The sequence below is a fragment of the Erythrolamprus reginae genome, chromosome 8 (assembly GCF_031021105.1).
Source record: "Erythrolamprus reginae isolate rEryReg1 chromosome 8, rEryReg1.hap1, whole genome shotgun sequence".
Taxonomy (NCBI): Eukaryota; Metazoa; Chordata; class Lepidosauria; order Squamata; family Dipsadidae; genus Erythrolamprus; species Erythrolamprus reginae.
Genome location: NC_091957.1, coordinates 16,454,961 through 16,598,560, shown reverse-complemented (window position 1 = coordinate 16,598,560; position 143,600 = coordinate 16,454,961). Strand labels below are relative to the sequence as shown.

Here is a 143,600-nt window from a genome sequence, read left to right as displayed (position 1 = left end):
AACAAGGAAGCGTTGAGATCTTTTGGAAGCGGAATTCATGGAATTAAACAAGGATCGATTGAACAGGACAGCTGGATCTGGCTAATCTGGAAGTCTCTCAATCCTGCTTATTATAAGGGACTGAAACTTATTTATTTAGACTTCTATGCCGCCCAATCCCGAAAGACTCAGGTTATAAACTATAAAGGTTATGCTTCCTTAGTAGGCAGTTTTTAATTGGGGGGAGGTTATAAAGAAATTTTAATAGAGGGAGCTAGAGTAGAGAGCAACCATCCCTACTAATACTGATGATGTTCCCTAGTTTGGTGATGAGAGGTCTGCAAAAAAAAAAAACCCCACCGAGATAGGGGGAAACCAAGGACCGCACGAATCTTCCTCCTTTCATCTCCTCCTCTTCCTCTTTCACTCTACAAACCCCCTCCCCACTACCCCGTTTTGCCCAAAATAAGACCTCCCCTGATAATAAGCCCAATTGGGCTTTTGAGTGCATGGCAACATGTTCAGAAAAATATAAGACAGGGTCTTATTTTTGGAGAAATAAGGAAGGAAGGGAGGGAGGGAGGGAGGGGGGGGAAAGAGGGAGGGAGGAGGGGGGGAGGGAGGAAAGAGATAGAGAGGTGAATGGAGATAGATAGATAGATAGATAAGAGAGAGAGAGAGAGAGAGAGAGAGAGAGATAGATGGATAGATAGATGGATGGAAGGATAGATAGGTAGATAGATAGACAGACAGACAGACAGATGATAGATAGGAGAGAGAGAGAGAGATACCCCATTTCCCCCAAAATAAGACCTCCCTTGATAATAAGTCCAATTGGGCTTTTGAGTGCATGGCAACATGTTCAGAAAAATATAAGACAGGGTCTTATTTTTGGAGAAATAAGGAAGGAAGGGAGGGAGGGAGGGAGGAGGGAGGGAGGGAGGAGGGGGGAGGGAGGGAGGGAGGAAAGAGATAGAGAGGTGAATGGAGATAGATAGATAGATAGATAGATAGATAGATAGATAGATAGATAGATAGATAGATAGATAGATAGATAGATAGGAAGATAGATGGATGGAAGGATAGATAGGTAGATAGATAGACAGACATACAGATGATAGATAGAAGAGAGAGAGAGAGAGAGAGAGAGATACCCCATTTCCCCCAAAATAAGACCTCCCTTGATAATAAGTCCAATTGGGCTTTACAGTGCATGGCAATAAGGCCAAGTGCTTATTTCTGGGTTCAAAAAAGTATAAGGCAGAGGTCCTCTGGAGGCCTGAAACAGCCCATTTCCCAAACTCTGGTGGGCCCCTTTTTCAGCTTCCCCAGACCCCAGAGGCAAGAATACCTTCCCCCATTCCCCCGGAGACTCTCCAGAAGCCGAAAATGCCCTCCCAGAGCCTTTGGGCAAGACAAAAATCAGCTAGCCCGCACACACATGCACATTGGAGCTAAGCTAGGGTAACAGCTCGTGTGCCAGCCGATATGGCTCCGCGTGCCACCCATGGCTCCCATGCCATAGATTCTCCACCACGGTCCTACACCTTCAAAACAGCGGCCACAAATTTTTTTATACTTCCCTATGTCTTGGCGGAGAAGGGGCCAGGCACTACAAAGGCCACGAGGCCATTGCCAAATATTTGATCATTTTTTTCAGAATTCCCACAAGAACAACGGTGTACGAAAAACCGCTCCTGCGCCTTCTCTCAAGACCGACCAGAAATGTCCAGCAGCGGCAGCTTGTCCTATATTTTCTATTTTAATCTCAGCAGGATGGAAGATCTCCTCCTTCCAAAAACATCCGTCATTTAGGAATCGTAATCAAAGCTCCCCACACACCCCCAAAAAAGCCCATCAAAAGCATCTCCAAATGGACAGGAAGTTTTGATTTTTCTTAGCATTCCTTTTAGCAGCTTCAGCTGCGTGCAATTATAACTTTGGTATTAAATGTTAAGAGGATAAAATAATGAGGCACTTAAAAAATAATCTGTGTTCCACCGGGCCGTGTTCGGCAGAGATTCGGCCAGATAATTTGTTACAGGCAAAATTAGGCTTTCTATTAAAGTCACAGCCACAGTCCTCACTTAATGGGCTCCACAATGGGTTTTTACTCACAAATGTGGCAGCTCCACAGACGGATAAAGATCCAGAATTGGGGGGTCCTAAAACTCAAAAGGGTCCCCTAAGCTGCAATTTTCAAAACAAAAAAAACAAAAACCGCACAACCAGCTCCTTAGGTCTCACTTTCATACCAAAAATGACATTTGTCAGCCCTGATAAGAGGCCAGTGTTTCTCAAGCATGGTAACTGAATAACAACAGGGTTGGAAGGGACCTTGGAGGTCTTCTAGTCTAGCCGTTGCTCAAACATTGCTCTATCATTTCAGACAAATGATTGTCCGGTCTTTTCTTGAAAGCTTCCAGTCATGAAGCACCCACAACTTCTGCAAACAAGAGATTGGTTGATTAATCTGGGATTTTTTGGACCTGAACCAGTAGTGGGAATCGTGGGTTGGCCCGTCCATCCGCCCTGGCTCTATGGCACTTCTTTTGGGGCGTATTTTTGAGGCTGGCAGCAAGCGCGCGAGTAAAGGGCCCACAGAGTCGTCCTCCTCCAGGTCCCGTCCGCCAAACAATGTCGGCTGGTGGGACCTCGGGGAAGAGCCTTCTCTGTGGCGGCTCCGACTCCGTGGAACCAACTGCCTCCAGAGATCTGCACTATCTTCACCCTACTGGTCTTCTAAAAAGCCGTTAAGACCTGGCTTTTCCAGCGGAATTAGGCTGATTACAAGTATGGTTTTCATATTATTGTCATTATTGATTTTTATTATTAGATTTTAACTGATTTTATTGTTGTATTAACAGTGGTACCTCTACTTACGAACTTAATTCATTTCGTAGCCAGGTTCTTAAGTAGAAAAGTTTGTAAGAAGCAATAGGAATCCCATAGGATTCAATGTAAAAGCAAATAATGTGTGCGATTGGGGAAACCACAGGGAGGGTGGAGGCGCTGTTTCCTCCCAGGAGATTCCTAGAGAGGCCCCACAGAGGATTCTCCCTGCCTTTTCCGGTCCTCTTTCCTCCCAGGAGATTCCTAGAGAGGCCCCACGGAGGATTCTCCCTGCCTTTCTTTGCCCTGTTCCCTCCCAGGAGATTCCTAGAGGGCCCCCTAGAGGCTTCTCCCCGCCTTTTCCGGCCCGGTTTCTTCCCAGGAGATTCCTAGAGAGGCCCCACAGAGGCTTCTCCCTGCCTTTTCTGGCCGTTTCCTCCCAGATGATTCCTAGAGAGGCCCCACAGATGCTTCTCCCTGCCTTTCTCTTCCCTGTTCCCTTCCAGGAGATTCCTAGAGAGGCCCCACAGAGGCTTCTCCCCGCCTTTTTCGGCTGTTTTCTCCCAGGAGATTCCTAGAGAGGCCCCATGGAGGTTTCTCCCCACCTTTTCCGGACCTGTTTTCTCTCAGGAGATTCCTAGAGAGGCCCCATGGAGGCTTCTCCCCACCTTTACCAGTTAGTTTCCTCCCAGGAGATTCCTAGAGAGTCCCCACGGAGGCTTCTCCCCGCCTTTTTCGGCCCTGTTTCCTCCCAGATGATTCCTAGAGGCCCCACGGAGGCTTCTCCCCGCCTTTTCTGGCCGTTTCCTCCCAGATGATTCCTAGAGAGGCCCCATGGAGGCTTCTCCCCACCTTTTCCGGCCCTGTTTCCTCTCAGGAGATTCCTAGAGAGGTCCCATGGAGGCTCCTCCCTGCCTTTTCTGGTTATAGTTTCGGGTTTGTAATTGGAAAATGGTCCATGAGAAGAGGCAAAATAATCTTGAACACCCGGTTCTTATCTAGAAAAGTTCGTAAGTAGAGGCGTTTGCAGATAGAGGTACCATTTGGAGTGAGCATCATATAAATACAATCAATCAATAAATGACATGCGCAGAGATGAATGTGTGCATGCTCACATTTGCAAACCGGTAGGGAAAGTTAAGCGGAAACTATCCCTGCTTGAAACCCTCCCTGAAGCTTTTGCTAGCAGCTTCGCTCAAGAGCCCGAAAGCACATGCCTGTGTTTGTGGGCGGCGCATGATGCCACGTTAGGAAAGTAGGACATTAGCTGTGCCACACGGCCTGGATTGAGCCCAACAGAAGCCCCTCTCTCGCCCAGAGGCCTCTTCCTCTTCTCCTGCCAAGGAAGGAGGTGGCGTGGGTGGAGGACAGATTGCTTCGTCCCCATTTTTTGGCAGCTTGCTGTGGTTCCGCACAAGGTTTGAGGGGGTGGGGGGATAAATAAGGAAACCCCTCCTTTTTTTTTTCAGGAGGAAGCACTGATGTCTTTTAAAAGACCTGCGGGAAGCTGGGAATTCAAGAGTTTGGCAAGATGGAAGAGGCCAGGTTTTTTTTTTTTAAACTCCCTGCGTTGTTTGCGGGAGGAGTATGGGGGGGCAGGTGGATGGATGATGCCTGGGTAGAGATAATGCAAAGATAGAAAAAAATGAGGTTTTGGGAGAAGGAGGGGGGAAGAGGAGAGGCTCATTTTGAAGCACCTGTTTAAAAATCCGGTTTGAAAGCTAAGTGGGAGGGAGATGTTTTTTTCCCCATCCCCCATGTTTCTTGTCCTGGAAGGAAACAAATGAAAATGATTTATATATATCTATATACAGTGATACCTCGTCTTACGAACGCCTCATCATACAAACTTTTTGAGATACAAACCCGGGGTTTAAGATTTTTTTGCCTCTTCTTACAAACTATTTTCACCTTACAAACCCACCGCCGCCGCTGGGATGCCCCACCTCCGGACTTCCATTGCCAGCGAAGCACCCGTTTTTTGCACTGCTGGGATTACCCTGAGGCTCCTTTCCATGGGAAACCCCACCTCTGGACGTCCGTGTTTTTGTGATACTGCAGGGGAATCCCAGCAACCCAAAAATAGGCGCTTCGCTGGCAACAAAAGTCTGGAGGTAGGGTTTCCCAGCGAAGGGAGCCTCAGTGAAATCGTAGCATCGCAAAAACACAGAGGTCTGGAGGTGGGGTTTCGAGGACTTCGGTGTTTTTGCAATGCTGCGATTTCACTGATGCTCCCTTCGCTGGGAAACCCCACCTCTGGACTTCCGTTGCCAGCGAAGTGCTCGTTTTTGCGATGCCGGGATTCCCCTGCCGGGATTCCCCTGCAGCATTGCAAAAACACAGAAGTCTGGAGGTGGGGTTTCCCATGGAGGGGAGCCTCAGGGGAATCCCAGCAGCGCAAAAATGGGCACTTCAGCTGGCAAAAGGGGTGAATTTTGGGCTTGCACGCATTAATCGCTTTTCCATTGATTCCTATGGGAAACATTGTTTCGTCTTACAAACTTTTCACCTTAAGAACCTCGTCCTGGAACCAATTAAGTTTGTAAGACAAGGTATCACTGTATCTATATATCTAATCTCTCTCTCTCTCTCCCTATCTATCTATTTATCTATCTATCTATCTATCTATCTATCTATCTATCTATCTATCTATCTATCTATCTATCTATCTATCTATCTATCTTTAAAAATACTTCCTTACAGGCAGACTGCCCAGGTTCAAATCCCGGTATCTATATGGCTAGCTGATGACAGCAAAATAGCTTGAAATAGTTCTATACTAGTTTCTTTTCCTTTTCATTATCAGCAAAAATCTGTCTCTCTCTCTCTCTCTCACACACACACAAATATACACTATATACTGCTCAAAAAAATAAAGGGAACACTCAAAGAACACATCCTAGATCCGAATGAATGAAATATTCTCATTGAATATTTCATTTGCACACCTATTCCATTTGCACAACAGCAGGTGAAATTGATTGTCAGTGTTGCTTCCTAAATGAACAGTTTGATTTCACAGAGGTTTGATTTACTTGGAGGTATATTGTGTTGTTTAAGTGTTCCCTTTATTTTTTTGAGCAGTGTATATGGATAAATGCAGGAAAGAACAGGGAAGGGGGAATTTAAGGCGGAAGGAAAATAAGTGGGATTCCATAGCATCTCTATCCAGTCCCCTCCCCAGATGTAACAGCATCTCCAAAGGATACCACAGTCCTCTGTGAATGAGACACACTTACATACAAACATTTGCAAGGTGCTAGTAACCTCTCTTAAGGGGGGCACATTTAGATCAAGCGGTTTGCAGACAGTCCTTGGCTTACAACAGTTCAAGCCAGGAGACATTTCTAAACATTTCTATTTTCCCTTTGTCATTATGGAGTAACTGGGTGTAGATTAACAAAAAAAATTTCAACAACTGTAGAATCATAAAAACAGAGAAGATTGATGGCAGAAAAAGACCTCCTGGTCCATCCAGTCTGCCCTTATACTATTTCCTGTATTTTATCTTAGGATGGATATATGTTTACCCCAGGCATGTTTAAATTCAGTTACTGTGGATTGACCAACCATGTCTGCTGGAAGTTTGTTCCAAGCATCTACTCCTCTTTCAGGCAAATAATATTTTCTCACATTGCTTCTGTTCTTTCCCCCAACTAACCTCAGACTGTGCCCCCTTGTCCTTGTGTTCACTTTCCTATTAAAAACACTTCCCTCCTGGACCTTATTTAACCCTTTAACATATTTAAATGTTTCGATCGTGTCCCCCCTTTCCCTTCTGTCCTCCAGACTAGACAGATGGAGTTCATGAAGCCTTTCCTGATAGGTTTTATGCTTAAGACCTTCCACCGTTTTTGTAGCCCGTCTTTTTGTAGGTGAGGTCTCCAGAACTGGACACAGTATTATTACCAATGGGGTCTCCCCAGCGCTCTATACAGCGGGGTCACAATCTCCCTCTTCCTGCTCGTTATACCTCCATCAGGCTGCACCATAACAAAATTGACAAAAGTGATGGGGGATTGAATACTTTCTGAATGCACTCTGTGTGTGTGTGTGGATTCCTCGACTTATAACCCTACGTTTCGTGACCGTTGCAAGTTACAACGGCACTGAAAAAAGGGGGCCATGGGGCCGTTTTTCACCCTTACAGCCATTGCAAACATCCCTGTGGACAAATGATGAAAATTCAGGTGCTCGGCAACTGACTCGTAGTTACAATGGTCACAGTGTTCTGGGGTCACGCAACACCCTTTTTGAGGCGTTTTGACCGGCAAAATGTCAAAGGAGAAGCCGGATTCGCTTAACGACCACGTTACTAATTTAACCACTGAAGCGATTCGCTTAACAACCGTAGCAGGGAAGGTTCATAAAATGGGGCCAAATTTTCACTTAACAATTGTCTCACTAAGCAACAAAAATGTTGGGCTTAAATTTGGTCAAAAATCAAGGATGGTGTCTTATTAAATAAGAATGGGTATTTTTTTGTATCTGGAATTCATCATTTTCGGGACTAATTGGGTGGCTATTTAATTAAATGAAAAGGGAGGCTAATTAAAGGAAGAACACGTTCTCACGTACAATGTTTTACTGAAATTCAACTTGCAATGGAAAGTGACCTCAAAAAGGAAACTACTGGAAATAGAAATTACGTGTCAAAACACAATCACGGTTGGCTATTTTTTGGCTCAGTTGTGACTGCTAAAATATAATTGGGGGTAAAAGGGGGGATAAAAGAAAGAAAAATGAAAATATTTAAGTGTAAAACTATTTTAATAAAGTGACTGTTAGTTTATAAATGTTTTGGGAACACATGGCTACAAAACAAAAGTAACACAACGGATAAAAAGCTCGCACATTGTTAAACATCAAAATAAAAACAATGAGAACTGGTATATTTTTCAAAAAAACTTGAAATGAATTTTAATCAAAGGAAAATGAGACTAACACATTTACAGGCAAAACAAAGAGTATTTATATTCAGGGAAGTCAAAGAATGTTACAATTTAAGAAGGTGAAATGTTACAAAACACAAACAAAAATTTAAACCAAAATAAATAAATAAATGAAAAATTAAATTAAAAAATGAAATGGTTACCAAGATAATGCAGGTCAGGGGATCAAAGGTGAAGGGTCACATTATTAAAAAGAATTCCAAAATGGCGGCTGCGTCAAGATCTCTGCAAAACAAAGGAGCTACAATGAGTCAAAAAAACCTGGACAACCTAAACAATTCAAATTTACTGCAAAACAAAACAATGCAAAACAGTAAACAGGCATCAGCAAACACAGTCACCTTCCACTCAGCAAAATAATAATAATAATAATAATAATAATAATAATAATAATAATAATAATGCAGGAAAAGCCAATGGGGAAGACGGTGAGAAAAATATCACAGAAATTGATATATATTTTTTGCTATTATTGTCTTTGAATTAAAACCCTGGGGGTGGGTGGGTTTATAATGCAGTGCAGAACAACTAGAACAGGAATCAAGTGCTTGGTTTTTAACATTAAACGAAGCCACGATTTAACTGGGCCCGAAAAAAACAAACCATTATAGAGGTAGTCCTCGACTTACGACACACAAGGGAGGCCAAACGTTCTGCTGCTAAGTAAGACATTGGTCAAGTGATATATTTTTGGGGGGCCCATTTTACGGCCTTCCCAGCCACCGTTGTTTAGGAAATCCCTGCGGTTGTTAAAGTAAGTTACACAATCGCCACATGAATCTGGCTTGTCGGAAGGTCGTAAAAGAGGAGCACGTGCCCCCCCCCCGGACGCAGTGGCCATCATAAATATGAGCCAGTGGCCGAATGTTTGAATTTTGGTCACGTGACCTTGCCTCGGCCCAAAATCACTTTCACTGCCGTTGTAACTTTGAACGGTTACTAAATGAACTGTCGTAAGTTGAGGAGTCTCTGTATTGAGAATTTGGGCCCAAGCACCACAAACGTTGAACAATTTATCTTTGTTTCATAATACACAAGCCACTCAAATTCACAAATAAACCAGAAATAAACTACCTTACGGAAAGGGGCGGCATACAAATCCAATAAATAAATAAATAATGCCCTGCTAAACCAGGGTTTGTTTTGTTTTACACACGCACACAAACACACACACGGCCCTCTTATAAAAAAGAAATCTAGCATCCAGTGGTTATTTGATCCGGCCAGCTTTCAATACGGCCAACGTTATCAATGCCAACATGAATTATATATTAGCGCTTAAGCACCAATTTAACTCTACAATAAAATGGTCTTTAAAAATTGTGATCACTACGCAAGGGATCTTAAAGTGATTTGAAATCCGGATTGCTGAAAGGGAAGGACGGACGGCTTTGCGTCTCGCAGACCCTTCTGGGATCAGAAACATTTCAAGCTTATTCTTTTCCATTTTTCTGGATGTTTCTACTCCATAAAAGTTTTAAGAGTCATTTTATCAGATCGAAGGAAAGGGGGGGGGGGGAGATAGTACTTCGGCTAAACCAGAATGATAAACCACGGTTGGCTGCGTCTTGCCACAAATGGGTGAGAAAAACGCATCTTATGAAGGATGGCTTTTGTACCAGCAGTTTGATCACTTAGTGTGCGTGGGAGGGGAGTGCCAATTTGGCATAAATATTAAATATTCATTGATGTTTCATTGAAAAATCTCAATTCCTTTAAGAAAAGGATTCAGACTCAAGAATAGAATAGAATAGAATAATAGAATACTAATAGACAGAATAGAATAGAATAGAAATTAGAATAGAATAGAAATAATAGAATATAATAGAATAATAGAATAATAGAATAATAATAGAATAGAATAGAAATTAGAATAGAATAGAATAGAATAGAATAATAGAATAGAAATTAGAATAGAATAGAACAGAACAGAACAGAATAGAAATTCTTTATTGGCCAAGTGTGATTGGACACACAAGGAATTTGTCTTTGGTGCAGATGCTCTCAGTGTACATAAAAGAAAATATAGATTTGTCCAGAATCATGTGGTACAACACTTAATGATTGTCATAGGGGTCAAATAAGCAATAAAGAAACAATATTAATAAAAATCTTAGAATACAAGCAACAAGGATTAGACAAGAATAGGTGAGCGATGTCCAAAACCCAAAACCCACAAGCTTTGATTCCCAGGAGTCGAGTGGAGCCTGAGAGGTCACGTAGTCCATCCCCTTACCAGGGACCTCCCAGCTTGTGCTTAATGTCCACATGATGTGCAATGGACCTGGCTGCCACATTAAGAGTGACCACCTTCCTTAGAGGCAAACTGGATGGCCTCTGACTGCCGCCGTGGAGCCTGCCTCCTGAGCAAGGGGGTTGGATTAAGTGACCTCTAGAGCGCCTTCCGGCTCTGGTTTCGTCCACTGGGAATCAAAAGCTTCTGCACAGGCTGCCCACTTGGTCGACAGCTTGCCCAGGTTAAGAACTGCAACCTGCCTTTAATCTGGGTAGCCTCACACCCACTAGAGGTAATCTTGTCGCCATGCAATTTCCCTACTGGGTAGAGAAGACAAGGAGGATGGACTAACCTACATACTAACCTACTACCCAGGCTTCATGCTCTGGGTAATCCAGAGGTTAGTTTAGTTTAGTTTTATTGGATTTATATGCCGCCCCTCTCTGATGACTTGGAGCAGCCTTACAACATATAAAAAAGACAATGTACATTGAAATCCAATTAATTAAGATTTAAAAAAATCTAAAAACTAAATGTAAAAACTAAGAGCATGATACCATGGTCTTTCGAAACTGAAGGATGCCAATGCAAATCAAAGACATGTGACCGACATCAAACCAGGATCAATTGAGGAAAGCATCCAATTTGTAGACGTTTCAGAAACTCCACTTTACACGCTTTATAGGGGGGAGGGTTGGGGGAGGCATTGTGCTGAGTGGGCAGCAATACAAATTGAAATTATGCCTTTTAGTGACAAACACCACGTATCTCGAAAGAATATAGAGTAGAGTAGAATAATAATAGACAGAATAGGATAGAATAATAGAATAATGGAATGTAGAATAGAACAGAACAGAAATTAGAAAGAATAGAACAGAAATGCAGAACACAACATAACAGAAAAGAATAGAATTCTTTATTGGCCAAGTGTGACTGGACACACGAGGAATTTGTCTTTGGTGCATATGTTCTCAGTGTACATTATATATATATATATATACATACATACATACAGTACATACATACATACATATAATATATTATATATGTTTTCGTAGATTTTCACACATATTAAATATATGTCAAGAATAATGCATTATTTTACACATGAATTGGGGGAAAGATCAAAAGCAACGTGAGAAAATATTATTTTACTGAAAGAGTAGTAGATCCTTGGAACAAACTTCCAGCAGACGTGGTTGGTAAATCCACAGTAACTGAATTTAAACATGCCTGGGATAAACATATATCCATCCTAAGATAAAATACAGAAAATAGTATAAGGGCAGACTAGATGGACCATGAGGCCTTTTTCTGCCGTCAGTCTTCTATGTTTCTATGTTTCTGCCGCACGAATTCCAGCGACCAATCAGGTCCCACAGAGTTGGCCTTCTCCAGGTCCCGAAGACAAAACAATGTTGTCTGGTGGGCCCCAGGAGAAGAGCCTTCTCTGTGGAGGCCCTGGCCCTCTGGAATCAACTCCTCTCGGAGATCAGGACTGCCCCCACCCTCCTTGCCTTTCGCAAATTACTGAAAACCCACATATGCTGCCAGGCTTGGGGGACATAACTGACCCATAGCTGTTTCATTTTACGTATGGTTTAATTGGATGGTATGACTGTTTTTATAATGGGTTTTTATAATTGTTTTAAGATTAGATTTGTGCTTTGTATTTTGTTGTCAGCCGAGTCTTCGGAGAGGGGCGGCATAAAAGTCTAATAAATAATAATAATGATAATAATTATTATTATCATTATCATTATCATTATTATCATTATCATTATTATGTCAATACAACACAGCAAACGAGATCACTATACTGGATTTTGTATTTCATCACCAGTCGGGCACTTCCCAAGCACCTAGGGCTGCGTGATGTAGCGGCGAATTATGTTTGCCGATCCCAGTAAAGCGGCCTTTTGCAACTGACAGGTGGAGATTTTGTCAATTCCGATGGTTTTCAAATGTCCACTGAGATCCTTTGGCACTGTGCCCAGCATGCCAAGTACCACTGGGACCACTTTCACTGGCTTATGCCAGAGTCGTTGCAGCTCGATTTTTAGATCTTCGTATTTGACTAATTTCTCTAGCTGCTTCTCCTCGATTCTGCTGTCCCCTGGGATTGCGATGTCGATGATCCATACTTTCTTTTTCTCCACAATCAGGATGTCTGGTGTGTTATGCTTCAGAATTCGGTCAGTCTGAAGTCGGAAGTCCCACAGTAGTTTGGCTTGCTCATTTTCGATCACTTTTTCAGGCTTATGATCCCACCAGTTCTTTGCCAATGGTAAATGGTAGTTCCGGCACAAGTTCCAGTGGATCATCTGTGCCACAGCATCATGTCTATGCTTGTAGTCAGTCTGTGCGATCTTTTTGCAGCAGCTGAGTATGTGATCAATTGTTTCATCTGTTTCTTTACAGAGTCTGCACTTTGGATTGTCTGTTGATTTTTCAATTCTGGCTTTGACAACATTTGTTCTAATGGCCTGTTCTTGTGCTGCCAGTATTAGTCCTTCTGTCTCCTTTTTGAGTGTTCCACTTGTAAGCCATGACCAGGTCTTTTCTTTATCCACTTTGCCTTCAATCTTCTCAGAGAACTGGTGATGCAATGCTTTGTTCCACCAACTGTCCATACGAGATTGAGTTACAGTTTTTCTATACTGGTCCTTGGTTTGCTTCACCTTGAGAAGCTTCCTATTGTTGACCTCCATCAACACTGACTCTTTGCTCTCCTTCACATAGTCAGCTAATGCATGCTTCTCTTCTTCCACTGTCTGCTTCACTTGCAAAAGTCCTCTGTCGCCTATTTTCCTTGGTAAATACAGCCTGTCAATGTCACTGCGAGGGTGTAGTGCATGATGGATCGTCATTAATTTTCTGGCTTTCTTATCCAAGTTGTCCAGCTCTGCTTGAGTGCAGTTCACTATGCCAGCTGTGTATCTAATGGCAGGTATGGCCCAAGTATTTATAGCCTTGATAGTGTTGCCACCATTCAGTTTGCTCTTCAAAAATTTTCTGGTCCTCTGGATGTACTCTTTGCTGATCAGTTTTCACATGACCATTCTTGATATTATCCAGTTGCAAGATGCCCAAGTGTCTGTAGGCTTCTGGCTGGTGGCACTTGATGGTTTGAGCATTTGGCATTTCAATGCCCTCACTTTCAGTGATTTTCCCCCTTTTCAGTGCCACTGTGGCACATTTATCCAGGCCAAACTCCATGCTGATATCATTGCTGAAGATTCGCACAGTTGGTTAGTGACTGTATCTCAGTTTCTGATTTTCCGTACAACTTCAGTCATCCATATACAGCAGGTGTGAAATTTTGGGTGAATTCCTAGCAGTTTGGTAGCCTAGATTTATTTTCCGTAGGATGAGTGACAGCAGGATTATAGCAATGATGAATAGCAATGGGGACAAAGAGTCCCCCTGGAAGATGCCCCTTCTGATGTTGATCAGTCCATAGCTTTCATTCCCAACAAAAAGCTCAGTCTTCCAATATTTCATCACCTTTTCTATGAATTTCCTGATGTTTTCATTGACTCCAATGACTTCCAGGCATTTTATGATCCAGCTGTGTGGCAATGAGTCAAAGGCTTTCTTGTAGTCAATCCAGGTCATGTATAAGTTTGTTTTCCTGTTCTTACAGTTCTCCGAAATCATTTTATCAATTAGGAGGTGGTCTTTCGTACCTCTGGTTCATCTTTTATTGCCCTTTTGCTCCACTGGCATGATGTCATTTTCTTCTAGGTAGTCCTAAATTCTGTCAGCTATGATACCTGTCAGAAGTTTGACCATGGTTGGCAAACATGTTATTGGCCTGTAGTTTCCTGGTATGGCTCCTTTCGCTGCGTCTTTCTGTATTATACATGTTCTGCCAGTTGTATGCCATTCACTGATATTTCCTGTCTGCCGCATTTTGTTGAACAATTCGGCCATTTTTGCATGCAGGCTGGTCAGGTATTTCAGCCAAAAACCATGCACCTGATCAGTGCCAGGGGATGTCCAGTTCTTTACTTTCTTCGCTCTTTTTGCAATCATTTCAGGTGTTTTTTTCAGCTGCTGCATATTGCTCTTTGAGAATTTTTTCTCAAACTCCTTTATCCACCCAGCAGTATTGTTATAGTCCTTTTCGACCTCCCAGAGATCTTTCCAGAACTTTGTTGTTATTTTCACCTCTGGCTTTTCAATTTTATTATCTGTTTGCTGATGCAGGTTCTGGTAGAACTGCCTCTGGCTGGATTGAAATGTTTGATTTTACCTGTACTGGGAGATACTAGCTTCATATCGCTCAATTTTCCTGGCTGTTGCTGTTATCTGCTGCTTTACAATTTCCAGAGCTTCCTCGATCTTTCTTGTACTAAGCCAGTACTTTTTTGTCAAATAGTCTTTGATCTTCTGATTGTTCAGTTTCTGCTCCTTAATGTTCTTCAAGTTACTTGCATCTGATCTCAAGCTTTTGATTTTCAGTTCTAGTCGGATTTTCCATTTTGGTTTTCCAGTTGGTTTTCCGATTGGTTTCTGTTGCAGTAACCCTAGTTCTTCAGTTACTATCACAGCTGTACTGTAGGCAAGCTGATTCAATTGTTCAATTGAAGTTACATTGACAGTTGCAAGTACAGAGTTAATATCTTCCATCAGTGGGACAAGTTGTTTCTTGCTTATGTTTTTTAAGGCTGGCAGTCTCTTTCGCTCTGCCTTGGACCCTGCATGAGCAAGTACTTGGTCCTTCAGTTCTTGCTGCCTTTGAGTTATAGTGCCAAGTGTCTCATCTGCAGCTTCTTGCTGTCTTTCCAAGTTTTCATCAGGTTCCAGTCGTGCAGTGACTCCAGATCTTATTGGAGCTTCTACTGGTGCCAGATCAGATTTTGGTGTTTCTATTTTACAAATTTTCTGTATTTCTTCTAATTCGACTTCACTGAACATTTGGTTCCTGATTATGAGTCGACGCTGATCGGCCAGTCGAAGTTCTGTTATCTTTGAGTGTGCATGTTCTTGTTTCCATAATTGATACATCCGTCTTTGATATCCACGTTTTTCAGGCTCCGAGTTGTAATAACATTTCATGATTGTGCGATTCTCTGACATTGAGAATTTCTGCCGCTTTTTGATTTGTAAGCTTTGTTTGTTTTGTTGTTGTTGTTGTTGTTGTTATTATTATTATTATTATTATACTACACACGGGCCTTCCTCGATCTGCACTGAAGAGGCATCGTTGGCAAGGAGAGGCTACTATGGATGATAAGAACATCATCCCATCCTTATTCCGCTTTCACCTTTCTGGTGGCAATTACAATACTGGCTCTTTTTTTAAAAAAAATTCCTTCCTATTCGCATTCTCCCATCTCAATCGAGTCTGATCTTTCAAAAAGCCCTTTTTGGTGGGGAGGTCCAACGGCAACCCACTGCCCACAGGACCCCCATCCCTCCTCAATTTAAATTCGGTCAAGGTCATTTGCAGCACACGCGCCTGCCCCCCCCCCCCCCCTCTGGAAAGAAAACGAGCTAATTTCTTGGAAATGCCTGTCTGAGCCGGAGGGGAGAGGTGGGGGGGATTGCTGGCTTCCCCCCTCCCCTTTCTGACAATCCCAGCCTCCCGGAAGAAGAATTGAAACCCGTCCGTCGTTTTGTTCCTGCACAAAAAGCCTCAGTCTGGCATGGCGGCTGCCCTAGTATGTGCTTCGCGCTGGGAGGCCCGGCGAGCCATTTTAAACCTTACAGAAAGGAAGAATCAATATCCCATCAGGCCTGTCAGTATGTGGCACGCAATCTTTTCAAGAGCCGTCGCGGTTTAGTATTGTTCCACGCTCCGGAAAGGGGAGCCGGGAAATTATAGACGAGACGGAGAGAGCAAGGAGAGGTGTGTGTATGTGTGTGTCTGTGTGTATTAAACACCCCATAAGAGATGACATAATATGGTATCCTCTCCCCGGTTAAACCCCACTGCGCCATTAGAAAGATAATGTACTCAACTACAGGCAATCCTCGACTTACGACCGCAACGAAGCCCAGCATTTCCGTTGCTAAGCGAAACATTGGTTCAGTGGGTTTTGAGTCATCTATTTACTTATTTATTTATTGAATTTCTGTGCCGACCTTCTCCGAAGACTCAGGGAGGCTTACAACATATTTTTAAAAAGCAAGTTACAATAAAAATCAATCCAATTAATTAAATTAAAAGAGAGCCAGGTAGAGTGCTGTACTGCAGGCCACTGAAGCTGCCTGTTGATCTGTAGGTCAGCGGTTCAAATCTGATCACCGGCTAAAGGTTGACTCAGCTTTCCATTCTTCCGAGGTGGGTAAAATGAGGACCCGGATTGTGGGGACAATAGGCTGCCTCTGTTAAGAAGTGCTATTGCTAACTTGTTGTAAGCCGCCTTGAGTCTAAGGAGAAGGGCGGCATAAAAATCGAACAAACAGACAAACAAACAAAAATTAGATAACTATTTTAAAATTCCTAGCTATATTAAAACCAGTCGCACCCATTCGTACAACAACCATACAATCATTCGTTGGCCAGGGGCCAAATCTAATTGGCCCGGGCCTGGCGACATAATCTAAAATCCCCATTATATTAAAAACCAGTAATTCCCACTCAACAACGACATACATATCATTCGTCGGCCAGGGGCCTAGAGTCTAATGGCCCCAAGCCTGGCAGCATAGATGAGTCTTAAGGCTCTTGCAAAAGGCAAGGAGGGTGGGGGGCAGTACGAATCTCCTGGGGGGGAGCTGGTTCCAGAGGGCCGGGCCCCCCACAGAGAAGGCTCTTCCCCTAGGCCCCGCCAAGCGACACTGTCTAGTTGATGGGGCCTAGAGAAGGCCGACTCTGTGGGACCTAACATTGAGTTAGTCACAGGGTGGTTATGGGAATCCAAGTTCCCCATCAATTTTACTGGTCGGAAGGTGGCTGAAGGAAATCGTGACACACACACGCACACACACACACACACTGGGACACTTCAACCAGCATAAGTACATGCCAGGTGCTAAGAGTCTTCGGAGAGGGGCGGCATACAAATCTAATAAATTGAATTGAATTGAATTGAACCTCAATTTTGATTACGTGACTGCAATGGAGTTCCCTCCCTTGTTCTTCCTATGTTTTTGTCTCCCGTCCCCTTTGTTGCAATTCTTTTCAGAACTGTAGATGCCCTACCTTGTTGTTATTATTGTTGTTGTTATTATTAATTAATTAATTAAATTTATATGCCACCCCTCTCCGAAGACCCAGGGCGGCTTACAACATATAAAACAGTATACATTGAGATATGATTAAATAAAATTAAAATTAAGAATTATATTGAAAAAAAATTAAAAAAGCCTATTAGCATACATACATGTCCATTCAAACAAGCCCACAATACATTCATTGGCCATGAAGTAGAATCTAATGACCCCAAGCTTGGCGGCATATATGAGTCTTTATAGACTCTTACGGAAGGCGGGGAGGATGGGGGCAACACGAATGTCTGGGGGGAGCTGATTCCAGAGGACCGGGGGCTCCCACAGAGAAGGCTCTTCCCCTAGGTCCTGCCAAGCGACATTGTCCAGTTGACCGGACCTGGAGAAGGCCGACTCCCTTGCTAGAAGTGTTCAGCTTTCCACACCCGTTATCACCTATTATAACCCAGAATCTGAAGACTTGCCAGAGCTCGCCTAACACGATGGAGCGCATCAGCTAGGGGAAGCACCAAAGCACGGAGTCCCCCCCCCTCAAAAAAAAGGACAATTGAGGCTCAATTTTCCCACTTGCTGCAAGAATCCAAATTAAAGCGTCGTAAAGAAATGGACTTCTTGCTCCCTGCGTGAACAAATCCAGTTAGGTGGACTCCCCTACCTCTCTGAATAATTGTGCCACACCGCAAAACGGCTTTTATGTTCAGGCAGCTTCTCCACTCAAGCGGAATCTGTGCCTTGATGTACCTTAAAAAATATATATTCCACTCCAGGAAGAGAGAGAGAGAGAGAGAGATCCAGTTGCTTTTTATAGGATGCATTTCCAGGTATCAAACTGGCATTTTATAGGTCAATTTTAATGTGATTTTATACATTTACGCAGAACAGTAAAAGTCCTCGGCTTAAGACTGCAACGGAGCCCAACTGAGGCACTTAAGGGAGCTTTGGCCCCATATTGGGACCTCACCACCGTCATTAAGCAAATTGTTGCCATTGTTCCCTTAGGAACACCGGTCGTTCGGTGAATCCAACTTTGCTCTTGGATTTTGTGGGTCAGAAGTTCGCAAAAGGGCATCATGTGACACACCCACCCACCCCGGGGGACCGTCATAAATATGAGAAAGTGCCAAGCATCCGAATTTTGACTCTGGGGATGCTGCAATGGTCATTAAGTGCCATTGTTTACTTTGAATGGTCACTAAATAAACTGTTGTAAGTCAAGGATTACTTTTCAAGGCAAAAATAGCAAGCATGCTATAATTATGAGATTCGTTATTACCATAGACCAGTGATGGTGAACCTATGGCACAGGTGCCACAGGGGGCACGCAGAGCTATATCTGCTGGCACACGAGCTGTTGCCCTAGCTCAATTCCAACGTGCAAGTGTGTGCCAGCCAGCTGCTTTTTGGATCACACAGAGGCTCTGGTAGGGCCTTTTTGGCTTCCAGAGATCCTCCAGAGGGATGGGGAGGCCATTTTTACCCTTCCCCGGCTCCAGGGAAGCCTTTGGAGCCCAGGGAGGGTGAAACACGAGGCTATTGGGCCCACCAGAAGTTGGGAAACAGGCCATTTCCAACCTCCCAAGGGCCTTCCAGGGGGCAAGAGAAGCTATTTTCACCCTCCCCAGGCATTGATTTATGGCTGTGGGCACTCGCGCATGCACAATAGTGCATGCCCACGCTCTTTCGGCACCCGAGGGAAAAAAGGTTCGCCATCACTGCCATAGACTGTTACGTATATAATATTAAAAAGGGTCGGTATAGTGTAGATGGAAAGGCTTTGGACTAGCAGTGGGGGGACCTGGGTTCTATTCTTCCCTTAGTTATGGAAGTCAATGGTATAGCCGTGGGCAAGCCATGCCTTCTCAGCCCAAACCAAGGTCAGGCTCCATGTTAAGCTGGCTTAAAAAAAACCAAGAGTTTTTTTAAAAAACAAACAAACTGGTCACCTCAGGATTAGTTTAGACAAGCTTTGCTATGAGAACAAGGTTGAATGCAGCAGGAGGCCAATGAACCCTGAAGTTAGGCAGGAGAAATGAAGAATATTCAGATTTACAGGAAAGAAGGGAGGGCAGAAAACGGGCGTTGGAAATAACAAATTCATCTGCGTGTGATCTATAGCTTTTGACGTTCATTGTGATCGTACGATAATCTTCTGTTTTGCCCACTTCCCAATTGGATTTGGCCAGGAGAGTTCTGTAATCCCATAGATTTCACTCGTTTCAATGTTATTATTTTTTTTAACAGTCTTCTGGCTCTGCTGGTTTTAAATTATTCTGTGCCCACCGGCCTGCTTTTCTTCTTCTACCGCTTTGGTTCCTTCGTACGATTCCAATCCTGCTTTGTTTATAAATATATTGTTTCTGAAATCATCTTTCACTGGGCAAATGATAGCTCAGCTGGTGGAAGGCGCCACCTTAGAAGGCATTTGATGCCTTAAGAGGCGGCTTATAAATATTGGAAAGAAAGAGGACGGCTACGGGAAGACGAGACCGCTTCAAAGATGTATATTAATTGGGCTTGGCTCAAAAGGAAGGAGGCTGCGTTTTTTATAGGATGCTTTTACAAATGGAACATGAACGATCCAGCGATAATCTATATATAGCGTCAGGGGAAGAAAGCCAGATTCATCAGCAGGCCCAGGGAAACAGCTTCAAACCCATATGGATTCCTTCCTTGGCCGTTAACAACGCTACAGGTGGTCCTCAAATTGTGGCCACAGCTGGGACAGACTCTCCAGCCCTAGCCGAGGGAGTTGTTAAATGAGTTGCGGCCCAGTTTCACAGATGACGATATGCAAACGGTCCTGTGCTGATGCATGGATCCACAGAAACCTAGAAGATTGACGGCAGAAAAAAGACCTCCTGGTCCATCTAGTCTGCCCTTCTACTATTTCCTGTATTTTAGGATGGATCTATGTTTATCCCAGGCATGTTTAAATCCAGTTCCTGTGGATTGACCAACCACGTCTGCTGGAAGTTTGTTCCAAGCATCTACTGCTCTTTCAGTCAAATAATATTTTCTCGCGTTGCTTCTGATCTTTCCCCCAACTCACCTCAGATTGTGCCCCCTTGTTCTTGGGTTCACTCTCCTATTAAAAACACTCCCCTCCTGAACCTTATTTAACACTTGAACATATTTAAATGTTTCAATCCTGTCCCCCCCTTTCCCTTCTGTCCTCCAGACTAGACAGATGGAGTTCATGAAGTCTTTCCTGATCAGTTTGATGCTTAAGACCTTCCACCATTATTGTAGCCCGTCTTTGGACCTGTCCAATTTGATCCATCTCTTTTTGTAGGTGAGGTCTCCAGAACTGGACGCAGTATATTGGAATTGGGGTCTCGCCAGCACTATATACAGCGAGATCACAATCTCCCTCTTCCTGCTTGTTATACCTCTAGCTATGCAGCCAAGCATTCTACCTGCTTTCCCTACCTCCTGATCCCACCATTCACCCTTTTTGTGACTGCCAGAAATCATGAACCCTAAATCCTTCTCTTCTGAACTTTTTGCTAACACAGAACTGCCAATACAGAACCCAGGGGATAGGAGAACAGTGGAGATCTATGGGCCAGACCTCGGGACAGAAGAGCCACTGCTACTAGCATAGCCCCACCTTAGCTCTGGGGATAAAAGGCAGGGGGTGGAGATGAATAGATGTGGCAGAGGGCTATTCATCTACTGGCCAGACAGAAATCTTATCCTGTGATGAGAGAAACTTTTTTGCCGGTATGCCTAATAAAGGAATCAATGCTTCAACTACAGGCGGTTTGCCATGTTTGTCATGTCAGAACAATTTACCAAGTTACCAAGTGCCCATGGAGATGCTGAGGTGGTCATAAGTGTAAGGACCGGGTCGTAAGTCACAGAATATATACAGTAATACCTCGTCTTACGAACTTAATTGGTTCCAGGACGAGGTTTCTAATCCCCTCCTGGGATTTCCCTACAGCATCGCGTTTTTGCGGAAATCAGGAGGTGGGGTTTCCCATGGAGGGGAGCCTCGGGATCCCAGGATCGCAAAAACTGGGGCTTGGCTTGCAACGAAAGTCTGGAGGCGGGGCATCCCAGCGGCAGCGGTAGGTTCGTAAGGTGAAAAAAGTTCGTAAGAAGAGGCAAAAAAATTCCGAACCCTGGGTTCGTATCTCGAAAAGTTCGTATGACGAGGGGTTCGTATCATGAGGTACCACTGTATATAGAACAAGGCCGAAATGGTGCCATCCTAGTCTCCCTTAATTTAAAAAAATTAAGGTCTTGGCATCTTCGGGTTTCTTCCCGTGTAGGATTTGGACATTTCTGGCGACGTTTCGACGAGGTCCCACTCGTCATCTTCAGGCTGGTGCTTCTGTCCTTGTTCTAGGGCGAACACAGCGAGACCTGAGCTGCCCTCCTTCTATAAATACTGGTGGCTGGGTGTGGTTTGATGGCTCAGCAATTGCCTGCTGTGTAGAAACTTCCTGGTGAGTCAGTGGGGTAACACCTGGGGTCTAAATCCTACACAGGAAGAAACCCGAAGATACCAAGACCATCATACCTGTACCCGTGAAAATCTACCCGTGAAAATCTATATGTCACATGTTTTTTGCTGAATTTGAAAATTAAGGGAGACTAGGATAGATCTATTTTGGCCTTATTTTGGCCTCATCAGCTAGCCATACCCTCACTGGGACTTGAACCTGCAACCTTTGCCTTGTAAGGCAGAGAATTAACCTCTAGGCTACAGTATCCAATCCCTTCAGCTCTACACCAGGGAAGGGTTACATATTTTTGTGTCGAATCACCCTGGTGTATTGAAGAAACATCACAGCTCCTTTTTTTGCCTCTCGGCTATATATATATATATAGTGCTGTTGTAATCTTTAAATGGCCACTAAGCAACTATAGTCTGAGCGTTCCTTGTTGGTGGCGTCCAAATTTGGATCACGTGACCGACAGAGATGCAACAATGGTCAAAAATGCAGGAAACGGTCCTGATAGTCACTTTTTCAGGGCTATTGTAACTTCAAACAGTCACTAAACAAATGGTCGTAAGTTGAGGACTACCTGTATTAAGCCAAAGTTTTGGCAAAGTATCTTCTCTCATTTTTGTCTCACAACTATCCTAATGAGTTTTAAACACCCCGTTATCTTGTTCTGTTACTTTTATATCTAGCGTTAGCAATTATTTTCCACGTCATGGAATGGGAGGGGGGAGGAGGAGAAGAAGTAGTAGTAGTAGTAGTCCTCTGGTTGGAAAATTAATTGTATCTGTCCCTACTTCTAGCAAGTATCTCCAAAAATTGCAAGCAGAAAGATGAAAAAAAGAAATTAAAGGGAAAAAAACCCAAATTGGCAAAGAGGCAGTGTTAAAGCTCTGCTTTATCCAAATGTTTATCCTGCCTTTCTGCAAGGCAGAAACAGCAATTAGCTACTCCTGTGATCTAAAAGGTTTCTGCTGTGAAAATCAGCATTTGAGGAAGTTTTTTTTTTTAAAAAGAATAAAAACGTAGTAGAGGTTCTTGATCCTTTACCCGGTATTTTTACCCCTTTCCCTCCCCTTCCCAAAAAATCAGTCTTTTGAAAGTTCTCGCTTGGCCAAACGAGGGACGGAGATAAACTGGCTCACTTATCAAATGAATCAGGAATAAGGAACAGGAAGGCTTTTTTCTCTCTTTCTTGATGGCCTTCCAACATCACAGGAGAAACAAAGGCGTCACAAGAAGCAAAGGAGGGAGGGAGAGAATGAGAGAGAGAGAATGAGAAAGAGAATGAGAGAGAATGAAAGAGAGAAAGAGAATTAGAATGAAAGAAAGAATTAGAGAAGAGAGAAAGAGAGAAAGAGAATTAGATAGAATGAAAGAGAGAAAGAGAATTAGAGAATGAAAGAGAGAAAGAGAATTAGAGAGAATGAAAGAGAGAAAGAGAATTAGATAGAATAAGAGGGAAAGAATTAGAGAGAGAGAAAGAGAATTAGAGAGAATGAACGAGAGAAAGAGAATTAGAGAGAATGAAAGAAAGAATTAGAGAGAAAGAGAATTAGAGAGAATGAAAGAGAAACAAAGGCGTCACAAGAAGCAAAGGAGGGAGGGAGAGAATGAGAGAGAGAGAATGAGAAAGAGAATTAGAGAGAATGAAAGAGAGAAAGAGAATTAGATAGAATGAAAGAGAGAAAGAATTAGAGAAGAGAGAAAGAGAATTAGATAGAATGAAAGAGAGAAAGAGAATTAGAGAGAATGAAAGAGAGAAAGAGAATTAGAGAGAATGAAAGAGAGAAAGAGAATTAGATAGAATAAGAGAGAAAGAGAATTAGAGAGAATGAAAGAAAGAATTAGAGAGAAAGAGAACTAGAGAGAATGAAAGAGAATTAGAGAGAATGAAAGAGAGAAAGAGAATTAGAGAGAATGAAAGAGAGAAAGAATTAGAGAGAGAGAAAGAGAATTAGAGAGAATGAGAAATGAGAGAATGAGAGGGAATGAAAGAGAGAGAGAGAGAGAGAGAGAGAGAAATAGCACAAAGGAAAAGAGCCCACCGAAGGAGAGTCAGTAATTGATTTCTGAAAAAGAAAAGCCAATGATTCTAAATATACCCGCCAGTGGTAGGGAAGGAAAAAGCAGAAAATAAGTGGTTCCTGCCAAGAGATGAAAACATATATATATATTTATATACCTGTTTACAGATACCTGCTAAAAGGAGCCTCTCCAGAGAGATCTTTATGCTCCTTAAACAGCCAGGCTGACCCATGTATGTTACAGAGGTGATATTATATTAAAAGTCAAAATATCCATCCTTAGAAACAAGGCGACCATGCCAGAGACCACAACTTGTGAGGCTGCACCACTTCCAACGGTCACTAAATGAATGGTGGTAAGCCAAGGACTAGACGGCCAAGAGTCGGCGTCTCCTATGGAGTCCTATGATCGCCACTTGTGGCCTTCTCAGTTTTTGACGAGGGAAGTCAATGGAGAAGGCAGATTTACTTAACGACCATGTTATGTAGTGCAACGGTTGTTTTTTTTAAAAGGTTGTAAAATGGAGCAAAACTCACTTAACAACAATCTTTATAGCAATGGAAATTTTAGGTTCAAATTAGTCAAGGACTACTGATATAAACAATAGCAACAGCATTTAGACTTATATACCACTTCACAGGGCTTTCCAGCCCTCTCTAACTGGTTTACAGAGAGTAAGCCTATTGCCCCCAACAAACTGGGTCCTCGTTTTACCGACCTTGGAAAGATGGAAGGCTGAATCAACGTTGTGCCTACTGAGATTCGATCTGCCAAACTGCTGGCAGCCGGTGATCAGCAGACGTAGCTTGCAGTACTGCATGCTACCTCAGCCCCTTGACATCTAGGGTCCCCTGTTTGAGCAGGGGGTCAGACTAGAAGACCTCCAAAGTCCATTCCAGTTCTATTCTCATTGATTGATTGATTGATTGATTGATTGATTGATTGATTGGAATGGCCCAGGGTCTCCTGCTTGAACAGGGAGGGTTGGACTAGAAGACCTCCACGGTTGCTTCCAGCTCTATTCTGCATTTGGAACTTGAAATTCTTCGATTCCACTCCGAGAACACTTAGCAGACCAAAAAAAAAGCCATCAGATGTATGTAAATGGTTGTTTTTCAATTTCCACGCTTTGGGGCTGGGAAGGAGCCGCCTCCTTGAGTAGCGTCCTGGTTAAGCCAACTGCAGTTTTCCTGTTTTAAGTAACTGCACTAAATTTAATCATCTCTCACTCTGGAGAGGATGCCACTGGCAACTCTAAATTGGCCTTCCTGTGTGTTTTTTTTCCTCCCCAAAATGAGCAGATGATGAGAATCTCACACATTAAATTGGGAGATTTATTTAGCCCCACGGGGTAAGAAGAGACCGCACTTGGAACAGGACTTTGCCCATTTCTGTAAGCCAAGACTGTTATTAGATTTGAGCACAATGGCTATTAAATTTGGGGGGGGGGGAATTGGGGGAAGAGCCTATGAGGAGCCGCCACTCATTCTGTGATATCAGTCCATAGTGCTGGTAGGGACCTTGGAGGTCTTCTAGTCCAGTGTTTCCCAACCTTGGCAACTTGAAGATATTTGGACTTCAACTCCCAGAATTCCCCAGCCAGCATTCGCTGGCTGGGGAATTCTGGGAGTTGAAGTCCAAATATCTTCAAGTTGCCACGGTTGGGAAACAGTGTTTTAGTCCAACCCTCTGCTGAAGCAGGAGACCCTACACCACATCAATCAATCAGAATAGAACCAGAAGGGACTTTGGAGATCTTCTAGTCCAACCCCCTGCTCAAGCAGGGGACCCTGGGCCATTTCAGACAAGGGGCTGTCCAGTCTCTTCTTAAAAGCCCCCAGTGATGAAGCACCCACAACATCTGCAGGGAAGCTGTCCCACATCTTTTCCTTGACTTGTTCTCAATCTGGTTGGGGAGATTCGTAGGCCCATTGTCTTGACCGGGAAACCAAGGCCTGTCCTAGACTCCTACAGGGATACTTATAATAAAGACCAAGATGATCAAAGTTTTCCCCTAAAATGCAGATAAGCCAACATCCTCCACTTGGTTTCAGTGAAAAATATGGTGACTTTTTTTTAAATTGAATTTTGGAAACATAAAACATGAAAAAACAAAAACAAAAAAATAAACAACGCACACTACACAATACACAAAACTTACAAACGCATTTACGTTCTTGAAATATGGTTGTTTTCACATTACAAACGGTGACTTAAAACCGTTTTTTCCACACTTATGACAGTCACAGCATCCCAGTGGTCACGTGATCAAAATACAGAAGACGGACAACTGACCCCCTATTTATGACGGTTGCATCCTCCAGGAGTCACGTGATTCCCTTTTGCGACCTTCCAACCAGCAAATGGGGAAGCCGGATTAATTTAACAACCGTGTGACTCATTTAACAGCAATTCACTTAACAACAGGGACAAGGCACGGTGGGACAAAAACTCACTTAACAACTGCCTCCCTTACCGACAAAAATGTTGGGGACTACCCGCCCAGCTCTGTTCCATTTGTCTAAGAGCCCACCTGTTGCAACCCGGCTGCAATCCCTTATAAATTTAGCAATTTAGCAGATTATGCAAGGGGCAACAGTGACTTCGCCTTCTGTATAACGGGGACAGCCAATTCTGCATAAGCGGAAGGACGGGGCGCATGGGATTTGGGGAAGGGGGATTTCACTCAGCAAGGTGTGAAAATAACTCCCTATTACTCAGCAGCATTTAAGAATGAGGAGAGAGAGGGGGGAAGAGGAAGGGAGGGAGAGAGAGAGGGAGGGAGGGAGAGAAAGAGAGAGAGAGAGACTTCTGTGTTGGTGGTCATGACAAGGACACAGCCAGCTGGCTGCTGTGTCAGAAAAATCCATAAAAGCTTTAAGCCGGGGTCATGCAAGCATTCGCAAGGGGAGGCGACAATTTCCTGCCACCTCAAGGAAAGTTACTGGTGTTTTGGGCTTTTTTTTAAATTTTATTTTTAAAAAAGCGTTTTTGAAGCAGCCAAGGCAACTAAGAGCTCAGATCAGAGAGGTTTCCGGGCTGCATGTTTGACACCGCCTCGCTGTCCTGCCGCGATTTTAACATTCATGGCGATAATCCCCCCTCGCTAATCCAGCTGCTTTCCAATTCTATCCTTGCCTCCTTTCTTTTTATCTTTGAATTACAGGGACCTTCTTCCAACGTTTTGGACGTCCTTGTTACCCACGCACCCCCGTCACTAGATATGGCGTTCACGGCACGGCTGCCACATTTATTCCTCACCAACAATTTGGATCCTGCCTCACTGCTACCTTCGGTGCCATCACCCGATCGTGCCATTTGTCTGGGGTTTGTGGCCTGACTGACCTGTGCCGATCAACCTCTTCACTTTGTGGCTTTTAACGTGCAACATTTTTGTCACCCTCTCCCATTCTTATCTCTTTTAGCAGCTTTCTCTAGCTGTCTTGCTTATTATCCCTTACTAACCATTAGCTCCACCAACAAATCGATGGTGATAGAAGTAACCTTAGAGATCTTCTAGTCCAACCCCCTACGCAAGCAGGAGGCCCTAAAACATTCCAGTCTACCCACAACTTCTGGTGGCAAGTTGTTCCACTTGTTAATTGCTTCTCTCCCTGATGAGTCTCCATCCATTGCTTCTTGTCCTGCCTTCAGGTGTTTCAGAGAATAGCTTGACCCCCTCTTCTTCAGGGCAGCCTCTCCAATATTGGAAGGCTACTATCATGTCCCATCTAGTCGTTGTTTTTATTAAACTAGGCAACTGTTCTTCACATGTTTTAGCCTCCAATCCCCTAATCCTCTTCGTTGTGCTTCTCTGCACTCTTTCTAAATAAGACATCTAGGTTTCAACTTTTTGTCCTCTGTCAAATCTTTCTCCTCTGGAGCTCTCAGACCAGAACAACGGTCTTTAAAATGACCTCTTGCTACCCTTTTTAATGCCACTTATTGTTTTCTTTCCTTGCCCCAATTTGTGATTTTTCTCCTCTGTTGCTAACTTCAAATTATCGCTTAAAGTCAGGGGTGGGATTGAAAACTTTACACAACCAGTTCTCTGCCCGGTTGCTGGGAGGGAGTGGCCATGGGGGAGTGGCCTCCTCAGCTTCCTGCACCATGGGGAGGCACATTTTCACACTCCCCTGGCTCCAGAGGCTTTCCTTGAGCCTCTGGGAAAGCAAAGAACGGCTCCCCTAGACTCCAGAGGTTGGAAACAGGCCCTTTTCCCAACTTCCGTTTTTTTGCCATCCGCACAGGCCCTGTACTTACCTAGCATCTCAAGCGGGCTGGGTGGAGACTCCTGGGAGGGGCGGAGCAGAGTGGGCGGAGTCAGCCAGTCCTTGTAACTACCGTTTTGGCGAACCAGATGTAAAATTAACGTGAACTGGTCCAAACTGGCTGAACCCCACCCCTGACTAAAGTCAAGAACTACCTGTAATTAAAAAGAACATTTTTGGGACCCAGTCCTGTGCTTTTAAAAAGTTTTAACTATTGAAAAACGTCAACACGTTGTTTTTAAAGCAAACTTCAAAAGACTGGATCAAAGAATTTATTTATTTATTTATTTATTTATTTATTTATTTATTTATTTCGCTTGCATGCCGTCCCTCTCCTAGGACTCACAACATATTTTATATATATGTATGGGTATGGCTAGCTGATGAGGCCAAAATAAGGCCGAAATAGATCTATCCTAGTCTCCCTTAATTTTCAAAATCAGCTTAAACATGTGACACATACAGATAGAATTGTCGGCTATCAATAAAATTAACTGCCTTGGAAATGGCCCTGGGTTGGGCCGAGAGGCAAAAAAGGAGCTGTGATGTTCCTTCAATATACCAGGGTGATTCGACACAAAATGTAACCCTTCCCTGGTACAGAGCTGAAGGGATTGGATACTGTAGCCTAGAGGATAATTCTCTGCCTTACAAGGCAAAGGTTGCAGGTTCAATCCCAGCGGGTATGGCTAGCTGATGAGGCCAAAATAAGGCCGAAATAGATCTATCCTAGTCTCCCTTAATTTTCAAATTCAGCTTAAACATGTGATATATATATATATATATATATATATATATATATATATATATATATATATATATAAAATGAAACCTGAAATCCGATTAAGATAAATAATTAATCCAAAAACCATTCTAAAAACCTTAAAACATTAAAAATCATTCATTCAGATTCAGACAACAAACATACAACATACTCATCGGCCAGAGGCTACTGTCTTAGTGACCTCAAGCCTGATGGCATAAATAGGTTTTCAAATTCTTGTGGGAGGCAGAAATGATTTCAACTTGCAACGTGGGGGGATTTCTATCTGCTGCCATAAAACCCAACCAGTCTCACCATTAAAGTGTGCCACACCTGGAATGTGTATTCCACTAAAAACAGTGGGACACACAAGGGCCTTCGAATTCCCTCCCCCCTCCACACCCTTGCGATTTCAGTAAAATAGCCTTATCGCATTTGATCAAACCAAGAATGATGTAATGTTTCTCTGCCCAATCTTTTAAAAAAATACTTTATTTTTTTGCTCATTAGGGAGCAGACGGACTTAAAGACGACCTAAGGACAATGACTACACAGCCCGGCTAATTTAGACCATGTCACCTGGTTCCCACCTTCCTTATATTGAAGGGGTTGCCAGAGATAAAATTACGTTGACAGGCTAGCTGACAAGAGCTCGCCCATAGAAGGAAGGGCAAATATTAGCTTTTAATTGAGATTCTTGCTGCCGCTACAGTATTTTTCTGCTGAGTTCCTCTGGGGCTCTGGGCCTTTCCATCATCAGCATCTTAGCAGCTCTGCCTGTTATGCAGCTGCTTATAAGGCAGAACGGTGTCACTGGAGAATCAGCTGGCATTTAGACGCCAGCTGGCATGGCAGGCCGGACCCGGAAAGGCCTTGTGGGGATCAGGGTAGATTGCCACAGATCCAAACCTCACCTAGAGACCAGGATTCCAAGCAGTTTAGAGGCAGAATCAGGATCCTTTCTCTCTCTCTCTCTCTCTCTCTCTCTCTCTCTCACTCACTCACACACACACACACACACACACACACACACACACACCCTGCACAAAGCAGGCAAGCGGGATTTATTTATTTATTTTTGGTCAGGGAAAACACAATTATTAGAATGTTTAAGAGTGGCCTATTCAGGTAGACCCTCGATAGACGACCACAATTAAGCCCAAAATTTCGGTCGCTAAATGAGACGAGTGGTGGAGTTTCGCCCCATATTACGACCTTTCTCGCTAAGGGAATCACTGTGGTTATTGAGTTAGTAGCAGTTGTTAAGTCCCCAGGAGGTTGCAAAAGGGGTATCACGTGTCTCCGGGACACTGTGACTGTCATAACTACAGGTTTGTTGCCAAACATCTGAATTTTCATCATTTGACCCTGGGGATGCTTGCGGTGAAAACGGCCCTGTGTCACTTTTTTCAGTGCTGTTGTAACTTTGAACAGTCACTAAATGAATGGTTGTAAGTCGAGGAATAAACATACATACACACACTGATTGCATTCAGAAAGTATTCAGACCTCCGTCACTTTTGTCATGGTGCAGCCTGATTCTATAGTTGTTGAAATTCATTTTTTCCCTCGTTAATCTACACTCAGTTACTCCATAATGACAAAGGGAAAACAGAAGTTTAGAAATGTATTAAAAAGAGAAAAACCTGAAATATCACATTGACATCTGCATTCTGGCCCTTCTGAATAACAACACTGACAACAGTGAAGGGTGCCTGAATACTTTCTGAATGCACTGTATGTACGTGTGCGTGTGTGTGTGTGTGTGTGTGTGTGTGTATGTACAGAAACATATACATGGACATGGGGTGGAGATGTACAACTGGGTATCATCAGCCTACTGATGATACCTCACCCCATGGTCTTGGATGATCTCGCCCAGCGGGTTCATGTAGATATTAAATAGCCTGTATGTTGGTTGAGGCAGGCAGGATTCTCTTGAGTACCATTTGTTGGGGGTCAGGGGAAAGGGAGGGTCTTGCCTTCTCTTTCTGTCAAGATCCCCAAGGACAATTGGGGGGCCACTGTGGGACACAGAATGCTGGACTCAATGGGCTTTGGCCTGATTCAGCAGGGCTCTTCTTATGTTCTTACATGCAGAATACATGTATATGTATCTCTATCTCTCCATCCATCCATCCATCATCCATCCATCTATTCCTCCCTCCATTTTTATGTATCCATCCATTATGTATCCTATCTGTCTGTCTGTCTGTCTATCTATCATATATCTATTTATTCTACCTACCTACAGTATCCATCCATATCTCTCTCTCTATCCATCCATCCATCCATCCTTCATCTACCTAATTTCTTTAGTCTACCTACCTCCCGACCTACATCTATCTATCTATCTATCTATCTATCTATCTATCTATCTATCTATCTATCTACCTATCTACCTATCTACAGTGTGCATAAATAAATAAATAGTGAAAAAGTCTGCTTTATCCGCAGTACAAATCAGCTTGTGTGTTCCAACGTGAACAAAGGGAGCCTAACAGGAGGTGTTGCTTGTACTACTGAGCTCCACACGCGTAACTAGCTGCTCTTACACACATCTCCAAGTCTGGGGGGCTTTGATGCTTTGGGAAGATGAGCTCTCACTGAAGTACATTCCGTTATCTGGCTCTCAACTTCGCAATAGACCAGGCGTGCCTGCGATTAACCCTGGGCAATCTCCATTCCTGTCAATTTAGGAGCATCTGGGAAGACGGAAAGTTTCCCCGCAATAGAACCGCTGTTGAAAGGATTTGGGGAACTTCCACTGCTCAGCTCCTTCAGGAGGGCTGCTTCTTCGGCATAATTTTGCAGGTTAGCAAAATCAAAGCGATAATGCCCAAGATCAAATGCAAGTGATTCCCTTTGACACTTAAGAGCCTTTTGGTGGCACTCCCCCTCTCGCCTGCCTGGGTTTCTCTCTCTGGCACAGTGTATGGGAGGCAGCCTCATGCCAGGTGTATGGGAGGCACATGCTCCTCCTCGCCGCCTCAGAGTCCCTCTTTTCATTGTTTAAGCCTTAGTTTTGGATTTTTTTGATTCCCCTCACCTCACCTTCTTCCTTCGGCAGCGACTCTCCTCCTCCTCCTCCTCCTCCCACCCAAATTCCGAGCTTTTATTTCTTTCCTAATGGGTTTGCACGCATTATTTCCTTTTACATTTATTCCTATGGGGAAAAATGCTTTTACTTACAAACTTTACTACTTAAGAACCTGGTCACAGAACGAATTAAGTTCGTAAGTAGAGGTACCACTGTATTTTGAATCACACCTGGCTTAAAACAAGTTCCATTTTAATCAGTTATATATTTCCACCAGCCATTTAAAGGAATGTTGCCTCAACAAATCGTGGCCTTCGTTTACCGCCAGTATTACACATTTTTAGGTGGTCCACAATCAAATCAGCAAAATCAATAAAACCATCAACATCCCAGTACTTCTCATAAAAAGACCAGTATGTTTCAAGTGGCCCACTGCTAATTAGATGGGAAGGGAAGAAGACATGGGTCCACAGAGGTCTGCCCCTGCCCCCCCCAAAAAAGCCATGTTTTAATCACTTTCCCAAAGAGGATTAAAGTGTGTGGGCGGAGGGAGGCTAGTACTGTATTATTGGGTATGGGGGTCATATGTTAGAAAGAGGCTGGCCATTGGTCAACAAAGGTTTGGGTATCCTGAGCCTTTATCCTGTATAGCAGAGGTCCCCAACCGCCGGTCCGCGGACCAGGACCGGGCCGTTGGGGTTTTTCAGCCGGTCCGCGGCGCCAGGGCCCCCTCGGCCTTTCCGCGCTGCCCACCACCCGCCCGATCTGCCCCCTCTGCTCCTCCACCACCTCCTGCCTTTCACCGCAGCTCCTCCCGCACCCGGAACGCACGCCCTGCCCACCTCACCTTTGCCGAGAGCACTTTCGTCCCGGGCTCTCAGCAAGGGGGTTGCAGGAGAGGCGGGGCCAGCGAAGGTGATATTCAATGTCGGGGGCGCTCGGGCAGTTGCGTGCGCTCCCTATCTCCCTGCTAGCCCACTCGGAATATTCAAAATAAGAAAAACCTTCGCCGGCCCCGCCTCTCCTGCAACCCCCTTGCTGAGAGCCCGGGACGAAAGTGCTCTCGGCAAAGGTGAGACAGGCAGGGCGTGCGCGCGTCACCGCTGAGAAGAACGGAGAGAGAACGAGAGTGAGTGAGAGCAACAGACAGCAAGATAGAGAGAAAGTGAGAAAGAGAGAGTGAGAGAAAGGGGGGAGAGAAAGAGATAGCAAGAGAGAGAGAACAAGAGAGAGAAAGAGCGTGAGAAAAAGAAAACAAGAAAGAGTGAGAGAGAGAGAAAGCAAAAGAGACAGAAAGAAAACAAGAGAAAGTGAGAAGAAGAGAGAGAAAGAGGGGGAGAGAGAGAGAAAGAGAGGGAGAGGGAGAAAGAGAGAGGGAGAGGGGGAGAGATAGCAAGAGAGGGAGAGAGAGAAAGAGAGAGGGAAAGGGGGGAGAGATAGCAAGAGAGGGAGAGAGAGAAAGAGAGAGGGAAAGGGGGAGAGAGGGGGAGAGAAAGAGAGAGGGAGAGAGAGATGCTCAGTGAGCCTTTCTTTGAAGTTGCCTTTCTTTCTTTCTTTCTTTCTTTCTTTCTTTCTCTTTCTTTCTTTCTTGCTCTTTTTCTTTCTCTCTTTTACCTTCCCTTCCTCTATTTCTTCTTTTCTTTCTCCTTCCTACCTTCTTCCCTCCCTCCCTCCCTTCAGTCCTTCCTCTCTTACTCTCCCCTTTCATAAGTTTCCTTGCTTCCTTCCTCTGTTCCTGTCCCTTCCCCCTTTCTTTCTTTCTTTCTTTCTTTCCTTCCTTCCTTTCCTCCCTCCATTTCTTGCTTTCCTTTTCCTTCCTCCCTTCTTTCCTCCCTCATTCCCTTCTTTCACTCCTTCCTCTCTTACTCTCCCCTTTCACACCTTTCCTTGCTTCTTTGCACCCTTCTTCTGTTCCTGTCCCTTCCCTCTTTCCTTCCTTCCTTCCCACCCTCCGTCCATTCATTCACCCATTCCTCTCTTGATCGCCCCTTTTACGGCGCCGCTGACATCTAGCTCCCCTCCCCCACCGGGCCATGGAAAACTGGTCTAGCTTAAAGCCAGTCCCTGGTGCAAAAAAGGTTGGGGACCTCTGCTGTATAGGTCAAATATAATTATAATATATAATATACTAAAGCCGGAATCCTGAACAGAACATGGAAACCAGTATTAACGCTCAGCAAATTCCGTAAGAAAAATAAACATACAGCTTGCAAAACTAGGTCTTTTATGGCTGAATGTGGGCTTCTCCAGTTTGCATTAATTGCCAATTCCTGGGTAACATTTTTCTCACGGGGAAAGCTACAAACTCCGTGCCACTCTGAATGACGACAGATGGAATGAGCAAAAATTATTCTGATCCCAGATACCCTACTGCAGTAGTTTCTGCCCACTTTAGAGATGGGGATAAACGTCCCCACAGGCTCAAAATTAATAAAACTCAGCCTATGTTCCACGATTCAAAACAAAAGACCCTGCCCACACTTACACAAAGTAAAACCAAGACGCGTTATGTTATTATTCCACATAGAACAGGCTGACCGTTGAACCCAAATCCTTTTTTTTTACAAGTTTTACAGGCTCCTGAACTTATCTCTCCTAGCGCGTGAATCACGGCGCTTTCATACATGAAAAATGTTCCCAGTGACACCACGGCGCCACCTTTACTAGGAATTTTGACCAAACTAATTCCAGCCAGCCAGATACATCTGCACAATTTTGGAAATCTTCCCCTTTCATCTCTCAGAGGGATGTCCTGCCACGACCTTACGAAACGGTGAAATAATGTGCTAAGCAATGTGAGGAAGCACCAAACCAAACGTTTGTGACTCTCTCATTGCTCCTTGGGGGTAAACCTTGCAATTTCTTTCCCCCACCAGTAGTTGTTACTATAAATAAGTGGATGGATCCAATTCTTGCAAAGATAAGCTTTGTCTTCAGCCATCACTGCTTCCACCGAAATAAACAAGAGGATGGTAGCCTCTCTCTCTCTCGTTTTTTGCTGCAAACAACTGAACACGAAAAAGCACATTTTGCAAACAGATTGATCGAGGATTTTTGTCTTCTTCGGCAAGGTGCTTAGTCACATCAGTTTATGACCTTTCAAAAATAACAGATTCTTAGGAAATCTTAAGATGTCTCCTGGAAAGAAAGTCTGTCCAGAAAACAAAAGTCAACCGGCAGCAGGAAGTCTAACTACAATCGTTTCCAAAGCGGCTTCTTTTTTAAAAAAATCAATAGAAATAAATACAGGGGCACAAATTCAAGGAAAACAGTTGCGCTCAGGTTTGTTAATGCATTATCTTTCATTTTCTCCATGCCCGACAAATATTTCTAAATGCAACCCCCTCCCTCCCCCCAAAAAATTATTCCTCACACAGGAAGGTTACTTTTTAAAATAACTGTAAAAAACTGCATTTATTAGCGAAAACAACTCCATTGTTTAGGTGAGTCACGCTGACTGAGATTCAAGGAAACTCGTCTACACCAAAGACACTTTAGAGGAAGGCCACTTTCCATACTTAAGAGATGTGTTATTAAAAAATATTCTCTAATAAAAGACCATTAAAAGCCCAGGAATTACCCTCATTTTTGGAAGCTTGGGCACAACCGGGCCCTTATCAAACTTGAGATTTAACTCAAAGGGCTTCACCAAAGTTACTTTTTCATTCCGTTCTGACATGTACAATATATATTCAGTCCAATATACAGATTTAGCTGCACCTGCGAAAGAAATGAAATGTTAGATATACCGACCGACGTAAGGAAGATGCTATGTTCTGTCTCTTTTAAAATTCACACTGAATCATTTCCTATTATCTAAAGGACCAAATTGGCAAAATCAGCAGTGACTGAGGGCGGTCGAATATTTTGGATCCTGGTTTTTGACTCCAGCAAGTCTACAGTTTCAACACACTAGCCAGTGAAATCACACACCAAAAAAGTTTTCTCTAGCTACCTCATTTGTGTTCCAACGGTGTCTCTCTTTTGGTAAACTGGAACATTTTGGTAGACATTCAAGGAGCTTTTTCGGTAAAAAGATTTTTACATGACTTCCGTTGCTGTTTCCATGATCATCTGAAAAAAAAGAGGGAGGGAAATGATATATTTGTATTGAGAAATAAGCATCAAAACCATTTTGATATATTCCACCCGCTGACTCCAAAGGTCAAATCCATATGCACAGAAAGAGACTTTTCCTTCTACAATTTGTCATCTTAAAATTGCAATTTCTGGCATCGTCACTCCCCCCTCCACACCCCCGCCTGTACACAAAACAAATGGCCATGGTAGCATGTCAATTCCTTGAAGTCAAAGGGCAGGCTCGGTTTATGGACTCAGGAAATGCAAGTAAATAAATAGAAACATAGAAGATTGACGGCAGAAAAAGACCACATGGTTCATCTAGTCTGCCCTTCTAGTAATTCCTGTATTTTATCTTAGGATGGATATATATTTATCCCAGGCATGTTTAAATTCAGTGACTGCGGATTTACCAACCACGTGTGCTGGAAGTTTGTTCCAAGCATCTACGACTCTTTCCGTCAAATATTTTATCACGTGGCTTCTGATCTTTCCCCCAACTCACCTCAGGTTGTGCCCCCTTGTCCTCATGTTTACTTTCCTATTAAAAACACTTTCCTCCTGAAACTTATTTAACCCTTTAGCATATTTAAATGTTTTGATCTTGTCCCCCCTTTTCCTTCTGCCCTCCAGACTATACAGATTGGGTTCATGAAGTCTTTCCTGATCAGTTTTATGCTTAAGACCTTCCATCGTTTTTATAGCCTGTCTTTGGACCCGTTCAATTTGATCCATCTCTTTTTGTAGGTAAGGTCTCCAGAACTGGACACAGTATTATTCCAAATGTGGTCTCACCAGCGTTCTGTACAGAGGAATCACAATCTCCCTCTTTCTGCTTGTTATACCTCTAGCTATGCAGCCAAGCATCCTACTCACTTTCCCTACTGCCTGACCTCACTGTTCACCCATTTTGAGACTGTCAGAAATCACTACCCCAAAATCCTTCTCTCCTGAAGTTTTTGCTAACACAGAATTACCAATACAATACTCAGATTGAGGATTCCTTTTCCCCAAGTGCTTTATTTTACATTTGGAAACATTAAATATTAAATATTAAATAAAATAAAAATGGAAGTCTCCAACTTTACAGCTTTCCACTGGTGCAAGGCAGCAAAACCTCATTCCCAAAAGCAAATTTTAGAGAGTGAATTTGCAACAAAAAAAATGTTAGGAATAAAGGTAATATATCCTTATAAGGATCAACTGAAAACCTACCACAATGTGGATCGAATTTAGTAGCTTTCACTTGGGAAGCAAAAATTAAATTAATTTTTAAAAAAACCCTTGCAACAAACATCATATCTTTCTGCTTCTTGCTTTAGAAAAAAAAGCAGCTGAATTGAAATATCAAACGAAGGAGAAAAATCAATGAAGAGCACAATAGGATTTCGTTATACTTAATTTTGCTTTGATCTGCAGTTGGATGGAGTAAGAATTTTTTTTTTTAATTTGGCTTGCAGCCAATTAGATGATTTGATTGATTTATTTTTAACGTGTACAGTCCACAACTTATTTGTTTAGTGACTGAAGTTACAACGGCATTGAACAAAATGATTTACTGCCATTATTGCAGCATTCCCCCCCCCGAGTGCCCTGGGTCACGTGACCAAAATTCAAATTCTTGGAAACTGATTCATATTTACGGCGGCCACAATTTTCCCGGTGTCATGAGATCCGCTTCCCACAAGCAGGCTCAATGGGGAAGCCAGATTCACTTAACAACCGTGTTCTCACTTAACAGCCACAATGATTCACTTAGCAACGGTGCCAAATTCATGTCGCAAAATGGGACAAAATTCACTTAACAATTGTCTTGCTTAGCAAAAAAATACAAATTTTAGGATCAGTTGTCCCAAAAGTGCTTTCGTTTTTTTCCAAGAGGCAACCCAGCTTTTTTCTGGTTTTTCTTTGAAGACGTTTCGCTTCTCATCACAGAAGCTTCTTCAACTCTGACCATGCACCATCGAATCTTCACTCCCATTCAGTCAGACCTTATATATATATCTGTCAAATCACCCTGGTATACCCAATTATGTGAGGAGCTTAATGCTTCCTTTTGCCTCTTGGCCCAACCCAAGGCCATTTCCAAGGCAGTTAATTAATTTATTCATAGCCGACACGCTATATTATAATAATAATAATAATAATAATAATAATAATAATAATAATAATAATAATTTATTAGATTTGTATGCCGCCCCTCTCTGAAAACTCGGGGTGAGTCACAACATAACAATAATACAATACTGTACATTACAAATCTAATATTAAAATTTAAAGTCAATTAAATAACATTAATATAACATAATTATCAATATCATAAAATCACAACTACACACTCATACACACTCAACCCAATTAATCATACTACAGAGGTCAGAAAAAACAATGAAGGGGGGAGGTAATCATCCCCACGCCTGGCAACAGAGGTGAGTCTTCAGTATTTTACAGAAGGCGAGGAGGGTGGGAGCTGTTTGAATCTCTGGAGGGAGTTGATTCCAGAGGGCTGGGGCCGCCACAGAGAAGGCTCTTCCCCTGGGCCCCGCCAGCCGACATTGTTTAGTCAATTCTGTGGGACCTAATCGGCCGCTGGGATTCTGTATGTGTAACATATTTTTGCTGAATTTGAAAATTAAGGGAGTCTAGGATAGATCTATTTCGGCCTTGTTCTGGCCTCATCATACCCTCACTGGGACTTGAACTTGTAAGGCAGAGAATAGTAGAATAATAGAAGCAGCTGACTCACATTTGTGATGGTTGCATTGTGATTCCCCTTTTGAGTCACAATTGCGGTGATTTACTTAAGGACAGTGGTGAGAAAAGTTGTAAAATGGGGCAAGAACCTGCTCAACCACTGTCTCGCTTTAGCAACAGAAATTCTGTGTTGCGGTCGCAAGTCGAAGACTGCCTGTACAATGAGTAGGCAATCTTCTTTACAACAATTATGGATTGGCCTCTCACTTGGTGGTATAACTCTCTTTCCTTCCTTCCTTCCTCCTTCATACCTTCCTTCCTTTCGTTCTTACCTTCCTTTCTCTTTTCTTTTTTTCCTTCCTTTCTCTTAATTTCTTTCCTTCCTTCCTTCCTTCCATCCTTCTTGCTTTCTCTTTCTTTCTTTCTTTCTTTCTTTCTCCTTCCTTCCTTCCTTTCTTCTTTCTTTCCACAGGCATTAATCCATCCTGCTTAATCATCAAAACCATAAATCTTTTTTTTCCTCCCCCTTTCAATGCAAAAAGAAAAAAGAAAGAAAAAAGTCTGCTAAGGGGTTTCCAATTTCATTCCACATTTTTTACCTTTCCTCTCTTAAAAGAATAAAAGCATTTTTACACCGCACGGAGCATAGCACGGTGGGGGAAGGCTTCTATGCTAAGATCAGCTACATCAGAGCAATAAATACTCCAAAAATGTGAACTCCGGTACAGAGGGATCAAATAAGATTCTTCATCTTAAATCCTCCACTGGAAAGGGGTGGGGGGAGTTCGGTTTTTGTTTTGTTTTTTGCTTTCTTAAATCTGGGCCAAGACTCAAGAAAACCTTTAAGCAAAAAAAAAGTCCTACCTTTGAAACTTTCTGCTTGGCCTGTACGCAGACGGAACGATTGCGGGCATTTTAAGAACCGTTTGTCTACTGACCCCCCTCAATAAAACTATTTTGTAAGATGGGCTTTGAACAGACGTCAGCGAATAATGGAAACAAGGCCTAGCAAATATCCATGTAGAATAGAATAGAACAGAATAGAATTCTTTATTGGCCAAGTGTGATTGGACACACAAGGAATTTGTCTTTGGTGCAGATGCTCTCAGTGTACATTAAAAAAAAATAGATTGTCTAGAATGGAATGGAATAGAATAGAATTCTTTATTGGCCAAGGATGATTGGACCCATAATTAATTTGTCTTTGGTGCAGATGCTCTCAGTGTGCATAAAAGAAAAGGATACATTTGTCAAAAATCAGGAGGTCCAACACTTAATGATTGTCATAGAGGTCAAATAAGCAATCAGGAAAACAAACAATATTAATAGAAGCAACAAGAATGTAGAAATGGGAGAATTTAACTTCACGACAAGCAGAAGTGTAGGTGGTCCCCAACTTACAACAGTTCATTTAGTGACTGTTCAGAGTTACAAGGGCACTTAGGCGGTGGGGGGGAAAGGGACTTATGACTCTTTTTCACATGACCTTTGTGGCATGGTCATGTGATCAAAATTTGGATGCTTGGCAATTGGGTTCTTACTTACGCCCGTTGCTGTGTTCCAAGGTAACGTGATTCCCCTTTTGCAACCAGCAAAGTCAAGGGGAAAACAGATTCACTTAGCAACCGGATTACCAATGTAAAACTTCATTGATTTCACTTAACAACCAAAGGCCGTAAAAAAGAGGCAAAATTGACTTCACAACTGTCTCACTCAGCAACAGAAATTTTGGGTTCAATTGTGATGGTAAATTATGGATGTGTTGGGACTGTGTCCCAGTTTTTTTGGGCAAATTCAGAATTACAGGGTGTCCTTACGACCCACAACTGGGATCAGAATTCCTGTTCAGCAAGCAGCTGTCAAATTAGGTCCAATTAACGGTTGTTAAGCTGACCACATGGTCTTTAAGCGAGCCTACCTTTTCCAACTAAACTTGCTTGCTGGGATCCAGCTGGGACAGTCATGAATGGAGACTAAGTGATCCCAGGACAACCCCAAACCCATTTTAAAGGCAGGTGACCCCCCCAGGCTTCGAGATGAGTGTAAGAGCAGTGTCAGGCCAAAGCAAGCAGCTAGTTACGCACATCGAGTTACGCACATTGAGCTCAGTAGTACAAGCAACATCTCCTGTTAGGCTCCCTATGCTCACGTTGGAACGTTGGAACACACAAGCTGATTTGTACTGCGGATAAAGCAGACTTTTCACTATTTATTTATTTATACACATTGTAGATAGATGATAGATAGATGGATAGATAGATAGATAGATAGATAGATAGATAGATAGATAGATAGATAGACAGACAGACAGACAGACAGACAGACAGACAATGTAAGTAGGTAGAGTAAATAGATTAGATAGATAGATAGATAGATAGATAGATAGATAGACAGACAGACAGACAGACAGACAGACAGACAGACAGACAGACAGACAATGTAAGTAGGTAGAGTAAATAGATTAGATAGATAGATAGATAGATATAGATAGATAGATAGATAGATAGATAGATAGATAGATAGATAGATAGATAGATAGACAGACAAACAGACAGACAATGTAAGTAGGTAGAGTAAATAGATTAGATAGATTAGATAGATAGATAGATAGATAGATAGATAGATAGATAGATAGATAGATAGATAGATAGATAGATACCGGTAGGTAGGTAGGTAGGTAGGTAGGTAGGTAGGTAGGTAGGTAGGTAGATAGATAGATAGATAGATAGATAGATAGATAGATAGATAGATAGATGATAGATAGACAGATAAATATATAGATAGACAGACAGACAGACAGATAATGTAAGTAGGTAGAGTAAATAGATTAGATAGATGATAGACAGACAGATAGGATACATAATGGATGGATGGGTACATGGAGGGAGGGATAGACGGAGAGATGATGGATGGATGGAAAGATAGAGATACATATACATGTACTCCGTGTGTGTATATGTTTGTGTACATACATACACAGACATACATGACGTGTGGGGGTCATTCTGCTAAGAGTGCGAACAAATCGGCTGCAAATCGGGTATTTTTCCGTGCCGTTGGAGGAGGGTCACTAAACGAACGGCTGTTAAGTCGAGGACCGAGCCAAAGGGGAGGGGGGTGTTGTGCTCCAGGACTTGTCTGAAGTCAAACATGACCTTTCCATCAAACACTGGCTGTTGTTAATGTGTTTCCCCGTGCTAGGCAAGGAGAGCTTTGATCTTCCCTGTCGAATTAAACTGCTCAACCTTTTGTCCAATTCGTTGAATGGGCTTTTGCGGTACTGTTGGCCTGGTATTTCTAAAATACACTTTCCAAGAAGGGAGGGGGGAACCTCTCATCCTTAACTGGTAGGAGATGAACGGGCTGTGTGAATGCAGAGACCTTTTGGTGTAAGGCAGCAATATTATTATCACTCTGCGAAGGAAACATAAAAGGAATGAGCTGCCCAGCTGAGATATAAAAACACATAGCACAGGAACAAATTTATTTTTTTTAAAGGCGTTTTAGAAACTGTAGGTGAGAAGTAATGACAAAAAAGCCGCAGTCGCTCCTATCAAGCTCGGTACACACTATCTCAAATATGTGTGTGTGTGTTTTTCTCCCTCAAGGGGACTGTAAACCTGTAAAACTTATCCTGGGCTTTTCAGCACTTCAGAAGCATCAATTAAGGCACATGTTAGTCATCACGCAAGCCCAGGCACAGCACAGACCCGAAGTTGTACAAATTGCAAAAAACATAACATAGATGCGATCGTGCTACCAAGGCAAGGGCAAACTGGACAACGATTACACACACTCATGACATGGTCACCTTTGCACTGCAACGGGGGAGGCTTCTACACAACTGGAGCAATAGGGCAGGGAAGGGACCTTGGAGGTCTTCTAGTCCAACCCCTTGCTCAAGCAGGCCCTCCCTACTCCATTCCAATCAACCAATCAGAATAGAACTGCAAGGGACCTTGGAGGTCTTCTAGTCCAACCCCTTGCTCAAGCAGGCCCTCCCTACTCCATTCCAATCAACCAATCAGAATAGAACTGCAAGGGACCTTGGAGGTCTTCTAGTCCAACCCCCTGCTTGAGCAGGAGGCCAGGGATCAGTGGTGGGTTGCTACCGGCTTTACAACTGGTTCGCCGAGTGTATACACTTCGTTGCACGTTGCAAACTAGACTCCGCGTCGCAAACTAGACAAGAAGCAAGGAAAACAGCTGCAGAGCGGCAATTCCATCTGCACCCCCTGATCAGCTGGGCTTCGGAAGCAGAAATGAAGGCCAGTATAATACGGAAAGGGGGGGGCACTTTCACAGATACAGAAAACCAGTTGGGCTCTTGGCTGGGAGTCAGAGCTAACATTTTGGGTGAAGTGGTCTGAACCAGTAGCCACCGACCACTGCCCTGGACCGTTCTGAACTCCGAATGGTCATGCAACCTCTTCCTGAAGACCTCCCAGGGACTATCAACGGCAGGGGTTCCCTTAGCCAGCACGGCAAGGAAGGTTGCAAAATGGAAAGCAAACTTCACATCCGTCCCGCTTAGTAACGGACACCTTGGGCTCAATTGGTTGTTGGTTATTACCTATAAAGCCCTATATGGCTCAGGGCCAGACTATCTACGGGACCGCCTCCTGCCCCATACCTCCCAGAGACCAATAAGAGCACACAGAGTTGGCCTCCTCCAGGTCCCGTTGACTAAGCAATGCAGATTGGTGGGACCACGGGGGAGGGCCTTCTCTGTGGCTGCCCCGGCTCTATGGAAGTAACTGCCCCCCCCGATGTCTGTACTACTCCCACCCTACTGGCCTTCTGTAAGACCACGAAGACCTGGCTTTGCACATCTTTCATGGCCAAACTGTACGAATGGTGTGTATGCATGTGATTATGACTGTTTTTTATAGCAAATGGGTTTTCATTACGGGGTTTTAGTTTTAGATACAGTATTTGACTTCTTCTATTGCTTTGTATCTTTTTGTATCTGTATTATATTTTTTGTAAGCTACCAGGAGTCCTTCAGGATTGGGCAGCATAGAAGTCGAATAAATAAATAAATAAATTGTGGTCACAGGCTGAGGGCTCCTGGCAGGAGCCAAACCATAAGACCATGAAAGGGGGGGGGGGGGGAGAAAGAATACAGCTGTTCTTTGAGTGACGACTGTTCAATGCTACGACAGCACTTACAAGCCATCCTCCCACTTATGTTGAAGCATCCTCAGGGTCACGTGATGGAAATTCGGAGGCTTGGCAACTGGCAGGTCTTTACAACAGTTGCAGCGATCCAAATGCAACCTGGAAGAGACTGGGCTGCCCTCTTCTCAGAAATGGTGTAGGGTCCCCTGCTTTGGGGGCAGTGGGGGGGAGGTTTGGACTAGATGAGCTGCAGGGTACCTTCCGTCTCTGTCAGTCATATGACCTTCTGACAAGCGGAGTCAACGGGGAAGCTGGATTCGCTTCAGAACCGTGCTGCTAAATTAACGGTCGTAAAATGGGGCAGAGAACTCACTTAAGAACCGTCTTGCTTAGCAGTGGAAATCTGGGGCTCACCTGTGGTCGTAGGTCAAGGACCCCCTGTACCTAGGCCTCCCCATTATTGCAGCTCCTGTGAAGTTATGTCTTTTTTACCGCCTTGCAAAACCCCCCCCCCCCCCCAAAAAAAACCTCTCCGTCTCTTATCACCCATCATAACAGCCCCATCAATATCCAACCATTTCCCCTCTCCAGAGGCTCTTTGGATTCATCAATACAGTTAGAACTTTGGGCTTTAACGATCTCGGGGAGCCTGCAAAAGTCTTTTATCTCTCATCTGTATTACAGGATGTTCTCGATTTATATTCCGGGTGCTTAACTTTATTTTCAGGGCGATCATCCCGATGCGGGAGAGGAATAACGTGTGCTGTAACGCACTGGGCAAAGAGGCAGGGAAGAATCATAAAGAATCACAATTGTATAGTTGGATTTTTTTTTCCATTATTATTATTTTTGGGTCCTGGTGTGTTGCCTTTGTTGAGTACAAACTGGGAGGAGGGAGGGGAGGCTTTGGGATTGAAGGCATGGCTTCCTTCCTTGGTTTTACCCACCTCAGGTTCAGGGTATATACTGTGGTATCTCTACCTACGAACGGCTCTACATACAAACATTTTTAGATAAGAACCGGGGGTTCAAGATTTTTTTGCCTCTTCTCAAGAACCATTTTTCACTTACAAACCAGAACCACCGAAACTGTAACTGGAAAAGGCGGGGAAAAGCCTCCGTGGGGCCGCTCTAGGAATCTCCTGGGAGGAAACAGGGCCGGAAAAGGCGGGGAGAAGCCTCCATGGGGCTACTCTAGGAATCTCCTGGGAGGAAACAGGGCCGGGAAAGGCGGGGACAAGTCTCCATGGGGGCCTCTCTAGGAATCTCCTGGGAGGAAACAGGGCCGGGAAAGGCGGGGAGAAGCCTCCATGGGGGCCTCTCTAGGAATCTCCTGGGAGGAAACAGGGCCTCCACCCTCCCTGAGGTTTCCCCAATTGCATGCATTATTTGCTTTTACATTGATTCCTATGGGAAAAATTGCTTCTTACAAACTTTTATATTTAAGAACCTGGTCACGAATCTATTTAAGTTCGTAAGTAGAGGTACCACTGTACCTATAAAATGCTAAATATCTCCTATAATGCAAACAGCAACTGAGCCCCAAATTTCAGTTGCAAAGCAAGACAGTTGTGGAGTGAGTCTTTTGTCCCTGTTTTACGACCTTTCTCGCCACAGTTGTTAAGTGAATCACTGCAGTTGTTAACTTAGTGACATGGTTGTTAAGTGAAATCTACCTTCCCTATTGTCTTTGCTTTTGTCATAAGGCTGCAAAAGGGGATCACGTAACACTGAGATACTGCAACCATCATAAATAGGAGTCCATTTTGATCAGGTGACCGCATGTGGAGAGGAATCGTTTTTTCCAGTGCCGTTGAAACTTCGAATGGCCATTAAACAAATGTTTGTAAGTTGAGGATCACCCGTATTCATTCCACTCAACCAAGTGGCTCTCAGCAGCTCTCACGTCTAAAAGTCTGAAGCAATTAAAACAATTTAAACTAAAATTAATTTAAAATGTTTTTAAAAAAAAATATGAAAACAATATCCACAAATTAAATACATGTAAATATCAACCTGAGCTATGAATGATTTAATCCGCTAATCGGGGAGCCAAGTAACGTGGCCCTTCAGATATTCTAAGTTGGGAAGAGACGGCAAAAGGTGATTTCAAAGCAAGGCCAGCTAGGGAATTCTGGGAGTTGAAGTCCAAACATTTATTTTATGTATGCATGTATGCATGTATGTATGTAGGTATGTGATTTATATGCCGCCCTCTCCGGGGACTCAGGGCAGCTTACAACATATAAAAAGAACAATACAATACAAATCCTAAATCCAATTAATATAAAACCCACTAATCTAATCTAAAATCCCCATTATATTAAAAATCAATCATTCCCAGTCAACAACAATATACTATATCATTCATCGGCCAGGGGGCTAGAGTCTAATGGCCCCAAACCTGGAAGCATAGATGAGTCTAAAGACTCATTTATCAGAGGATGTGGGCAGTATGAATCTCTGGGGGGGAGCTGATTCCAGAGGGCTGGGGCTCCCACAGAGAAGGCTCTTCCCCTAGGTCCCGCCATCTTCATGCCATCGAGGCTAGAAACTCTGAAGATTCTTCATCTCTAAAGAATTGAGCCTGCCTTCTCAATTCCAACCTGAGCATTCTCAAAAACGTGCAACTCGGGGCGGCGTTTAACATGCAGTCATGTCATTTCTCACAGCCTTGCAGGTAACCAGTTCTTCAACATCAACACTCAGGTGTGATTCATGCAAACCCTGACAACAACCAGCCCACTTCCAAATATAAAAGGGGGCTGACGGATGAACCTTACCCACAAAGCTAGGGCTTGACAAGCATTATTCCCAGCTTCGCAAACTTTTCCCACCCGCGCGCCCACTCGGTTTGACTATCGAGACTATAATTCTGCTCTTTTGATTAGTAGAAGATTTTTTAAAAAGACTACCTGGTTTAAAATTCTACAAAGGTTTTCAGATGGGTGGATGGATGGAAGGAACAGGGAGAGAGATAAAAAAAGGGGAGGGGAGAAAGGAAGTAAGGGAGGGAGGGAAGGAGGACAGAAACAAAAGATGGCAGGAAGGAAGAAAGGCTAGATGGATCACTGATGTTATCTAGTTGGGTAATGAAACCATCAAGCTCAGAGAGCATTGAGGGAGGGAGGGAGGGAGGGAGGGAGGGAGGGAGGGAGGGAGGGACAAAATAGAGGGAGGGAGAGGATAGAAGAAGGGAAGTGAAAGCATTAGAGAAAAGAAATAGAGAGCACAAATTTATATCCATTAGTGAAAAGCTAAAAACCAAACTCCAGATATGACCATCCTTTCTTCTTTAATGACTATTTAATCAACATGGGCTTCAAAGCAGACCCTGAAGAATTGAACCACTTTTCCTTAATTCTACCAAGCTATGATAAATCTCTCTCTAGGTTGTTTTCCTTCATCATCATCATCATCATCATCATCAAACAGGATATGACTCGGTAAGAAGCAGCACCCAATAGTATAGGCAGCCCTTGACATATAACTATTCATTTAGTGACCGTTCGAAGTTACAACGGCACTGGGAGTAAAACGTTATTTAGGACTGTTTTTTCACACTTATGACCACTGAAGCATTTGATCAAAATTCAGACGCTTGGCAGGGAGTCACATGGTCCCCCTTTATGACCTTCTGACAAGCAACATCCACGGGGAACCCAGATATATACTTCACAACCAAGTTACCCATCAACAACTGCAGTGTTCCACTTAACAACTGCGGCTAGAAAAAGGCGGTTAACATGGGGCAAAACTCAACTTGGCAAATGTCTTGCTTAGCAACCGAAATCTTGAGCTCTCAATTGTGGTTGTAAGCCGAGGAATAACTGTACCAGAAAACCAGTTAATAGCCCCAAGCCTGGCGGCACAAATGAGTCTTTAGACTCGTGCGGAAGGCCAGGAGGGTGGAGGCGGTATGAATCTCTGGGGGGGAGCTGGTTCCAGAGGGCCGGGGCCCCCACAGAGAAGGCCCTTCCCCTAGGCCCCGCCAAGCGACACTGTCTAGTCAACGGGACCCAAAGAAGGCCTGACCGGTCACCAGGACTCATGTGGCATAAGGTTACTGTAAGGTAACCTTAACTGAATCTTCCAAGTCTGAAAGGACCAATTTTCATCGGCTTAATCCATTAAGGGTGGGTCTTCCCTAGATTTTTTTCCTAGGGGAAGAAATTTCCCTAATGTCTTGTGAAGCAGACTCAGGGCTCCTGCCTCTTTCATCTATCAGTTTCCCAGGCAGCCTCTTTTCTCGACTCTTCCCCAAGGTCATTGATACATTCCTGCAATACCTCTGTATACAATCACATAAAATAGACGCCGATTATAAGGCAGGGGAATCTTCAGCTTTTGTCTACCCAAAATGATTCCATTTCTCAAAGGAATCAGTCACACTATCAGCCGCCCTGGGAATTTTCAAATTGTAATTAACGCTTTAAAACCATTAGCATTATCTATTAAGTATCACAGGTTTGGGGTTTGTTGTTTTTTTTTTACACGCAGCTTTTTGGGCATGCCACGGTTAAAAGGTTTAGAAGTTATTTATTTCCCGTGATCTAATGTAATGAATTGCTTGGGTTTTAAAGTGTTTACAAGCGGTTTAATAATAATTTTGAGGCGATGCTTTGATTTTACAAAAAAAAAAAGTACTTTAGCTGTATTGAAGCATTGCTTTGCATCGTTCAGGAATTTAGTTCAAATAGTTCCGGATGATGGAAAGGTATTTTTGAGACATTTATACAGCACAGGAAATTAAGATAGCATTTTTTTTAAAAAAATATTTGTTGGTTTGATTTACTAAACAGAGAAGTCAGATAAATGTGGCAAATTTGATTGCAATCTATTTGGGACACAACTTGTGATTTGGTGAAGAGCAATTAATTAGGCTGCTACTTGCCCAGAATTTCTCTCGTTTTCTTAAATATCAATCTCTGCATCTGGTAATGGTGAATCCTTTAAGTTAATTATGCAAAGCACAACAAAATGAGTTTTCCTTGGTCCAAACTAAATCAACTATCTATCGACCTCATATTCTTGTATTTTAATAATTTGTAAGAGGGGAAGATATGTCTACATCCACATTTTGCATAATTTCACCCACTCAAATCCTTTCTTGTCAGATGCTACATCGAAGAGTTTAGCCTTTCTGTGATAGGAAACATCTTCAAGGCTCTTTGCAAAAAGCCCTCGAATTTGTGCCACTAAGCAAGTTTTACCCTGTTTTATTACCTTCCTTCCACAGTTGTTAAGGAAATCGCTGCGGTTGTTCTGTTACACGGTTGTTAAGTGAATCTCGCTTACTTGTTTGGTGGTCGCAAAAGGGGATCGCGTGAACCTCCCCCGGGACGCTGTGACCGTTGTAACTGTGAGTCAGTTGCCCATCACCTCCATTTTGAGCACCTGATTGTGGGGATGTGGCAATGATCGTAAGTGTGAAAAAAAAGGTCACGTGTTTCCAGGGACATTAAAATTTTGAATGGTCATTAAGCAAACTGTTGTAAGTCAAGGACTATCTATACATAAAGGTGAATAAAGCTTCTCTCTTACAATGGTGGAAAATAGCAGCAGCAAACAGGTTTTGCATGGGCCAAAGCCCTGGGTGCCCATTGAAGCAGCTGTTATCGACCTCGCGTAAGACAAAGCTGCTTTCATGATCTAAAGCTAATCCAAACACCACAGCCGATTTTATTCAAACGACAAAAACTCTGTTCCCTAAAAGAGCACGTTTTTCATTTTATTCAAAAACCAGCTTCCCTTCTCCAGAAGTTATTTATGGCTTGAACAAGGGCCCTTCTCTGCAAGCTTGCAAACCAGGTAAAAAAGACGGATGGCGGGTCACCTAACCAGCGCATTCCCACCATAGAGATCTTTCTGTGAATGATTTGACGTCTGGGGCTGTCAATAGCATCAGAGTCCAGGGCTTTTTTCGGGAGGTGTCTGTTCTGTATTTGGGAAAGGACTCAAAATCAGATAACCGAGCACATGCAAGGGGTTCTTCCAACAATCGTGCATCAAATGACACAAGCGGGGGTGGGGGGTTAATAGAAAAGATTGTTGTCTTTAAATTAAAATTTTGTCTGGAGGATAGAAGGAAAACTGGGGGACATGACTGAAACTTTTAAATATGTTAAAGGGTTAAATAAGGTTCAGGAGGGAAGTGTTTTTAATAGGAAAGTGAACACAAGAACAAGGGGACACAATCTGAAGTTAGTTGGGGGAAAGATCAAAAGCAACGTGAGAAAATATTATTTTACTGAAAGAGTAGTAGATCCTTGGAACAAACTTCCAGCAGACGTGGTTGGTAAATCCACAGTAACTGAATTTAAACATGCCTGGGATAAACATATATAGATAAAATACAGAAAGTAGTATAAGGGCAGACTAGATGGACCATGAGGTCTTTTTCTGCCATCAGTCTTCTATGTTTCTAAAATCTTCATAGGCTTTAATATGGCTGCGTGCTGATTTGGACTGAACTCAAAAAAAGAGGTTTTGAAGCTAAAGTAACCTTTTAAAGCAGCCACATCTTTTCCTCTACACCTGCCCTTATGATCCTGGGAAAACACTTTGGGGTTTCTTTCTACAGCTGAACACAAGGCAACTGCTTAGTCCTAATATCTGCTTTCTGCTACCAAACGCTGTCAAAATGTCTGCAGGTCAGCTGTTCAAATGTCATCACCGGCTCAAGGTTGACTCAGCCTTCCATCCTTCCGAGGTGGGTAAAATGAGGACCCGGATTGTGGGGGTGAATGAATGAATGAATGAATGAATGAATGAATGAATGAATGAATAAAAGCCAATCAAATCTTCAGCTTTCTACTTTAATTACCGTTTTAGTTTTAGGTACCGTTAGTTTCTAGAAGAGATTCAGCCTGTATCCTCCCTTAGCTTTCTTTACATGGCCTTCATCTTCCAATTCAACTGCTCTATTTTTGCCACAGAACAAGGCAACAAACTCTTTCAAATCAGTATGATATTCAATTTAAAAAAAAAGAAAAAGAAAATCTACTCACCAGGCAATGTTAATCACGTGACATTTAAACTATCCCTTGCATCCAAGTACAGTATATTATTTTTCTTCTTAGACCTCAGGGATGCAGATAGTCCTCGGCCCACGACCTCAACTGGCCCCAAAATTCCTGCTGCTAAGCAAGACGTGTTTCAAGTGAGTATTGCCTCATTAGGGGTTTTTTGCCACCATTGCTAAGTGAATCACTGCAGTTGTTAAGTTAGTAATGTGGCTGTTAAGTATTTATTTATTTATTGGATTTATATGCCGCCCCTCTCCGAAAACTCGGGGTAGCTAACAGCAATCATAAACAGTATACAATAATAATCCAATACTAAAAGCAAATTAATAATAATAATAATAATAATAATAATAATAATAATAATAATTTATTAGATTTGTATGCCGCCCCTCTCCGAAGACTCGGGGCGGCTCACAACAAGCGATAAAACAATATTTTACAGGCACAAATCTAATATTAAGAAAAAAACTAAAAACCCTATCAATTTAAAAAACCAAACAGCACATACATACCAAACATAAATTATAATAAGCCTGGGGGAAAGGTGTCTCAAATCCCCCATGCCTGGCGGTATAGATGGGTCTTAAGTAGTTTACGGAAGACAAGGAGGGTGGGAGCAGTTCTAATCTCCGGGGGGAGTTGATTCCAGAGGGCCGGGGCCGCCACAGAGAAGGCTCTTCCCCTGGGGCCCGCCAGACGACATTGTTTAGTCGACGGGACCCGGAGAAGGCCGACTCTGTGGGACCTTATCGGCCGCTGGGATTCATGCGGTAGTAGGCGGTTCCGGAGGTATTCTGGTCCAAATTAAAAATTAAAAAGCCCTTAATATAAAAAACCAAACATACATACAGACATACCATGCATACAATTGTAAACGCCTGGGGGGGGGAAAGGAATCTTAATTCCCCCATGCCTGGGGGCAGAGGTGGGTTTTAAGTAGCTTACGAAAGGCAAGGAGGGTGGGAGCAATTCTAATCTCTGGGGGGGAGTTGGTTCCAGAGGGCCGGGGCCGCCACAGAGAAGGCTCTTCCCCTGGGTCCCGCCAAGCGGCATTGTTTAGTTGACGGGACCCGGAGAAGACCCACTCTGTGGGACCTAACTGGTCGCTGGGATTCGTGCTGCAGAAGGCGGTCCCTGAGGTAATCTGATCCGGTGGCATGAAGGACTTTATAGGTCATAACCAACACTTTGAATTGTGACCGGAAACTGATCGGCAACCAATGCAGACTGCCTTTGCTTGTCAGGAGGTCACAAAAGAGGATCACGTGCAGTGACTTGGGACACTGCCATGGTCTTAAGTATGAGTCCACTGTCAAGCATCTAGTTTCAAGTTTCAAGCTTCAAGTTTTATTGGATTTATATGCCGCCCCTCTCCAAAAACTCGGGGCGGCTAACAACAATCATGAACAATATACAATAAAATCCAATACTAAAAGCAAATTAAATCTCAGTTTTCATCCCAAGAACCTGGGGATGCTGCTCAGAAATAAAGGCCCCACATTATTGTGCACATTACAGAAGGTACAACAAAACTGCATTTTAGAGTGGGGAAAAATTCCTTATTTAAAAAAAATTGCAGTGGGAGGTAGATGGTTCAAGGGGTGTGCAGAAAATGCCAATAGCTGCAGTTAAAGCTTTTCCTTTGTGGAGTGTGTGAGTGAGTGCGTATGTGTGTGCGTGTGAAACGATGACAGCAAACCAAAACTTCACATACTCTACCTAACACTCAAGGGAACACTCGACAGACACAGAGGTATTTTCCTTGCACAAATATTAAAAAGTTCTAACCATGAAAATGGCATAAGAATAATCCCGTGTTTTTTTCTACAGGAGAAATGTCTCTCCCGGCAACCGTCTCTCCCGGCAACCTTATCGAGGATCTTGATAAGCACCTAAGCCCCCTAAACGGGCTCTGCAACAGCGGTCCCCAACTTTTTTGGCAGCATGGAAGGCAATTTTCCCACAGACGAGAGGTGGGGGGGAGAAGAGGAGGAGCATGCAGCCTAAATCCCTCGCACAGGCGGTTGACAGTAGGGTCCACACTACTAATCGAAGGCCTGGTGATCTGAATTTCCTGTTCTATAACATAGTCAGCCGACTAGGGGGTGTTTGTAACATTTAACCTACTGCCATTTGGACAAGGCCAAGTTTACTGACAGCTACATCAGTGGGGTTCCTAATGGTTTGGCCTGGTTCGGGTAAACTGGTAGCGGTGGAAAGGATCTGACCCCTGGCAGAACGTCATTATGGGGCTTGTGCGCATGCACAGAAAGATCACACGCACATTTCCGTGTGCTCCCATTCCCGAACTGGTAGCAAAGGTAAGTGAAAACCACCCCTGGCTTATATCCATCTGGCTCTATGGAAAAAGCACCTTGTGAGTGGTTTTCTAAGCCATCGTATCTGCTATCGTGGCTTATTAGCTTTCCATGGCTTAGAATACAACATACAGATAGGCTTCAGGTAGCCATTTACTTACAGCAGTTGATTTAGTGAACATTTTAAGCTCTGAAAAAAATGACTCAGGACCATCCCTTCACACTTGCAACTGCTGCAGAACCTGCCAGGGTGAGGATGCGATCAAAATTCAGATCCTTGGCACCTGGCTCATATTTATGACGGTTGCAATGTCGCGGGGTCATGTGATCCACTTCTGCGACCTTCTGAGAAGCAAAGTCAATGCAGAAGCCGGGTTCGCTTACCAACCCTGTGACTAATTTAACAAATGCAAGAAATCACTTAACTATAGCAAGAAAATGGGGCAAAGGTTAACAAATGTCTCACTCAGCAAAAGAAATGTTGGACTCAACTGTGGTCGTAAGTCAAGGACATCTATAGAATTGACTACAGTATTCAGAATACTAACAGAATATCATAATTAGATTGATAGCTGATAGATGGATAGATTTAAATACTGTAGATAGATAGATACAGACAGACAGACAGAGAGGGTGGCATACAAATCTAATAAATTATTATTATTATTATTATTATTATTATTATTATTAAGATAGATAGATAGATAGATAGATAGATAGATACAGATGGACGGACGGACAGATAGAAGATTGAAGAGATAGATGGATGGATGGATGGATGGATAGACAGACAGACACTGTAGACAGATGACAGACAGACAGACGATCAAAGTGTAGCAGTTACAGATACTCCACGACTTACAACCACAATTGAGACCAGAGCTTTCAATGTCCTTTGGGACTGGGCAGCACAGAAGTCAAATAAAATAAAATAAATAAATAAATGTGGTTGTTAAGCAAGCTGTGGCGAGTTTGTCGCAGTCCTTAAGTGAATCTGGCTTCGCCCATTGACTTTGCTTGTGGGACAACCAGTGGGCAGGTCACAAATTACAACTATAATGAGCTGGGTGGTGCAGCAGGTAGAGTGCTGTACTGCAGGCCACTGAAGGTGACTGTAGATCTGTAGGTCAACGGTTCAAATCTCATCAACGGCTCAAGGTTGACTCAGCCTTCCATCCTCCCAGGGTGGGTAAAATGAGGACCCGGATTGTGGGGGCAATAGGCTGGCTCTGTTAAAAAGTGCTGTTGCTAACATGTTGTAAGCCACCCTGAGTCTAAGGAGAAGGGCGGCATAAAAATCAAATAAATAAATAAAACTACACGACCCTAAGATCCTGCCATCATTGTAAATACACACTGGTTTCCTGATCACTATGCTGGTCATAAGTGGGAGGACTTTTTTTCAGTTGCCACCATAACTTTGGTTGCTGAGCGAACGGTCAAGGACTACCGATACAGTATAAAGAGAGCCAGGCCACTTGATTTCATAAAATCCAGAGGTTATTAGAGTTGACATTTTGTTAAGTTAACCAGGATAGCATAAACCACCAGTGGAAACTTGGCCTTTGCGCGGTCATTAAGAGAGAAATGACTCCTTGTATACTTTTGACATCTTATGATTAAGTAGTAAACACTTTCCCGTATCCCTCTAGAAAAGAGAGAGAGAGAGAAAGAGAACAAGAACACTCATAAATAAGACCTCCTCGCCACAATGACCGCAAATATTTACCCTGCGTAGAGGAAAGCGACTGGCCTGTGGTCTAGAACACCCTGAGTTTCTGCAAAGACGATGGAGCCCACTTTTAAGAATGTGTAATAATGCCACAGAGAGATAATGCCGTAGCAAGGATAGGATGTTCTCTCTCTCTCATTCTTTCCAAGGAGCAGAACTTGAAATATGGCAGGTACAGGAGGAGGAAGGGGAGGGGGGAAGGTAATGAGAACATAGCATGCCCGGAGGGTCCTCGAGAAATAAAGTTCATAAGGAATATATTTTATTCTCTCTTATTTTGTAAGTGTAATGCCATCCTTCAAATTCATTTTACTACCGGTGCTTATTACAGCTGCTTGGAGTGGGAGAGGAAAAAGCCAACCTGGGACATTTCAGATGGACGTCAATGAGAGAGAGAGCATGAGAGGAGGATGCTGTGGGAATACAACTTACAACGGTTCATTGAGTGACCGTTCAGAATCACAACAGCCATGAAAAAGGTGACGTATGACCACTTCTCACACTTACGACATGGGGGGGAGAGAAACCCTGTGGTCACACGATCAAAATTCAGACGATAGGCACCCGGCGCGTATTTTTGGTGGTCAGTGTCCCAGGGTTATGTGATTTTTTTTTGCGACCTTCTGACAAGCAAAGTCAATGGGGAAGCCAGATTCGCTTAACGGCAGTAGCAACTGAGGCCAAAAAATGTTGTATAATGGGTCATTTAACAATGTCTCACTTAACAACGGTAAATTTGGGCTCAATTGGAGTTTTAAGTCAAAGACTTCCTACACTGCAACTAAGAGAACCACACGAATGTAGCTTAGAAAATCAGCAAGGCTGGTTCCATTTTTTATCGCCCAATAAAATGATTTAGCAACTGGTGAGGGGTTGGGGGGGGAGGGAAAGGCAACCGAGCATCTATCTAAAAACATGGAAGGAATTCAATCTACCATCATCCACATACCCTGTTTCAGCAATATTATCCCAGCTGACGTCATCCTTACTGTGAGATGCACATCCTGAAACCTGATAGAGCCCAGTCATGTGGACGGTCAGAAATAATGAATTAAAGGCATCAAAAGCAGCGACTCAAAATTATAATTATTATTTTTTTTAAAACGCTGTTTGCTGGATATTACGCAAAGAGGATTCTTCCCAGACACCAGAAGCCTCAATGCTGAGAAAGGTTCTAAAAGGTCTTCCCTATCCTATCATTTTAATCTCCTTAACATTCATCTGTACAATATCCACAAATGTATAGCATAGGAGCTGGGACTCCTGAAGCAGTGTCCTGCAAGTTAGCGTTAATGTTAGAATCACCTCAAATGCGGATTTTAGCTATTCACTGCAAAAGTTGATGGCGGCTATTAAAAGTAGATTTTTATTTTCCCGGCCCTAGCCAAGATCAGAAACAAAAAAACAATGTTCTTCACAAGGTGATGCAAAAGCTCAAAAAAATATCACAGCATATGGTTTACATTTTTATTTTTATTTACACATGGGCCCTGATTTTTAATCCCACCAATAAACACCACCAAGTTGTTACGACGGCCGTATTATTACATCCCCCTGGGTTGATGTTTGGACCCATCTCGCCACTAAGGTCATCTTGCATTTTATTACTTTTGAAGTCGAGAGGCAACCAAAAAGCAACTTGTGTGATAATTGACGACTCGGCAAATGATGTAGGTGGATTCGTGTCGTCAGACAGAGGAGGAACGCCGGACTGTTACACAGCTGAATAAACCCCGAACATTTAACCCCTTGGAAGATTTGCTTTACCAACCTCTCTTTAAAAAACCATTAAGTGAGCAGTCAAATATGCTACCTCCATCTGTATTTCTTTTTTAAAGGAATCTCCTAATTTTTCCAATACAGATATCTTCAACAGTACATCACTACCCCCTTGTGGATATGAGGTAAAAGCTGTCGATTCCAAATCTCAAAAACTATATTCTTTGGGGACAATTCTCATCAAGAATGTTCAGGATTTACCTGTTTCACTCAGAAACGCTGACGGTTATCGGTCTACGTTCATCCAAAGGCCAAGTGAACATCCACCTGCTTTAAATCACATCAGAGGTCCGTACGTTTGGGAAGAATGCAACAAAAATGCCTCGGTTTATGTAACATTGTCCTAAAACGTAACATTGTCCTAAAAACACACAGGGCTCTATTTATTGACTGTGCCGAGAAAGTAATGGAATACGTCATTCCAACAGGAAGCTTTCCATTCCTATCAAAACTCATCTCAAATCATCTAAAATGGGACGCAGGACCAAACTGAAGAGAGAGATGTGAATTACAGCGCATACAACTTCATTTTATAAAGCATCCCCCCCTTCTGCGCTACTATTCTCTTTGGTGAAACGCAACTACTTCTCAATTTTAAAAAAAGGGGGATCCCCCCCCTCCCAATATCCAAAACAAACAAACCTGAAGTCCATTTCCACTTATGACTTTCACAATCCAGCTTTTTTTTTGTTGCATTTGACGCCCCATCGGCGATCTTGACCTTCTATAGCCCCATCGTCTCCAGCAGAAATAGAAGCCAGGAGGTTATACGATGAGTACCATGTCCCCACCGCATTGTTTTCATTACCATTTTCCAGGCCCTGGTTTATTTGCAGGCCCAGCTACCAGCCTCTCTCAACTGCCCTGAAAATGACTTGGGTCAAAACCATCTCCTGGACTGGGAAGAGTGAAGCCTCTTTTGCCAATGCTCTGTGCAAATGTTTTCTAGGACAGTGGCGGCAACTCAGGCAAACACGTTCAGGAAGATGTTATAAATACACAGCGTTGCCCCATAGGTGAGACGAAAGGAGGCACGCAAGGACAAATACGAACCTTGGATCAAGCCCTTCTACGACAATAAATGACAACTGGGTGTTTTTGGGGGGGATGGGGGGGAGTTTGCCCTATTAGGAAGGATCCCTATTTAACTTTGGAGGCGGAAACATTGCTCAGTGGGGCAAGCTCTGCGTACCCACTGAAAAGCACAGGACAACAGATTCTTCACCCTTTTATTAAATAATTTCAGAAACGAAGTGCATACTTCACCTTCCAGGCTCTTTCGAACAGGATCTAGTTACAGGCAGTATGAAAAAGAGGCAGGATTGGCTAACCACCTTAGTGAGGTCTCTCTGATGAGCAGCACCGCGTGTGAAATTGCCTTACGCCAAGCTAGTCCTTCAACTCATCTCTACCTTCTCGCACTGGTGAAAAAACATCCAGTCTTCTGCAGAGGCTTTTCTGAAATCTCTAGCAGCCGAAGGGTTTCTAACAGATTTGCAGAGAGCAGAAACTCAATCCAGGACCATCAACCCCTACAATGACAGCTCTCACTACTTTCCTCTGAAGTATCTGAGCAAACTGACCGCACACTTACAGTGTGGACAGATACCTTCAGAAAACAGGTTCAACCTTCCACATAAGACGTGGCAAAGACCACCGCTGCCCCGCCACCAAATGAGGTGTGCAACTAGAGGCTACCTATGGTTCAGCAGCATTTAGGCCACACCGGGAAGGATTCTTGGCATGTGCATGGGAGAACCAACACCGCAGCGGCTCGGCTCTCGGGGTGGCTGGGAAATAGGGGTGTCATCAACCGTGACCATATATTGCTCCTCTTTCAACTATTTACAGCCAGAAACAAGCGGCAGCCATAAAACTGAAGGGGTCGGCCCCTGTCCTCTTTAGACATTAGGCTCTATACACAGAGAGACGGGGGAGGGAAGGAAGGAAGGCATTAAATTGAAAGCACTGAATGTAGGCCAGTCATGATCCCAAAATCCTGTCTGGGTAGCTTTGCACATATATATGTATGTGGGTGTACGTATACGTGTATGGATGGATGGAGGGAAAGAGATGACAAGATACAGACAGGATATATGAAGAGATGGATGGATGCATAGAAAGATGATAAGAGATAGATGATAGATAGATAGTTAATAGGGGGATGGATGGAAGGAAGGAAAAGAAGAGTGGATGGATAGATAGATATAGATGAATAAATAGGAAGGTAGATGATAGCTAGATAGATAGATAGATAGCTAGATAATACACAGACAGATAAAAATGAATGGATAGATTATGAGATTTAGAGATCGTAGATATGGGCAGATAAACACACACACACACATATCTACGCACACCACTTACATCCCTATATATATGCATCTATGTATGCATCTATAAAACATGCACAAGGCTGTATCAATGTCAATTCCTTCTCCTTCTCCATCTACGAAGGCATGTCCAACCCCAGTTCATTCCTGCACAGCTCAGACTTGAGAGAGAAAAAGAAGGCATGCATATAGCAGCAGGGACCCCGAGGAGGCTCAGACGGATTTTCAAATCAAGAGGGACGTTTTCCATCCCACTTTGGGTCGCCTTTCTCTTCCCTGATCCAGCAGGCGTAGCGCCAGCCGGTAGTCCTCCCCCACATCCTGAGCCCCCTCCCCCCAAAACCCACCCATCTTTTTCCCAATAAGAAGTGCCCTGCTTTCCCTCCATTAAACCCCCTCCTCAAGCTCGGGGGGGAGGGACGACATGCCCTTGAGGGTCAGGATGCTAAAAATGAAAAAAAAAATGGGGGGCGGGGGTGTTTCCCCTGCCTCCGTTTCCCCCCCCCCCTCTACATCCTCGGGTGACCCCTGCAGGCGGCATCCCACCTTCTCCTCCAACGGAGGGGATGGAAGGGGGGCTCCCTCCCCTATTGGATGGGGAAAGAGGGGGGGGGCTTTCCAACTCCGAGGGGGACCCCTTCAATATCCCCCCTCCCCAAACCGGGAGGACTTTCAGTGCTGGGCGGGGTGGTTGGAAGAGGAGGAAGGAGGGTCTCTCGGTCGCCAGGCAACGACGCCGGGCCGCCCCCCTCCCCGCGAGAGCGAGGGAAAAGAAGGCGGGGCTTCTGACCGGCCCCGCCCCCTCCCCAGGAGGCGGCCGCGCCCCGCCCCCCAACTTTCGGGGTCCCGAGGCCTCGTGTAGCCCCCCTCCCTCGCCCACCCACCCACCCACCTACACACCCCCGCGAGGAAAAGGAGAAGGGCGGGAAGGCGAGGAGGAGAAAAGAGGAGGAGGCAATTCCGGAGGGGCCGCGCATGCGCGTTCCCGCCGGTTTTCCCCTCAGAGCTTTCCAGTCAGTCAGTCAGTCGGTCGGTTCTTCTCCCCCCACACCTCAGAAGGCGGCCCGGCCGGCTCTCCCCGCTCACCTTCCGGCTTGTTTTCGGCGGCCATTTCCCCTCCGCGCGCCACATCCTCCTCCGCCGCCTCCTCCTCGCGACCAGGCTCCAGGCAGGCGCGCGCGCTGCTCCCGCCGCCGCCGCCGCTGCTGTCGCCGCCTCTCCCGCTGGCCCCGCCCCTTCCTCTCCTCCGTTTCCGGTTCCGCTCCCGCCTTCCCGGCGGCCCGTAGCCGGTTTCTTTACCCCCTCTGCGGCTTCGGGAGGCCGTGGCTTCCCTCGGGAGACCTTCCTTCGCCGCCACCGCCACCGCCGGCCCGGTTTCCGCCGCCTTTTTCGGCCTTCTCTTTCGTCCACCTCACGCTCCCTCACATACACCCGCGGTCGCCATTGGTCGCTCGGCTGGATGGGCGTCAAAGGGAGCCAACCGGGGCCGGGAGGAGGCGGGCCTGAGAAGAGGATGGTCCTTGACTGGCAAGCACGCGGGCTTATGGACGGGTGGACTTGACAACGGGGCGGGGCCAGGAAAGAGGGGAGGCGTATCGGAAGCGCGAGGGCAGCTAGGATGAAAGGAGGAGGGAAGGAGGAGGAGGCGCCCCTTAGCGCTGAGCGAGGGACAGTAGCCAATCGGAGGCTGTGGAGTGAGAGCGACAGCTCTATGACAACCGCGGCGACCAATAGGCGGCTGGAGAGGCTCTCAAAGGTGGGAATAAGTCAGTGACGCAAATAGCGGGGAGCACCGGTAGAAGAGAGAAGGGGGGGGAGAAAGGAGAACGCGAGTGCTCAGAGGGGCAGGGCGAAAAAACCCAAAGGGCGATTTTATTGGCCCAGCCGCCTTGATAGGCAGCCGCGCCCTCCTCGGCCCGCTAACCCTAAACAAAGCTCCTGATTGGCCCAGATGCGAGGGAGAGGAGCTGCCACCTGGAAAGGGCCGGAGCAAAGCGGCGGCGCTGATTGGCCGGCGCCTTCTTCTTTTAGCCCCTCCCCCCCTCCCGGGATCCCGCCTCCTGGAATGCGAGTCTCGTGGCGGCGGGCGGCGCGCGTGTCATTGGAACATTCCCCGGCCGGGATCCCGCCTTTTTCATTGGAGGATTCCGTGGAAGGGGTCGCGTGTTAGGGGCAATTTTTGCAGGGCGGTGCACCTTTCATTTGCAAGGCAATGGGAATTGCAGTCTTGCCAGCTGCACGCATCTCCCTTGCACGTGTGAACACGTGCACGCAGGCGGGTATTCTCATTCAAACTCTTGTTTCTTCCCTACTGTTTTTGATAATTTGCTTTTGCCACTCTCCCTGAACTCTTGATTGCATCCCTTAGCCAGCCAATCGTGCAGGATAAAATTTTTATTTAAAATTTTATTTAAAAAATTATATCAAATTATTTTAAAAATTACTTTTAAAATTACTTTAAAACATATCAAATTATTTTAAAAATTATATAAAAGTTATTTTTAAAATTATGTAAATTTTTTTAAAAAATGTAAACATTTAAAATTTACTTTAAAAATTATATTAAAATTATATAATTTTTATTATTGTTTTTTCCCACTTACAAGCATTTCACCATCTCCAGGAAGAGAAGATGGAGAAAGGGAGGAAGGAAGGACTGAAATGAGGAAGGAAAAGAGCAAGAGAGGAAGGAAGGAAGGGTTCAAAAGAAGAAGGAAGAGAGGAAGGAAGGAAGGATTCAAAAGAAGGAAGAGAGGAAGGAAGGATTCAAAAGAGGAAGGAAGGGATTCATAAGAGGAAGGAAAAGAGGAAGGAAGGACTGAAAAGAAGAAGGAAGAGAGCAAGGAAGGAAGGATGGATTGAAAAGAAGAAGGAAGAGAGGAAGGAAGAATTGAAAAGAGGAGGGAGAGCAAGGAAGGAAGAGGAATTGAAAAGAGGAAGAGAGCAAGGAAGGAAGGATTGAAAAGAGGAAAGAAGAGAGGAAGGAAGGATGGATTGAAAAGAGGAAGGAAGAGAGCAAGGAAGGAAGGATTGAAAAGAGGAAGGAAGAGAGCAAGGAAGGAAGGATTGAAAAGAGGAAGGAAGAGAAGAAGGAAGGATTTGCTTATCATATTAGCACAAGACAAGATTTTTCAAAATTATCCTCCTATTTCCCCTGTTGCCTTTTTTTTTAAAGATCACAGTAATTTGTTATCTGAAACTTGGTTGAAGTTTCCCCCCTTTCTAATGACATTTCCAATTCTTAATGAGTGTAGTTTTTTTGCAATAGTGATTGCATAAATACCGACTGATTGCAGTTGGGGCAATATATTGATCTTATAATTAGATTCCCCCCCTTTGCAATTCCCTCTTTGATAAACACCAATTTACCCTCCACATCTCTAACAGAATTAGTATCCCTCAAAGTTTGAGATTCATACACCGACTTTTGGCAAGTGCTGGAAATCCATCCTGCACAACCTAAGTGTCATTTTCACAATGCAGTTTCTCTACCAACAACACATCCTGCTTAAATTCCTACAGACTTTTTTACTCATTCTTTTCTTCATTGTCTTGGATTGATCCAGTGCCATTTAAGCCTCCATAGCAATATTTAAATATTTATCTCTCTCTTTTGCCCGCTTTCTCAGGAAATCTGCAACAAAGAAAGCATAGAATAATAAATCAAAGGGGCCAGGAAGTCTTTAAAGCTATTCTGACTCAGGGATTCTGGGAGTTGGAGTCCACAAGGCTTTAAAGCTATTTGGACTGATGAATTCTAGGAGTTGCAGTCCGAGTCCACAAGTCTTTAAAGCTACCCTAACGGAAGGATTCTGGGAATTGGAGTCCACAAGTCTTTAAAGCTACCCTGACTGAGGAATTCTGGGAGTTGGAGTCCACAAGGCTTTAAAGCTATTCGGGCTGAGGAATTCTGGGAGTTGGAGTCCACAAGGCTTCAAAGCTATCCAGACTGAGGGATTCTGGGAGTTGGAGTCCACAAGGCTTTAAACTATCCTGACTTAGGGATTCTGGGAGTTGGAGTCCACAAGTCTTTAAAGCTATTCGGACTGAGGGATTCTGGGAGTTGGAGTCCACAAGGCTTTAAAGCTATCCGGACTGAGGGATTCTGGGAGTTGGAGTCCATAAGTCTTTAAGGGTATCCTGACTGAGGAATTCTGGGTGTTGGAGTCCTCAAGGGCCCAAGATTGGAGATCCTTGCCCTAAAAGTATGACAGACAGGTCCAAAGTCACGTTTTCATCCTGTGGTAATTTTGAGCCAACGGTCACAAACCGAGGACCGCCACCCTTATCAAGGACTCCGTAGCTCCTGGAGCTCCTCCCCACCTGACCACAAGACCCCCTTAATCCCCATCCACATGGTATTTTGGGGGGGGGGGTGAAAGACAGTGACCTAATCTCCTGTTTATAGGCCAGAAAAAAGATGTCCTCTTTTGCAGGCGATCCAAATTCTCTCCCAGCAAACATCTGAGAACACTCCGTTCTGCTTGTCAACAAATGCAGAGGGTTGATGTTCTCCAGCCCGCTAAGATGGAACATCAATTATTTACCGAAGGAAGGCAGCTAAATCTTAAATATTTCAGCCTGAGAATTGCGTTTGGAAGAGGAACGGCAGAATGCACGGCCTGATCTGTCTCGTCTCTGTTATTTGCTCGACGGGCTGCAGGAGATGTTGGTGGATTGTGTTGAGATAATGATCTTCTCCGCCATCTACACGGTGGCCCACATACAGCTCCAAATGTACATGATTGCAGTACAGTGGTGCCTCTACCTAAGAACACCTCTACTTACGAACCTTTCTAGATAAGAACCGGGTGTTCAATTTTTTTTTGCCTCTTAAGAACCATTTTCTACTTAAGAACCTGAGCCTCCAGAAAAGGTGGGGAGAAGCCTCCCTGGGGCCTCTCTAAGGATCTCCTAGGAGGAAGAAGGGCTGGAAAAGGTGGGGAGAAGCCTCCGTGGGGCCTCTCTAGGAATCTCCTGGGAGGAAACAGGGCTGGAAAAGGCAGGGAGAAGCCTCCGTGGGGCCTCTCAAGGAATCTCCTGGGAGGAAACAGGGCTGGAAAAGGCGGGGAGAAGCCTCCGTGGGGTCTCTCTAGGGATCTCCTGGGAGGAAACGGGGCTGGAAAAGGCGGGGAGAAGCCTCTGTGGGGCCTCTCAAGGAATCTCCTGGGAGGAAACAGGGCTGGAAAAGGCAGGGAGAAGCCTCCGTGGGGCCTCTCAAGGAATCTCCTGGGAGGAAACAGGGCTGGAAAAGGTGGGGAGAAGCCTCCGTGGGGTCTCTCTAGGGATCTCCTGGGAGGAAACGGGTCTGGAAAAGGCAGGGAGAAGCCTCCGTGGGCCTCTCTAGGAATCTCCTGGGAGGAAACGGCTGGAAAAGGCTGGGAAAAGCCTCCGTGGGGCCTCTCAAGGAATCTCCTGGGAGGAAACAGGGCTGGAAAAGGCGGGGAGAAGCCTCCGTGGGGCCTCTCTAGGAATCTCCTGGGAGGAAACGGGGCTGGAAAAGGCAGGGAGAAGCCTCCGTGGGCCTCTCTAGGAATCTCCTGGGAGGAAACGGGGCTGGAAAAGGCTGGGAGAAGCCTCCGTGGGCCTCTCAAGGAATCTCCTGGGAGGAAACAGGGCTGGAAAAGGCGGGGAGAAGCCTCCGTGGGGCCTCTCTAGGAATCTCCTGGGAGGAAATGGGGCTGGAAAAGGCAGGGAGAAGCCTCCGTGGGCCTCTCTAGGAATCTCCTGGGAGGAAACAGGGCTGGAAAAGGCTGGGAGAAGCCTCCGTGGGGCCTCTCAAGGAATCTCCTGGGAGGAAACTGGGCCTCCCTGTGTTTTCCAAATGTTTGTGAATGTTCCCAACAGTTTCTTTCTCCACAGGGACAAATTCAATGACGACCTGCTGCTTGTAACATATGTCAGTTACAGACACCATTTCAAAACACTGCTGCAGCTACACTATCTGTCTGAAGAAACACAAAATGCACACATGCACTCCTGACAATTCAAATAATGTATATCTAAAGTTTCGCATTCGTACCGTTACTGTCGGCTGAGAAAAAAAAAGTGCATTACATTTTGGGCGACTCTCATAATAATAACAGAGTTGGAAGGGACCTTGGAGGTCTTCTAGTCCAACCCCTTGCTTAGGCAGGAGACCCTACACTACTTCAGAAAGATGGTTATTCAATATCTTCTTGAAAACTTCCAGTGTTGGAGCATTCACAATTTCTGGTGGCAAGCTGTTTCACGGATTAATTGTTCTGACTGTCAGAAAATTGCTCCTTAGTTCTACGTTGCTTCTCTCCTTGTTTAGTTTCCACCCGTTGCTTCTTGTTTGACCCTCAGGTGCTTTGGAGAATAGTTTGACTCCTTCTTCTTTGTGGCAACCCCTGAGATATTGGAAGGCTGCTATCCTGTCTCCCCTGGTCCTTCTTTTCATCAAACTAGCCATGATCAGTTCCTGCAACCGTCCTTCATACGTTTTAGCCTCCAGGTCTTCAAGAAGAGACTGGACAGTCATTTGTCTGGAATTGTATACGGTCTCCTGCCTTCAGCGAGGGGTTGGACTAGAAGACCTCCAAGGTCCCTTCCAACCCTATTGGAAGGTCTTCAGACCAAGAAGAGGAATGTGGATGGAGAGAAAGAAAACAAGAAGGAATGGGGGAAGGAAGGGGAAAAAGGAGGGAAGGGGAAGGAAGGAAGGAGAAGGAAGAGGAAAGGAGGAAGGAAAAGGAGGGAGGGAAGAAGATAGAAGGATGAGAATGTGAAAAAAGGAAAGGAAGGAAGGAGAAGGAAGAGGAAAGAAGAAAGGAAAAGGAGGGAGGAAGATAGGAAGATGAGAATGGGGAAAGGAGGAAAAAGGAAGGAAGGAGAAAGTGGGAGAGGGAGGAAAAAGGGAAAGGGGGAGGGAGGGAGGAAGATAGAAAGATGAGAATGGGGAAAGGAGGAAAAAGGAAGGAAGGAGAAAGTGGGAGAGGCAGGAAAAAGGGGAGGGAGGGAGGAAGATAGGAAGATGAGAATGGGGAAAGGAGGAGGAAGGAAGGAGAAAGGGGGAGAGGGAGGAAAAAAGGAAAGGGGGAGGGAGGAAGATAGAAAGATGAGAATGGGGAAAGGAGGAAAAAGGCAGGAAGGAGAAAGTGGGAGAGGGAGGAAAGAGGGAGGGAGGGAGGAAGATAGAAAGATGAGAATGGGGAAAGGAGGAAAAAGGAAGGAAGGAGAAGGGGAGAGGGAGGAAAAAAGGAAAGGGGGAGGGAGGAAGATAGGAAGATGAGGATGGGGAAAGGAGGAAAAAGGAAGGAAGGAGAAAGTGGGAGAGGGAGGAAAAAAGGAAAGGGGGACGGAGGAAGATAGAAAGATGAGAATGGGGAAAAAGGAAGGAAAGAAGGAAAAGGCGGGAGGGAAGAAGATAGAAGGATGAGAATGTGAAAAAAGGAAAGGAAGGAAGGAGAAGGAAGAGAAAAGAAGAAAGGAAAAGGAGGGAGGAAGATAGGAAGATGAGAATGGGGAAAGGGGAAGGAAGGAGAAAGTGGGAGAGGGAGGAAAAAAGGAAAGGGGGAGAGAGGGAGGAAGATAGAAAGATGAGAATGGGGAAAAGGGGAAGGAAAGAAGGAAAAGGAGGGAGGGAAGAAGATAGAAAGAAGAGAATGGGAAAAGGGGGACAAAAAAGGAAGGAAGGAAGATTTGAATGGAGGAAAGAAGGAAGGAAGGAAACCATGCATCCAGAATTGCCAAGGCCTTGAATCTCAGCTCTCCTACTCCATTTTCATGTCTGAGTGGCTTTCGATGTATCCTAGGAACCACCTGTTTGTGTGAGCCTGGCAACCACGGAGGGAGAGCATCTTCAGGTGTGGGATGGATGGATTCCCACTTCTTTCCTGTTAGCTAAGAGGATGGGTTCTCGGGCCAAAAGCCCCTGCTCCCCCAAAAGAGGACCCCAGCCCTTTCTACAAGCCCCTCCAAGGGGTGGCAGAATCCCTCCGAATGAGAAGCAAAGATATTAAGAGGAACATTTTCGGAACGACTTGTTGATAATACCTTCGGGGGAATTCATTTAAACATTTCTCAGCCCACCACTCTCCTTAACGTAGAAGCATAGAAGATTGACGGCAGAACAACACCCCCTGGTCCATCTAGTCTTCCCTTCTACTATTTCCTGTATTTTATCTTAGGATGGATCTATGTTTATCCTAGGCTTGTTTACATTCAGTGACTGGATTTACGAACCACGTCTGCTGGAAGTTTGTTCCAAGCATCTATGACTTTCAGTTAAATCATATTTCCTCCTGTTGCTTCTGATCTTTCCCCCAACTCACTTCAGATTGTGCCCCCTTATTCTTGGGTTCACTTTCCTATTAAAAACACTTCCCTCCTGAACCTTATTGAACCCTTGAACATATTTAAATGTTTTCATCACGTCCCCCCTTTCCCTTCTGTCCTCCAGACTAGACAGATTGAGTTAATGAAGTCTTTCTTACATTCTCCTTTTCCTTCCCAAAATGAATAAGTGACATTGTATGCTCTTTATACTGGGTTTGATTTTTTCTGCTTGTTTTCACCCTATGTATTGGGTTTACCTTAATTTTGGAATCACATTATTGTTTGTAAGGCACCCTGAGTCCGCTAAATGAAGGGCAGCCTGTAAATTTGAAAAAAATACATCAAATAAATAAAAAGTAAACTCCAAAATTGGCCGTTGAGCAAACGATACATCTTTTAGATCCGGCCGCAAATGATACAAATGTTGGTGAGGATTTTTTTTTTAATCAAAGGGGTTTTAAATTGGTTTTTAAACTGGGTTCCCCCCCCCCTTTTTAAAGATGTTCCTTGTTGTAAACCACCTAGAGTCCTTCAGGAGTTGGGTGGAAAATTAATTGGATGGATGGATGGATGGATGGATGGATGGATGGATGGATGGATAGATAGATGGATAGATGAATGAAAAAATGATAGATGGATAGGTAAATAGTTAAATAATTGAATGAATAAATAAATGATAGATTGATAGATTAGATAGATGCATGGATAGATAGCTAGTTCAATAATTGAATGAACAAACAAATAAATGATGGATGGATGGATAGATAGTTAAATAATTGAATGAATGAATGAACAAATAAATAAATAAATGATAGATTGATAGATTAGATGAATGGATGGATATTTAAATGAATGAATAAATGATGGATGGATGGATGGATAGATAGTTAAATAATTAAATAATTGAATGAATAAATAAATAAATAAATGATAGATTGAAGGATCAGATGGGTGCATAGATAGATAGTTAAATAATTGAATGAATGAACAAATAAATAAATGATAGATAATTAAATAAACAAATAATTAAATGAACAAACAAATAAATAAAGTCATCTTTCGGTAACATGGCACGCCCTTCCTTTAACCCATCCCCCCCTCTCCTCTTTTTTTCCTTCTTTCCCTCCCTCTCTTTCTTCCCTTCTGCAACTGGAGAACTAAGGAGAAAATTTCCTGGCAGGAAAAAGGCATTTTTTAAATTAAAAAAAATTCCCCCCACTTGTTTGGCTATGATGGAGACGCATCCGTCTAATATTCCCGTCCGTCCATCTGTCTCGGCGCTCAAAAAAAAAATCTGATTTTTTTTTTCCCGCCCATCAATATTTCATCCGTATTTCTTTCCTCGAATTGGAATTTGGGACTATCAAAGGAGGCTCCTGTAAATGGAAAAAATTTCTCTTCCCCAGTGGCGGGGAAGAGAAAAGGGGGGAGCATTAAACCACCCACCCACCCGGAGAAAGAGGAGTTTTCAAATGTCAGGTATCCCCGCAGGGCTGTGGGAAGGAAGAGACAGATGGAGGAGTGAAAGGTAACCCAGTTCCAATTTCCCACCGAAATTAATCCGAGAGGCGACGAAAGGCTTTTGCGGTGGCCAGAAAATCTGATTTAATGCTTCCAGGGCCCTCGCTTTTTTTGGGAGGGGTGTATGTGTGTTTTGTTTTTAAACTGTGATCAACTCCCACCAGCGCTTAGGTTGTGCGAAGAATTAATTATCTTTCTTCTGTTCCTGGACTGGAAACAGGGGGGGGGGCTTAGGGAGGTTCCAGCAGGACCACCTAAGGCATAGCAGGGATAGGTGGGTGGACGGATGAGGGGGTCCCTATAGGTCCCTATAGGAGGGTCCCTCCAGGGCTTAAGCCCCCTCTGGGGGTTTTTTTGAATTGCTTGAGGGGATGCTATGGTTTTGGTTTCAAATGGACTCTCTCTCTCTCTCCCCCCCTCTCTCTCTCCCTCCCCTTCCTTCTTTCTGTCTCTTCTATCTTTTTCTCTCCTTCCTTTCTTCCTTCTTCCTTCCTTCCTTTCTCTTTCATTCATTTCATTCCTTGCTTTCTTCTTCCTTCTTACTTTCATTTCATTCATTCCTTCCTTCTTTCTTTCATTTCATTCCTTGCTTTCTTCTTCCTTCTTCCTTCCTTTCATTCATTTCATTTCTTCCTTCCTTTCTCTTTCATTAATTTCCTTCCTTGCTTTCTTCTTCCTTCTTTCTTTCTTCCTTCCTTCTTTCTTTCATTTCATTCCTTCTTTCTTCCTTCTTCCTTCCTTCCTTTCATTCATTTCATTTCTTCCTTCCTTCTTACATTGCATTGCATTTCTTCCTATCATTTCCTTCCTTCCTTCTTTCTCTTTATATCATTCATTTCATTCCTTGCTTTCTTGCTTCTTCCTTCCTTTTCTCTTTCTTTCATTCATTTCATTCCTTACTTTATTTTTCCTTTCTTCTTTCTTCATTCATTTCCTTCCTTTCATTTCATTTCATTTATTCCTTCCTTCCATTCTTCCTTCCTTTCCTCCCTCTCCTTCCCTCACTGCCTTCTATCTTTCTGTCTCTCTCCCACCTTGCTTCGTTCCTTCCTTCCTTCCCTTCCTCTTCTATCCTCTCTTCCCCCTTGCTTCTCCTCCTCCTCCTGCTCGCATCTCCCTCCTTCCCAGCCCAGCCTCTCACCTGAGCCTCTCTGACAGCAGCATCTGGAGCAGAAGCCTCATGCAACATTAACCCTCCTGTTCATTGGGGGGGGGCAGGAGCCTTTTCCCTCCCAGCAAGCCAGCCGTGCCCATCATGTACTGGCCTTTCCCGGGCCCAGCCCAGGAAGGTTACGCAGGCAAAGAGGGAAGCAGGTGCCTTAGATTAATCCCCCAGTGGGCTCCCTCCCTTCCTCCCTCCCTCTCTGTCCATCTCCCTCTCTCTCTTTCCCTCTTTCCCTCTCTTTCTCTTCCTTCCTCCCTTTCCTTCTCCCTTTCACTCTCACTTCCTCCCTCTATCCCTCCCACCCTCTCTCTCCCACCCTCTCCTCTCTCTTTCACTCTGTCTCCCCCTTCTTCCCTTCATTCCTCGCTCTCTCACACTCTTTCTCTCTCTCTCTTTCTCTCTCTTGGCTGAGCAAGCAAGAAGCTGCATGGAGATCTCGGTTTACTGAACCAGGTTCGGCAGACCTTCATATTTTTCCAAAGGCTTATGTTAAAAAAATAATTCTATCTATCTACCTACCTACCTACCTACCTATTTATCTACCTATTTATCTATCATCTACCTATCTACCCACCTATCTATCTATCTATCTATCTATCTATCTATCTATCTATCTATCTATCTATCTACCGTCTACCTACCTATTTATCTATCATCTACCTATCTATCTATCTATCTATCTATCTATCATCTATCTATCTATCTATCTATCTATCTATCATCTATCTATCTATCTACCTACCTACCATCTACCTACCTACCTATTTATCTATCATCTACCTATCTATCTATCTATCTATCATCTATCTACCTACCATCTACCTACCTACCTACCATCTACCTACCTACCTAGTTATCTATCATCTACCTACCTATCTATCTATCATCTACCTACCTACCTATCTATCATCTACCTATCTATCTATTCATCTATCATTTACCTATCTTTTTTTCTATCAATCGATCGATTGATCGATCTATCTCTATCCCGTGGTACATGCCATGCATGGACAAGCGCACTCCCATTTCCGAACCGGTAGGGAAGGTAAGTGAATGCCAACTCTGAGAAGGAGGAGGAAATCCTTCAAGTCCGGGGTTCAAATCCCGGACGAGCCCCCAAGCTCTTTCTCCGGGGTTTGGAGAAAGAGAAGGACATTTTTGGGGATCTTGCCGAAGAACAGATTCAGGCCATGAAGGGCAACCTTGAGATCTTGAAGAGAAGGAAGAAGATACCTGTGGGATCCTGGAGGGGATCCAGAGCTCTGGAGGCGGCAAATGGATCTTCAAAACAGGGGTGGCACAAACAAGCTTCCGAAAAATATTTCTCAGGGGAGCCTCCTCTCCCTCCGTTGTGCAGCTAATGCAATTAAGCTCCTCATTTTCATAAGAATTGAAATTTGCATTATTCATGCTCTGCCCATCTGCATGTAGAATAGGAGCTTCCAGCCCGGCCCCTCCTCTCGCCTTCCTTCCGGCCCAGGTAAGGAGATTGGGCATCACCCGGAAGGGGCCGAAGGATGCCAGTTTTAACGGAAGAAAGCAGCATTCTAGTCCCTTTGGAGGAGAAACCTGGAATCTGCTGGTAGCAAATGCTCTGTCCTACAAATTGGGAAAAAGAATGTGATCTCCAAATACGAACTGAACAATCAAATTATCACAGATAATCCCATCTCGGTTAAAGACCTCCATATACTAATAAAAAAAGATTTAAGTGCCAAAGCCCACTGCAACAATATAGCCAAGAAGACTTCAAGAATTGTAAACCTAATACTATGTAGCTTCTGCTCTGGCAATCTCACACTACTCACCAGAGCTTACAAAACTTTTGCCAGACCCATCCTCGAATACAGCTCATCTGTTTGGAATCCATATTGCATCTCAGACATTCACACCCTTGAAAATGTCCAAAGATACTTCACCAGAAGAGCCCTTCACTCCTCCACTCGAAATAGAATATCCTACGAGACTAGATTTTCAATCCTGGGCCTAGAAAGCTTAGAACTAAGACGCCTTAAACAAGATCTAAGTATTGCCCACAAGATCATATGCTGCAACGTCCTGCCTGTCGGCGACTACTTCAGCTTCAAACACAAGAGCACACAACAGATTTAAACTTAATATTAACTGCTCCAAACTTGACTGTAAAAAATATGACTTCAGTAACCGAGTTGTCGAAGCGTAGAACTCATTACTGGACTCCATAGTGTCATCCCCAAACCCCCAACACTTTACCCTTAGATTATCCATGGTTGACCTCTCCAGGAGCACCTGTTTTGGGCATAGGCCCTGGGCATCTCTCTCTCTCTCTCCCTTTCTCTCCGCTATGGGATGCTGCAATGGTTATAGGTGTGATAAGCGGTCATAAATTGCTTAAGTCACTAAGACCTAATTTGACCTTGTCATGGAGATGGCTGTTGTAAAAAATTAATAAATATGTGCTAGAATAGAATAACATAAAACAGAATAGAGAATGGAATGGAATAGCATAGAATATAGAATAGAATAGGGAATAAAATGGAATAGGAGTAGAATAGAACAGAATAGAAAATAGAATAGAATTCTGGGTAGAATAGAGAACAGAATAAAATAGAACAGAGTAGAATAGAATAAAAAATAGAGAATAGAAGTACAGTAGAATAGAATAGAGATTACACTAGAATATAGAATAGAATATGGAATTGAACAGAATATAGAACAGGAATAGAATTCTAAATAGAATAGAATGAAATGGAATAGAATAGGAAGAGAAAAAAAATAAAGCATACAGTAGAATTTGACTAGAGCAGAAAAATAACTTTATTGTCACTTTGAATGTATACTGATAGGCATACATCAAAATGAAATTTCGTTGCGCAGCTCTCAAAGCGCTACAGGACGTAAATCCATGAAGGCTACCTGCATAACCCCACAATTAATTACCATCATTTTGCAGTTATATTTCTTTGTTCAGGGTACATGGCCCATCATACATGGGACACATAACTTGGCCCATGTGTGTTTGTATGTAGAGGTGTGTGTGTGCATGTATATATATATCAATACACCAGGATGATTCGACACACAAATATGTAACCCTTCCCTGGTGCAGAGCTGAAGGGATTGGATACTGTAGCCTAGAGGATAATTCTCTGCCTTACAAGGCAAAGGATGCAGGTTCAAGTCCAAGTGGGTATGGCTAGCTGATGAGGCCAAAATAAGGCCGAAATAGATCTATCCTAGTCTCCCTTAATTTTCAAATTCAGCAAAAAAAACATGTGACATATATATATATATAAGTGTGTGTGTGTGTCTACGGAGAGGGGCGGCATACAAATCTAATAAATAATAATAACCAGAACAAGGCAGAAATAGATCTATCCTAGTCTCCTTTAATTTTCAAATTCAGCAAAAACATGTGACACACACACACACACATATAAACATTTGGCAGTATGTTAATATTTCTAAACATTAACATATATTAATATTAAAGTTCATATATATTAATTTTAACGTATATTAATATTAATGTTGCTATAATAGCTATATATGTGTATATATATATATATATACAGTGTTCCCTCGATTTTCGCGGGGGATGCGTTCCGAGACTGCCTGCGAAAGTCGAATTTCCGCGAAGTAGAGATGCGGAAGTAAATACACTATTTTTGGCTATGAACAGTATCCCAGGCCTTCCCTTAACACTTTAAACCCCTAAATTACAATTTCCCATTCCCTTAGCAACCTTTTAGATTATTACTCACCATGTTTATTTATTAAAGTTTATTTTAAAAAATGTTTTTTAAAGGCAGATGAAAGTTTGACAATGACATATGACATCATCGGGAGGGAAAAACCGTGGTATAGGAGAAAAAACTGGGAAGTATTTTTTAATTAATATTTTTGAAAAACCGTGGTATAGACGTTTCGCGAAGTTCGAACTCGCGAAAATCGAGAGAACACTGTATATACTGTATATATATTCAGGGCCGCTGATAGACGGGTATTACTGGGAGAGGCGTACTGGGCCCGGGGCAATTGAATAATGGGGGCCCCCCTGGCGCTTCTCCTGCTGAGCCCAGTCCTCTCCCGGTGGCTTTCGGCTCCTCCCGCCGAGGAGCTGCAAGGCTGGCCTCGGAGCCCCACGCGGCCAGCGTTCCCTCGTGCCCGGCGGGCTTCCCTTTCCTAAACCCCCACCAGCCCCCTCCTTCCCTTCCCGCCCTGCCCTCCTTCCCCGAGGCGTCCCTTGCCCATCATCCCCTGCCGGGCAATGGGGCAGCGGGACTGCTAGATGGGCAGCTCTTCCGGCGAGGGTGGGCAAGGCGCGCCCTTTTCAGCTCTCGGCCTCCGCCCGCGCAGAAAGCATCCTTCCTCGCATCCAGTGCCGGCCATGGGGTCTTCCGCCGCCGCCTTCCACAAGGCCCCCCGAGCAGCTGCGTGGGTCTCCAGCTTTCTCCTGGTGAGTCACCGCGGCAAGGATGCGGGCGAGGGAGAAAGGGAAGAACCCGGCGCCTCGGGCGCTTCCCTCTTGCGGTAGAGGGGTAGGTGGTTTGTGGGGAGCGGGGGAGGGAATGAGCCGGCATAGTCAAAATCACAACTTCTTTCGGTTCTTTTTCTTTCTTTCTCTATTTCTCTCTTGCTCTTTCATTCTTTTTTAGAAACATAGAAACATAGAAGTCTGACGGCAGAAAAAGACCTCATGGTCCATCTAGTCTGCCCTTATACTATTTTCTGTATTTTATCTTAGGATGGATATATGTTTATCCCAGGCATGTTTAAATTCAGTTACTGTGGATTTATCTACCACATCTGCTGGAAGTTTGTTCCAAGGATCTACTACTCTTTCAGTAAAATAATATTTTCTCATGTTGCTTTTGATCTTTCCCCCAACTAACTTCAGATTGTGTCCCCTTGTTCTTGTGTTCACTTTCCTATTAAAAACACTTCCCTCCTGGACCTTATGTAACCCTTTAATATATTTAAATGTTTCGATCATGTCCCCCCTTTTCCTTCTGTCCTCCAGACTATACAGATTGAGTTCATTAAGTCTTTCCTGATACGTTTTATGCTTAAGACCTTCCACCATTCTTGTAGCCCGTCTTTGGACCCGTTCAATTTTGTCAATATCTTTTTGTAGGTGAGGTCTCCAGAACTGAACACAGTATTCCAAATGTGGTCTCACCATCATTCTATATAGTGGGATCATAATCTCCCTCTTCCTGCTTGTTATACCTCTAGCTATGCAGCCAAGCATCCTACTTGCTTTCCCTACCGCCTGACTGCACTGTTCACCCATTTTGAGACTGTCAGAAATCACTACTTTCTTTATCTTGCTTTCTTTCTTCCTCTTTCTTTCTCTCCTTCCTTCCTTCCCTCCTTCCATTTCTTTCATTCCCCCTCTCTCTTTTTATTTCTCTTTCATTCTCTTTCTTTCTTTCTCTTTCTTGCTCTTTTTCTTTCTCTTTTACCTTCCCTTCCTCTATTTCTTCTTTTCTTTCTCCTTCCTACCTTCTTCCCTCCCTCCCTTCCTTCAGTCCTTCCTCTCTTACTCTCCCCTTTCATAAGTTTCCTTGCTTCCTTCCTCTGTTCCTGTCCCTTCCCCCTTTCTTTCTTTCCTTCCTTCCCTCCATCCATTTCTTGCTTTCCTTCTCCTTCCTCCCTTCTTTCCTCCCTCACCCTCTTCTTTCACTCCTTCCTCTCTTACTCTCCCCTTTCACACCTTTCCTTGCTTTCTTTGCACCCTTCCTCTGTTCCTGTCCCTTCCCTCTTTCCTTCCTTCCTTCCCACCCTCCGTCCATTCATTCACCCATTCCTCTCTTGATCGCCCCTTTTACCATTCCTTCCTTCCTTCCTTCCTTCCTTCCTTCCTTCCTTCCTTCCTAGCTCACCCTCGCCTTTCTTCCCTTCCTTCCAGATGGGAGTGCCCCCTCAAGACACCCGCCTGACTGCTGGTACCCTGCTTTTTCTCTCCCCTCGTCCTTTCCAGCTCCTCTCCGGTGGCTGCCGGGTGTGGGATCCCCCTCCCCTCTCCCCTCGCTAGAAAGCACATGGTTTTGTCAACAAGAAGGGAGAAGTGCCAAGGAGCCATAAATAAGCCTCGCTCCGCCTGACCGATGCCAGAATCTTTCTTTCCCTTGTCACTCCCGCTTCTTTCTTTCTCCTGGACCCACACAATCGGCTTAACCCAGTTCCTGAAATAGCCTATGGCAGTGCTTCCCAACCTTGACAACTTGAAGATATCTGGACTTCAACTCCCAGAATTCCCCAGCCAGCATTTGCTGGCTGGGGAATTCTGGGAGTTGAAGTCCAGATATCTTCAAGTTGCCAAGGTTAGGAAACACTGGCCTATGGGACCGCCTCGCTTGGCGTGAAGCGGGAAATGATCCCCGGGGGGATGGAGTGGCTTGGCGACTTAAAATAGTTTTAAAATGGCGGGGGGGCCAGACACTTAGGCTGTATGGGCCCCCAAAATTCCTGATGGTGGCCCTGTATATATTTAACATTGAATCTGGATTTTGGCACCTGGTTCACACATTCCTAGAAATTCCAGTTTGGCCACACCAGCAGCGTGTAGCCCCGCCCACAAGTAGGCGCGGCTCTTCCCCCTCCTCTGCCGTCCCACTACTTAGGACGCATGCGCGGCAAAGGCGCGCGCGCGGCTCCTCCTTCAAAACCTCGCGGCCGTCTTTCACCTCGCCAACCTCGCAGTCCTCTTCCTTCGCCCGATTCTGCGCACAGCCCGCTTCTCCCCCCTTCCGCGCAGGCGCAATTGCTCTTCGTCTCCCACGCTCTGCCTGAAAAGGCGGCCTCTCGCTTTCCTGTTCTTTTCCTAGAGCGGCCTTTTTTGGGGGGGAGGTGAACGCGCTCGCTCCCCCGGCGCATGCGCGCGGGGAAGGTGAGAGGTCGGCAACATGGCGGCGGCCTCTTCAGGCGATGAAGTGCCGGACAACGAGGACTATTATTCTTTGCTGAACGTGCGGCGGGAGGTGAGGCGCTGAGGGGATCCGGCCACCTCCGGGGATCCGCTCCTGGGGCGATCTGCGGGAGGAAGAGCGGCCGGGGAGACTCGGCCAGTCATTGAGAGGACAGAAGCGGGCGGGGATTCCGGTCAAAATGTATCCCTAGTGTGGAATATCGATGAGGAGCCTCTGGTTCTTTTGCTCCAGGGATGAGGAGGCCTCGGTTTACGGAGTTTTCCCGCCCAAGAAGGGTCCAAAAGTCCATTTTGGGGGAGGGAGGGTTCTCTAGAGGTCATCTAGCCCACCCCTTTGCCCACCCATAAAATAATCCCTCACTGTCTGTCTCTTTGTGTACAAACCTGCACGGATTAAAGATGAAATTCTGATTCCCTCTCTTATCAGGATACGTAGGTCGAGAGAGAGAGAAAGATATCAAGGATGGATGGATGGATGGATGGATAGATAAATAGACAATAAATAGATAGATGATAGAGATACTGTAGATAAATAGAAGACAGACATGAAAGATGGATAGATAATGGATGGATAGAGAGAGAGAGAGATGAGAGATACTGTAAATAGATAGAAGACAGACAAAGGATGGATGGATAAATGAATGGGTGGATAGAGAGAAAGAGAGAGATGAGGGAGATACTGTAAATAGAAGACAGACAGACAAAGGGTGGGTGGATGGATGGGTGGATAAATGGATAGAGAGTGAGAGAAATACTGTATGACAGATACTGTAAATAGAAGACCGACAGATGAAGGATGGATAGATAGGTAGGTAGAGATAGATAGGTAGAGCAAATAGATAGAGGTAGCTGGATGGATAGATAGATGATAGAGAGATACTGTAGAAAGATAGAAAACAGACAGATGAAGGATGGATAGATAGAATATATATATGTGTGTGTGTATAATATATATATATGCTGTGATGTTCCTTCAATATGCCAGGGTGATCCGACATAAAAAACATATAGCCCCTCCCTGGTACATAACTGAAAGAGATCAGATCTGGTGGCCTAGAGCAGTGTTTCCCAACCTTGGCAACTTGAAGCTCTTTGAACTTCAACTCCCAGAATTCTCCAGCCAGCATTCCTGGCTGGGGAATTCTGGGAGTTGAAGTCCAAAGAGCTTCAAGTTGCCAAGGTTGGGAAACACTGGCCTAGAGGTTAATTCTCTGCCTTACAAGGCAGAAGCTACTGGATCAAATCCCAGTAAGGGTGTGGCTAGCTGATGAGGCCAGAACAAGGCCGAAATGGTGCCATTCTAGTCTCCCTTAATTTTAAAAATTCAGCAAAAAAACATGATAGATGGATAGACCCTTAGATTATCTACGGTTGACCTATCCAGATTGCTAAGAGGTCAGTAAGGGGCGAGTACAAGTGCACTAGAGTGCCTTCCATCTCCTGTCCTATTGCTCTCCTATATCTCTTATACCTATGTTCTATTACTATATATTTTCTATTCTTTCATAGATATATTTTACTATGAGTATCTCCTCTATAACTTTCATCATGTATTTTACTATGTGTGTGTGTGTATATATATATATATACCCACTAAAACTCTCATTGTGTATTGGACAAAATAAATACACACAGACATATACATATATTCATTCTTTCGATACACATACTGTACATGCAAGGTGGTCCTCTACTTATGATCACAATTGAACCCAATATTAAGCAAGACAATGGCAAAGTGAGCTTTGCCTCATTTTACGTCTTTTCTTGCCGCTGCGTTTAAATGGATCGCTGCAGTTGTTAAGTTAACAGCACAGTCATTCAGTGAATCTGGCTCTCCTGTTGACTTTGGTCCTTAGAAGGTGGCAAAGGGACATTGTGTGACCTTGGGACACAGCACCAGTCATGAGTCAAATAGCCCAGCATCTGAATTCTGATCATGTGACCATGTGAATGTTGTGACAGTTATAAGGGTCACTTTTTTCAGTTCCTCTGTAAGTTTGAACAGTCATTAAATGCATTGTTGTAAATTGAAGACCATGCACACATAGACAGACAGACAAACAGACAGAGAGAGAGAGAGAGCCATGTGCTGTATATACACACACACACACACACACACACATATTGCATTGGCATCCTTCAGTCTCGAAAGACCATGGTATCATGCTCTGGATTCACATATTCATATACCCACCCACATATATACTGTACATATGCATACATTCATACATACAGTATATACAATTATATATAGTAATTTGTAGCATAAAAATAATCTCAAAGGGCTTAAGGCTGATGCTACGTTATACTACTTCGATACTACTAAGGACTGCAGGGCGCAGTGGCTAGAGTGCACAACTGCAGGCTACTTTCTGCTGGCTGCAATTTGGCAGTTCAAATCTCACCTAGCTCAAGGTTGACTCATCCTTCCGTCCTTCCGAGGTCAGTAAAACAAGGACCCAAATTGTTGGGTACAATACGCTGACTCTCTAAAACCACTTAAGAGGGGGCTGTCCTTACATGGTACAAAGCTCTGAGGTCTTCTATTATTATTAGAGGAGGATTTGAAAAGGGCGTGGGAGGAAGCGAACCAGCTGTGGGGTAAGTTGGAACCGCCCCTGTCTCTCAGGGAAGTGGTTCGGCCGTTTTTTCACAAAGCCGAACGCCTGAGAGGCCTCGGAAAGAAAAAAAATTCCTAGGGCTCCCAACTCCACGGAGAGGGGCGGCATACAAATCTAAATAATAATAATAATAATAATAATAATAATAATAATAATAATAATAATAATAATAATAATAATAGTGGATCATCTGTGAACTTGTGCCGGAACTACCATTTACCAGTGGCAAAGAACTGGTGGGATCATAAGCCCGGAAAAGTGGTCGAAAATGAGCAAGCAAAACTACTGTAGGACTTCAGACTTCAGACTGACCGAATTCTGAAGCAAAACACACCAGACATTGTGATCGTGGAGAAAAAGAAAGTATGGATCATCGACATCGCAATCCCAGGAGACAGCAGAATTAAGGAGAAGCAGCTAGAGAAATTAGTGAAATACGAAGATCTAAAAATCGAGCTGCAACGACTCTGGCATAAGCCAGTGAAAGTGGTCCCAGTGGTACTTGGCACGCTGGGCGCAGTGCCAAAGGATCTCAGTGGACATTTGAAAACCATCGGAATTGACAAAATCTCCATCTGTCAATTGCAAAAGGCCGCTTTACTGGGATCAGCAAACATAATTCGCCGCTACATCACGCAGTCTTAGGTGCTTGGGAAGCGCCCGACTGCTGATGAAATACGAAATCCAGCATAGTGATCTTGTTTCCTTTATTGTACTGACATAATAATAATAATAATAATAATAATTATTATTATTATTATTATTATTATTAAAGAAAGGAGTAAAAAAAAAATCCAAATTTTGGAACCGTTTGCGGGTGATCCTTGGTTTGCAGCCACAACTGAGTGCAAATTATCCCTTCAGTGAGTTTAATCCTCCTTTGATAATCTTTCTCACTATGTGAATCACTGTCATTCTTAAGTGAGGAGTGTGGTTGTTAAATGAATCTGGCTTCCCCATTGATTTTAATTTAATTTTTGCTGGTCAGAAAGACGGAAAAGGGGATCCCGTGACCCCAGGATCCCGCAAATGTCGTAAGTGTGAAAAACGGACATAAGTCACTTCTTTCAGTCTTTTTTTTTTTTTTTTTGAACAATCACTAATGGAACGGTCATAAGTCGGAGACTTCTACTGACTGGGCAATGGTTTTATCGATTATACTGGCTTGCTTTTTACTCACAACGTAGCCTCATTTCCAACCTTGGCAAGTATTTCCATTCTGTCTATTTTCCGATTTAAGCATCTTTTAAAAAAAATCTTTATATTTAAAATCTTTTTTATTAAAATTTTATTGAAATATTTAAAACACATATACTGGCTACATCTATGATACAAAAGTGATAAAAAGAGAACCAAAAAACCCCAAACCCAAAAACACACAACCCCCCCCCTCCAAAAACTTTGTTAAAAATCTTCAAGATAAATTTATTTATTTATTCAATTTTTTTTATGCCACCCTTCTTCTTTGATTCAGGGTGGCTTACAACATATTAGCAATGGCACTTTTTAACAGAGCCAGCGTATTACCCCCACAATGTGGGTCCTCATTTTACCCACCTCGGAAGGATGGAAGGCTGAGTTAACCTTGAGCCAGTGATAAGATTTGAACTGCTGACCTGCAGATCTAGCAGTCAGCTTTAGTGGCCTGCAGTACCGCACTCTACCCACTGCACCACCTTGGCTCAAAATTCTTAATAATCTTGTGTAGTTTTATGTATCGTTATTTAATCTATCTTTGAACCATGTTTTATTGCTTTGTCTGACCTAAGATTCGCTGGGCTTATTTAGCATATTGATATTTATAATGTTAATCATAATAATTTATTTATTTATTTATTCAACTTTTATGCCGCCCTTCTCCTTAGACTCAGGGCGGCTTACAACATGTTAGCAATAGCACTTTTTAACAGAGCTAGGCTATTGCCCCCACAATCTGGGTCCTCATTTTACCCACCTCGGAAGGATGGAAGGCTGAGTCAACCTTGAGCCGGTGATGAGATTTGAACCGCTGACCTTCAGATCTATAGTCAGCTTCAGTGGCATGCAGTACAGCAATCTACCTGCTGCGCCACCCTATTCTATTATGTTCTATTATGCACTTTGAACAATTCACATTTATGTCACCTCTACCACTAATCTCAGTTTGTTTTATTTTTCTTATTCAACCACGACGCATACCATTTATCCCAAATTTTGTAAAAGTCAAATTTTGTACAAAATTTAAGTATCTTTTTACATCAAAAATCGACTGCACCATCAGAGGTAATGGAAAAAACGGTGCTTGTTAATGTATTATGCGTTAAATTTTTGGATTAATTAATTTGGGAGAGCTTTTGTGGGAGATCTACGGCTCGGTTCTTCCTTCCGTTTTAAATTGCCTAAGGGAAAAATAAAATTGGAACGACTCTATACCAAAAATGCAGAATAGCTTCCTATGCAGAGTTAATGGCTAATTGAAAGACACATGGGCCCTTTATTCAGCTCCAAAAAGTTTTGTGGCTTTTATTATACTTGATGGCGGCAGAAATAAAGGGATGGTTTCAAATCGCTATTTTTTTTTAAAGGACAAATCATAATTCTTCTTAACTCTGTCTTCGTATTCTGACTCCTGTCAATCTTTGGACCCAAAGTTTTTGGCCTGAAGGTGTTTTCCACACTTGGGCAGGCAAACAGTTAGTCCTTGACTTAGAGCCACTCGTGGAGGGACCAAAGTTGCAGTCATAAAGACATGCCAGTTGCTGGAAGAGAGTGGGGACTTGTATATAACTGCAGGGGAAATTTCTACTCCCTTCTAGCGCTAATGCTGTTCCCTAGTTGGGTCATGAAACGTCTGTAAGAAAATGTCCAAGCTCAGAAAGCCCCAGGACCTCACAGTCCTCCTCTTCTCCTCCTCTTCCTCTTCTATTTCTCTATTTTTTCTTCTCTCCTCCTCCTTCTCTTCTTCTCTTTCTCTTTTTTCTTTTCTCCCCCTCCTTCCTTCCTCCCTCCTTCTCCTCCTTCTCTTTCTCTCCTCTCCTTTTTTCTTCTCTTCTTGCCTTCTTCCCCATCCTTCTCTTTCCTTTTTTCTTCTCTCCCCCTCCTTCCTTCCCCTTCCTCCTCTTTCTCTTTCTCTCCCTTTTTCTTCTCTCCCCCTCCTTCCTCCTCCTCTTCTCTTTCTCTTTCCCTCCTTCCTTCCTTCCTTCCTCCTCCTCCTCTTCTCTTTCTCTCCTCCATTCCTTTTTTCTTCTCTCCCTCTTTCCTTCTTTCCTCCTCCTCTTCTATTTCTCTCCTCCACTTCTTTTTTCTTCTCCCTCTTTCCTTCCTTCGTCTTCTTCCTCTTCTCTTTCTTCCTCCTCTTCTCTCCCCCTTTGCCTTCCTCCTCCTCTTCCTATTCTTCCTCCTCTCCATTTTTCCTTCTCTTCTCCTCCTCTCTACAAGCTTCATTTCCTTCTGGCACTGATGATGTTTCCTAGTTGGGTCGTGAAACCTCTTCAAGGAAGCAACCAAATTCAGTGAGCGCGACGGATTCCATATTTAATTTTGCCAAATGTTATTTTGAGTAGCTTCACAATTTTGGAATTCTCCTTGAAAGCATGCACAATTTTGTCTATTTTGTGTGTGTGTGTTTTAAAAAAGAAACAAGTAGATTTTAAAAATAGTTGGCGGCTAGGCTCCACGTCCTTCGTTAAGCTCCCCTTAACAAGTAATACCCGGCTTGTAATATTTGTGGTTTTAAAACTTTCATAAAAATGACATTTTCCCCAGACTAGGTTTGAAAGGTAGGCGAGAAAACCCTTTAACTAAACCGAGCACTAAAACAAATAAATAGGGAGAGGGCAGCCGTTTATTTCCCAAAGGACCAAATCTGTTTCAGGGCTGCACGTTGCAGGCAAACGTTTTGTCAAAAGATGACAGTTCTTTCTGGTTATTAATTTTGGGCTGCATTCAGGAGAGGAAGGAGCCCCAAGAACTATGTTTATTAAATAGGAAAAGGTGGCAGGGCTGATTTTCGCCATCCGATGACTTGCCAGGAGGGATTAAAAAATATATATATAATAATCCCGAAGCATTAGGGGGAACGGAGCCATAGAACCTGTCACGGCCCTTTTAAAAATATACGCCTGTTATGACAGACCATTTAATTGAAGAACTTATAAATCAAGATTGAACCCAGGTAGAGCTTCCAGGGCACGTTCAAGCTTTGAATGCTGGCTTCGGACGACAGGCATCTCCAGTAATTGCTTCTGGCGTCCCCGACCTATTTAAAAACCACACACACATACAAATCCCGCCACAATGATTTAATTAAAATTTGTAACCCGTTCTCCTTGATCCTGTGTCCTTCCACCCCGCTTATCCTGGTTAGCCTGACCAAGCAGGATGGAAGAGCCGCAGAGTTAAACGGACCAGGATGAGATGAGATTGGGGGGAGGAGGAGGGAGGGAGGAGGAAATATAAATCCAATTAATGAATAGAATAAATAAATCTTGCAATGAGAAGTAAGTGATTTTGGGGTATAATTTTTTTATTTTCTCCATCATAAAATAAAACAATATATAATTATAAACAAAACAATAATGGTTAAAATCAATCATATATGAACTTTTCTTATTACTCACTCAATGGAGGCTCTTATCTCTCCTCATTTAAAATTTTCTATTAATTTTATAAAACACTGTCAGTTTTTAAAAATCTAAATAAAAATTCTTCCTCTCCATCTTACTATAAAAAGTTACATTACACCCATGCAAAGAATAATAAAATCTCTTTTATCGAAATTTTAATATTGTATCATATAGCTAATTAAAAATTATATATATATATATATCTTTAGTAAAAAAAAACCTTTATATTACATCACCTACTTCATAAAATAAAGTTCTATATGTATAAACTAAACAATTAGTAAATTTTGTGTTAGATCATTATATAGTGCTACCACCATTTCTCATCTTCGCCATCTGGCTTCCAAAATTTAAATTAAATTCTCATGTTTCAATTTTACCCAAAATTAACCAATTGCTAATGCATACATATCTCTTAGTTTTCTATCCAATCATAAAACTTCCACCCAATAATTTTATAATCCCCCCCCCCCAAAAAAGTGACTCCCCAAATCAGTCTCTCAATACAACTTGAAGGGCTGTCAAGATTTTGGAGAGACGTAGTCACCCATGCAAATATCGAGCCGGTGACCTTAGTGTTTCCTGCCCCCCACCCACCCACCCCCGGACGGTGATGAAAAGCCCAATTTTGCATTTTATTGAACATGATATTTGTGTGTGTGCGGGGGGAAAAAAATACGAACGGCTCATTTCTACGACTTAATCAATAGCACATTAAGCCATTTATCACCCGGTTTGATTAAATATAGAGTCCTGGCTGAGCCAGAATTTCTGACTCCTTTCTCATCGGCGTTAATTTGCCTAAGTAAAAGAGAGGCAGTGAGATGGCGTTTTTCAGCACCTGGCAGGTTCTGTCCAATTTGCATGTAGATGAACTAAGATCTTTTTTTAAAAGAACAAAAAAAAAATCTCAATTCCAGAAACTGCTCCAGTCTCCACTACATATGTATTACGTATGTCCACTACGTATATCCACTATGTGGTTTTCGGCTTACTTTTAAGAACAGAACCTGGGGTTTTATTAAGGTTAGAGCTGGGAGAGACCTTGGAGGTCTTCTAGCCCATACTCCTGCTCAAATAGAAGACTAGACTAAATCAATTAATCAGTCAATCAAGATTAGAGCTGGAAGGGATCTTAGAGATCTAGTCCAATGCCCTGCTCAAGCAGGAAACTCTAGATTCTCTCTTTATCTATCTATCTATCTATCTATCTATCTATCTATGTATCATCTGTCTATCGTTTATCTATCTATCATATATCTGTCTATCATCTACTATTTATCATATCTATCTATATCTGTCTATCATTTATCTATCATCTGTCTATCTATCTATCTATCATCTCTATCATATATCTATCAGATATCTCTATCCTATCTATCTATCTATGTATCTATCTATCTATCTATGTATCATCTGTCTATCGTTTATCTATCTATCATATATCTGTCTATCATCTACTATTTATCATATCTATCTATATCTGTCTATCATTTATCTATCATCTGTCTATCTATCTATCTATCATCTCTATCATATATCTATCAGATATCTCTATCCTATCTATCTATCTATCATCTGTCTATCGTTTATCTATCTATCATATATCTATCTATCATCTACTATTTATCATATCTATCTATATCTATCTGTCTATCATTTATCTATCATCTATCTATCTATCTATCTATCTATCTATCATCTCTATCATTTATCTATCACATATCTCTATCCTATCTATCTATCTATCTATCTATCTATCTATCTATCTATCTATCTATCTATCTATGCATTCACAACTTCTGGTGGCAAGCCGTTCCAGATTTAAAAGATTAAAAGAAAAACTAAAGATTTAAAAGATTTCCCACTGATTAAAATTAAAGATTAAGAGATAGGTAGCAAAACTTTTAATTTCCTATTCGGACCACCACGACCTTATCTTCCAAGTTAAAAGCTAGACAGTTGTTTTTGTTTTGTTTTTTCCCCTCGCCGGTTAAATAAAATCACCAGATGCCAACCTTAGGGATATTTCTGTTATTTGCATGGTGGTTTGATGATAGCTTCCTAATACATTTGTTTTAGCGATCATTTGAAGGTTCAAAACGTGGCTTCTGACCATTTTTCACACTCACTGTTTTATCAAAATTCAGACGCTTGGGGAAGCGACTCGAATTTATGAGGGTCATAACATCCCGGGATCAGGTGATCCCCTTCTGACCTGTAAAGCTCGGATTTCCTTATCCAGCAGATTTCAATAAGCCTTGATTGCTGGCTTAATAGGAATTTTTGGTCTTTTTCTCCCACCCCCAGGCCTCTCAAGAGGAGTTGAAAGCTGCCTACCGCCGGCTGTGTATGCTGTACCACCCCGACAAGCACCGAGATCCCGAACTCAAGACGCAGGCTGAACAGCTCTTCAACCTCCTTCATCAGGCATATGAAGGTGAGAGGCCTCCATCTCCTTTTCGGGAAAACGGATTGACATACAGTGGTACATCTACTTACGAACATTTCGTGACCAGGTTCTTAAATAGAAAAGTTTGTAAGAAGAAGCAATTTTTAACATAGGAATCAATGTAAAAGCAAATAATACGTACGATTGGTGAAACCGCAGGGAGGGTGGAGGCCCTATTTCCTCCCAGGAGATTCCTAGAGAGGCCCCACAGAGGCTTCTCCCCGCCTTCTCCGGCACTGTTTCCTCCCAGGAGATTCCTAGAGAGGCCCAACGGAGGCTTCTCCCCGCCTTCTCCGGCCCTGTTTCCTTCCAGGAGATTGCTAGAGAGGCCCCACGGAGGCTTCTCCCCGCCTTTTCCGGCCCTGTTTCCTTCCAGGAGATTGCTAGAGAGGCCCCACGGAGGCTTCTCCCCACCTTTTCCGGCTATGGGGTCCTTAGTGGGCTGGCTTGGTGGATTTCGTGCAGACGTTTCACGACCCAACTAGGGAACATCATCAGGGCTGCCTGCTGTCGACTGTATGTGGTTTGTGGAGTGTTCCTTAGTTGGGCCATGAAACATCTGCAAGAAAGCCGCTAAGATCAGAGGGCGCCAAGGACCTCATAGTCTTCTTCCTTCTCCTTTCTAGCATTAATGATGATACCAAGTTTGGTAATGAAACGTCTGTAAGAAAACCAGCAAGCTCAGAGAGCATTAAGGACCCCACAGTCTTCCTCTTCCTCCTTTCTACGAAGCACTTTCCCTTCTAGCACTGATAATGTTACCTAGTTGGGTCGTGAAACATCTGCAAGAAAATTAGCAAACTTAGAGATCACCAAGGACCCCACAGTACTTTTCTCCTTCTTCTCTTCTTTTTCTTTCTTCTTCTCTTTCTTTGTCTTCTTCTCTTTCTTCTCCTCCTCCTCCTCTTCTTCTTCTCTTCTTCTTCTTCTCTTTCTTCTTCCTCTTCCTCTCCTTCTCCTCCTTCTTTCTCTTCCTCTTCCTCCTTCTTTCCACGAACCCCACTCCTTTCTAGCACTGATGATGTTACCTAGTTGGGTCATGAAACATCTGCAAGAAAACCACCAAGTTCAGAGAGCACCAAGGGCCCCACAGTCATCTTCCTCCTCCTCCTCCTCTTTCTCTTCCTCCTTCCCCTCCTGATCCCACCCTTTAAAGCCAAACCCTTCATCCATTTCACTTTGCTACCTGCACCTAAAGATGCCGGGCCTGCGGAAGGCCCAACGGTCCTCTTCGTGAGGCTCCCACGAGCTGCTCAGCTTTCCCCCTTGAGCCTCCCTGATGTGTGTTTCCCGTAAGAGCTTAACACACTGGGACACTTCTGGTCTCGCCCATCAGCAGACGGCGGCCGGCACTCTCCGCCAAGGCTTGACCGCAGAGCTCCTTCCCGCTTAATGCATCTGCTCTTTCCCTCCCTCGGACAGGGGCTGGCGGTGAGGCCTCCAAGGTTACACCCAGGCTGGAAAAACCTGGCGAGGGGCTTGGTTTTTTTCTCCCTCCTCTCCCAATTCCCAAAGGCCTTTCCTTCCTTCTACAGAGAGAGAGAGAGAGAGAGAGAGAGAGAGAGAGAGAGACTTTTTAAAAAGAAAAGGTTTTGCCAATCTTCTAGAAAAGCTTTTAAGCGTTTTAGAGGGAAGCTTTCTAAAAAGACACAGGAGAGGGGATTTAACGGCCCGTGCAAAATATAATGCATTCTTCTCCTCCTCCTCCTCCTGTCTTCTTCCCCTCCTCCTCCTTCTATCTTCTTCCTCCTCCTCCTCTTCTCCTTCCTTTTGCCCTTCTTCTCCTCCTCTTCCTCCTCCTTCCTCTTCCTCTCCTCCCCCTCCTCTTCTTCCTCTTTCCCTTCTTCTTCTTGTTCTTTTTGCTCCTCTTCTTCTCCTTTTTTCTCTTGTTGTCGTTCTCCTCCTCCTCCTTCTTCCTCCTCTTTCTCTTTTTTCCTTCTTTTTCCTCCTCTTCTTCTTCCCCTTCCCCTTCCTCTTCTTCTCATTCTCCTTTTCCTTTCCCCTCATTATTATTATCATTATCATCATCATCATCATTATTATTATTTTGTAGTTGTGCAAGCCATTCTAGTCAAGCTTTCTATGAAAAGCTGGCGCTTCCCTGATCCCCGTTTGGTCGAATGACTCTTGTGTGCCTCTGAATTATTGATCACTTGCAGCGATTTTTGGGGAGATCCAGGACAAGCAGGAGAGGGAAGGAGAAGCCCAGCGAAGCTGAAGTAAATTAGCAGCTGGCCAGATTTGGCCTTTTCCCCCTCTTCTATTCCTTCCCACCCCCAAAAACCCAAAAAACTGCAAGGCCAGCCGTTTTGACACCATCCACTACTTGGGTCCAGAGGGAAATAGTAAATAAGAGATTTCTTATTAAATCCCAGAGATTAGCCAGAGAAATTTGGCTCTGGAGTCTTTTTTGAAGGCTCAGCATTTCTGGCCTCTGATTACTCTGGACGTGAGCTGAATGGTAGACCACAAGCTCTCTCGACCTTGGCCGGTTTAAGACGGGAGGACTTCAACTCCCAGAATTCCCCAGGCATCTTCCTCTCCCTTCCTTCCTTCCTTCGTTCCTCCCTACCTCTGTCCCTCCTTTCCTTCCTCCCTCTTCATTCATTCATTCATTCATTCATTCATTCATTCATCCATTTATTTATTTATTTATTATTAATTAATTTGATTTGCATGCTGCCCCTCTCCAAAGAAAACTTTCCTTTTGTATCTGTCTGTCTTTCTTTCTTTCTTTCTTTCTTTTCTCTATTTTCTTTTTTCTTTTCTCTTTATTCTTTGTCTTTTTTCTTCCTTCCTCCCTCCCTCTTCTTTTTCCTTCCTTCTTCCTTTGCTCCCATGCTCCCTTTTTTCTTTCCCCCCTCCTTTTATTTATTTATTTATTTATTTTCTTCCTCCCTTCCTCTGTCTTCTTCCTTCCTTTTTCTTTTTTCTTTCTCTTTCTTTTTTCTTCCTTCTTCCCTCCCTCTTTCTTCTTTTTCCTTCCTCCCTCCCTCCCTCCCTTCCGCCCTCCCTTTCAATGTGTATTCCCATTTTGGCCCACTTACTCTCTTATAATCCCTTCCTCTGCATTCTCTCCACTGTGGAGAACAGGGGTGGGCGAGAAAAACCAAGCATGGCTGGCTGAGGAATTCTGAGAGTTGAAGCCCACTCATCTTCAAGATTGCCAAATGTCAGCAAACACTGATTTACAGCATCCTTCATTGGAATTTTGGGGCACGCAGGAGCAAGATTTTAAGGAGCTGGCAAGGAGGGGGTGTCTCCTTTAAAACCTTCCAGTCTTCCCCTCTCCATGGCCCCAGATTTTGAAATCCAGTTTTTGGAAAGGTGCTGGGATTTAGGGTTAGGCAGAATTTATTAAAAGGAAAAAAAAGGGAAGCTTAAAAATATCTCTCTAGAGATCGACAGTCATTTCACTGCGTGTGAATTTGGTGGCCTGCTTTTTCGTGGGTTAAAAATAATAGTGACAAGGGGCTGGAAACGTGTTTGCCTGGACCGGGTGGGTATTAGAAGCTTGGCTGTGAACTCAGCCCCCAAAGCGTCAGGTTTCGGATCATAACTGTCTCGGTTTTAATTTTCCAGTCCTCAGTGATCCCCAGACCCGAGCCATCTATGACATTTATGGAAAACGAGGCCTTGACATGGAAGGATGGGAGGTAAGTAGGAGAGAAAGAGAGAGCTGCTATCCACGTTGCCTGGTCTTTGGCTTTGGGGTTGTCTGTTTGGGGCGGAGAAGGAGAAATGGCCAAGTCTTAGCAAAATGACCGAGTCAGAAGGGACCTTGGAGGTCTTCTAGTCTAACCCCAGCTCAAGCAGGGCATCCTCAACCATTTCTAGTGGTTGTCCAGTGACCCAGCATTGCTTAGTTTTATAATTCTTCATTTTGACCAATGGGTGAATTCATACTGAGGTTGCGTATTGTAAAAACAAAATAAATAAATTTCTCTTCTCGGAAGAGAAAACCAGAATTCATAGGAGGTAAGGCTGGAAGGGACCTTGGAGGTCTTCTAGTCCATCCCATGTCAGACAAATGGCGGTCTGGTCTCTTTTTGAAAACCACCCACAACTTCTGCAGGCAAGCAGTTCCACAGGTTAAATTTTCACTGTCAGGAAGTTTCTCCTTATTTCCAGGTAGGTAGGTCGGTCGGTCGGTCGGTCGGTCGGTCGGTCGGTCGGTCGGTCGGTCGGTCGGTCGGTCGATCGATCGATCGATCGATAGATAGATAGATAGATAGATAGATAGATAGATAGATAGATAGTATAGATAGATAGATAGATAGATAATAGATAGATAGATAGATAGATAGATAGATAATAGATAGATAGATAGATAGATAGATAGATTTGATTGATTGATTGATTGATTGATTGATTGATTGGATTTATATACTGCCCCTCTCCGAGGACTTGGGGCAGCTTGCAACATATAAAAAGAAACAACGGAATGTACTAGCTAAATCCAATTAATTAAAACTAAGCAATCTAAAATCCCCAGTTACGTTAAAAATCAATCATACCCATTCAGACAAACAGCCATACAAACATTGTTTGGTTGCTTCTCTCCTTGGTTAGTTTCCATCCATTGCATCTTGTCCTGCCTTCTGGTGCTTTGGATAATAAGTTGACCCCCCTCCTCTTTGTGGAAACCCTCAAATACTGGAAGGCGGCTATCGTGTGTGTGTCCCCCTCGTTCTTTTTTGTGTTAAACGTGTTAATGTATGAGCAGAGTAATCCTTGTTTACCAAAGTTGTGCACTCACAGAAACATTTAGATTGAGATCAGTTGTGAATAACGACTCAGCCACACACAGATAGACCAACTTGAATTAAAGTTTATTTTGAAAATTTACATATTCAAATAAATAGTCTAAAGTCATAAACATTATAGTCAGAATAATAACCCAAATATTACCAAGTGCATAGTCTTTCTTACCAGTTGTCTTTGTCATAATCAGCAAAGATATCAAGCCTAAACACATTTTAGCTGGTATACATCACTACAATACAGAGAGATTGCAGAGCCAACCTAACAGTGAGTAGCCATTAACAATATAGCCAATATATTGCCAACCCAACAGTTACAAAACTAAACATCCCCAATCCCTGCAACCGTTGTTCCTATGTTTTAGCCTCCAGGACTTAAGTCATCTTACTTGTTCTTCTCTTTTTTCCAACATCTCAATTTTGGAAAACACTTTTTAAACGGAGGTTCTGCCCTTCCGCACAGCTAAAAATACCAGCGACAGGACAGTGGCTAGTCTTGCACCTGGTTGACAGGCAGCAAAAAACCTGCGAAGTGAAGGATGTGTCAGTGACTACAGAAAAATTAGGCCAGGAGGACATTAAAAAAAAAAAAAGATATACACTATACTGTATTTTTAAAAAAGGAATAAATACACTCCTTAAAAACATCGCAGAAATGATCCGCTAGTCTATTGACGCGTGTTCTGCTTGCTGTTTAATTATTACTTTTCTTAAAAGAAAGAATTGAAGGGCTCTTCCATAAGAGTTTAAAGACTCACTTATGCTGCCAAGCTTGGGGTCATTAGATTCTACCCCCCTGGCCAATGAATATATAGTAAGTTTGTTGAATGGGAGGTTTGCGTGTTAATAGGCTTTTTGGTTTCTTTTTAAATGTAATTCTTAATTTTAACTTTAATTATTATCTTGATGTTTTATTATTTTATTATATGTCACCTTTTAAAACAGCCGCGCGGCTTCCCAGCAGCCTCCGAACGGTTCAGAAAAAATTTGCCTCTTGTTACGAACTTTTTTCGTGTTACGAACGCCAAACCCGAACTTCTGGGTTCGGCGTTCAGAGGCTGCTGGGAAGCCCCGCCGCCCGGCTGTCACCTTTTAAAACAGCCGGGGGGCTTCCCAGCAGCCTCCCGAACGCCGAACCCGGAAGTTCGGGTTTGGCGTTCGTAACACGAAAAAAGTTCGTAAGAAGAGGCAAATTTTTTCTGAACCCCGGGTTCGTATCTCGAGTTGTTCGTAAGACGAGGGGTTCATATCTTGAGGTACCACTGTATTTTAATTTGAGGTATGTAAATTGGAATCTTTGTAAGGTGTGAAAAATAATACCCCCTGGCCAATGAATATATAGTAAGTTTGTTGAATGGGATGTTTGCGTATTAATAGGTTTTTTGGTTTCTTTTTAAATGTACTGTAATTCTTAATTTTAACTTTAATTATTATCTTGATGTATACTGCTTTTATATGTTGTGAACCACCCTGAATCTTCAGAGAGGGGTGGCATATAAATTTTAATAATAATAATAATAATAATAATAATAATAATAATAATAATAATAATAATAATAATAATCTCTTGAAAAGAGAATGTGTGTGTGTGTGTGTGTATGTTTCATGATAGATTTTAACATGTAATACTGGTAATCCTAGACTTACAACCACATTCGAGCCCCCAAATTTCCATCGCTAAGTGAGTTTTGCCCCCATCTTACGGTGCCTTCCTTGGCACCGTTGTTAAGCGAATCCCTGCATTTGTTGATTGGATTGGATTGGATTTGTATGCTGCCCCTCTCCGTAGACTCGGGGCGGCTAACAACTGTAGTAAAACAGCATATGACAATCCAATATTAAAACAGTTAAAAACTCTTATTGTAAAACCAAACGTACATACAGACATACCATGCATAAAATTGTAAAGGCCTAGGGGGAAAGAGTATCTCAGTTCCCCCATGCCTGGCGGCAGAGGTGGGTTTTAAGAAGCTTACGAAAGGCAAGGAGGGTGGGAGCAATTCTAATCTCTGTGGGGACTTGGTTCCAGAGGGCCGGGGCCGCCACAGAGAAGGCTCTTCCCCTGGGTCCCGCCAAGTGACATTGTTTAGTTGACGGGACCCGGAGAAGACCCACTCTGTGGGACCTAACTGGTCGCTGGGATTCGTGCAGCCGAAGGCGGTCCCTGAGATAGTCACACAAGTCGTTAAACGAATCTGACTTTGTTGGAAGGGGATCAAGAGACCCCGGCCGTTATAAACCTGAATCAGTTGCCAAACATCTGCATTTTGACTGCACGACTATGAAGAAGATAACAGAGGTCGTAAGTGTGGAACACGGTTGTAAGTCTTTATTCCCCCCCCCCCCCGGGCCATTTCAACTTGGAACGGTTGTATGAATGGTATGTACACGTGTGGGTGAGTTGCTCTCCTACAAGTTTTAATTTGGTTTTAGAATTTAGATTTTTTTCCCCCTTGACTTCTTTTCATGGTTGTTTGTAATTTTATATGGTCATTTTATATTGTTGTAAGCTGCCCTGAGTCCTTCTGGATTGGGTGGCATAGGAGTCAACTTAAATAAAATAAAAAAATCCAGGACTACCCTGATGAAAGAGACATTTGTTTTTGTGTATACATGTTTTATTATTTTTCACACCTTACAGAGATTCCAACTTACATACCTCAAATTAAAATATAATATAATACAATATCAACTGCCAAATTCTTAGTCAAATTAATCATTTTTTTCTAGTTATTTATCCAATTATTTCTGGTATATATCATTCATCCTGTGCTACCTCCTTTCCAAATGCTATCATCCGGATTTTAGATAATGTTCTTCGCTTTCATTTATATTTAAAGTGCTACAGCTATCTAAATTTCTCCTGGCTATTTGCTGTTTTTCCTAACTGTGAAAGAGACATTTGGAAACGGCTCAATCGAAGTCAGGACTGTCTGGAATTTGTTTTAATATTTGCCGATATTCCGCATCAGGGGGAGCGTAAGGCGAGAAATTCAATATTTACCTAGCAATATTTTGAGCGCCTTTTCTTTCTTTTTTTCCTTCTCCCCCACCTCGGTTAGGTGATTTATCTTGCCATAATAAACGAGTGGAGATATTGGCATTCAGCTCAGAGATTTTTATTTTATTTTATTTTTAAAAAGACCTTTGAAAGGATTTTTAAAGGTCTTTCTGTTAAAAATAACTCACTGTGTTATTTCGCCTTTTTGCGTTCAAGCGATCTGCACGCCCTTGATGGGAACAGTTGGCAGGCCAGAGGGGGAGGGCAAAAAGAGAGAGAAACCTCAAACCCTGTTTTATGACATTTCTTGTTAAGCGAATCACCGCGAGAGGCTATGTTTAGTCAGCCAGTCATTAAATGAATCTGGCTGCCCAATTGCCCCTTGCTTGTGACACTGCAACCGTCATAAGTCAGTGCGAAGCTTATAAATTTGGATCTTGTCAAATGGCTGCAAACCGCCGTAAGCGTGAAAAACAATCTGGTGTAAAATTGTCTCCTGCTTCAAGCAGTGGGTTGAGCTAGATGACCCCCCCAAGCTCCCTTCCGACTCTTCTCGTTCTGCAGTCCTGATGCTGAGAAAACTTAACTCCCCCTGGGGGTTTTGCTGAAAAAAAAAGAAAAAGACAGCTTTGAACCACAACTTTCATTTTTTGAAGGACATTCTGGGAATTCCCTTAGGATCGCCTAGCATCTTTGCTCAAATTTCATTCTTGTCTTGATGGGTAAAGCGACGGATTTGATGGGTGGAACATTAAAAAAATTAATCCATAATGAGTTTTGGCCATGGGGTCAGAAACACACACATACACCCATGGGAAGGAAGGAAGGAGAGGGAGGGAGGGAGGAAGAAAAGAAAGAAAGAAAGAGGAAAAGAAAGGAATGAAAGAAAGAAAAGGAAGGGATAGGAAGGAAAGAAAGAAGAAAGGAAAGGAGAGAAAGAAAGGGAAAGGAAAGAAAGAAAAGGAAGGGATAGGAAGGAAAGAAAGAAAGAAAGAACTGGCGAGAATTCTATAATTTGAAGTGGTGCCCTCTGAGGGTCTAATCGTGGCTGTGAATTTATGAAAAATAAATAGAAGGAAGAGGAGCTGGTTTTTATAAAATAAAATAGAATAAAATAATGTGTTACCCTAGGAATTATTCATTTAAAGTGGGGATGGAGACAGACAGACAGACAGCAGATGGTTGAAAGAGCAGGAAATTCGGATGCCGCAGAGTCTCAAGATGTTTGCAAAGAGCTGCAGGGCAAGGGCTCGGGAAAAAGCCGTGATTTTTTTTAAAAAAGACACATCTGTGCTGTCTCCCTTTTTCCAATTGATCTTCTTTTCAGCCGAAAGTGGAAATTGAAATCGTGCCGGTTTTGTGAGTTGAGGGATGAGATGAGAAGGAAGGGGGGCTGGGGGGGAATAACGGGGTTGATAAGATTCTGTTGAAAGAGTAGACACGACTTAAGACCACAATTGAGAAGAGAAGTTAGAAGAGAAGTTAGGATAGAATGAGAAAGAGAAAGAGAGAAGAGGGAAAATAATGCAAATAGAAGAGAATAGAAAGAGAAGAGAATGGGGAATAAAATAGAGAATAGAATGCAGAATAGAATAGAAATAGAAGAGAATAGAGAAGAGAATGCAGAATAGAATAGAGTAGAATAGAATGCAGAAATGCAGAATAGAATAGAATTTGAATAGAACAGAATGCAGAAAATGAAGAGAATAGAATAGAGAATAGAATAGAAAGACAGCAGAATAGAATAGAACAGCATTGAATAGAATTAGAAACCATAGAAATTAGAATAAATAGAAGATAGAATGGAATAGAATATAGAATAGAATCTAAAATATAGACTATAGAACAGAATAGAATAGAATAACTGTCACTTTGAACGTACACTAATCGGCATACATTAAAATGAAATTTCATTGCACCCAGCTCTCAAAGGGTCTCCACCTCCAGTCTACATGCCATAAACATGACAAAAATCATAAGTATACACTGGTAAATACAAAATCGTACACACACACACACACACACACACTCACACACACATATACAAATATCTCATAGAGCACAGAGAAGCAACCCAGTCTACTTTGGTAGCATGGAAGTCATAGCAGAGGAGGAAAGAGAGCTTGGGAGGGGGATTTTAGGTGGGCCTGACCCCCACCCACCCCTTATTTCCTTCCCCTCTCCCCTGGCGAAATAAGGCTGACCTCCCTCTGCTGAGCTGCAGGACCAATCTCTCTAAGCCCCTTGACCTTTCAATTTTTCCAAGAAAAGCATGCTCAATGAGGTTGCCCCCTGGGCCAGATGTTTTTAACCTCGGGGGTCAGTCCCCCGCAGATGTGCCCTGGGGCTTTTTCACGGCTGCAAATCGACCATCTCTAAGTCCTGGGAGAGATTTCATGTTTTTCTCCCTTTTCCATTTGCCCCCAAAAGAGACCCGGAGATAAAAGCCATTTGCTATAAATTCAATTCCTTCTTGCTCCGCTGCAGGTTTTATCCGCCATCCGTTTCACCTTTCTTGGCCCTTCAGATAATTTAATCCCCTGGGGGGAGGTTTTCATGCCTGGTGGGGTTTTCAGAGCTTGAGTTAGGGGGGGGGGATTTCTTCCCCAAATCTCTGCGGAAAGACAGACTCTTCTCGGAGAGCTAGAAAACTCCCCTTGATTTGAGGGGGGGGGGGTGATCTGTTTGGTTTAGGGAGTCCTTGACTTGGATTTTCTAGATATGTACATTGTGTATTGTTTGAGATGTGAGCCGCCCCGAGTCCTCGGAGAGGGGCTGCAAACAAATCCAATTAATAATAATAATAATAATAATAATAATAATAATAATAATAATAAATTACGAGCCCAATAGTGCCGCTCCTAAGTAAGAGAGTTTTTTTTAAATACAGTGGTGCCTCTACCTACTTTTCGAACTGTTCTAGATAAGAACCGGATGTTCAAGATTTTTTTGCCTCTTCCCAAGAACCATTTTCCACTTACAAACCTGAGCCTCCAAAACTGTAACCAGAAAAGGCAGGGAGAAGCCTCTGTGGGGCCTCTCTAGGAATCTCCTGGGAGCAACAAAGAAATAAATAAAAATCTACGCAAAGCAACACGTCGAATAAAAGAATTGAAAAATTAATACTATGTGAAAGAAGCGAAATTCTCTGATCAAACACCTAAAAAGTGGGGAAACTTTCATTTCCCAAATGTTGTATGTGTATGTCTTTATGTATGTTTTTTTTTGGTATGTTATATTTGAAAAAAAAACAAATAAATAAATAAAAGGAATCTCCTGGGAAAAAACAGGGCCGGAAAAGATGAGGAGAAGCCTCTGTGGGGCCTCTCTAGGAATCTCCTTCTTTCATGTGTGATGGTGGTGCCCTGACACAAAAACGTTTTGGACTAGGATACACAAATGGATACAGGAAATTACCCATCTACATATAGAATTCACACTGGAACTTCTCCTCTTAGGAATATTCAAGAATAACTATGCTAAGGGCATTAAATATTTCAAACCTCATATCACCAGGGCGGCTAGTATCACCTTTGCCCAATTTTGGAAAGATTCCTGAACCACACCACCCCCAGAAAGCACAATAATTAGCAAAATCTATGAATGTGCTGAGATGTATAGGCTAACAATTGACTTGTGAGGCCAGAAAGACTCCAAGTATTTTGAAATATGGAATAGATGGTACCATTGGATCGAGCATAGAAAAACAAAAGTAAAAATAAAGAGTTAAAATAGAAGCATGTAAATATGTATATAGAAAAGTATAAGTATTTTAGCTATTGTAATAATATAATATCAGTACAATATGTCCAAATATATAAAATGTGAGGAAACTCAAAAAATAAAGAAGATGCAATGATGTAAAATGCAGAATCACTTACTGTATTTGTTTATTTAAGTCTGAAAATTAAAAACTCTATTAATTAAAAAAATAAAATAAAAACGGATGTCTGTCCCGTTTAGGTGGTCGAAAGGAGGAGGACCCCAGCCGAAATCCGGGAGGAATTTGAACAGTTGCAGCGCGAGAGGGAGGAGAGGCGGCTCCAGCAGCGGACGAACCCCAAAGTAAGAGACTCAGAAGTCGTCAAAGTCGGGGAGAAATCCTGTGTTTATAAATATATTTATTTCGTAGAAGGAGAGTTTAAAATCTCCAAGCCGTGAGTAAAACTCCCAAAGAGGAACTTCTATGGGCCTGCTTACGATTGGCATTTTGGTCACTAAGTGAAGCAGTCGTTAAAAGGAACCTACAAACCTACTCCCCCCCCCTCGTACTCCAGCTGCGCTTCTCACTGCAGTTGTCCTACTACTGGACCAATTTTTACAGCCGTTAAACGAATCACGTGGTTCGTTATGGGAATCATGCCGTTGTTAAGTGAATCCCGTTGAGTTCACTGTGAAGTCACAGCCGGCGGTTATTTGACCCTGGGGATGTTGCAACCATCGTGAATATACAGTGATCCCTCGATCATCGTGAGGGTTCCGTTCCAGGACCCCACGCGATGATCGATTTTTAGCGAAGTAGCGGTGCGGAAGTAAAAACACCATCTGCGCATGCGCAGATGGTGTTTTTACTTCCACTGCCGCCCGCCCTTCGCCCCGCCCACCCCGTTGGTCGCGCCTGGGGTGCGCGCGCGCTTGGGGACACCCCAGCTCCGCTTCCCAGCTGGGAAGCGGAGGTGGGGTGTCCCCAAGCGCGCGCGCTTTCCCCAGCAACGCGCGCGCGGTGGGGACACCCTAGCTCCGCTTCCCAGCTGGGAAGCGGAGGTGGGGTGTCCCCAAGCTCGCGCGAGCCACCCGCCCGCCTACGCTGTTGCCAGCTCCGCTTCCCAGCTGGGAAGCGGCCCCAGCAACGCGCGCGCGGGTGGGGACACCCTAGCTCCGCTTCCCAGCTGGGAAGCGGAGCTGGGGTTTCCCGCGCGCGTGCCGCCCACCAGCCCACGCCGTTGCTCGTGCCGCCGCTGGGGTCTTACCGGGGCAAGAGGGGGAAGACCCAGGGAAGCCTCTGCCCGGCGGGGAAACTCCACCATCTACGCATGCGTGGAAGGGCACGCATGCGCAGATGGTGGAGTTAACTTCCGGGTTGAAAACTCGCGATATAGCCCTTTCGCGATGCTCGAGGACGCGAAACTCGAGGGATCACTGTAAGCCTGAATGGCAATCACAGGTCTGTGGGGTGTGGTATGTCGGTCATAAGTGTGAGGACAGGTCATAAGTCGCTGTCTAAAGCCCTCAAAACGTCAAACTCTTTCTAAACAAATGTCATAACATGTCAACTTTAATAAAACTGCAGAGGGCAAAAATCAGGAACTATAGATCAAGTTACGACAGCTCATTTAGCGACCATGCAGAGTTAACGACGGCAATGGAAAAAAGTGACTTAGGATCACATTTCACTCTTACGACCGTTGCATCATCCTCAGGGTCAAAATTCAAAGGGCTCGGTAATTGTTTCACATTTACGACGGTCACAGTGTCACCCCGGAGCCCCATTTTGCGACCTTCCAAGAAGCAAAGGCAATGGGGAAAGCTGGATTCACTTAATGACCATGTGACTCACTGTTAAGCAGAGATTCTCTTAACAGCCGGGGCAAGAAAGGCGGTTAAAAACAAGGCAAAACCCAGCTTAACGACTGCCCGGCTTAGCGACGGAACCGCTGGGCTGGCATGCAGTCGCAGGTTGAGGGCCACCTGCAGTGTAGACACGGAGGCTCGCACTGTCCGTTAACTGCCAATATCCGTTCCCAATTCCACAGGGCACGGTTAGCGTCGGAGTGGACGCGACCAACCTCTTTGACCGCTACGACGAGGAGTTTGAAGATGTCTCGGGAAGCTCTTTCCCCCACATCGAAATCAACCGGATGCACATATCGCAGTCCATCGAGGTGAGCGTCCTCTCTGTGTGTCTACAGAGAATACAAAGAATAGAAAATAGAAAGAATAGAATTGGGAATAGAATAGAATAGAAAAGTATATAGAATATAGGATAGAATAGAAAATAGAAAGAATAGAATTGGGAATAGAATAGAAAAGAATATAGAATAGACTGCAGAATATAAAATAGAAAAAATAGAAATAGAATAGAAAAGAATATAGAATGGAAAAAATAGAAATACTGTATAGGATAGAATAGAAAATAGAAAGAATAGAAAGAAAAAATAGAATTAGAAATAGAATAGAAAAGAATATAGAAAAGAATATAGAATAGAATGTAGAATAGAAAATAGAAAAAATAGAAATAGAATAGAAAAGAATAGAGTGGAAAAAATAGAAATAGAATAGAAAAAAGAATATAGAATAGAAAATAGAAAAAATAGAAATAGAATTGAATTGAAAAGAATATAGAATTGAATAGAAAATAGAAAAAATAGAAATAGAATAGAAAAGAAAACAGAATAGAAAATAGAAAGAACAGAAAAAATAGGAATAGAATAGAAAATAGAAAGAATAGAAAATAGAAAAAATAGAAATAGAATAGAGATAAGCGTCCTTTATTTGTGTCTGTGGATGTGTGTGTGTTGTTTTCCCCCTTTCATCCCCCAGAGGGCGCCTCACCCTTTCAAAGCACCTCGTCCTCTCTAATTTGGCTCGCTTGCTCGATCCCTTCATATCTTGCACAGGCCCCGCTCACCACCACGGACATCGCCATCCTCTCGGGAAACCTCTCCACGCAGAACGGCAACGGCGGCGGCTCCGTCAGCCTGGGCCTCCGACGGATGACCTCTGCCAAAGGATGGGGCGAGGTAAATGGGGGCGCGGGGGGTGGGATGGGGAGGTTTTGAGGCTGATTTGATTTGCTTCGAAGGTGGAGGGAATTAGGTTGGACTCTGGGGTCCTTGATGGTCTCTGAGCTTGGGGTGTTTTCTCGCAGACGTCTCACGACCTAACTGGGTGACGTCATCAGGAATAGAATAGAATGTGGTTTGCAGAAAGGAGGAGGAGATGGGGAAGAGAAAGAAGGAAGGAGGAAGTGAAGGGCAGGAAAGAGGACAAGGAGAAGGGCAAAGAGGAGAAAAAGGAGAATAGAGAATATAATAAAATATAGAAAATAGAAAGAATAGAATAGAAAAGAATATAGAATAGAAAATAGAAAGAAGAAAAAATAGATTAGAAATAAAATAGAAAATAATATATAGAATAGAAAAGAAAGTAGAAAGAATAAAATAGAAAGAATAGAATAGATTAGAAAATATAGAATATAGAATAGAATAGAATATAGAAAGAATAGAATTAGAAAAAGAATATAAAAGAATATAGAATACAAAATTGAAAGAATAGAATTAGAAAAAAATAGAATTAGAAGTAGAATAGATTAGAAAGGAATATAGAATAGAAAACAGAAAAAAACAGAAAATAGAATAGGATAGAATAGAATAGAATAATGGAAAAGAATAATGGAATAGAATGTAGAGTAAAGGTGAGAACAGAATAGAAATGGCCATAAAACAAGGACTGCCTGTAGCTCCTCTTTCTCCCCTTCCATTTCCACAGCTAGAATTCGGAGCTGGAGACCTGCAGGGTCCCGTTTTTGGCCTGAAAATGTTTCGCAACCTCACGCAAGGATGGTAAGAGTCTGGCGAAGGAAGCCCCCAAAATACTGCAGAGAGAAAAAAGATTTTGTGCGACCTTCATCCACTTTTGCGACCGTCCAGCAGGCAGAGCCAAAGAGGAAAGCCGGGTTCCCATTCCCAACCATCGCGGCTAACTTAACTGCGGCAGTTCACTTCACAGGCCATTGAAATGGGGCAGAACTCACTTAACAACCAGAGAAACGTTGGGCTCCGTTTATGGCCGTTAAGTCAAGGACTAGCCGCAATGGGTTACTTTCAGGGCTTAATTCTCACTTCTGCTCCATTTCTGCATCCCGGGCAGCTTCGTCACCACTAACTGCGCCCTCCAGTTCTCCTCGCGCGGCATCCGTCCTGGACATACGACGGTCCTGGCCCGAAATCTGGACAAGAACACCATGGGCTACCTGCAGTGGCGCTGGGGCATCCAGTCCGCCATGAACACCAGCATCGTCCGGGACACCAAAACCAGCCACTTCAATATGGCCTTCCAGGTGACGCCATTTCCTCTTTGTCCCCTTTTAAGATAGCAGAAGCGAATCAGTGCGGTGCAAAACGTGGTGGCTTAGAAACCAGGAGCCTGTGAGTTCTAGTCCTGCTTAGGCATGAAAGCCAATTGGATGACTTTGGGCCAATCACCAGGAACCTGAGAGTTCTAGTCCCACCTTAGGCATGAAAGCTGGTTGGGTATCTTTGGGCCAATCACCAGGAGCCTGAGAGTTCTAGTCCTACCTGAAAGGCTACTACTGGGGGATTTTGGGCCTTGAGGTGGACATTTGTCGTGTTTAATTTGATTTGATTAACTCATTTTTTATTTTATTTTTATTTTTGCAATCCTACAGCTGGGCATCCCTCAATCCTATGTCATGGTCAGCTACCAGCACAAGTTTCAGGACGAAGATCAGACACGAGTCAAAGGATACCTGAAGTAGGTTCGAACCGGCAGCCGGGCGCTGGATGGGCCCTTGTGTGGATGGGGAAATTGGGGACAGGGATTCCCTTAGGGCGGTAGATATCCGGACGAAGATGTGGGGCAGTGGTTTCCCTGTCTCTTCCCCTACTCCCCAGAATTCCCGAATTCCCCATTTCTGAAGGCTGGCAAACACTGACATTATCTTTATTATTGATTTTTTTTAAAATCCTTTTTTCTTTTAGGGTTAGGGTGGGATAGAACATCAGAAAACTTCCCAAGTGTTGCCCCAAGTCAAGAAAAGCCGGTGGGGTATACAGGTAGAAGAGATTTGTCTGGAAGTGGTAGTAGGTCTCCTGCTCGAACAGGGCGTTAGAGTAGATGACCCCCAGAGTCCCTTCCACCCCTGTAATTCTATGGTTCTGAGAGAGGTAGGTAAGATGCATGAGAGACAGAGGGAAGGAAGGAAAAAATGAAGGAGGGAGGGAGGAAAGGAAAGAGAAGGAAGGAAAAAAATGAGGGAGAGAGGAAAAGATGAAGGGAGGGAGAGAGGAAATATGAGGAAGGAAGGAAAGAAAAGAGAAGGAAGGAAAGAAAGAAAAATGAGGGAGGGAGGGAGGAAAATAAGGGAGGGAGGAAGGAAAGAAAAGAGAAGGAAGGAAGGAAAGAAAAGAGAGGGAAGGGGAAAATGAGGAAGGAAGGAAAGAAAAGAGAAGGAAGTAAGGAGGGATGGAGGGATGGAACAACTTGCCACCAGAAGTTATGGATGCTCCATCACCTTAGGGTTACAAGCAGAGATCAGACAACCATTTGTAGGTACAGTGGCCTATAGGTGGAACTCTCGCCTCACAATCAGGAGGTTATGAGTTCGATCCTAGGTTGAGGCAGATATTTCTCTCTCTGGGCACAATGAGAATTACATCTGCTGAACAAAACTCCACATTGGCGACAGGGAAGGGCACCTGGCCATTCAGCACCCTGCTAGCTTCATTCAGTTGCCCACTCCACCCCTACGCAAAGGATTATAGGGTTGTTAAAATGAAGATGGTGATTGGACAACCATTTGTCCAGAATGATAGAGGGGCTTCTGTTTGAGCAGGGGGGTGGACTAGAAGATCTCTATAAAGCCCCTTCCACTCCTATGACTTCATGATTCTGAAATAGATAAATAGATAAGATACAGGACAGAGGGGTGGATGGAGGCTGAATGGATGGAACAGAAGCTGTCAATACATTGGGGGCTTTTAAGAAGAGACTAGGAAGCCCCCTACCTGAAATGGTCTAGGGTTGGACTAGAGGACCTTTCCAAGGGCCCCTTTCTCGCTCCGCTATGATTAAATCCCTTTACGCCATCTGATTTTCCTTCCTTCCAGGGTCGGCTTTCTCGGCACCATCGTGGAGTATGGAGTGGAGCGCAAGATCTCCAAACACAGCGTCCTGGGGGCCACGGTTAGCCTCGGGGTCCCCCAAGGGGTCTCCTTGAAGATCAAGTAAGTCAGAACCGCCAAAAATACATAAACACAAACCAAAGAAATTATAATTTGTGCATTCTAACATATTTCTTCTTCTTCGTCTTCGTCTTCCTCTTCTCCTCCTCCACTTCCTCTTCTTTTCTTCTTCTCTCCTCCTCTCCTCTTTCTCCTTCATCTCTTCCTCCCTCTTCCTCCTCCTCATCTTCTTCTTCCCCTCCTCCTCCTCTTCCTACCTTTTTCTTTTCTTCTCCTCTCCTTCTTCTCCTTCATCTCTTCCTCCTCCTCTTCTTCTTCCCCTCCTCTTCCTCCTCCCTTCTTCTTTTCTTCTTCTCCTCTCCTTCATCTCTTCCTCCTCCTTCTCTTCTTCCCCTCCTCCTCCTTCTTCTTTTCTTCTCATCTCCTTCATCTCCTCTTCTTCCCCTCCTCCTTCTCCCTTCTTCTTTTCTTCTTCTTTCCTCTCCTCCTTCATCTCTTCCTCCCTCCTCCTCCTTCTTATTCTTCCCCTTCTCCTCCTTCCTTCTTCTTTTCTTCTTCTTTCCTCTCCTCCTTCATCTCTTCCTCCCTCCTCCTTCTCCCTTCTTTTCTCCTCCTCCTCCTCTTCTTCCTCTTCTTCCCCTCCTCCTTTCTCCTACCTTCCAGACTGAACAGAGCCAGCCAGACATATTTCTTCTCCATTCACTTGACCGAACAACTCCTGCCCAGCGCCGTTTTCTATGCCACGGCTGGGCCTCTGATCTTTTACTTCGCCATGGACCGGTTGATCATCCAGCCCTATCTGCGGGCGCAGAAGGAGAAGTGAGTGGTCCGGAGCTGGGGGCAGATGCGAAGGGGGTCTGTCGCCTAGTTGTGATGGAAGCTGGCCACCGGTGCTGAGGGCTCTGGCATTGGCAGCTTTGTTGTTGTGGTTTTCTAGACAGACAAGGGACGGCTTGGAGGGAGGGAGGGAGAGAGACTGAGAGAATAGATTAGACAGACAGATAGACAGATAGAAAGATGATAGGTAGGTAGATGGATAGATAGGTAGATGGATATGGATTGAGTAGATGGTTAAATAGATAGATAAATAGAGAGTGAGATGATAGGTAGGTAGGTAGGTAGGCGGATAGATAGATAGATAGATAGATAGATAGATAGATAGATAGATAGATAGATAGAAATATGTAGATAGATAGATAGATAGATAGATAGATAGATAGATAGATAGATAGATAGATAGATAGAAATATGTAGGTAGATAGATGATAGATAGGTAGATAAATAGATAAATGGTAGGTAGGTAGGTAGATAGATAACGTAGATGATTAGGTAGGTAGATAGGTAGAAGGAAGGAAGGAAGATTAGATAGATAGATGATAGACATGATAGATAGATAATGATAGATGTTAGATTGATTGATTGATTGTGTGTGTGTGTGTGTGAGGGTAGGGAGAGGGTAGGTGGGTGAGAGGAGCCAATCTGGAGCCCACACAATCCCCTTTCTCGCCTCAGGGATTTGGAGAAGCAGCGAGAGAGCCATGCCAGCGACACCTTCCAGAAGAAGCAGGAAGCCGAAGCTGCCGTAAGTCTCCACCTTCCTTTGAATTCCAGCCGGGAATATCGATGGCCGTGTCTTCCCAACCTTGGCAAACTTTGAAGGAGCTGTGAACTTCAACTTCCAGAGCTCCCTGGTGGCTGACTAGGGAATCCTGGGCGTTGAAGTCCATGGGTCTTTAAAAGTTGAGGAAAAAATATACATTGCTAAGAAGGAAGATGGGGAAATTTGAAATTGGGTTTCTTTTTTGTTTTCTTTTAGTTTTTAGTATCAATACGTTATACAGGGATATTTAGCTTTTAATAAAAGGTACAAAGGGAGGATGAAGGCACTTGGCTGAGTTTTTAATAGGTTAGAAATATTGTTTCTACTAAATATCTGAAGAAATATTAACGATGAAATTTAATTACATGACAATTGTTTCAACTGGATGACAAAACTAGAATAGTATGTGTTGGGGGGGGGGAGAACGAACTATTTACCCACAAAATATTGATGAGTATGTGGAGAGAGGGGGGGAAATTCGGAAACCCCCCCCCCCCTCTCCTCCCCTACAAAAAGTTGAGAAAACTCCCATTTCAAGTCAGAGAAGCCTGCTGGGCTGTCTATTAATTTATCAATTTATTTAACTGTCTATTTCTGCCAAAAGCAAGCAAGCCACATACAAACCCAATGGTAGCTTAATGATCACATCCCAAATTCCCAATCCGTAGCCTGAAATCTTTAACCTTGCTACACAGGTGAGGTTGATGCAGGAATCCGTCCGGAGGATCATCGAAGCCGAGGAAGCCAGGATGGGTGAGGATAGCTGGTTTGTCTCTCTTTCGTCTGTCCTTCCTCCCCGCTTGTCATGCCTGGCTCTCATTCTTCTCACTTGCGCATCCAAGAGAGGGTCCTCAAAGTCCCCATCATCTTCTGACTCAGATAATACCCGAACTGGGGGTTCTACAGTCTCTGGTGGTTCCTCAGTCCCCAACTCTCACTCTCAGATGGCAAGAACACTGGCCTGCGAGGCAAACGGGTGTGTGATCCAAGGACTGACTAAATGGTGGCAGAATGAATTACAGGTAGATGGGCAAGAGATGAAAAATATAGTGGAGAATATAAGGAAAATTAAGAATACAAGGGTTAGGGAAATGAGAAGGAAAATATTACATAAGTGGTATCACACACTTGTTCAACTTGCATACTTTCAGCAAAATGTTAAGAATACCTGTTGGCATGGGCGTCAAGATAAGGGAGTGTTTATGCATATGTTTTGGGAATGCCCGATAGAATAGAATAGAATTTTTATTGGCCAAGTGTGATTAGACACACAAGGAATTTGTCTTGGTGCATATGCTCTCAGCGTACATAAAATAAAATATACATTTGTCAAGAATCATGTGGTACAACACTTAATGATTGTCATAGGGGTCAAATAAGCAATGAAGAAGCAATATTAATAAAAATCTTAGGATATAAGCAACAAGTTACAGTCATACAGTCAACATGGGAGGAAATGGGTGAAAGGAATGATGAAAAAAACTAGTAGAATAGAAGTGCAGATTTAGTAGAAAGTCTGACAGTGTTCAGGGAATTATTTGTTTAGTAGAGTGATGGCGTTCGGGGGGGAAACTGTTCTTGTGTCTAGTTGTCTTGGTGTGCAGTGCTCTGTAGCGACGTTTTGAGGGTAGGAGTTGAAACAATTTGTGTCCAGGATGTGAGGGGTCAGTAAATATTTTCCCCGCCCTCTTTTTGACTCGTGCAGTATACAGGTCCTCAATGGAAGGCAGGTTGGCAGCAATTGTTTTTTCTGCAGTTTTGATTATCCTCTGAAGTCCATGTCAGTCCTTTTGGGTTGCAGCACCAAACCAGACAGTTATAGAGGTGCAGATGACAGACTCAATGATTCCTCTGTAGAACTTTTGGGCAGTTTGAGCTTCCTGAGCTGGCGCAGAAAGAACATTCTTTGTTGTGCTTTTTTAATGATGTTTTTGATGTTAGGTGACCATTTTAGGTCTTGAGATATGATAGAACCTTGAAATTTGAAGGTCTCTACTGTTGATCAGTGTTCCCTCTACCTTTTTAGGGGGGGGGGGGGCGGAAAAGTATAGTGTCTGAGCGGCAGTCTCTTCGGGACTGGGCGGCACAGAAATAATAAATAAACAAACAAACAAACACACAAACAAACAAACACACAAACAAACAAATAAATAAAAAACCCACCCTGTTTTGCCTCAGAGAATTTCAAAATAAAATACTGTACTGTGTGTCTATAACAGTGAGCTCATAATAGGGCAACTCTATCAATATCAAAATGCCACTTAAATAGTTGAGCTAGTTTCAAACTAGATTTTGATTTTCTTTCTCTCTTCCTTCCTCTCTTTTTTCTATCTGTTTCTCTCTCTTCCTCTCTCTCTCCTTCCCTCTCACTCTTTCCCTCTCGGCTTCTGGGCAGGTTTGGAAAACTCTGAGTTGATGATGATTTTTAAGTGAGCGATTGCTCACTGCTCAGCTTAGAGGGAACTATGCTGTTGATACTGTGTTGTCTAGTATTGTGAGAGGTGGAAGGGTTTCTCTTAAAGTCTACCACCATTTCTACGGTTTTGAGTGTGTTCAGTGCTAGATTATTCTGGTCATACCACAAGGATAGTTGTTCAACTTTCCGTCTGTATGCGGATTCATCATTGTCTCGAATGAGTCCGATCACTGTTGTATCATCTGCAAACTTCAGTAGTTTAACAGATGGATCGTTTGAGATGCAGTCATTAGTGTATAGAGAGAAGAGAAGTGGTGAGAGTACACAGCCTTGGGGGGCACCTGTGCTAATTGTACATGTATCTGATGTGATTTTTCCTAGCTTCACCTGCTGCTTCCTGTCTGTTAGTGCAGAACTTTTGGGGGAAAAGTGCAAGAGGATATTAATAGGATGTTAAATATACAATGGACAATTACAAAGGAAATGGCAGCATTAGTTAAAAGGAACGAGATGGGAGAATTTAGAGAAATAAAAGAAGCAGTGATAGAAAGCGCTCAGGTGGTAATAGTCTTAAGCTGGAAGGATGCGACAAAATGGACAATACAAACCTGGTATCGGTATAGGGTGGATCATATTCAATTGGAGATTATGGATAAGAGGATGAATTTGGCCAATGAAACTGCTCTGCGGCAACTGGTGGGACAATGGGACAAGGTAAGAGGATACGTGGTCAGTAGAATTGGAGACCAAGCTACAAGGAATAAATTGGAATCACTTTATAATATGTAAATAGACATTTTGCTCTTGGGTTAAAATGGTATACAGTGTTCCCTCGCTTTTTATGGGGGATGCGTTCCGAGACCGCCCGTGAAAGTTGAATTTCCGCAAAGTAGAGATGCGGAAGTAAATACACTATTTTTGGCTATGAACAGTATCACAAGCCTTCCCTTAACACTTTAAACCCCTAAATTGCAATTTTCCATTCCCTTAGCAACCATTCAGATTATTACTCACCATGTTTATTTATTAAAGTTTATTAAAAAAAATTTTTATGAAAGGCAGACGAAAGTTTGGCGATGACATATGACGTCATCAGGTGGGAAAAACCGTGGTATAGGGAAAAAACCCGCAAAGTATTTTTTAATTAATATTTTTGAAAAACCGTGGTATAGACTTTCCGTGAAGTTCGAACCCGCAAAAATCGAGGGAACACTGTATACAAAATATGCCCCCATTCTGGTGGAAGGGTACGAATGTTGTCTGGTGGTGGGCACTAATCACTGAACACTTGTTATATCTTGTGTGTGTGTTTTATATTATAAAATCAATAAATATTAAAAGAAAACATTGGCCTGCGTTGCCAGTATTCCTCCGGTCTCCAATCCGTCACCAGCTGAACCGGACATGGACCACTCGCCGCACCCCTTTCCCGATCTGACCCCGTTTGCCTTCTCGTTTCTCAAAAAGGCCTGATTATCGTCAACGCCTGGTACGGGAAGTTTGTCAATGACCAGAGCAGGCGGGACGAGAGGGCCAAAGTCATCGACGTGACTGTGCCCTTGCAATGCCTGGTTAAGGATTCAAAACTCATCCTCACCGAAGCCTCCAAGGTAAGGAAGGTGCCCGGAACGGAGTGAAGCAAACACACATGGTTTCCTTAGCTCTTTCCAGCTCAGCGTGAAGGGTTCGAAAGTGATGAGGGGACTGGGGGGCTAAAACATATGAAGGACGGTTGCAGGAACTGGGCATGGCTAGTTTAATGAAAAGAAGGACCAAGGGAGACATGATAGTAGCCTTCCAATATCTCAGGGGTTGCCCCAAAGAAGAAGGAGTCAAGTTATCCTCCAAAAAGCACCTGAGGGTAGAACAAGAAGCAATGGGTGGAAACTAAACAAAGAGAGAAGTAACTTAGAACTAAGGAGAAATTTCCTGAAAGTCGGAATAGTTGATCAGTGGAACAGTTTGCCTCCAGAAATTATGAATGCCCCAACACTGGAAATATTTTAAAGAAGATGTTTGATAACAATTGATCTGAAACGGTGTAGGGTTTCCTGCCTAAGCAGGGGGTAGGACTAGATGATCTCCAAGGTCCCTCTGTTTCTATTCTATTCCATATTTTCTATTCTACTCTACTCTATTCTATTATTCTATTCTTATTCCATTCCTTATTTTATTCCATATTTTCTACTCTACTCCTCTCCTCTCTTCTATTATTATTTTAAAAAAAATAATCTTTCTTAATTTTCTACATATAAAAACAATCAAAACATACATAGAGAAAAAAGGAATAAAGGATGAAAAATGGACAAACAAATGTGCTTAAATCATATAAGATGTTAAGTTTCAATAGTAAAAAAATAAGTCATCAACCATGTCCTCTATTATTCTATTCCTTATTCCCTTCTTTATTCCCTTCCATTCTGTTCCCATTCCATTCCATATTTTCTACTCTACTCTACTCTTTTATTCTTATTCCATTCCTTATATTCCATTCTGTTCCTGTTCCATTCCATATTTTCTACTCTACTCCTCTACCCTACCCTACTCTATTATTCTATTCCTTATTCCATTCCTTATTCTATTCTATTCTGTTCCTGTTCCTTTCCATTCTATTCCTTCTTCCATTCCTTATTCTATACTATTCCATTCCATTCTGTTCTATTCTGGGTTGCGGCTCTGCACGAGCTCAGGAGCCCTCTTCTCCCACGCCGGAGCCGTTTCCAGGAACCCTTGTTTTTACTCCCGCAGGCTGGCCTGCCTGGATTCTATGACCCTTGCGTTGGCGAAGACAAGAACTTGAAAGTGCTCTACCAGTTTCGCGGCGTTCTCCACCAAGTGATGTTGGCGGACAAGGAGGCCCTTCGGATACCAAAGCAGTGTAAGTCCTTTAAATTCTTGAAATAAATCCTTTGAATTGGTTGGAAGGTTGACTCAGCCTTCTGTCCTTCCGAGGTGGGTCAAACGAGGACCCAGATTGTTGGGGGCAAGAGGCTGATTCTGTAAACCGCTTAGAGAGGGCTGGAAAAGCACTATGAAGCGGTATATAATAATAATAATAATTAATAATAATTTATTAGACTTGTATGCCGCCCCTCTCCGAAGACTCGGAGAGGCTCACAACAAAATACAAAGCACAAATCTAATATTAAAAACAATTATAAAAACCCATTATAAAAACAGTCATACTATGCAATTAAACCATACATAAAATGAAATAGTTAAGGGTCAGTTATGTCCCCCAAGCCTGGCGGCTTAGGTGGGTTTTCAGTAGTTTGCGAAAGGCAAGGAGGGTGGGGCAGTCCTGATTTCCGGGGGGAGTTGATTCCAGAGGGCCGGGGCCGCCACAGAGAAGGCTCTTCCCCCGGGTCCTGCCAGACGACACTGTTTTGTCGCCGGGACCTGGAGAAGACCAACTCTATGGGACCTAATCGGTCGCTGGGATTCGTGCGGCAGAAGGCGGTCCCGGAGATATTCTGGTCCGATGCCATGTAGGGCTTTATAGGTCATAACCAACACTTTAAATTGTGACCGGAAACTGATCGGCAGCCAGTGCAGGGCTGCCTGCAGTGTAAGGGCTGTTGCTATTAATTATCTTTATCCTTTAAATAATCTTTTCTTCCAAAACTACATTAACTGGGCCCGTAAAATTGCTACCCCAACTTAAAATTCAATTAGCCTTCTATTATTAAAACATTTACTTATAAGCTGCCAATTTCTGCAAAGAGACTCCTTTATCTAACATAAAAAATTTTCCCTCCCCAATTTTGGTTTCTTAATCTTGCATTGCTTGGTTTTCCTGAAGTTTCCTTAAGTTCCTGGTCAGAGGTGATTTCTGCAGACTCCATCAACATAGGAATCTAAAACTATGTAAAATCGGAGGCTTTTTGTCTTGCTAAATTGCCTCCTTTGAGACACAATTCTCAGGTTATTAGGAGCAAATGACAACCCAAAATAATAACGTTCCTCCTATTTTTAATATTGGTTAATGACGGAATTTATCTGCTACCCATCCAGTGTGAAACGACTCTTGCTGGCTTACAAATATAAAAGCATTTTTAAAACTTTAAAAACACAATCAATTATAAGATATCCCTTTTTGTGATTAGCTGTCTTGTATTCATATTCATATTGTGCTCACAGTCACTCATGCCCTCATCACCTTGAGGTTCGATTACTGCAACGCTCTCTACATGGAGCTACCTTTGAAAAGTGTTCGGAAACTTCAGATCATGCAGAATGCGGCCGCGAGAGCCATTGTGGGGCCTCCTAGATTCGCCCACGTTTCTACAACACACTGCGGCCTGCACTGGTTGCCGATCGGTTTCCGGTCACAATTCAAAGTGTTGGTAATGACCTTTAAAGCCCTACATGGCATTGGGCCAGAACACATCTGGAACCGCCTTCTACCGCACGAATCTCAGCGGCCGATAAGGTCCCACAGAGTTGGCCTTCTCTGGGTCCCGTCGACCAAACAACGTCGTTTGGCGGGCCCCAGGGGAAGAGCCTTCTCTGTGGCGGCCCCGGCCCTCTGGAACCAACTCCCCCCAGAGATTAGAACGGCCCCCACCCTCCTTGTCTTTCGCAAATTACTTAAGACTCACCTTTGTCGCCAGGCATGGGGGAGTTAAGATCCTTTCCCCCTAGGCTATTACAAGTTATGCATGGTATGTTTGTGTGTATGTTTGGTTATTTATAATAAGGGTTTTTTAGTTGTTTTTATTAATTGAATTGTTCATGTTGTTTTACCACTGTTGTTAGCTGCCCCGAGTCTGTGGAGAGGGGCAGCATACAAATCCAATAAATAATAATAATAATAATAATAATAATAATAATAATAATAATAATAATCGGTCTTAGATTGAAGAACACTGCAAGGGTGAAACTGAGATGCAAGCTGGTGTTATCAAATCAAACTATTATTATTATTAAGAAAACGTGTATCTGGCAGCTTGACTCGGGATGGCTTTTACAAAGTCAAAAGCCAGTCTGACCTAGTGGTTAAGCCACAAGTGACAAAGCATGAGGTCACGAGTTCTAGTCCCACCTTAGGCATGAAAACCATAATTTTAGGCCAATCATCAAGAGCCTGGGAATTTTAGTCCCACCTTAAGCGTGAAAGCTGGCTGGGAGCCACCATGGAGAAAGCCTTTCTTCCTGGTTGTGGCCTGCCAGTGGAGTTGCCAGAAGATTTGGACAGTGTGGGGGTCGGGGGGGGGGGGAAACATGGGATGTGGGGAAGGCTCTGACGAGGGCTCTGCATCCGAGGCAGAGAGGGAGCCAGGGCTGTCTGACAGTTATGAGCTGCCTTTGGAGTCAGACATCAGTGAGGCAGAGGAACAGCTGGCGCCTGTTCCCAGTGTGAGCTGCCAGGCGAAGGGGACAGCTGAGGAATAAGGACTAAGGCCACAGGTGGACGATGAATGACCCCTCCCCTTGGGAATAAAAAAGGAGCGAACGGGGAGTGGAGTTTGCAGGAGGCAATCAGTTTGCTGCATTGCCAATTTTTAAAGATATCGGCCTAGCAGACCTCTAAGCCAGAGTCTGCTTCGTGGTTTGGGAACGCCTAGGTCCGAGCAGAGTGATCAAAGAAAGGCATCTTGGGGTTTTGATGGACAGCTCAATGAAGATGTCAACGCAGTGCACAGCAGCAGTAAAAAAAGCAAATTCCATACTTGGCATGATTAGGAAGGGAATTGAAAATAGGCCGGCAAGCATTGTATTGCGTCTGTACAAATCGATGGTGAGACCACACTTGGAGTCCTGTGTACATTTCTGGTCACCTCACCTCAAGAAGGATAGAATGGAACTGGAAAAGATGCACAAAAAGGGCCACAAGGATGATCAAGGAAATGGAGCCCCTCCCTTAAGAAATCAGGTTGCAACGCCTTGGTCTCTTCAGCCTTGAAAGGCGGCGTTGATCGAAGTGTATAAAATCATGCCTGGGATAGAAAAGGTGGATGGAGAAAAATTATTTTCTCTATCACACAATACTAGGACGAGGGGGGCCCTCCCTAAAGCTTACAGGTAAGAAATAGAGGACAAATAAAGGGAAATATTTATTCACCCAGAGGGTCCTTGGTTTATGGGATTCCCTTCCAGAAGAGGTTGTGATAGCTGTCAGCCTGGAGAGCTTCAAGGCAGGATTGGACAGATTCATGGATGCCAAGTGTATCAGAGGTGGTTATTGAAACGGATGTCCATGTGCCACCTCTGTGTTGGTTAAGGCAGGCAGGGTTTCCTTGGGTCCCATTTGTTGGGGGTCAGGGGAAAGGGAGGGTCTAGCCTTCTCTTTCTGCTCAAGATCCCCATGGACAATTGGGGGGCTACTGTGTGACACAGAATGCTGGACTCGATGGGCTCTGGCCCCTTTCAGCAGGGCTCTTCTTAGGTTCTTAAACACCCATCCACCCCCAAGCGCTCCTTCTCCCCATAACGTGACCGACCTATTTTTAATTTCTCTTTTTATTTTTCTCTTCCTCCTTTGCTTGCCTCCACCAACAGCCCACCGGATCGATATGGACAGCTAATGCAGCAGCAGAGAGCAACCGGGAAGTTGTGTGTTTGGGGAAGGGGGTCGCTAACCTCCCGCCCCGAGAAACGGGGGGGGGGGCTCCGGTTCCCTTCCTGGATTCGAAACAGCTTCACCCACCCTTTGGAAGGGGAAGAGAAAAAAAGAAAATTAAGCGGATTTCGCATCCGTGACCCTGGGGATTGAGAAGGAACCACAGCCAACTTATTTTACAGGCGGCCAGGGTGCTTCCTCCCCATCCTCCATCATCCGGGCATGCTGTGGGGCAGGAGGGTCTAAGGATCAACCTCTGCCCCCCTCTTGTCAAAGTGGCAAGGTCAGTTTTAACCACTCAATCATCCCAACACTTCATTCCTTCGACCTCCATATATTTCCGATTCTCCAGCGTGTAAACCTCGCCAATTTCTGCCTCCCTCTAACCAAGCATTGTGAAAAAAGAAGGGGGAGGGGAAATTAGCCATCCACCCAATGAAGTACTTGACCCGGAGGGATCCTGGCTAGCCACCTTTCTGGATCAAGCCAGGATCTCATTAGCGGAAGCCGAAGGAAGCGAATTCCTCTGTCAGGATCAGCTGCCCTCACCTGCCAAAAACCAGGCTATTTAAGACTCACACCGCTCAACTGCGCAGGGCTGGCTGGACCCATGAGGACGAAAACCCAGATGGGCTCTTTTGGGGAGGGGCGACCCCTCTCCCCACCGAGTTTCAGAATCGCAGCCCCCTTCCGGAAAAAAAATCCCAGATGCTCCAATGTTGGAAAACTCTCAGTTTCTCGATGCCACGAAGGCCGTGCAGTCGATTCTAAAAACAAGGTATTTCTCCTGGATTTTAAGCCAATGCCCGTTGGGCGAAAAATAATAATAATAATGGTGTTTTGGTTCACACACTTCCCAAATTGTCCTTTTTCCTTGCGCTGCTCACCTATTTTTTCAACTTCCAGGGGTTGGGATAATAATAGTAACAGTAATAATGAGACCACCCTGTGTACAGTTGTGGTCACCGCACCTCAAGGATAGAATGGAACTGGAAAAGGGGCAAAAAAGGGCAATGAATATAATCAAGGAAATGGAGCCCCTCCCTTATGAAACCAGGTTGCAACGCCTCGGTTTCTTCAGCCTTGAAAGACTGTGTTTAAGGGGTGACTCGATCGAAGGGTATAAAATCATGCATGGGGTAGAAAAGGTGGATAGAGAAAAAATAAGAAAGTGAGGACAAATCAAGGGAAATATTTCTTCATCCAGAGGGTCCTTGGTTTATGGGATTCCCTTCCAGAAGAGGTTGTGATAGCTGTCAGTCAGGATAGCTTCAAAGCAGGATTAGACAGATTCATGGATGCCAAGTGTATCGATGGTTATTGAAATGGATGTCCATGTACCGCCTCTATGTTGGTTGAGGCAGGCAGGGTTCCCTTGGGTCCCATTTGTTAGGGGTCAAGGGAAAGGGAGAGTTTTGCCTTCCCTTTCTGCTCAAGGTCCCCAAGGACAATTGGGGGGCTACTGTGGGACACAGAATGCTGGACTCGATGGGCTTTGGCCCGATTCAGCGGGGCTCTTCTTAGGTTCTTAATAATAACCATCATAGCATCCCTGTTTGGTACTGGATATTCCACCTACTGCTGTTCGATTCCCCTTCACCGTTAGATGGGGAACCCCTAGATTTTTGCACCCAATTCAAAGCCGGTGATGAAGAGCAAAGTTGTGACCATTCTCTTCTCCCCTCCCCATCAATGAGCTCCCTGATTGGGTGTTTGGGTGTGTGTGTGTGTGTGTGTGAAGGGGAATGCACTTAGGGAAAAGGAATCCTCCATCTGAGTCTTGTATTGGAAGTTCTGTGTTACAAAAACTTCAGAAGAGAAGAATTGAGTGGCTGTGATTTCTGACAGTCTCAAAATGGGTGAACAGTGCGGTCAGGCGGTAGGGAAAGTGAGTCGAATGCTTGGCTGCATAGCTAGAGGTAGAACAAGCAGGAAGAGCGAGATTGTGATCCCGCTGTATAGAGCGCTGGTGAGACCCCATTTGGAATAATACTGTGTCCAGTTCTGGAAACCTCGCCTACAAAAAGAGATGGATCAAATTGAAGGGGTCCAAAGACGGGCTCCAAAAACGGTGGGAGGTCTTAAGCATAAAACTGATCAGGAAAGACTTCATGAACTCCATCTGTCTAGTCTGGAGGACGGAAGGGAAAGTGGGGACACGATCAAAACATTGAAATACGTTAAAGGGTTAAATAAGGTTCAGGAGGGAAGTGTTTTTAATAGGAAAGTGAACACAAGAACAAGGGGACACAATCTGGTGGAAACCTCAGAAGCAATGGGAGAAAATATTATGTTACTGAAAGAGAAGTAGATGCTTGGAACAAACTTCCAGCAGACGTGGTTGGTAAATCCACAGTAACTGAATTTAAACATGTCTGGGATGAACATAGATCCATCCTAAGATAAAAGACAGGAAATAGTAGAAGGGCAGACTAGGTGGACCAAGGGGTCTTTTTCTGCCGTCAATCTTCTAGGTTTCTAAGTTGTGTTGCCTGTTTTTTCCCTATACCATTCCAAGGACAATAAAAACAAACCCTGTTTTGTGGGCCTCTGTGTGAGATGTGGGTTCAGATCCCCCCATTGACATTTTGCACGTGTTCTGAGGCCATGGTGAGTGGTGCACCCCGCTGGGCTTGCAAACCCGGAGATCTTTTCTTGCAAAGGCACCTCCCTCCCCGCAAAAAACCCTCTGCGCACCACATTGGGTCTTGTTACTCCTCCATGTTGTAAATTTGGCTACAAACAGCCCTGCAGAGTAGACCAGGGATTTCCTTTTTAAGGATTTTACTTTTTTTTTTAAACTTACGTTCATTTAGTGATGGAAAAAGTAGTTTAGGACCATTGCAAACAACACCCACGGTCAAAATTCAGACGCTTGGCAGTTGGGTGAGTTGTGGCCCGGGGGGGGGGGGGAGAAAACACCTGGCAAGACATCCGAACGGAGGGATTCGAACTCAAGAGAACTGCGTTCCATAAAACAAATAATTTTAATTATCGGTTTTTAAAAAATTAAAGCTCTTGAAACTTGAGATTGTACACAGACCAAACCCTTGATCCACAACTGCTTCAGGGAGGGGGGAGGGCAAAGATCCAGATGTTTTTGGCTTATAGGGGAAACCACCTCTCCCCCCCCTCGCCTGACCATCATAGGTAACCCATGAAAAAAAGGAACGGGGGGGGGGGGGGGATCAGTCCTGGCATTAAAAGTCCCCAAAGAAGACCGGGAATCTCCAGGCCGAGATTTCCCCCTGGGATGGCTTCCCACGTTTAAGAGGACGACCTAAGTGGATCTTGTACGGTGATCTTTTAAAGGATCCAGGAATCCACCTTTTTGGCGGGGGGGGCACGTGGCCAAAAGCTTCAACACCACAACACCAGAAACGGACTAGGAATGCTGTACTTAAATCACACTTTCCCCTCCCCAAATATCATCGGAGGAGACCCGGGCAGTCTCCGAAAGTCCAAAAGCAGCACCGACAGACAGCAGAACCGAGGTCCACCCCTCCGTAGCCCCCTTGCCCTCGTCCGTCCAGGCCCCTCCAGCATTTCAGGCCCTCGTCTCGTTCTCAAAAGCACCAGGGATGGGTAGGAAATTTATCTTCCTCCCAATTCCCTTTTTTCCCCCACAACACATTAATAGAATTGGAAGGGACCTTGGAGGTCATCTAGCCCAGCCTCCTTTTACAGCCTTTTTTAAGTCCAACATCGGCTGAATCTCGCCGCTCGGATTGGTGAGATGGTTTCCCAATGCACCTGTGGTCCAAAATAATATATATTGGGGGGGGGGGGGGGGTTGCATCGTTGTCGTCCTTCCGAGCTCAGCTCGTGGAGTTGAGGGGCTCTCTTTGGACTAAACCTCTGCGGGGAAAAGAGAGTCGAATTCTACAAACCGTCCACGATTCCCAAATCTGTGCTTTTTTTTTTCTTTAAAAAAAAGAGGGGTTCCCCACTCGTCTCTTTTACTCTCCGTTTTGCACCCCAATCCCTCCGCCAATGGGGGTGACTGGTCAGCTCCCAGTTTTATTTCCCGTTGTTGCTCCCAAGAGAAGGAAATTGGGACGATCCTCCCAGCCCACTTTTGCAGCCGGGAATCAGTTTGATTGGCGGACTTCGGGTCTTGCTCCAAAAAAATCCGACGATTGGCAGACTTCAGGTCTTGCTCCCCCCCCCCCCCCCCAAAAAAAATACACCCAAAATTTCAAGGTTTGGCATCGCCAGCTCTCCGGCTGGCTTACTCCAGGAAGTGTCGGCGCGAACCCATCCGGGAACGGCTGGACCGCCGTATGTCGAATTTGGAATCCCGGCATTTCTGGCAGACGTAAACTTCCGGGACGTTGGATTTCCGGATTTTGGCGCAGGAGAGGTGAATCCAGGTGTGGCACTCTTTGCATTCGATCATGGGCCGCCCGGCGAAAGGTTTCATGCAGAAGCAGGTGACCAGGTCCCACGAGTCGTCGTCTGCCAACGTCCAGAAAAAAAATAAGTTTAATATTTCCAGGAGGGTCAGAAAAGTGGGAAACATTTGGGATTAAATTGCTCTAGAGCGAGCAGGATTCAGGGCTCCTTCATTGGCATCCGTTTCTCTGCCTTTCGGTACATTAATTTATCTATTATCTATATTTCAGGGTGGCAGAAATACCCAATAGTCCTCTCCCTATTTTCCTCCCAACAACAACCCTGTTAGGTAGGTTAAGCCTGCTGGTCACCCAATTGGCTTTTATACCTAAGGCGGGACTAGAACTCCCCGTCTCCTGGTGATTGGCCCAAAGTTGTTAAATTGGCTTTTATACCTAAGGCGGGACTAGAACTCCTCGTCTCCTGGTGATTGGCCCAACGTTACCCAGCTAGCTTTCTTGCCTACGGCAGGACTAGAATTCAGGATCCCCCGGTTTCTAGCCTGGTTCCAAATGACATCACTTCCACTTCCTTCTCGGCACCAACCAGCTCCCTGCTCCCGTGCAGCAGCATTTCTTAACCTTCGACATGCGTGAACTTCAACTCCCAGAATGCCTCAGGCAGCCTGAAGAATTCTGGGAATAGAAGTCCATGGGTACCAGCTGGGGCAGGAGTAGGCCAAGTTGGTTCTTATATGACGTGGACTTCAACTCCCAGAATTTCTGAGCTGGCAAAATTGGCTCAGGAATTCTGGGAGTTGAAGTCCACAAGTCATAGAAGAGCCAACTTGGCCTATCCCTGGGCTGGGGTATTGAAATCCAGCCATTTTGAAAACCACCAAGATAGAGAAACGCTGCCGGGGAAATACCGCATCTCCCAATGGGCCTGTAACCCCACTGATCTCACCTCCCTCCCGCTCTCCGCCATTTTCATACGGGGTTCCAAGTGCCAAAGGTTCCCAGGAGGGTTTACCTGAATCTACCATGATGTCTTCATCGTCTCCACTCCCGTCCTCGTCCCGAAACACCACCTGTTTCCCTTGCCGTATGATGGTCCTCTTGCCCACCGTCTGGACGAGGCCCTGCTCATCCGGCGCGGCGGCTGAGTACGGCGGATTCGACGGCGTGTCCGAATCCCAGGGCGAGCCACGGCCCGCGGAAGACTGGGCGTCCCCTTCAGAGGATGGGCTGAGCGGGGTCTTGGCATACGGCTCTCCTCCTCCACCTCTCTCCCGCAGACCTTCCTCTTCTTCGTCGTCATCGTCTTCGTCGGGATATTTGACATCCGACAGTGCCGCGTCCTTCCTCACCAGCCGCCGTTTCTTCCGGAACTTCTCCATTTTTTTCCGGTCGACCAAAAACCCGTTGGGCTTCTTCGTCCACTGGTAGAGCGAGGAATACGCCTTGCCATGTTTGAGTTGGCTGAAGCTTTTCCGGCAGTTTGAGAGATGTCCCAACGGTGGGTCCTCTCCGTCGCTGTCAATAGCCTCCCGGGTACTGTTGGGGGAGCTGGCGCTACTCCAACCGGACGTATCCTACAAACGCGGGAAAACTCTTTAAAACAGTCGCGTCGGTGTTATTTTCTTTACTACGTGTTCTGCCTGGCGTTGACAGCTGAGCAGTACAGTGGTACTTCTACCTAAGAACGCCTCTACTTACAAACTAGATAAGAACCGGGTGTTCAAGATTTTTTTGCCTCTTCTCAAGAACCATTTTCCACTTACAAACCTGAGCCTCCAAAACTGTAACCGGAAAAGGCAGGGAGGAGCCTCTGTGGGGCCTCTCTAGGAATCTCCTGGGAAGAAACAGGGCCAAAAAAGGCGTGGAGAAGCATCATGGGGTCTCTCTAGGAATCTTCTGGGAGGAAACAGGGCCAGAAAGGCGGAGAGAAGCCTCTGTGGGGCCTCTCTGAGAATCTCCTGGGAGGAAACAGGGACAGAAAAGGCAAGGAGAAGCCTCCGTGTGGCCTCTCCAGAAATCTCCCGGGAGGAAACAGGGCCAGAAAAGGTGGGGAGAAGCCTCCATGGGGCCTCTAGGAATCTCCTGGGAGGGCTAGAACTATGGGAGAAGCTTCCGTGGGGCCTCTCTAGGAATCTCCCGGGAGGAAACAGTGCCGGAAAAGGCATGGAGAAGCCTCCATGGGGCCTTTCTAGAAATCTCCTGGGAGGAAATGGTTTCCCCAATCGCCGTGACCCACATCCACTCCCGCATCTCCTATTTCTCCATGTTTTCTCAAATCCCTAACAAGGGTCCTGGCAAACATGGCTGTGCTGTTGCAAGGAAAATGCCAAGGCACAAAAGATGCAGCTGCTTTAAACTGTGCCAACCATGCCCCAAGTTCCTACCCACACTTCTGCATCTTTTCTCATATACCACAAGTGTATATATGGGGTGGGGTGGGGAGCACAGTCCAATTGCAGAAAAGATGTCACTTTAATGAGTCCAGCCATGACCCACATCCCCTCCCCCCCTCCTATTTCTGCATCTTTTTTTTCAATCCCTAACAAGGATCCTGGCCAAGAACCACTCTTCCGGGCTGCATCCTTGCAAACGAAGTGCAGCTGCTTTCGCAAAAGATGCAGCTGCTTTCAGGAGTGCTACCAGCCACGCCCCAAGTGCCTACCCCATGCTTGTGCCTTTTTTTCTCATTCGCTGCAAGAGTGGGAGAGGGGAAACAGCCATTCTCCATGGCTCTGTGGTGGCCCAAAAGATGCAACAGCAGAAAAAAAAGATGTGGCAGCTTTAATGAGAACAGCCGTGACCCACATCCCCTTCCTCCCCTCCTATTTCTGCATCTTTTCTCCAGTCCCTACCAGGATCCTGGCAAAGATCCACTCTTGACAGCTGTGCCCTTGCAGGTGAGATGTAGCTCCTTTCACAAAAGATGCAGCTGCTTTCAGGAGTCCCATCAGCCATGCCCCAAGTGCCCACCCAACACTTGTGCAGCTTTTCTGCTGCAAGAGTGGGAAAAGTGGGAAACAGCTGCTCTCTGGGGCTGTGCAGTGGCCCAAAAGATTCAACAGCCGAAAAAAAGATGTGGCAGCTTTAATGAGCCCAGCTATGACCCACATCCCCTCCCTCCCCTCCTACTTCTGCAACTTTTCTACAGTCCCTACTAGGGTCCTAGCAAAGAGCCACTCTTCATGGCTGCACCCTTGCAAGCAAGGTGCACTCCTTTCACAAAAGATGCAGCTGCTTTCAGGAGTCTCACCACTAGCCACGCCACAAGTGCCCACCCAACACTCCTGCATCTTTTCACAAATCCCTAACAAGGATCCTGGCCAGGAGCCTCTCTTCCCAGCTGTGCCCTTGCAAGCAAGATGCAGCTGCTTTCAGGAGCCCCAGCAGCCATGCCCCAAGTGCCCACCCAACACTCGGGCAGCTCTTCTCCGCTGCCAGAGTGGGAGAGGGGAAAGATGCAACAGCAGGCAAAAAAGATGTGGCAGCTTTAATGAGTCAGCTGTGACCCACATCCCCTCCCCTCCTATTTCTGCTCTTTTTTTCTCAAATCCCTAACAAGGATCCTGGCCAAGAGCCACTCTTGACCGCTGCGTCCTTGCGAGATGCAGCTCCTTTCCCAAAAGATGCAGCTGCTTTCAGGAATCCCTCCACCAACCATGACCCAAGGGCTCACCCAACACTCATGCATTATCTTTTCTCCTCCTTTGCAAGAATGGGAGAGAGGAAACAGCCGCTCTGCTCTCCGTGGCCCAAAAGATGCAAAGGAGAGGGGGGAAAGATGGGGCTGATTTCAAGAGATCCCATCCCTCCCTTCCCACCCCTCCCTTTCTGAAGCCCTCTTCCTAATCTTGAATGGTTTTCCAAGGGAGGGGAAGCCGATCTTTGTCCCTTTTGCAATCTTAGGCAAAAGCCTCCAAATACCTGGACTCCGACTGCCACCCCCACCTCTCCTCTCCCCCCCCCCGCAACTCCTCCCCCTTCTCCTCCCCCAGCTGTTCCAAAGGACAAGACACCCCCAGATCTCTTTTGCAGGGTTCAAATGCCCCTGGGCGGCTTGCCCGGAGTCTTCGGAGAGGGGAGGCATACAAATCTAAAAAAATATTATTATTATTGCCTCCCCACCCCCTCTGGGAAGCCAGCCAGGGCTTTGCAAGACCCTCCGCCCCACCCCGGGAAAAAAAGCCCCACCCACCCACCTCGTGCGGGTAGGGGATGTAGCCGGCGTAGGCCAGGACGAAGGTGCAAAAGTTGTTGAAATCCTCCACCGTCCGGCAGCGCTTGGAGCCCGGGGGGAACTCCTGCGAAGAGAGAAGCGGAATTTTTTTTTTGTGGGGGGGTGAAAAGAGGAGGGGTCGGTGGAGTGAGGGGGGGGATTCTTTCCCCGAAGGGAGGGGGCGCGCGCTTTGCAACGCCCGCGCGCGGGGAGGGGGCGCCTTTGCAAAGCAGAAGAAGCCCCCCCACGCACACACATCTCCTCCCTCCCCACCCACGCCAGGCTTTCGCTGCTCTCCACCCACCGGAGCTGGGGCGGGGGAAAGCTAACCCAAGAACGGGGGGGGGACTATTGCCACCTCGCCACCCCCCCCCCCATCGAGGCTAGATAGAGGGGAGGGGGCGTTTTCCTTACGGGAGGGGGGGTTTCCCCCTTTTTCTGCGCCCCCTCCCCTGGGGCAACACTTTCTCTTTCTGCGCCCCCCCCCGCCCTCCCATTCTCCAAGAGGGGCGGGGGGCGCAGAAAGGGAAAGTGATGCCGAAGGGGAGGGAGGGTTCTCCCTTTATCTGCGCCCCCTCCCCTTGGACAACACTTTCTCTTCCTGCCCCCCCTCCCCCCCATTCTCAAAGCTGCAATCAAAGGGGGGCGGGGGGCGCAGAAAGGGAAAGTGGTGCCCAAGGGGAGGGGGTTCCCTCTTTATCTGCGCCCCCTCCCCTTGGGCATCACTTTCTCTTTCCGCGCCCCCCCCCGTCGCCCAATTCTCAAAGGGGAAATCAAAGGCGGGCGGGGGGGCGCAGAAAGGGAAAGTGATGCCGATGGGGAGGGGGGGTTCCCCCTTTATCTGCGCCCCTTCTCTTGGCCATCACTTTCTCTTTCTGAGCCCCCCCGCTCCGCCCCCCATTCTCAAAGCTGCAATCAAAGGGGGGCGGGGGGCGCAGAAAGGGAAAGTGATGCCCAAAGGGAGGGGGCGCAGGAAAAGGGGGAACCCCCCCTCCCGCAGGAAAAACGCGCCCCCCCCTTTGCATTCTGCCCGGGTGGGGGTCCTTTTGCAGCAGGGAGGGGCTGATTTCTCTCCCCCCCAATCTGCGTGGGCGTGGCCAGGGGTGTCAGCCCCCCCGGGAAGGGGGGTAGGGGCACTCACTTCGGGGGGCGTCGGGGAAGCGCAGGAGTCCGAGTCCATGGCGATGGTCTCCTCCGGCGGCGTCGCCCGGTACCGGCAGCGGGGTCTGGGGGGGCGGAGAATGGGGGGAGCCCCTCCCTGCCAGGCTAAGGGGAGGGGGAGAGTTCCCCCCCACACACACATACACGCCTCTCCTTGCAACCGATGCGCCTGCGCGCCGCGCGAGGCTCGCCGGGAATCGTAGTTTCGTATTCGGAGTTCGGCAAACGCCACTCCCGATGGGCACATGCGCGTCCCAGGAGAGGCGTGGCCCGCGCGCGGGGCATGCCGGAGAGCGTAGTCCGAAGCGTCCACTTAAGGCTTTTTTTAACCAGCCGTTCTCCCCTTTGCTAAAATGGAGCGAAGATTTTTATTGTTTTAATTTAATTTAATTTGTCCGTCGTTCCTTCATCGATTAGGGCTCCTTGCAACCGAAGCTGAAAGGGGAGGCGAGGAGGGGTGGGGTGGGGGGCAGTGTTCCTGCCTCTTCTTTCCCCCCCTCAATTAGGACTAGAAACTTGCCTCCTTCAAATGAATGGCGCTCGTTTGCATTTGCAAGTTCCGGGTGCTCAGCAGCAAAGAAAAGAGAGATGATGGGCCATCGCTTGGAGAGAAAAGAGGCGATTCCCCCCCCAAAGTGGCGAATTTGAAGGATGTATTGTATTGCTTTGGATTTCTGCTTTTGTGTGTCGTTTTGTGTCTTGTGTGTGTGTGCGTGCGCGCGTCTGACATTGGGTGGTTTGGCTCCAGTGCCTCGCCTGGGATTTTGGGGTGGGGGTGGGGGAGAGAAAAACAGAAAAAGAATTGCGCCCCTCCTCATTTCTTTGGGGTGCCCTGGACAAGATTTCACAATCTGCACAAGCTTCCTCTGTTGCAAATGCACAACCAATGCACAACTCTTGCGGTGTGTGTGTGTGTCAAAAGCTTTTCACCAGCTACCCTGGAATTTATTTATATCGTATTGGATTGCATTGCATTGCATTGCTTTGCTTATTGTATTATATTATATCACATCATATCATATTATATCACATCATATTATATTATATTATAATACACTGCTCAAAACAATAAACTCAAATAACACATCCTCAAATAACACAAGAATGTGCCCAACAGCAGGTGAAATTGATTGTCAATCAGTGTCGCTTCCTAAGTGGACAGTTTAGTTTCACAGACGTTTCATTGACTTGCAGATATATTGTGTTGTTTAAGGGGTCCCTTCATTTTTTTGAGCAGTATATTATATTAGTTTACATTAATTCATATGTTATGTTATATTATATATTACACCGTGTTCCCTCGATTTTCACGGATCCGAACTTCGCGAAAAGTCTATACCACGTTTTTTCAAAAAATACTAATTTAAAAAATACTTCGGTTTTTTTTTCTATACCATGGTTTTTCCCAAGCTATGATGTCATACGTCATCGCCAAACTTTTGTCTGCCGTTGCTGATTGGCTGAAATCTCGGCCAATCAGTGTTATTATCATTAATTGTTGTTTAGATCATTATTTATGTTAATAATTTTTGCTAATAAATAACAAAATAAATAATTATTGTTAATAAATAATTATGTTTATAAATATCAGGATCATTAAGTGTCTTATTCAATGGTGAGTACCATAATGGGGAGTAATAATCTAAATGGTTGTTAAGGGAATGGGAAATGGTAATTTAGGGGTTTAAAGTGTTAAGGGAAGCCAAAAATAGTATATTTACTTCTGCATCTCTACTTCGCGGAAATTCGACTTTCGCGGGCGGTCTCGGAACACATCCCCTGCGAAAGTCGAGGGAACGCTGTATTATATTATATTCGTTTATATTATATTATTATTATATTAGTTTATATTAGTTTAATTTATATTAGTTTATATTAGTTTATATTAATTTATATTAGTTTATTTATTTATTTATTCATTACATTTGTTTGCCGCCCCTCTCCGTAGACTCGGGGCGGCTCACAACAACAATAAAACAATTCATGACAAATCTAAATTTAAAAACATTTTTTAAAAACCCATTATTAAAGCAGACATACACACAAGCATACCATACATAAATTGTATAGGCCCAGGGGAGATGTCTCAATTCCCCCATGCCTGCTGGCAGAGGTGGGTTTTAAGGAGTTTACGAAAGGCAAAGAGAGTGTCCGGGGGGAGCTGGTTTCAGAGAGTCGGGGCCGCCACAGAGAAGGCTCTTCCCCTGGGACCCGCCAAACGACATTGTTTAGTCGACGGGACCCGGAGAAGGCCAACTCTGTGGGACCTAATCGGTCGCTGGGATTCGTGCGGCAGAAGGTGGTCCCGGAGATATTCTGGTCCGATGCCATGAAGGGCTTTATAGATCATAGCCAACACTTTGAATTGTGACCAGAAATTGATCGGCAACCAATGCAGACTGCGGAGTGTTGGTGTAACATGGGCATACCTGGGGAAGCCCATGATTGCTCTCACAGCTGCATTCTGCACAATTCTGAACACTTTTCAAAGGTAGCCCCATGTAGAGAGCATTACAGTAGTCGAATCTATTAGTTTATATTTCTATGCCGCCCTACTAGGGTTTCAGGAATGGATTCCAAAGCAATTTTACAGGGCATCCTTGCCTTCTGACCACCATCGATCCACGGATTTCCGTGGCTAAGCAAGAGAGACGTGAAAGGGAGTGCCGTCCCACTTTACAACTGTTCTTGGCCAGGGTTGTTGACGATCACGCCGGCCATTAAGCGAATCCAGTCGCCAAAGGGGGAAAACCCACGTGACCACTGCAAGAGTCACTAAACGCCTGCCGGTTGCTGAGGCTCTGAATTTTGGCCGCATGAATTCATGGGAAGCCTCAAACGGTCACAAGTGACTTCCCCCCCCTCCCCCAACGGTGTTGTAGCTTCCAACCGTCACTAAGTGGAGTGTTTTGTAAGCAGGGGACTTCCTGTATTAAATTTCCGTCTGGGCTTTGTGGCTCGGTAACCGTTTGGCGTAAACAGCTCCAAGAAGGACATGGACAGGTGAGACCCCGGAAGTCCCCTCCCACCCAAACAACAGCCCCGCTTCCGTCCTTGAAGCCCGGTCTCCCCGCTCTTGCTGGGGGTCCCCAGATCCCTCCAAGGGACAGTCTTCCTTCTTCTTTTCTCCTCTCCCTCTTTTTCTTTCTCTTTCTTTCTTTTTCTTCCTTTCCTTTCTTCTCTTTCCTTCCTCCCTCCCTCCCTTCCCTTCTCCTAATTTCATCTCCTTCCTTCCTTTCCCTTTTCTTTCTTCTTTTCATTCCTTCCTTTCCTCTTCCTTTCTTTCTTTCTTTCCTTCGTTTCCTTTCTTTCCCCTTCCTTCCTTCCTTCCTTTCCTTCCTTCCTTCTCCTTCCTTTTCTTTCTTTCTTCCTTTCCTTCTTTCTTAATTTCTTTCTTTTTTTCTTTTTCTCCTCCTCCTCCTCTTGGGGGCAGAAGAGGGGCTCCATCCATCCCTAAGCCCACTCACCCCCCCTTTTTTTGCAAGAATCAATCGGCGCTGTGCACGGGCAGTAATCAATATATTAACAGATTTAATAGGATGGGGACCTTAGAGATCATCTAGTCCAACCCCTTGTGTCTTGCCTCTAAAGTCCCCTACTCCTTGGAGGGCAGCCCCCCCACTTCTCTCGGACATACACCCCAGCCGCACCCAGCGCCCTCCGAGGTCCGCCCCAGGAGGCGGGCACGTTGCGCGGGCGGAGCTTTGCGCGGTCCTCCCCTCCACCCCACCGCTCCCTCCATCCCCAGGCGGGCGCCCACAAGCCCACTCCCCCCCCCCCTTGCAAGGAGGCGGGTAATGCTTATCACATATTAACAGGTTTAATAGAATGGGGACCTTGGAGGTCATCTAGTGCAAACCCCTGCGGCGGAGTCCGCCTCTCCCCTAGCCTTGTAGGATCGCCCCCTTTCCCTAGCCAAGACGCCCCCCTCCCGCGCCCTCCGAGGTCCGCCCCAGTGGGCGGGCACGTTGCGAGGGTGGAGCTGAGCGCGATCCTCCCACATCCCACGGCTCCCTCCATCCCCAAGCGGGAACCCGCAAGGCCACTTCCCTCCCGTTGCACGGATGAATCAGCGCTGTGCGCGGGCGTTGACAGATTTACTGTAATAGGATGGGACCTTGGAGGTCATCTAGTCTACATCTCGCCAACCTTGTAGGATCGCCCCCTTCCTCTCGGCCCGACCCCTCCCCGCGCCTCCGATGTCCGCCTAGGAGGCGGTCACGTTGCGCGGGCGGAGCTGAGTGCGATCCTCCTACATCCCCAACCGGGCGCCCGAAAGCCCACTTTCTTCCAGTTGCAAGGATGCGGGTGATGCTTATCAAGATGTTAGCAAATTAACAGGATGGGGACCTTGGAGGTCATCTAGTCCAACCCCTTGTATCTTGCCTCTAAGGTCCCCTACTCCTTGGAGGGCAGCCCCCGCACTTCCTCGGACATAGACCCCAGTCCCACCCCGCGCCCTCCGAGGTCCGCCCCAGGAGGCGGGCACGTTGCGCGGGCGGAGCTTTGCGCGATCCTCCCCTCCACCCCACGGCTCCCTCAATCCCCAAGCGGGCGCCCGCAAGGCCACTTTCCCCCCGTTTCAAAGATGCGGGCGTTGCTTATCACATATTAACTGATTTAACAGGATGGGGACCTTGGAGGTCATCTAGTCCGCCTCTCGCCTAGCAGTGTAGGATCGCCCCTTTCCTCTCGGCAAGACCCCTCCCCGCGCCTCCAAGATCCGCCTAGGAGACGGTCACATTGCGCGGGCGGAGCTGAGCGCGATCCGCCCCCTCCATCCCCAAGCGGGCGCCCGCAAGCTCAATGTTTCCCCTTTGCACGAATGAATCAGCGCTGCGCGGGGGCGTTATTCAATATATTAACAGATTAACAGGATGGAGACCTTGGAAGTCATCTAGTCCGCCTCTCGCCTAGCAGTGTTGGATCGCTCCCTTCCTCTCCCCAAGACCCCCCTCCTCCCCGCGCCCTCCGAGGTCCGCCCAGGAGGCGTCCCCCGTTGCGCGGGCGGAGCCGAGCGCGATCCTCCCCGTCCAGCCAGGCGCTCAGTCCGCCCCCTCGCAGCCATGGAGGCGGAAGCGGCACACGCCTCGGCTCTCCTGCGGGGCCTGGCGACGCTGCGCTCGGAGCGGGCGCTGCTGGACGTGACGCTGCTGGCCGGCACGGGCGAGGAGTTTGGCGCGCACCGGGCGGTGCTGGCGGCGGCTTCGGGCTACTTTCGGGCCATGTTCGCCGGCGGCTTGCGCGAAGCCCGGGCGTCGCGGGTGAGGCTGCACGGAGTGGAGGCGGACTGCCTGGCGCTGCTCTTGGATTTCGCCTACACGGGCCGGCTGGGCGCTCTGGGCGGCGATCCTCAGCTGGCCGAGCGGCTCTTGCGCGCAGCCGACCTGCTCCAGTTCCCGGCGGTCAAGAGCGCCTGCGGAGCCTGGCTGGCAGCCCGCCTCGAACCCGCCGCCGCGCTGGACCTGCAGGACTTCGGCGAGACTTTCGCCTGCGCCCCGCTGGCCGAGGCGGCGCGCAGGTGCGTCTTGCGCCACGCGGCCGATCCCGAAGGCGACCTGGGCGCGCAGCTGGAGCGCGTGCCGTTGGCGCGGCTGGTCTCCTACCTGCGCGAGGACGCGCTGCGCGTGCCCAAGGAGGAAGCCGCCTTCGCCTTGGCCCTGCGCTGGGTACGGGCCGAACCGGGATCGCGCGCAAGCTTGCTGCCCCAGCTCTTGGCCCACGTCCGGCTGCCTTTCGTCCGGCGCTTCGCCCTCCTGGCGCAGGTTGAAGGCGAGCCGCTGGTGGCCCGATCCTCGGCTTGCTTGCGCCTGGTGGCCGAAGCGCGGCTCTTCCAAGCCGGCCGCTTGGATCGCCACGAGAGATCGCCCTGCGCCCGCCTGCGCCCGCGCCCTTCCACGGGGCTGGCCGAGCTGCTGGTGGTGCTGGGCGGCTGCGACCGGGACTGCGACGAGCTGGTGACGGTGGATGGCTTCAACCCGCGCACGGGACACTGGCGCTACCTGGCCGAGTTCCCCGAGCACCTGGGTGGAGGATACAGCGCTGTTGCCCTGGGCAACGACGTCTACGTCACCGGTGAGTAGATTCCACCCCACCCATTTCTTGCACCCCGGACCTGTGGGTTGGAGGACAAGCCCTGTTAGGATCGTACCTGCTTGGGAAGTCTAGTTTGGGGATGGGCAGGAAAGCCAGCTGGGTTACATTGAGTCCATCACTGGGAGTCAGTGAGTTATAGTTTGGTAATAGGAAGGAAAGCCAAGTAAGTGACTATGGCCGAGTTACTGGGAGACTCAGAGTTCTAGTCTAACTTTAAGCAAGAAAGACAGCTGGGTGACATTGAGCCCATCACCAGGAGTCAGTGAGTTATAGTTCCCTAATAGGCAGGAAAGCCCAGTGGATGGCTTTGAACCCAATACTGGGAGTTAATGAATTATAATTTGGTAATAGGCAGGAAAGCCAGCTGGGTGACTATGGCCGAGATACTGGGAGACAGGGAGTTCTAGTCCCACTTTAGTCAAGAAAGCCAGCTGGGTGACATTGAGTCCATCACTGGGAGTCAGTGAGTTATAGTTTGGTAATAGGCAGGAAAGCCAGCTGGGTTACTATAGCTGAGTTACTGGGAGACAGGAAGTTCTAGTCCCACTTTAAGCAAGAAAGCCAGCTGGGTGACTGAGCCCATCACCAGGCGTCAGTGAGTTATAGTTCGGTAATAGGCAGGAAAGCCCAGTGGATGGCTTTGAATCCATCACAAGGAGTTAGTGAATTATAGTTTGGTAATAGGCAGGAAAGTCAGCTGGGTGACTATGGCTGAGTCACTGGGAGACAGGGAGTTCTAGTCCCACTTTAGGCAAGAAAGCTACCGAAGGTAGGACAAGAACTCACTGACTCCCGGCTAGCTGTCCTGCCTAAAGTGGGACTAGAAATTCCTACTCTACTAAGTGCCTTTCATGCGTAAGACGGGACTAGAACTCACCCTTGCCCGGTGCCTTCCCCACAAGCCCAGTGGCCATGAGTGACTTTGAACCCATCACCAGGAGTCAGTGAATTATAGTTCAGTAATAGGCAGGAAAGCCAAGTGGCTGACTATGGCAGAGTCACTGGGAGACAGGGAGTTCTAGTCTCACTTTAGGCAACCAGCTGGGTGATTTTGAACCCATCACTGGGAGTCAGTGAATTATAGGTTGGTAATAGGAAGGAAAGCCAAGTGGTGACTATGGCAGAGTCACTGGGAGACAGGGAGTTCTAGTCCCACTTTAGGCAGCAAAGCCAGCTGGGTGACATTAAACCCATCACCAGGCATTGGTGAATTATAGTTTGGTAATAGGCAGAAAAGCTGAGTGGGTGACTAGGGCTGGGTCACTGGGAGACAGGGAGTTCTAGTCCCACTTTAGGCAAGAAAGCCAACTGGGTGACATTAAACCCATCACCAGGCGTTGGTGAATTATAGTTTGGTAATAGGCAGGAAAGCTGAGTCGGTGACTAGGGCTGGGTCACTGGGAGATAGGGAGTTCTAGTCCCAACCTATGCATGAAAGCTACCGAAGGTGGGACTAGAACTCTCCAACTCCCAGCTGGCTTTCCTGCCTAAAGTGGGATTAGAAACTCCTTCTCTCCCAGGTGCCTTTCGTGCGTAAACTGGGACTAGAACTCCCCCTCGCCTGGTGCCTTCCACACTCTTCAAACCCGCTCTTCTCCGCAGGCGGCTCCGACGGCTCACGTCTCTACGACTGCGTCTGGCGCTACAACTCCAGTGTGAACGAGTGGACGGAAGTCTCGCCTATGCTGAAGCCCCGCGAGTACCACAGCTCGGCTGTCCTGGATGGGCTGCTCTATGTGGTGGCGGCCGACAGCACCGAGCGCTACGACCACGCGCTGGACAGCTGGGAGGTGCTGCAGCCGATGCCCTACCCCATGGACGACTGCTCCACCACCACCCACCGCGGGAAGCTCTACGCCACAGGCTCCCTGGCCGGCAAGGAGTCCATGGTCATGCAGTGCTACGACCCCCAGCTGGACGCCTGGTCGCTGGTCAACTGTGGGCCTCTGCCCCCGTGGTCCTTCGCCCCCAAGGCCGTCACGCTCGGAGGGCTCATGTACTTCGTCAGGTAAGGGCAGGGCCTTAGACGGGAAGGCCCCCATCCGAGTCCCCAAACAGCCATTAGATTAGATTGGATTAGATTAGATTGGATTAGATTGAATTAGATTATATTATAATTATTCTATTGTATTGCATTACAATACTATACTGTTTTAATATATTTATTATATTTATTTTATATATTATCAGATTATATTATAATTATGGTATTGCATTGTATTACAACACTATGCTATATTGCACTGCATTACATTACAATATAATACTATATTGTATTTATTATATTTATTATATTTATTGTATAATATATTATCAGATTATATCAGATTACATTATAATTGTTATATTGCATTGCATTACAATACTATATTACATTGCATTACAATACAATACAATATCACATTACATTGTAATTATTATAGTAAATATTGTAAATTGTAAATATAATAACTATGTTGTAATACTACATTGATTTATTATATTTATTTTACATTATATATTATCAAATTATATCAGATTATATTATAATTATTGCACTGCATTGCATTACAATACTATATTATATTGCATTTCATTACATCACAATACAATACTGTACTGTATTATATATTATTGGATTACATCAGATTATATTATAATTGTATTGCATTGCATTACAATACTATATTATATTGCATTGCATTACATTGCATTACAATACAATACTGTATTGTATTTATTATATTTATTTTATATTATATTATAACTATATTATTATAGTTATATTTATTTTATATTATATATTTATCAGATTATATCATAATTATTGTATTGCATTACAATTCTTTATTGTATTTATTATATTACATTACATTAATTAGTGCAGGAAGGAAACACAGACAGTTCTTGTCTTACAAGGGTTCATTTAGTGACCGTTCAAAGTTACAACAGCCCTGAAAAAAAGTGACAAGTGTTGTTGTTTATTTTAACACTTTTATTATACCGTCGTTAAATGAATCCGGCTTCCCCATTGTCTTTGCTTGTTGCAAAAGGGGGACCACGTGGTGACCCCCCTCTGGACACCGATGCCATCATAAATACGAGCCACTCCCCAAGCGTCCGAATCTTGATCATGTGACCAACGGTCCAACAGCCCCAAGTCAACTTTTCTCGCTGCTCTTGTCTGGCTAATAATTCTCCACTTTTCTGCAGCCGGCCTCCTCTGCAGTTGTTTAGCCTGAAAAGAACCTTTTTTTATTTAATGAAAAACCAAAAGCAACAAAAAATGTGCCAGTTGCTAAAAGTAGAACGAAGTTTGCACAATTCAGATTTTTAACAAGTCCGACGTTCCAACGTGCCACCTATAAAAATAGCCCCAGTTTTCCAGAGGCTCTTAAAAGTTTATCTGGCTGGCTGGCGTCTGGCTTGTTGGAAAGGAACCAGCTCTCGGTTTATCTTTTTTTTTAAAATGAGATTATTGCAACTTGTCTTTTCTTTCTGCAGAGGCTGCAATTTTTGGGGGGGAGGGGGGAGCCTCCCTGAATTGAATGGGGAGAAAAATCCCCGTTTTCTAAATTGCAAAAATCTCCTTTTTCTGTTTTGGATAGAAAAACTCTCGGTTTGCTTGGTTTATTTATTTATTTTAAAACAAAATGATTGCAACTCCTTTCTGCTTTCTCACCGGACTGCATTGTACATTTGCATCCTTTTTTGGAGCAAGCGGCATATAAGTACAAACAAACAATCAAACAAACAAATTCAGGGAGCAAATTTATTTATTTAGAAACATAGAAGATTGATGGCAGAAAACGAACTCATGGCCCATCTAGTCTGCCCTTCTACTATTTCCTAAGAGAAAATACAGGGAAATAGTATAAAGGCAGACTAGCATAGAAGCATAGAAGATTGACAGCAGGAAAGACCACGAGGTCTTTTCCTGCCATCAATCTTCTATGCTTTTATGCTTCTAAATAAATAAAATTTCCTCTATGAATTGGATCTTATTGGGGTCTTTTTGTATTTATATTGTTTATTGAGTCCTTCGCGATTGGGCGGCATAGAAGTCGAATGAAATAATAAATAAAAGAACTCCCCATTTCCTGGGTCCAAAACTTCCTTTTTCTTTGGACAGAAAAAAAACTTTTGATTTTTTTAAAAACTTTTTTTTAGGGGGGGGTTGGACTAGATGGCCCCCAAGGTCCCTTCCTGTTAATCTGTTAATATATGTTTATCACCCACCTGCAGTGCTGATTCATCCTTCCAACGGGGGGGATTGCGCTTTATTTTATTTTTATTTTATCTATTTATTTGTTTTGTCAAGTACAAAACTGGCTGCCGATCAGTTTCTGGTCACAATTCAAAGTGTTGGTAATGACCTTGAAAGCCCTACATGGCATTGGACCAGAATACCTCCGGAACTGCCTTCTACCACACGAATCCCAGTGGCCGATAAGGTCCCACAGAGTTGGCCTTCTCCGGGTCCCGTCGACCAAACAATGTCATTTGGCGGGCCCCAGGGAAAGAGTCTTCTCTGTGGCGGCCCCGGCCCTCTGGAATCAACTCCCCCCAGAGATTAGAACAACCCCCACCCTCCTTGTCTTTTGCAAGTTACTCAAGACCCATCTATCGCCAGGCATGGGGGAACTAAGACATCTCCCCCAGGCTTTTTTTATATTTTATGTTTGGTATGTATGTGCTGTATGGTTTTTAATTGTTGGGGTTTTTTATGTATTTTTTATTATTAGATTTGTTCCATTGCTATACTGTTTTTTATTACTGTTGTGAACCGCCCCGAGTCTTCGGAGAGGAGCGGCATACAAATCTAATAAATAATAATAATAATAATAATAATAATAATAATGTATGTAAAGATATAATAATATTCATATGCATGATACTAGTAAGAAGAAGAAAAAATAAGAAACGTTAGATATAATAATATTCATATGCATGGAAAAATAAGAAGAAACATTAGATATAATAATATTCATATGCATGGTACTAGTAAGAAGAAGAAAAAATAAGAAACATTAGATATAATACTATTCATATGCATGGTTATAGTAAAAAATAAAAGAAACATTAGGACAGGGGATGGAAGGCACACTGGTGCGCTTATGCACTTTCTAGAGACTCTGCATTGCATTGAGTTTTGGGGGGCAGCCTCCCCGAATCGGATGGAGAGAAAAAGACCCCTATCTTTGCTTTCGGTGGTCTTATTGCCTACCGGAACCCTGACCGGATTGCTGGAGAGTTTTAGCCAAAAATGGTCCTTTGGATGACGAGGCCTGGAACTCGTCCGCTCTCTTTATCATTCCGATAAGAATTGTGTTTGCGGACGGTGGATTGTTAAGAACCTCGTTGGCTTTGCCGCACGGTTGGCGTTGCCAATGTGGACGGGCACCACCGCGGATGCTAAAAGGGGGTTTGGCTCCAGCCCCACTTTCAACCCTCCATCGGTTGTGGACTCTGGAGACAAACAAGGCGCGCATGCCAAAGATTTTTTCCCCGCTGGCCTTTCCAGAACTGAAATTAGCAGGAGGTCCCTGTGGATTTTCTCGCTGGAGCCGGGTTTAAGACATGCTTGAAATTCCTGCCCGAAACCTGAGGGAAAAAAAATTCTCTGTTTGCCGAAGCAGACGGGGAAAAAAACCACGCCGGTTATCCTTTTTCCCTTTGGATACTCCGCGCTGTCATTTCCTCCCCAAATTTCTTCCAACAGGGAAAAAAAACACGTCAAATTTCCCACAAACTATGGGATTTATTTATTTATTCATTTAGTGACTGGAAAACTGGAGAGAACTGTTTTTTAGGGAATTAGGGTTCAAGTTTCATACTTTTTTTTTCCAAATACAGATTTTATTTTTCTCCGACAAAGGATAAAAAACAGTACATAAATACAAACATTAAAACCATGCTTAAAACACATATATATAAATTTCTTTTTCTATTAATCATTCAATGGAGGCTTATCTTCCATTAAAAAAAACATTCTATAGAATGTATACAAGTCTAAATAATAATAATAATAATAATAATAATAATAATAATAATAATAATTTTCTTTATTTATTATTTGATTTTTATGCCACCCTTCTCCTTAGGCTCAATATCATATAAGAAAACCTCAAAAAAAGAAAAAAACAATCTTTTCCCCACCTTGCACTAAAAAAAAATTACATTACATCAGTATAAACAGTATCAAACTCTCTATTATGCCAATCTTAGTTCAAACTTTCACTTCTACATTACATTAATTAATCCAGTATCAATATACCCTGTAATTACTAGACGTTCTATGTATATTTGAAATACAAAAAAATACTTCTTATCATATATCATATCATATATTTTTGGATATATACATCGTATACTGTTTGATATGTTGCGAGCAGCCACGAGTCCTCGGAGAAGGGCGGCATACAAATCCAATTAATAAATAAAATCAATCAATCAATCAATCAATCACATAAACTATATTAGAAAATTGTATATGTTTAAATTCTTATTAATAAGTACATTTGTGTTGTATCATTATGTTGGGCTACCACCAATTCTTATCTTCCCATCTGGCTAACAATATCCTAATTCAATATTCACATCTCACATTTCCCCCAAATAACTAAGTATTAATATTTATCTTTTAATATTCCATCCAGTTGTAAAACTTCTCCCAAATTTTATAATAATCAGAATCTTGTTTAGCTTTCATTTTCAAAGTCAGTCTATTCATTTTTTAGCCGCCTTCTCACGATGGTGCGATAAAAATTCAGGTGCTCGCCACTCGACTTGAATTTATGGCGGGATCACGTGATTCCCGCTTTGCCGACCTTCGGACAAAGCAGAGGTCAAGGGGGAAGCTGGATTTTGCTTAACAACGGTGTGGCTAGCTTAAGAACTGCAGGGTGATTTGCTTAGCAACTGTAGCAAGGAAGAATCGTTAAAATTATGCTTCACAAATGTCTCGCATAGTGTCAGAAATGTTTGGGCTTCCACCGTGGTCGTATATGGAGGACAAACGTCTAACGTGGTTGAATTTTGGGCTCCTGTTTCTCTGTCCGGCGGTGAAGGTGACAAACGAATTATTTTTTTCACCATCCTCTCTTTCACACACACACACACTCCCACCCCTGGGTCACACCTGTTGCTGTCACACTAGGAGTTTCACCATTGGAACCAGCCGAAGGAACACGCTGTGCTTTCAACTCACAACTCCTGGCTGACGACAACTCTCGAAGGGTCTTGCTAACAACAAAAAACAAGCTCGTTTTGTGTCGTGTGCATTTGCTGTGTTGCATAAGCAGCCTGATTACTAGGGATTACTACAAGAAAACTTGCATTTTCTGAAAAAAGTTTCCTTTCCATCCAGAAATCTGAAGCTTTGCTTTAATGCACCCTAAAATCTAGAGTAGGGGTCCCCAAACATGGTGACTTTTAAGATTTGTGGACTTCAACTCCCAGAATTCTCCAGCCAGCTATGCTTAATCATAGTTTATGATTAAGCTATGATTAAGTTTATAATTAACTATGATTAACTGATCTATATTATATTATATTATATTATATTATATTATATTATATTATATTATATTATATTATATTATATTATATTATATTATATTATATTATATTATATTATATTATATTATATTATATTACATATTATATTATATTATATTATATTATTATATTATATTATTATATTATATTATACTGTATTATATTATATTATATTATACTGTATTATATTATATTATGATGAGCCGGGGTGGCGCAGCAGGTAGAGTGCTGTACTGCAGGCCACTGAAGCTGACTATAGATCTGAAGGTCAGCGGTTCAAATCTCATCACCGGCTCAAGGTTGACTCAGCCTTCCATCTTTCCGAGGTGGGTAAAATGAGGACCCGGATTGTGGGGGCAATAGCCTAGCTCTGTTAAAAAGTGCTACTGCTAACATGTTGTAAGCCGCCCTGAGTCTAAGGAGAAGGGCGGCATAAAAATCGAATAAATAAATAAATAAAATATATATTATATTATATTATATTATTATTATATTATTAGGATTTATCCCACTTGTTAGCTGCTCTGAGTCCATTTCAGAATGAACAGCATATAAATACAATAAATAAATAAAATAAATATATTATATTAATTATATTATACTATACTATACTACTATGCTATGCTACGCTACGCTACGCTACCTTACATTACACTATACTATACACTGTTCAAACAAATAAAGGGAACACTTAAACAACACAATATGACTTCAAGTAAATCAAACTTCTGTGAAATCAAACTGTCCACTTAGGAAGCAACACTGATGGACAATCAATTTCACCTGCTGTTGTGCACATTCAACTTTGTACAGAACAAAGTGTTCAATGAGAATATTTCATTCATTCAGATCTAGGATGGGTTCTTTGAGTGTTTCCTTTATTTTTTTGAGCAGTGTATTACAATATATAATTATTATACAAGTTTCTCTCTTATTAGCACCAATATCATGTATATAAATAGTGTTATTTCTTTGTATACTACCAATAGGTACTTGACTAATTAACAACTATCTATCTATCTATCTATCTATCTATCTATCTATCTATCTATCTATCTATCTATCTATCTATCTATCTCTATCTCTATCTCTATCTCTATATCCATCCATCCATCCATCCATCCATCCATCCATCCATCCATCCATCCATCCAACCAACCAACCAACCAACCAACCAACCAACCAACCAACCAACCAACCAACCAACCAACCAACCAACCAACCAACCAACCAACCAACCAACCAACCAAAATCTCTTGTGATCCCTTCCTCTGCGGTCTCTCTCCATTTTAATTGAATTCTCTTCAGTTCTGGGAGGTGAAGCCTCCAAAGTTGGCAAGTTTGAAGACCTTTGACCTAGATTAATAATAACCAGGATATTCGGGTAATGAGTTGGGTGTCAGGTTTAAAGTGTCAGGTAGAAATTGGGGCCGGTGAGTACTAGTCCCCTTTTTAGCCATTCATCATTATTAATGAATTTATTATCAATTCTTTTTCCTTGTCCTGCAGAGATGACTCTGCTGACGTTGATGTCTACAACCCCGCCAAGAATCAATGGGACAAAATCCCTCAGATGCTCCAGGTAGGTGGGGTGGTTTTTTTTTTTGCAAATTTAGGAGGAGGGGGCTTCAGTTCTCAGAATTATCTTTTAAGGCTGTCAAACAGCAACCTCTGCCTATCCCAGGTCGATGAGTGGATAAAAAATGCCAAATCCACTTTTAAAACATTTGCTTATTGTGCAATATATTGGCATTGACAAAAATCACCCATCGGTCAATTGCAAAAAAAGGCAGCTCGGTTTGAAACGGCTTAAATCCTGCACCAAAAATCCCTTAACAACATCACACAACAACACCTGCCTGTCCCACAAGGATTTGATGGGTGATTTCCAACTCCAGTCTATATATCTGGCTGATTGTGCAACCATTGGCAATACCATTGGCATTGACAAATATCACCCATCGGTCAATTGCAAAAAAGGCAGCTCGGCTTGGAACGGCTTAAACCCTGCAGCCAAATTCCTTAACAATATCTGCTTGTCCCACAAGGATTTGATGGGTGATCACCAACTCCAATCTATATATCTGGCTGATTGTGTGGCCAACCATCCTAAATACCATTGGCATTGACCAAAATCACCACCGGTCAATTACAAAAAAAAAAAGGCAGTGTGGCTTGGAATGGCTTAAATCCTGCGACAAATCCCATGCCGATCACCTCTGCCTTCTCCCAGGTCTTTGGGACCGATTCAACAGCTGGATAAAATGCCAGTTCCAATGTAAACATCTGGCTCTCTGCAACCAGCTCATAATAATTTTGGTACGGTTTTCTCTCCACCCCACCTGCTTCGCCATTCTAGGTGCACGTCGGAGGAAGTTTGGCCGTACTGGGAGGTAAACTTTACGTCTCCGGCGGTTACGACAATACTTTTGAACTCTCCAGCATGGTGGAATCGTACGATCCCGAGACCCGGAAGTGGAGCGTAGCCGGCCAGTTGCCAGAACCCATTTTTTGGCACAACACCGTCAGCATCTTCCGTCAGTTCATGCCGACGCCGCTGGAGGAAGAGGAAGAGAATCGGGCCCTGGAAGACCCTCCGAGACTAGACTTGGAGGAGTTGCGTTAAGGGGGTCGGGAGGTTGTCGGCTGTTGTGGCTTGTTGGTGGTCTTCGGGGTTCGGTACCCCCGTTCTCCCAAGTTGGTTGACACGCTTGGTTTTGTCCAGAATCTCCATCAATCTTCCCTTTGGTGAACCCGGGAGTGGGGCTTGAGTTGCGGGCCAGGTCCTGAAAGATTTATTGGGGGGGGGATTGTGTGTGGACATAGGTTTTTGGGGTTCAGACACGGGGGGGTGGAAGGGGGAAATCTTTGGGGGGAAAGTCTCCCGGATGAGAAAGGGTCAGAATGCAAAGCCAACCCAAAACCTGTCCATTCCCCCTTTATTTCCAGCCTGGACGTAATTCATAGGTCAAGTGATTCCAGGGTTGGGATGGATGACCACAAGGGGACCCTTCCCAGGTTCTGCTTTTGCTCAGTTTCTCACAATATGGGATGGTCCCAGAGAAAAAGGTCTGGATGGGGAGATTGGCCCGCCCGTGGGTTAGCCGAGGGGAGGTTTATTCATCCGGGGTTTGGATGGATGACCTCAAAGGCACCCTTCCCAGATATCTGCTTCTCTGCCATCACCCAGTCAAGTTGTCTTTCGACACGCCGTGCCATCTATTTTTTTCTGGAAGAAATTGCACCTCAAGCCTATGTGCCTTGGAGGCGAAAAGAAAGCCTCGTGTTCATTTACCTGGGTAATAAACCACAAATGATGGTTTATGCGGTGCACTGGCTGAAACTGAGCTGCCGCGTGGGATGTGTGAACGGAAACTTCATGTACGAGTTGGGTCAACTGAACCAACTTTTTGGGTGTGCCTTAGATAGAGGGAGAGCCTTAATTTTGACCCCCATGTGGCACCACAACGACCACATTGTGGATTTTTGCAAAATTAAAAACATGGTCTGTGGTGGGATAATCCTGGTCAATTCTCCCAGGTGGGATAATCCTGGTTAATTTCATTGACGGTGTGTTTCGTTTGGGCCTGGCTCTCTATGCTCAGGCAGACAACAGTCCTTTCGACAAACCATAACTAAACCAGCTTCTGCTTTAGCAAAAATGGCAACCGACCCTTGTGGTGCCTTCCGAAAGTTTGATCCACTGAAAAGATAATTTATTTCAATTTACTCCCCCCACCTTCAGCTTTGGCAGGAAAAAGACACCTAAAATTTCACCAAATGAAGGGGGGTTTAAAAGTTGCTTTTAAAAAACAAACCCTAATGTGCCATTCATCAAGAGGACTAGTGTCTTGGGGGGAAAAATAAACTATTACCTTTGCATTTTTTTTTAAAAAAGGAGACTATTTCCCCATGGCCTGTAATCTCTACAATGGAGAATATATATACAGTATATTCGACACAAAAATATGTAACCCTTCCCTGGTGCAGAGCTGAAGGGATTGGATACTGTAGCCTAGAGCAGTGATTTTCAACCTTTTTTGAGCCATGGCACATTTTTTACATTTACAAAACCCTGGGGCACATTGAGGGGGACGGGGCGGCTAAAAAAAGTTTGGACAAAAAAATTCTCTCTCTCTTCCTCCCCTTCACTCTATTTCTCTCTCCCTCCTTTCTCTCCCTTCTTTTTTTCTCTCTCCATCCCTCTTTCTTTCTCTTCCTTCCTTCCTCTTTTTTGCTCTTTCTCCCTCCCTCCCTCTATGTCTTTCTCTCTCCCACCTTCCCTCCCTCTTTCTCTCTCTTTTTCTCTCTCTCTTGCTCTCTCCCTTGTTCTCTTTCTTTCTTTCTCGTTTTCTTTTTCTCTCTTGCTTTCTTTCTCTCTCGTTTTCTCTCTCTCTTGCTTTCTCTCTCTCTCTCTTGTTTTCTTTCTCTCTCTGAGCTTTGCGGCACACCTGACCATGTCTCACAGCACACTAGTGTGCCGCAGCACACTGGTTGAAAAACACTGGCCTAGAGGATAATTCTCTGCCTTACAAGGCAAAGGTTGCAGGTTCAAGTCCCAGTAGGTATGGCTAGCTGATGAGGCCAAAATAAGGCCGAAATAGATCTATCCTAGTCTCCCTTAATTTTCAAGTTCAGCAAAAAAAAATTGTGACATATATATATAAATATATTTATAGACTTAATTTCTACGCACTGACCTAGAATTGGATGCAGCCTGGTTTCAGAATGGAGGTAAAACAGCGAGATTGAACCAGCAACGCAGGGGGGGGGGGTGGATTATTTCCTTCTTGCGTTGTTGCTTCAGTCTGTTTTTCCTACTGCGACTGCAAATCCCCCCATAGTCCTCGATTTATAACGGCCCAGGGGTCTTGTTTTCAACACGGTTGTGGCTGTACTTACGTGGTTCTGCTTTCAAGCCCTTCCAATGTACAAGAATTATTATATTTTGGGGGCCGTTTTGACAAGGGGGGAAGAGTTTGCAACCTCGGTTCCAAGTCGGGATGCTTTTGTATTTATTGAACGTTTTAAATGTAGTCCTTGCACTTTGCCTAACTAACGTACTGTAGATTTCTTTCTCCTTCGAAGCAAAATAATAATAATAATAATAATAATAATAATAATAATTCTGGTTTGGGTAAAGCTTCTTTCGAAAAACTTGAAACGTGCCAAATAAATGTATTGACATTGCCGGAATCCGCTGGGTGGAAAAATCACTATTTGGAAAGCCAGGGGGAAAAAAGTATTTGCGGGGCCAAATCTCTTGCGTTTTGCTGCCTGCTTTCAGACCTGGAATAAGCCACCATTCCTGGTTTGCCTTGTGTGTGTGTGTAGGGATAATTCTCCCCAACCCAAAATGAGGGTAAAAATAGGGTAAAGAATTCACGCCTTTGCAAATGGCAGAAAACAGCCAGATTGTGTAACGAGCATGGATAGTTTTGAGAAGAGAAAAAAAATATTCTAATTTTTGCTTCAAAAACCGGAACACATAAAACTGCAGGTTTCAGAGGTCATCTAGTCCAGCCCCTGAAGCAAGCCGTTCCACTGATGAATTGATCTGGGGTTACAG

The 143,600-nt window shown here is 44.4% G+C and overlaps 4 protein-coding genes across 4 annotated transcripts; 2 read left to right on the top strand and 2 right to left on the bottom strand.

The window, feature by feature from the left end:
• Positions 1-7,703: 7,703 nt before the first annotated feature.
• LOC139171429 (uncharacterized) lies at positions 7,704-60,266 on the bottom strand. Its single transcript, XM_070759658.1, has 4 exons — positions 60,238-60,266; positions 59,909-60,126; positions 35,693-35,811; positions 7,704-7,988 (listed from the first exon to the last, which is right to left on the bottom strand). The coding sequence occupies exons 1-4, from the start codon at positions 60,264-60,266 to the stop codon at positions 7,980-7,982; spliced, it is 375 nt and encodes a 124-aa protein (XP_070615759.1). The 3' UTR covers positions 7,704-7,979.
• A 16,139-nt stretch (positions 60,267-76,405) lies between these two features.
• On the top strand, positions 76,406-115,515 carry DNAJC11 (DnaJ heat shock protein family (Hsp40) member C11). The gene is made up of 16 exons (XM_070759042.1): positions 76,406-76,774; positions 86,261-86,390; positions 89,985-90,058; positions 98,130-98,231; positions 99,920-100,048; positions 100,784-100,906; positions 101,655-101,728; positions 102,036-102,225; positions 102,574-102,659; positions 104,015-104,131; positions 104,753-104,908; positions 105,602-105,671; positions 106,385-106,442; positions 109,573-109,715; positions 110,854-110,983; positions 114,607-115,515. The coding sequence occupies exons 1-16, from the start codon at positions 76,700-76,702 to the stop codon at positions 114,630-114,632; spliced, it is 1,683 nt and encodes a 560-aa protein (XP_070615143.1). The 5' UTR covers positions 76,406-76,699; the 3' UTR covers positions 114,633-115,515.
• A 2,120-nt stretch (positions 115,516-117,635) lies between these two features.
• On the bottom strand, positions 117,636-124,572 carry PHF13 (PHD finger protein 13). The gene is made up of 4 exons (XM_070759043.1): positions 124,377-124,572; positions 123,219-123,320; positions 120,035-120,596; positions 117,636-119,125 (listed from the first exon to the last, which is right to left on the bottom strand). Exons 1-4 carry the CDS (start codon positions 124,536-124,538, stop codon positions 118,899-118,901), a joined length of 1,053 nt encoding a protein of 350 aa, XP_070615144.1. The 5' UTR covers positions 124,539-124,572; the 3' UTR covers positions 117,636-118,898.
• Positions 124,573-129,440: 4,868 nt separating this feature from the next.
• KLHL21 (kelch like family member 21) lies at positions 129,441-141,609 on the top strand. Its single transcript, XM_070759041.1, has 4 exons — positions 129,441-130,471; positions 132,095-132,500; positions 139,541-139,613; positions 140,391-141,609. The coding sequence occupies exons 1-4, from the start codon at positions 129,463-129,465 to the stop codon at positions 140,655-140,657; spliced, it is 1,755 nt and encodes a 584-aa protein (XP_070615142.1). The 5' UTR covers positions 129,441-129,462; the 3' UTR covers positions 140,658-141,609.
• Positions 141,610-143,600: the final 1,991 nt, after the last annotated feature.

What these genes read in the sequence shown, in the direction of transcription:
- DNAJC11 (XM_070759042.1), top strand. Translation starts at nt 76,700, where the DNA reads ATGGCGGCGGCCTCTTCAGGCGATGAAGTGCCGGACAACGAGGACTAT. An exon ending in CTGCCAAAGGATGGGGCGAG is followed by an intron (nt 100,907 to 101,654) that starts GTAAATGGGGGC and finishes CCATTTCCACAG; the next exon opens with CTAGAATTCGGAGCTGGAGA. An exon ending in AGCCGAGGAAGCCAGGATGG is followed by an intron (nt 106,443 to 109,572) that starts GTGAGGATAGCT and finishes TTTCTCAAAAAG; the next exon opens with GCCTGATTATCGTCAACGCC.
- LOC139171429 (XM_070759658.1), bottom strand. Translation starts at nt 60,266, where the DNA reads ATGGCGACCGCGGGTGTATGTGAGGGAGC. An exon ending in GCGGGTGTATGTGAGGGAGC is followed by an intron (nt 60,127 to 60,237) that starts GTGAGGTGGACG and finishes CCGAAGCCGCAG; the next exon opens with AGGGGGTAAAGAAACCGGCT. An exon ending in CGCCGAAAACAAGCCGGAAG is followed by an intron (nt 35,812 to 59,908) that starts GTGAGCGGGGAG and finishes CTTTTTTTTCAG; the next exon opens with ATGATCATGGAAACAGCAAC.
- KLHL21 (XM_070759041.1), top strand. Translation starts at nt 129,463, where the DNA reads ATGGAGGCGGAAGCGGCACACGCCTCGGCTCTCCTGCGGGGCCTGGCG. An exon ending in CAACGACGTCTACGTCACCG is followed by an intron (nt 130,472 to 132,094) that starts GTGAGTAGATTC and finishes TCTTCTCCGCAG; the next exon opens with GCGGCTCCGACGGCTCACGT. An exon ending in GGGCTCATGTACTTCGTCAG is followed by an intron (nt 132,501 to 139,540) that starts GTAAGGGCAGGG and finishes CTTGTCCTGCAG; the next exon opens with AGATGACTCTGCTGACGTTG.
- PHF13 (XM_070759043.1), bottom strand. Translation starts at nt 124,538, where the DNA reads ATGTGTGTGTGGGGGGGAACTCTCCCCCTCCCCTTAGCCTGGCAGGGA. An exon ending in ACATCCCCTACCCGCACGAG is followed by an intron (nt 120,597 to 123,218) that starts GTGGGTGGGTGG and finishes CCGCGTTTGTAG; the next exon opens with GATACGTCCGGTTGGAGTAG. An exon ending in AGACATCATGGTAGATTCAG is followed by an intron (nt 119,126 to 120,034) that starts GTAAACCCTCCT and finishes GGACGTTGGCAG; the next exon opens with ACGACGACTCGTGGGACCTG.